The sequence below is a fragment of the Nomascus leucogenys genome, chromosome 22a (genome assembly GCF_006542625.1).
Source record: "Nomascus leucogenys isolate Asia chromosome 22a, Asia_NLE_v1, whole genome shotgun sequence".
In the NCBI taxonomy this organism is placed as follows: Eukaryota; Metazoa; Chordata; class Mammalia; order Primates; family Hylobatidae; genus Nomascus; species Nomascus leucogenys.
This window is the reverse complement of record NC_044402.1, coordinates 87,774,152-87,904,204: the sequence shown is the minus strand read 5'-3', so window position 1 is coordinate 87,904,204 and position 130,053 is coordinate 87,774,152. Positions and strand designations below refer to the sequence as shown.

General features: G+C 33.5%; 1 protein-coding gene across 1 annotated transcript; it reads left to right on the top strand.

The window, feature by feature from the left end:
- The first annotated feature begins 18,616 nt into the window (after window positions 1–18,616).
- Window positions 18,617–125,946, top strand: CALCRL (calcitonin receptor like receptor). The gene is made up of 16 exons (XM_030803458.1): window positions 18,617–18,856; window positions 35,878–35,945; window positions 79,968–80,058; window positions 80,231–80,400; window positions 82,102–82,188; window positions 84,418–84,550; window positions 86,938–87,048; window positions 87,149–87,261; window positions 88,697–88,788; window positions 105,603–105,729; window positions 108,375–108,528; window positions 109,883–109,943; window positions 110,026–110,092; window positions 116,502–116,720; window positions 116,874–116,915; window positions 122,669–125,946. Exons 5-16 carry the CDS (start codon window positions 82,105–82,107, stop codon window positions 122,882–122,884), a joined length of 1,419 nt encoding a protein of 472 aa, XP_030659318.1. The 5' UTR covers window positions 18,617–18,856; window positions 35,878–35,945; window positions 79,968–80,058; window positions 80,231–80,400; window positions 82,102–82,104; the 3' UTR covers window positions 122,885–125,946.
- Window positions 125,947–130,053: the final 4,107 nt, after the last annotated feature.

Here is a 130,053-nt window from a genome sequence, read left to right as displayed (position 1 = left end):
TTGTTATGTTTTTTCAGACAGGGTCCCACTCTGTCACCCAGGCTGGAGTGCAGTGGTGCAATCACAGGTCACTGAAATCTCCCACCTAGCTGGGACTACAGGTGCAGGCCACCACATCAGCTAATTTACGTAATTTTTTTAGAGACGAGTTTCACCACATTACCCAGGCTTGTCTTGAACACCTGGGCTGAAGCAATCTTTCAGCCCCAGCCTCCCAAAGTGCTGGGATTACAGGTGTAAACCACAATGCCCCCGTTTTTACTCTTTACTGCATCCTTCCCATCAGTATTAATTCCTCAGAAATTTAGTACATTCCTCCACCATTTCAAAATGCTCCCAGAACTCACACTAGTTGGTACTTAACTACAACCTTCAACCTCACCATTTAATTTTGATGTATATTTTTGGGTTTACCTACAGTACTTTCTTTCATGACTACTTTGATTTAGTTAAGAATGCTCACTGTACACTGAATGTTAATTACTCAGCTAATTCACACTGATTTCCTGTTTAAAAATAAGATCCCTTCCGGGCCATTCATGTGAAGTCAGGGTACAGCTGATGCCAGCTACAGAATCACTATGTTTCAATATGGAATATGAAAAGTTCTAACATATAATTACAAATCATTTTCTACTGTGGTATGCAAATTTTATCATTACAAAATAATATCAGCTTTTTTCACTTAAGGAAAATATTACATCTTGATTCAAATGTTCAGTGCATAAATAATTGCCTTAAATTGAGTCTTTGCTGTGGAATTCGAGAGTTTTGGAAATCAAAGGCCCTTGTGAAACATTTCCTGTTGCCATTTATTTATAGATAGCAATAGCTTCAAATAAGTGGGAAGTCTACTTATGTGAAGTGGTAAATGGTCACTAAGATTGTATAAATAGCGCATAGATGAGTTGCCTAATTGTTTTCTCCAACAATAACCACTGGTCCATTGGTTCACTACTTACTCAAGAAAGACATATACTGAGATGGCTTGAAATGTTTAATGCATGTGAACGTTATTTTTACCGTGTTTTGGAATAAGATCTTGATGTTATTGTCTTCATTTTCCACAATCAAATGCATCTAACTGTGAATTGTATATGGAATTACATTATTCGGCATATACATACATGTACCTGCTTTGTTCATTCTCTGTATTCAAAATTAACAGATCATGCTGAAAACCACTCAAACGATTATATTTTTTACATTATAAGAAGTAAAATATATTATTCTGAATAATGAAACCTGGCTGTTGGACTCGTAAAGATTTTAGTACATAAAAAAGAATTCAATGCTCATTAGTTATCATAAAGGTACAAAATCTTAAGACCAAAAATAATTGTTCCCACACTCTGGTTTTATTTCCTTAACTTGGAATTGTTAATAGCTGCCTTTTAATTACAAATACACATCCATATATTATAATTTATTTGTTAAACAAATTAGTACACTATGTCCTAACAATCTATACATTTTAAATTTACTCTGCTACATACATATTTTCATCACTCATTTCATATACAACTGTACAAATATAGACATGTATATTTAAATATATGTTATATAACTATATATTACATAACTTCCTATCCTGACTATTGTATTTGGCCTAGCCCATCTCTATACCAGAAGAAAAAAAGTCATGACACTAAACTAGCTAACTATTTAGGCCATTTGTTGATTCTTTGATCAGCGGCTCCTGCTCTTATCTGGTTTTTAGCAAATTAGCATTTTTATTTAGTGTTTCCAATTTTTGACTTTAAGTGCTTTCTCAGGGACTTTGGCTGGGATGTACTTTAATCACTTTCCCCACATTTTGCTAGGTAGAACAGAAAACATTTTGCTTTTGTTGGTCCTGCAGGTCCAGTTTCTGAACTACTTTCAACCACATAGCTAGTTTCTTGGTTAGAATTACTCAGAGTACTTATAAATATAAGAGATTTAGATAGTAGGTGCATGGTAATTTATTGTACCAGGAAAAGTGAGAGAGAGAGAGAGACTTTAACCTTATAATAAATAAAATGGAGCATTAGGACAATGAATATTATTTCCTCATCAATTTAGCCACAGATTATAAAATTTCTAGCCCAATCAGTTTGAAATAAAACAGAGATATATTTGAATCACAAAACTGAAAAGACCAGAGGAAGTTGACTTTAGTATAGACAGATTCAGGGTCGCATATTAGGTCAATAAAACTCAGTCTATCTTTGGCTCATGATTCTGCTGCTCAATATATTTCGCCTTTATTTTCTAGTTGCACAAGGTTTCAATAGACTTTCAGAATTTAAGGTCCACATCTTTTCAGGGTAAAGTCTTCTAAAATTTTTTAGATTCTCCTACCTCAAAAGAATTGAGTTAAAGTCCTGGCTTCACGCTCATTGACCCAAATATCTTAGGTCACCCTTGAACCTAACATCATGTTTAGAGAAATATGACTGCCTGGTTGACCATGTTGATTCACAAGTCCACTCCTAAATATCTTTCTCGTGTAAACACTATCTGAAACTTGTAATCTGACTAGCAGGGCTGGGACTAGAGTGAGGCAAGTGAGGTAATCTCTTCAGGCACAACATTTAAGAGAACATTAAAAAATCTCAGTTACCAAGATAAATAATATGGTAATGCAATATGTTTAAAAAATTAAAATTATAGCAAACATCCATGATAAATAAAATATCAGAATTTAAAAAGACAGGATCAATAACCAAGTCATATTGGAATCTAAGGCAAAAGGAAAAACTAGTAATACTAATAATTTTTAGTAAATGTAAAATATTTCAAATTTAATTATTGTTTAATATAATAAAAATAGTAACATGTATAAGCTAAATTATTATTATCAATAGAGAAAGAAAAATCATCTAATGAAGGTTAATGCTTGTTTCATGATTAAAACTTTTAGCAAACTAAAAAAGATACCTGATAATATGAGGATGGATATCAACCAAAAACATACAATAACATGATGCTAAGTGTTAAAATTTCAAGAACATTTCCACTGAAGTCCACTACCTGTGCTATGCAACATAGTCAAGCAATCTTAATTTATAACTAATGCAAAAAGGCAAGGAACAGAAATTAGATATAAATATTACATTATATTTTAGTTATATAATATGATTATCATAATTGAAAACTCAAGCTAACTTGAAGCATAACAATTAGAAATAAGTAATACTGGAGTTTAGCAAGATTGCTATATGAAAGTTCAACATATGAAATTGAAATGGGAAAAGTTCCCTTGTCCAGATGAGGGCATGTGATGGGGGAGGGGCTTGCTTCTTTAGTGCCCGGCTGCTCAAACCTCTAGCAGAGCATACAGACAAACAGGCCATGGGGCTCCAACCCCATGGCAGTGACTAGGGGTGGATGTTTACAGCTCCTGAAGCCCCAGTGGGCGTGTGTTACAGGATGCTCTTTTAGTTTTGCCGTCTGTAGGCTTGTGTTAACCAGCTCATAGACCCCCTTACTTATCACAAGGATGGAGGGATTTCTGTATCCCAGGGTTTCTTGCCTTGGTGTACCGGAAGAATCAGATCACGCATGGGCTTGGAGAATGAGTCCAAGGTTTTACTGAGTAGAAGTGAGAGGTGACAGCGTGCTGGCAGTCCTCACAGCCCTCGCTCGCTTTCGACGCCTCCTCTGCCTGGGCTCCCACTTTGGTGGCACTTGAGGAGCCCTTCAGCCCACAGCTGCACTGTGGGAGCCCCTTTCTGGACTGGCCAAGGCGGAAGCCAGCTCCCTCAGCTTGCAGGCAGGTGTGGAGGGAGAGGCGTGAGCAAGAACCGGGGCTGCCTGTGGAGTTTGCAGGCCAGCTGGAGTTCCGGGTGGGCGTGGGCTTGGCGGGCCCTGCACTCGGAGCAACTGGCCGGCCCTGCCGGCCCCGGGCAATGAGGGGCTTGGCACCCGGGCCAGTGGCTGCGGAGGGTGTACTGGGTCCCCCAGCAGTGCCAGCCCACCAGCGCTGCGCTCAATTTCTCACCGGGCCTTAGCTGCCTTCCCATGGGGCAAGGCTCGGGACCTGCAGCCCGCCATGCCTGAGCCTCCCACCCCCTCCATGGGCTCCTGTGCGGCCGGAGCCTCCCCAGCGAGCACACCCCCTGCTCCACGGCGCCCAGTCCCATCAACCACCCAAGGGCTGAGGAGTGCGAGCACACAGCGCGGGACTGACAGACAGCTCCGCCTGCGGCCCCGGTGCGGGATCCACTGGGTGGGGCCAGCTGGGCTCCTGAGCCTGGTGGAGACGTGGAGAACCTTTATGTCTAGCTCAGGGATTGTAAACACACCAATCAGCACCCTGTGTCTAGCTCGAGGTTTGTGGATGCACCAATCAACACTCTGTGTCTGGCTGCTCTGGTGGGGCCTTGGAGAACCTTTGTGTCCATACTCTGTATCTAACTGATCTGATGGGGACGTGGAGAACTTTTATGTCTAGCTCAGGGATGGTAAACGCACCAATCAGCGCCCTGTCAAAACAGACCACTCGACTCTACCAATCAGCAGGATGTGGGTGGGGCCAGATAAGAGAATAAAAGCAGGCTGCCCTAACCAGCAGCGGCAACCTGCTCGGGTCCCCTTCCACACTGTGGAAGCTTTGTTCTTTCACTCTGCAATAAATCTTGCTACTGCTCACTCTTTGGGTCCATGCTGCTTTTATGAGCTGTGACACTCACCGCGAAGGTCTGCAGCTTCACTCCTGAAGCCAGCGAGACCACGAGCCCACCAGGAGGAACAAACAACTCCAGACGTGCCACTTTAAGAGCTGTAACACTCACTGCGAAGGTCTGCAGCTTCACTCCTGAAGCCAGCGAGACCACAAACCCACCAGAAGGAAGAAACTCCGAACACATCCAAACATCAGAACGAACAAACTCTGGACACGCCGCCTTTAGAACTGTAACACTCACCGTGAGGGTCCGCGGCTTCATTCTTGAAGTCAGTGAGACCAAGAACCCACCAATTCCGGACACAGAAGTAGTTCTCAGCAGATGGGGGAGCCAGACGGGAGATGGACCAGGGGTCCCTCTGCTTAGCGGCCCGTGCTGTCCTCTTCCTGATCTCGCCAAACTCCACATCGTTCCTCCAGTCAATGGCCTGCTGTCCTGCCAGTGTCTGTCATCTGCTCTTCCGCTGGCATGCTCCCCTTGACATCCTGTGGATGTCCAGCTGCTTGTGTCTTCTTCCGCTGATCCCCTCCTCTGGATGTCCAGACGCTTGTGTATCTGCCTGCTAGGGTCTCAGCTTTTATAGGCCCAGGATCGGGGCATGGTGGGCCAGGGTGGTTTTGGAAAATGCAGCATTTGGGCACAAAGGCAGGAGTGCCTGTCCTCACCTAGGTTCGTGGGCACAAGCCGGAGGGTGAAGCCCTAGCCAGGGACAGGCCTTGCTCTACCCAGCACTTCCCTGTCCCTGGTTCCGTATCATTTAAAGGGACCATGCTCTTCCCTTCCCAGCACTCCTGTATCAAAATCAATAGCATTTCTGTACGCTAGGAAAAATGTACTAGCCACAATAGAACAGAAACCCTAATGTGCCCAACAGTAAATCCCACAAAAGATGATTTTAAAAACTTTTAGATAAAAAATCTTGTATTGGAAATTCAAATATGTTATTGAAATACATAAATGGAGCTAAATATTTTCCTGTTTATTGTAACTTCTATAATTAGTATTCACAGAGAAATCAGCCAATGATAACACTAGGTTGTAAGAAAGAAACTCTTGGTAATTAAAATGAAATAAACGGTTTTTTAAAATCAAGAAATAGAAGATAAAGTTAAAAAAATCTCTAAGCTTTGGAAAGAAGAAGTCATAAGGATGGAAAAGAAGATAGAAAAGATAAAATTTCGCAATTGGTTCAGGTGCCCTACCTTGAAGTGTCAAAAGGATCTGGAAAATAGCAGAGATAAATAGAGGGGAGAGACATCTTACAGAATAAGAATAACAGAGATTCCCTTCACTGAAATGGTGTGTTGTACCCAACAAAGGGTAACCACCTGACATGCCCCCTCTGCACACACATGAAATTCCAATTCTAGTAACGAAGAGAAAAGTCCTAAGGACAGGAGACTGTGGAGGGATAAGTCACATACAAAGAAATGGAAATAAAAAGGAATTGTACATTTCAGTGACAGTAATGGAAGGAAGCCACAAGACAGTTGGATGTAGAAGTCTGAGGGATGGCGAATGGCTATTTACTTGCTAGAAGTCTGTTTCTACTAACTGATCTTTCAATTATGTGTGTGTAGTGCTTTGCTGAAAGATGGGAAAGAGGCTTTGGGAAAAAGTTTTAGAATATAAACTAAGAGATACTGTTTCTAGTACCAATACTACCCTAGTGGATGAATTTTTTTGACCATCTAATTTCTCTGGCCCCATATTTACTTATATTTAGAATGAGTGTTTTGGACTAGACTGGCTATATAAACAAGTTTTTTTGGTTTGGGTAATTTTAAGATTTTATGGCAATACTCTCTATTTAAAAGTATCTAATACCAACATATGTTAAGCCAAAAAAAAAAATGGAGAGATGTTCTGTGATTAAAAAATGGAGAGATGTTCTGTGATTAAAAAATAAAAATCAACATTGGCCGGATTCTACTGTTAGCAATATCTATAACCCCCCTAGATATATAGTAGTCTTCTATATTCTTCAGAAATAGCCTATGCTGATGGAGCTTGACATCTTCAAACTGACTATACCTACAATTTCCTTTTCCAGTGCCTGATTAATTCCCAAACATCGAAAGATTTTATGAGAAGCTTCCAAGTAATTACCTTACAGGAGGTCCCACATACTGTGGGATTTTCTGAATGCCTTAATAATGGGTTTTAAAATCAAAAAACATTTTCTGAATCCATTAACTTTTTCTTTCTCAATATTATGTATATCGTAGGGAAAATAATATATGTGGATCTGATTTATACTAACTCATCAAAGCGTTTCAACCTCATGAGAAGTTTTGAAATGATTTTTAGACCATTTTGTCTCTTAAGTATTCTAAAAAGCAAGCCAAATTTAATTAAGAATAATTAACTAGAATTAGATTTTTCTAGTACCAAAATGTTTTATCTCAATCAACAATTTATTCTAAGTTTTAGACAAATCCTAATTGTAGACAAAATCAACTCATTCCTGTCAACATTGTTGATGATTTGCTATTATTTTTCATTATAAGATAAAATCAGCCAACTCAATTATGAACTTGAATTTCTTTAGGGACTTAATCCATGTTTAATCTGTATTTGCACAAGATGCACAATTCTAATTTATTGAACTCTTTTTCTAAGCTGCAGGTGCTCTCAAATTAGAAGCCAGAGGAAACTGCTACTTCCTTCTTGTTAGTCAGTTTTTGGAATCAGAAAGCAAGAACTTCAACTTTCCAACAGTGTTTTTTTTTTTTTTTTTTTTAAACATATTCCCCACTCTCAACAGAATGTTCCACAAAATTTGTAAATCACTCTAGGGAAATTTCCAGAGTTTCAAGATGTGAACAGCTGTGAGCTACCTAAATGATCTATCTTGCCAAGAAATTGTTACTCCAGAGACAATGAAATAAACAATTATCATTTTTTATTGAAAGTTTCTGCCACTGTTCAATGAGAAAGTATTTAAAATTCTAAAGCTAATGACTGTATATGTTAGGAAACTTTTTATTTATCTCTTTACATATTCTTTATTAACTATTTTCTTTTTTCACAAGCTACACACACACACACACACACAGAGTCATTTAATTAGGGAGAAAATATTTAAAACCACTGCATTCCACAGTTTCTGTCATCTCCACTGGTTGTTAATAAACTGGCAGATGCACATGAAGATTATTTTATGACTATGGTGGGAGAAAAATCAAATACCAAATCAAATATGATGATAAAGGACACAGGGTTTGAATTCAAATCAACTTAGATTTGAATTCAATAGGCCTTCATATGAATCCTCTTGCTTTGTCTGTAAAATGATTGTGAGGGTAAATGAGAGCATACATACAAGAGGGCTTAGTACAGTACTACATAGTAAAGATTCAATAAAATGGTAGCATTTGGTATATACAATTTACTGACTGTTTAATATTTCAGTGTTTTAGAATACAGTCTCTGAGTTGTAATAACAGTTATTCAAATAAGCTAGGCAATTACAAGTCAAAGTAGAATATTTGAGGTAAATTTTGTCTGCTAAGGTAATTCTATAAAATGAGAAATGAACATAAATATGATGTAGTTGTACTGTTAACAGGATCAATTAAGGGACAGGTAAAAAAATATGCATTAGATAATTTTTTTAAAAAATTTTTTGACGTGTCTAAGAAGTGCTAATAGATTTTTAGTATGAAAATTTTTCTAACATGGGTTTTAAAAGGGCAAAAATCAGTAAATTGTTCCTTTTATTTACAAATTTATATAAACTCATCTTAAAATATTTGCATATGTCTTATTTTCCTGAGAAGTTTTAAAAATTTAAAAAATGATCATCATTATTGTTTGTGTCATCCTCCCAAATATTCAGAACCTACGTCATTATTCATACATGAATAATAATGGAAATTTATGATCTGAATAGACATCAGAATTCAAAATAGAAAAATGACCAAGTTAGTTGTTAATGTTTTAATGTGAACTTGCTGAAAACTGTTATGTTTTTCTATTTTGCTAATGTTCACAATTTTCTTTTTCTCAGTGTGGAATTATCTAACTGAAGACCCAATAACCCATATAATTTGGCATATAATTTCTATAATTATCTTCCAAAAATATGTGAAATAGTTTACCAAATTAGATATTTTTCAAATAATGAAAAATTGGTGGTAACATGTTGTAAAGAAGGAAGACACGTTCAATAATGAAACACCTAGAGTGTCAAGTTTCAGTCCTACCAATTTCCAGTTGAGTAAACTACTAAGATTCCGTTCCCTCACCTAAAAAGTGGGTATAAAATCTCCACAGAATTAAATAAAGAAAATATCTAAAAAGCATGTTTTTGGAAACAATCCTGGTTTTCAACAATGCTACTTTTCTGTCCCAGCTTTCTCTAAAATAAAGCAGAGACCCATCAGTATTACTAGATATTAAATACTTGAAAATATTTTCATGAGCTGCATTTCAGTCAATGATGAACCACACATGTGACAGTGATCCCATAAGTTTATAATGGAGCTAAAAAATTCCTATTCCCTAATGATTTCCTAGCTGTTGTAATGTCATAGCACAACAGATTACTCCTGTGTTTGTGGTGAAGCTGATGAAACCTACTGTGCTGCCAGTCATATAAAGGAATAGTACACACAATTTTGTGCAGTACACAATACTTGATAATGATAATAAAATTAAGTTATGGGTTTATTTATTTATTATACTATACATTTTACTATTATTGTATTTAATTTTTACTTATTCAATTTGGAGTTTTTTTGAGACAGTCTTACTCTGTTTCCCAGGCTGTAGTGCAGTGGTACAATCATGACTCACTGCAGCCTTGAACTCCTGGGCTCAAGCAATCTCCCACTTCAGCCTTCCGAGTAGCTGGGGCTACAGATATGCACCATCAATTTAAAAAAAATTTTTTTTTTGAAGAGACAGAGTCCCACTATTGTCTTGAACTCCAGGCCTCAAGCAATCCTCCTGCCTCAGTCTCGCAAAGTGCTAGGATTATAGGGGTAAGTCACTAAATCCCACCTTATTATTATTTTAGAGTGTCTTCCTTCTACTTATTAAAAAATAAGTTAACTGTAAAACATCCTCAGGCTGTTCAGAAGAAGGACAATCCAGAAGAAGGCATTGTTTATCATCAGAAATGACAGCTCCATGCATATTATTGCCCCTGAAGACCTTCCAGTAGGACAGGATGTGAGGATAGAAGACAGTGATACTGATGATACTGACCATGTGTAGGCCTAGGCTAATGCATGTGTTTGTGTTTCCTTTCTTAACAAAAACTTTAAAAAGTAAAAACGAATAAATTTTAAAAACAGAAAAAAGCTTATGGAGAAAAAATATTTTGTACAGCTGTACAACGTGTTTGTGTTTTGCTAAGTTGTGTTTTGCTAAGTTTGTGTTTTGCTAGGTTGTGTTAAACTAACTGTTATTACAAAAGAGCTCAAAAAATTTAAATTAAAACTTTTAAAATCAAATTTGATTTTTTATAAATTAAAAAGTTTATTGAGTAAAAGACACAATAAGCTAACGTTAGCTTATTGTTTCAAAAAATATATATATATATTTTTACAAATTTATTGTAGCCTAAGAGAACACTGTTCATAAAGTCTACAGTAGTCTGAAGCAATGTCCTAGGCCTTCACATTCACTCTCCACTCACTCAGAGCAGCTTCTAGTCCTGCAAGCTCCATTTGTGATAAGTGCCCTATACCGTATTCAGTACAGCGACATGCTGTATGGGTTTGTAGCCTAGAAGCAATAGGCTACACCATATAGCCTATGGGTGTAGTAGACTATGCCATCTAGGTTTGTGTAAGTACACACTATGAGGTTCACACAATGATGAACTCACCTAACAACCCATTTCTCAAAATATGTCCCGATTATTAAGTGACATATGATTGTAGAATAGTTGACATAATCCAAAATCAAATTTGTTTTTATGCTTCCTTACAATTAATCCAAAAAAGAGAGTCTTTTAATTGTAGCATTTTTATTTTCTGAATCTAAAAATGCCATGAGAAATGAATTTTAAGAGTATCATATATAAGGGACTGTGATTAAAACTAAGGATATTAACTTCAACTAATACTTTGTAGAAAGTCATAAAAAATTTCTAGAAAAAGTTTTTGTACTTTTCTCCTGACCCAAACCTCATCCAGACCCACCAGCATGTTCCTAAAACATGCTTTGGATTATATGACCCCTTGCACATGGAGTAAAATACAAATTCCTTACCCCAATCAACATGGCCCTACATTCTGTGTCCTCATGTACGCATATGTGTCTCTCTTCTTGTTCACTGGTCTCCAAGCTCTAGGAGCAACCCAAGTATAGCACTTGAGCAAGTTTTGTCTACCTGCAACAACCGTTGTAGTAGACTCTGTTTTGATGCCTCTTCCACATATTTAAAAAATTGTTATATAATAGTCACACATTTTATGGGGTACATATGGTCTTTTGTTAGGTGCACAGAATGTGTAACAATCAAGTCAGGGTATTTAAAGTATCTACCACCTGAGTACTTACCATTTTCCTATATTGGGAACATTTCAAGTCCTCTCTTCTAGGCATTTAAAAATATATGATACATCGTTGTTAACTCTAGTCACTCTACTTTGCCCTTGAACACTGGAACCTATTCCTTGTATTTAAGTGTATGTTTGCAACCATTACCCAATCTTCTTTTTTTATCCCCCACCCACCCTTCCCAGACTCTGGTAACTATTATTCTAGTCTCTATCACCAGGAGATCAAATTTTTAACCTTTCACATATGAGAGAGAACAGGCAATATTTGACTTCTTGTGCCTGGCTTATTTTACTTAACATAATGATTTCCAGTTCTATTCATGTTGTTACAAGTGACAAGATTTCATTCTTTTTATTTCCAAGTAGTATTCCATTGTGTAGGTAAACCAAATTTTCTTTATCTAGTCATCCATTGATGGACACTTACGATGATTAAATATCTTGGCTATTACGAATAGTGCTGCAATAAACACAGGGTGCAGGTATCTCTTTGATATACTGATTTCCTTTCCTGTGAATACTGTGGGATTGCTGGATCATATAGTAGTTCTGTTTTTAAGTTTTTAAATAAATCTCCATACTGTTTTTTATCGTGGCTATGCTAATTTACATTCCCACTGACAATATATAAGCTTTTTTTTCGGCACATCCTCACTGACATCTATTGTGTTTTGTCTTTTTAATAGTAACCATTCTAACTGGAGTAAGATGATATCCCATTGTGGTTTTGATTTTCATTTCCCTGATAATCAGCATTTTAAAAATATATCTGTTGACTATTTGTATGTCATCTATTGAAAAATGTCTATTCATATTCTTTGCCTATTTAATTGAGTTACTAGTTTTTGCTGTTGAGTTGTTTCATTAGTCCCTTGTCAGATGGAAAGGTAGCAAATATTTTCTCCCATTCAACAGGTTATTTCTTTATTCTGTTGATTGTTTCCTTTGCTATACAGAAGTTTTTTTATTTAGTATGGTATCGTTTATTTTTGTTGTATTGCCTCTGCCTTCTTATACATAAAATCTTTAACTAGATCAATGTGTCTCCTATATTTTTTTCTAGTAGTTTTACAGTTTCGAGACTTATATTTTGGTCTGTAATCCATTTTGAGTTGACTTTTGTATATGATATGAGATAGGGGTCTAGTTTCATTCTTCTGCATATGGTAATCCAGTTTTCTGGATACTGGTACTATTTATTGAATTGGTTGTCCACTCCCAATGTAGGTGCTTGGTGCCTTCGTTGAAAACCAGATGATAGTTTAATATGTAAATATATTTCTGGGTTCTCTATTTTTGTCCATTGAACTGGCTTTCATAGGGGAAGACTTTTTCCTGAAGACATATCTATGGTATTGGTTGGATAGGACACTTTAGCTTTGATTTTGAGAATGTGGTCTCTGTGTAATATCTTCAGCTACAAATAACATCAGTTGTATTTGTGATTTCCTCAGTGGTTTAGGCTGCAGTTGTTATTGCAGGCTGTGGTGAGATTTTGCTGGGAACAGGGACTCTGCTTGGGCCAGTCCTCAGGACCCAATGGATGCAGTGGTGGGCCAAGTGTTCCTGTCCTTGGGTCTCTGGTTAGCGTGCATGGACATCAATGTTAGCAGGTGCAAACAGGCTAATTTGGGGGCTTTCAAGCAACTTGCTCAGGTAGTGGCAGAGATAATATTGAGCAAGGCAGGTGGGTGGGCTTTTAGTCCCCTGGGAATCATGTGTGGCATGGGCAATGGCAGTAGCAGTAGTGAGACAACCCTTAGGCTTCAAAATAGTATGCATTGGTGTTAGCAGGAGCTACATCATACTAGGTGGGCCAGTTCCCATGCCCTCAGGTGGCAAATGCCAGTAGGTACTGGCTATGGCAATGTCAGCAGGGTGGGAGTCATTAAGCCAGAGCAGGATCATAGTGAATTAATGATTGATTTTGTTTCCAACAGATAGTGGTGGAACAAATGCTCTCCATGCTTTAACATAGTGAGAGCCTTGTTTATCAGACATGAGAGACATTTATCACTCTGTTGTTAGTTTTCAATGATTTGATTTGTATTCCTGATCAGATATGTAGGAGTTAGTCTTCTTTGGCCTAGCCATCTCTAGCTTTGAATCACGAATACAGATGGAGTGATAAATACATAGAAAGACAAAAGAAGGTATGCCATCTTAATTTGTAATTTTAAAATTACATTGTGATTTAACACTTATTACATCATTGTTTTCCTTTGCACTTAAAATTTGATGAAATACATATTCTCCATCGACTATATGGGCTTTAATTTGTATAGTCTACATTAAGTACCTGCCCCTTGTAACTATATTTATCAAGTACATCAGGATGTTTTCTTAGAAATCTTCCCTAGTTGTTGAGATTTTTTTCATTAGAGAAAAAGCAATAGAATTTCATTTTTATTCTGGTCAGAGAACAACTTTTTGTAATTTGAGAATGTCTAACACTAGATGGCAGGATGACACTATAGATTCCTCAAAACTGTAAAAAGAAAGATGTGACACTTTCTCAAAGGTGTTAAGAATTCCTAGGCAAATCCATCATATATTTCAATATATGCATTACATACAGTTCCATAGTCATTAATATTTAAAGTCTCACTGTACGTTATTGACTGATATTAAATATGAATAAGCTTTTAAAGAAAATAAACAAAAATATAAGTTGTTAATATTTTTATAAGTTATATAAATATGATGACAGCTGAAGAAAATAGTTTGCTAATACTGGAAAGACATGATACTATTTGGCATCTTTAATGATTAAATTATTTATGTAAAATATACAGATTGGTCATTTAATCAAATACTACTTAAGTCAAAATGTCTAAATACAAATGTAAATAAACCTTTTATTTTCACAATCAATATTGATATTCAGCAAATAAGAGGCATTTCAGAATAAAGCCGCATTAAATGCATATCCAGAATTAAAAAGGGCATCTTTTTGGATGCCAACCAAAACCATCCTAGAAATAGTAAGAACTATTTTAAACTCTTCTGGGAAAGAAGATTTGGGTTTCCCAAATAAATTACTCACACACTCTTAGTATTTATGTGCTGCTTGTCATTGCTCTAGTGATAAGTATGGCTAGGTTCACCATATACTGTATAATACTTTTTTCTTCAAACCACAGCATTTTTGAGCCTGAAATTATGAATTGGGACTGCCCCAGAAAACTAAGACATATGATCACCTTATTGAAGGTATTTCCCCTCAGAAAGTTCATTGTGTACTCCCATTTAAAGTAAGCATTTATAATTTTGTTGTATTTAAAAATCCATTTGAATTAGTCCATGACATAGCTCACTAGCCAGTACTAGTACTTTATTCTAGCAATAGCCACCCCTCCAACACTGACGAATATCTGTAAGAAAATACTAAGTTCCCAGGAAGATGTAAATCCATCAGGATATAAGAATTTTTAAAATAGGCAAATGTTTGGCCGATTATTTTTTATGTTACTTGGCTTTCTTGAGAAAATACATTATTAAATACTAAAAGAAACTCTACATATAGGCTATAAAATAGTTTTATTTATTGTATATCTGACCGGATATATATACTGTTCATTTCAAACATAGTTTTCTGCCCCTTCCAAATTCTTATTCATAGTACCTATTTTTAAAAGAATATTGTAATCTTCTTTAAAATGATAGCTATGTGCACAATTAAAGTGAAAAACGGCCTTTTGGTTTTAGTAATAGATAATAGCATATTCACCCTCATGTCCCAGACATTGTACCCAGATTCTTTTACTAAATGCAATTTATTTTTGTTTTGAAAACAACTTGAAAAATGCTAACAGCAATTGCTAGGTAAAATAATAAAAGGTCGGGTGAACTTATTTCCTTGCTAGAAGTAGTTTTTTAATGTAAAGCTTTTAAACATATAAGCTTCTGATGTAGGGTTTATGTGTTTTTCCTCAAATTATTGGTGCATTTATCATAAAGCAAGTTATATATAACATTGCTGACTGCATAAATTATCACCAAGTATAAGTAATTGCTTTCAGACAATTAAGAACACAAAAGAATTATTAACATAAAATAATAACTTTTAAAACTTCATAATAATTATTTTAAAAGTCTTTCTTTTGACTTATTCTTGCACTCTCACTAGGGAAAGTCTGTCCTTAATATATTTCCTGTAAAAGTGTTCTGTTTTATTTTGTTTGTTCTTGTGGCAAGAACTATGCTCCAAGGCAGTATCCATACAAATTCAGAATAAGTGGTCAGTTTGGTCAGTAGAAAATTAAATTCGTCAAACCACATTTTGGTCTGGTTTAGCTAACATATTCAATATAAACAGTAGCCCAGAAACTTGGAGTTAGCCTACTCCTAATTTTGAGTCAACTTGCATTTCATGTTGTAACTAGTATCCCCTATTGGAAGAAAAGGTCGCTAGTGAGCCTTATGCATGAGCGCAAATAAAAGTACAAATCCTGCATGTAGGATGCTAAAATGAAAATGTGTGACTGTCCATCATTATATGTATATATTTCTACACTTATACACCATTCCTCACTTCTACAGAAAACCTTATTGCAGTGCTCTGCATCATTACATCTAGACTCTATGTTAGCAGCATCAGTTGCTAATTTCACAGAATTTGGCCCTTGACTTCTCATGTGGTAGTCAATCTGTTCATTCAAGGACTAGATAGCACGGAACATTCTATTTTTACTTGTCTCACTAAAACACAGTTAGCACATTACATAGCTCGAAATACAAATTTGGTCACTACTAATTAAATTATTGCAAGTGGCTTTAATGTCTTCTGAAGAAAGATTATAATATATAAATCCATATAATGCCACGTTGGCTGAAAATCACTTCACTGATTATTGAAATGTTTTCATTTAGCTCTGCTACAGTTTTCCAAACATTTGCCTTCATGTTTCAGTAGGTAGTAGAGAAGTTTTTATGATCTATCTTTTCACTTGCTCCTACATAACTTAGAATACCCTGAATGCCTTCCTGGAAGTCCTTATACCATTTATTTTTTTTGAAGTTTGTAAAATGTCAGCTCTTGAGGATTACTAGGATGCAATTTTCCTGTTATGTCTAAATAAGAATTAAAGATGATATTAATAAAATTTATCAAGGAGTCTTCATGGACTACAACCATGGGCCCACGTGTCCATCAACTTAAATATAAATAATACAACTTCTATTAGATACCCCATAAAGTATAGCACTTGATAGAGAGTAGAAGAGAAAGAGCATTGGATTAAGGGTTTTATGACATGAGCTCAAAACATGAATTTTTTTCCTTCAGTAGACCTTATTAGTTTTGGGCAAATGAAATCAATGAATCTCACCAGGCGCAGGGGCTCACATCTGTAATCCCAGCACTTTGGGAGGCCAAGGTGGGTGGGTCACCTTAGGTCAGGAGTTTGAGACCAGTCTGGCCAACATGGTGAAACCCTGCCTCTACAAAAAAATACAAAAAGTTAGCTGGTTGTGGTGGCGGGCGCCTGTAATCCCAGCTACTTGGGAGGTTGAGGCAGGAGAATTGCCTGAACCCAGGAGGTGGAGGTTGCAGTGAGCTGAGATTGCGTCATTGCAATCCAGCCTGCGTAGCAAGAGCAAAAACTCCGTCAAGAAAGAAAGAAAGAAGGATGGAAAGAAGGAAGGAAGGAAGGAAGGAAAGAAATGAATCTTTGGAAAGACAAAAATATTAATACTTTTATAAACATATTGGGAAAAGTTTTAGTTTTCCATGATTTAATTAAATTCAAAAACTATGTATTAATCTCTTTATAGGATTCATATATTACACTTAGCATAGAAGATGAGAAGACATGACCCATTATTACTTTCATATTAAATCTAGTATTTGTTTTGCTCTGAATTTCAAGATGGGAACATCAAGCCTAAAAAGCTTTGTCAAGATCACACCAGACAGTATCAGAACCAGTTCACCAGTGTAACTCAGTTTCTTACAAGTCTTTTCTATTAACCATAATAATAGAGATAAAGGTATCTATTTTTTATATGTCTGTTTTTTTTTTATCAATATTGATCTTACTGGTCTTAAAATCAAAGATTGTATAAACATTTTCTTCCACTAATTCAGACAACAAAAATGTCAACACGAGCACTCTACTTTAAAAACATGATATTCCTGAATTTATTTTGCCTTTACCTCCTTTGTTTGCGTACAGGGTGTATGGGCACCTCATTTTATCCTGGAATTGCACTAACAATTTACTAAGAATTGAATGATCCTCACCATATCTTATCTATTTCAAAATGTTATGAAATTTGTTGATTCAAAGCCTTAGAGATAAAATCTATCTCTTCTAGTTTATAAATGAGAAAATTTATGCCCTGATAAATTAAGTGACTTTTAGTGCTGTTTAGGTTAAAGGGATTATAATTATTGCTTCATATCATACATTTACCAAATTATAAAAATGATAAAAGCACTTCAAATTTACATTTTCCCCTGATCATATCCAATGATGTATTAAACATATTCAGGAAAAATTATGCTTTGAGATGAAATTTTGTCTAAGAAATAAAGTATGCTTTGTACTTATATTATTTTATAATATTATGTTTATAACATATCTATATTTTCTTTAAGATTATTGATTTATAAATATTATGGTATACATTATTTTTATATAGTAAATAACATAATTATACCAAATATTTTTAAATGTGTACAATAATTTTAAAATTATGAATTATTCAAAAGGCTATTTTGTCAAATATATATACTTATATATTATAAAAGAAACACTCTATACACACACATATACAAGTTGAATTTATAACACATACAATCATGTTCTTATGAAGAAGGTAAAGGAAAAAATAAAAGATTTAAAAACTGCAGGATAAAGTTTCTTGATCTAATTAACTGATTAGCAACTGCACTTAGGAACTGATGGAGGAACAGCACCCAATTAGCAGAGCTCCAAATTAAGAAGGGCCAAATCATAAAACCAATTATGATGACTACAGTTGATTTTTTTTCTGTGTTGTGCTATGAACACAGATTTGTTAGATATTTTTTCCTGTGTACTTTGTAAGCTATAATTCAACACACACACACACACACACACACACACATACACACACACACACGCCTAACTCCTTTGATTCTTTGAGCAGAATACTATATTCAGATTTCCTTCAAATCACAAGTAGCTTGTTTGGCAAGTTCTAACAGAACTCAGTCAAGGTGAAAGCCAGCCAGCTTTCTTTCTACTGGTAACAATGTATTCACACAGCCTATGATCTCTCTCTGTTCAGGCTGCTTCTTGCTCTTGTCTCACAATAAGAAAGGAGTGCTGCTTTCGTAGGGTATGCTATTTGAGAAAGAAGTAACCTAACACTAACTGCAGGCGGGGTCAGAGTGATGTAACAGGAAGCTCTGATGTTTCCCTTCTGCTGCTGATCACTTACAATCTGACAACACTTACAATCTACTCAGAACAACCTCTCTCTCTCCAGCAGAGAGTGTCACCTCCTGCTTTAGGACCATCAAGCTCTGCTAACTGAATCTAATCCTGATTGCAGGATCACATTGCAAAGCTTTCACTCTTTCCCACCTTGCTTGTGGGTAAATCTCTTCTGCGGAATCTCAGAAAGTAAAGTTCCATCCTAAGAATATTTCACAAAGAATTTCCTTAAGAGCTGGACTGGGTAAGTGCACATTCAAAATAAATATATTTATTCTAAGTAGTATTCTCATATAGTTTGGCATTGTTTCTATTATAGAATTTAGTAGATAGCATTGAAATAATGTTGAAACATATTCTCACTTATTTCACATGCTAGAGAAAATACAGCCTACTACCCTAACATGAATACAAAATCTAATACTACTAGATAATATTGTTTACCATGGTATTCTAGAAAATAAATTTAGCAAGTATTAAAAATCTAAATGGATTAAAAGACATATTTCTGAACAAATACCTTAATCAGAGAACAATGTCCCTTAAAATTAGCTCTACTATTAGCTAAGCTTGAATCTTGACAACTGGAAAACATTTTTCCCCCCGGAAGGGTCTTTAAACTTTCCACGTTATCAGCTCTAAGAAAGAGGTGAAAGAATAACTACTTAATGGGTCTCGGAGTCTCACTTACTCTGTGGTTGATCATAATACAGAGTTTTGAAAAGTAATCACTTTGCATTTATTACATTTGCCTTTCACCTTTATTTACACATATATCTGTAACTACTGAACTAATTTTTGTTGTTCATTGTTGCCAGATGTGTTTAAATCTCTCTTCTGCTAACCCTGAACTGTTTGCTCTTTATTTGGATCATGGTGTTGGCTACAAAGAAAAAAAACCTAGAGTTTAGGAAATGTAGATTTTTAAAACAATTCTTAATTTTGAAATCTTTAAGAGAATACTTGAACTTGACTGGTTCCCCTCTGCAAGCTTTTGGAGGGGGGTGTGATACCACGATATCTCTGGATAAAGAAACGTGACAGCTTTCCCAAAGAAGTATATTAGATGACTAAACAAAGAAATTAAAGTATTTATTAAAAAAGAATTTCCAGGATGGAACTTACTGAAATGTTGAGATAAAACATCTGTTAATGCTCATTCCGATAGTACAGACTGTCCTGAACAATTTAAGAAACTAGTGTCTGCTTAATAAATTGTTTGTATAGATATATCACAAATTTGTTGCTGGAGAAAGTTTGATGTCAAATTTTAAATGATGTTGATAGATATGATTTTTAAGTTTTATATTTTCTTACCTAAATGAAATTATACTTTCCAAGACGTCCTGCATTGGAAGCATCCTGTACTTAATCACTTATATCTGGCACATTAATAATAGACTACAAACATCCTGAGTAACTCCTCAGTAATTTACAACTCAATTTTTCCACAAATTCCTCAATATAATGAAAATTTAAATTAATTCTTAGATTTGTGATTCTTTAAGTGTATCATGGCTGATTTCTCTCTCTTTTCAATCTTCAGTTGTACTCAGTTCCCTGACACGTGTAGAAATGGGAAAAGTGTTTTTAGAATGTGACTTTAGCCATTACATAAATGGGGGAGAAAGTGGAAACAACACTTTTACTAACCCAATGCCATGGGTTAGTAACAAAAATTAAAACAACATTATTTTTAATTCAGATTATTTTCTTAGGAGGTATTATATTATGATCATATTTTATAATGAGAAACTCTCCAAACTTCCTTAATTTTTGTTTAATTGCTAGTCCAAAACGCATAAATTTCTTGTATAATTCGATTAAATTTTTATGAGTTTACTAACAGTGTGGTTTATAATCTTTGTTTTCCAAAAATACTTTTGAAAAACACTAGGCGATGAACATTGAAGGTCATTAGCCAAAGGAAATATTTGAGGACATAACTGGAAGTTTGAAATAAAAATTCACATTATTGTATTCAAAATGTGCTTTCTTTAATGATAAGAAAATATTAGAATATCAATGCATGCTTTTAGCCATAAAGAAATGAATTTACTTTGCTAGAAGATGTTTCCTTGTAGCATCATAAAATCAATGCATTGAGCCTACAGTCAATTCTAAATATGTAAAATGAAACATAGAATTGAAATATTATGTGAATAATGTGAACTGAAATATGTTTTACCTGAAATATTCTATTTCTTGAAGAGATAATGTTTTTGGTTATTGTTACAAGATTTTTTTCTATCTTACATACCAAAACATTATACTAAAAGTTAAAATATGTAGATTTTTATAATATATGAAACTGTTCATTCGATTTGAAACATTGGAATAACAAAAACATTTTTCAAAATAATATTGGGTCTGTAATTTTAAAAATTATTTTAAATGAGTGGGCAAGATGTATATGCTTTTCTCACTGGTGACTCCAAACATGTAATGAATTTTAAATGAAGTCAATATTTAGCATATTTGTAAGAACATTTATGTTCACCTGCACATATTATACTATTTTTTCATGCATAACAAAAATAAAATTTAATAAAAAATTGAAAATAATATAAAGGTAAAATGATTACCTTATTTGCTTTACAGATTAATGTGGACAAATTATTTGATAAACACATAAACACTAACTGAATTTCAGTTAATAGCATCATTATATATTTCTAACTAGATCATATTTGGAAACATTGTAAAAATATTTTGCTACCAATTTTATCTACATTGCAAAAGTTTGATAGTAACTTAATTTTAAAAGATTGTTCTAGATCTTTATAGAAAAAATATAATAATCTTTAAAGGATCAAAAACGTATTCACTAAAAAAAATCTATTTCATACTCTACGTATGACCTTGAATACAGCTTTAACAAATAATTCTGGTTTTGGAGATATAATGATTACAGTATCGACTTTTCAGAATACAAATATGTTCAAGAAAGAGTATTTAAAATCTTTTGCTTTATTGTGTATCTTATGCTTGGCATTCAGAGAAGCTATTAAACCATAAACACAAGCTCTATCATTGCAAGGGTGTTAATGAAAGACACTCTTATGAGAGTCAGGTGTGTAACGTATCTTAGTTTTGACTTAATCAGAATATTGGAGAATACGCTTAAGATAGACAAATGATACACAGTTATTTAAAACATTTATCTGTATCTGGTTTTCAAATCCATGGGTAAACGATAAACATTCATAATTTCTCAGGTATGTTCTATTTTTCTGACAAAGTACATGTACCATACTGGATTACAACTTATTTCAAGACATCTTCTCATTTAATATACAAAAATATTATGATGCAAATAGGTGGAAAATAAAAACTTACCAGAAATACCAGATAAACTACATTCTAACCAGATGGATCTGTCCTTTTCCCATTTATTCGCATGGACCATGTGAATTAGATTAGGTCAATTAATCTCTGCATTTTTCCTTATTTGAATATCCTTAAAATCAAATTAATTTAATTATAATAAGCTACATTTATTCACATGGACCATGTGAATTAGATTAGGTCAATTAATCTCTCCATTTTTCCTTATTGGAATAATCTTAAAATCAAATTAATTTAATTATAATAAGCTATATTACAAAAAAGAGAAGAAATGTATTCAATTTTTAAGGACATAATAAGGTCTTACTTCTTCTTACAAAAATATAAAATAGTATCACTGCCTGTGAACTGAGTTAGGGTCTATGTTTCCTAGGTTACTAGAATTATTATCAGGTAATAAGTTGCAAATATTTTCCTAAAACACATTTCTTCCATTTTTTACTTCAATTAGTTTGTTTACTTAAGAGACAGTATTATTCAAAACTAACACACCAAAATATTATTGTTTGCAAAAATTGCCCAAATAGTATATTTACTTTTGAAATGTTAAACAAGTTTTATTTTTTAATTTTTTCATGGCTTAATTAAATGTGTTATACACCTTTTCCATTACTAAAAATTAAAAAGGCAAAAATCCCAACCCAGTTCAATCTAGCATAAGCCAAAATGAATACATAAATAACCCCTATGGTATTGGTGCTATAGTTTTATATTTTATTAACATTGCAGAATGGAGCCCAATTTTCAGACAAATCTTATTTCCCTTAACATAGAACATATCTTTTTAAATTAAAAAGTGTTAATATGACATAAACTTTTGTATAAAACTGTAGCTATTTCTCTATTCAGGCTTAGGCTAACCTAAGCTCATTTATGTTTCTCATAAAATTATAGTGAATTTCGAGCATATCATTTGGTATGTTAAATTGCAATGATTTAGTCACATAGCAAATAGATGGTTTATAAGTGCCCATCTCCTAACAGTGTAGTCACATGGAGGATCAATAGCATATTCGTGAGCACACAGGTTTGGTTTTATTAACGAAAATGAAGATAAATTTTTCTTGTATCCAACTACCAAATTCATAAATTTTACAAATGAGTGTTAATTTGAACCCGCATTCACTAATTAAACTGAGACCAATGATTATGCAGATATTTTGCACATGCACCTCAATTTTGCCTTTCTTCCAAGGATAATTTGAAGGAAAAATAGAAACTTTGGTAAGTATCAGAGAGCAATAAATAACATTATAATAGAAAAAGAGGGTTAAAACCATGGGAAAAGAATGTCATCAATACAAAACTGTGATTTTATTTTGTACTTAGTAATGGAAACAATATTAGAATAACATGTTTAATGTTTTATTAGTCAATGTGTATATGTCTTTAAAATTTTACTTTTAATGATGCATTTGTTTTTGTCTTTTCTACAAATATATCAATATACTTTATAAATTAAGAAAAAATATGCATTTATTTTAGAAATTTAGGTATATGCTATTTATAGAAGTGCACTGTGATGCACTTTGGATTTAGATCATCCACATATGAACCCAAAATTTACCACTTATTAGTTCCCCTTTCTCATCCATAAAGTGGAAGTGATAATCATACTGCTTTATAAGGTTTTGTAAGTAATCCGTGAATTAACACGTGGAAATTTTTTAGCGCTTGGCATTTAGTACATATTCAATAAATTTTCATGTTCACCTTAAGTCTGTTGTGAATGAGACTGAGGACGTAATTTGTTTCTATGCAAAATTTTATTCCAAACAATCAACACCCATACGGATAGACAGAATACAATCTCTCTGTAAGACAAGAAGAGTGAACAAGTGTGATTTATAATTAGAGTTGTTAGAGTGACCATCCTTTTGCCATCATACAATACATGCCTGAACCTAATAAAATTGATATTGATAATTACTAGCTCATAGAACTTGAGCACTTAAAATACCTGCATATTAACAATTTAAAAATATATATTAAACAAAAATTATTGTGTTTCTTTACACATGAAACTCAGTGAAACCCAAAGTTGCATAATCCTCGTTGACAAAACTCTGGTTTTATCCTACATATATTATGAATCTAAATCCTAAATTTGTCATTATACTATTGTGTATTATCTATTATTAGACCTCTCATTACTGAAGTTGTGCAAAGTGGAATAGTGATATGATTCACCAAATCCAAACTGAATCTCTTCTAACACAAGATAATAAAAGTAAATTTATTTACCCAAATTTGTTTGCTACTTGTGTGACTATACTACAGTAGAGATAAATGTAGACATCTGTCAGAAAATTTTAGTTTTGATTCTTATAGCAGCTCCACAATCTCAAAATGAGAACATTAAGAAGGATCCAATAAATTCAATTTTTAGAATTCCAAGTAGTTTTTCATTATTTTTTTTTTTAAAGTTCTTATTCTAGGAACTTATTACTGCCACCTACTGGAAGACACTTATATTTTCTTATTTATTATATTTCAAAAATACAAAGAAAGAGTGCCTGTGCAATAGGATGGCAAAAAAACATTTAGGTTTTGGCTTAAAATAATTCATTTTAAGAATTTATCATTGAATATTTTATAATTTAAGACCCACATTGAGAATGTAATGAAACCAAAAACTTTTTTTCCATAAATTAAAAAAAAATACATTCAAAGGAATTCTCATTTTGCTTACAGTTGCATGAGTTTCATAGGATCGCTTTTTTCTTAGCTATGTTAAGAGTTCTTCAACTCTCAGTTTAAAAACCCATGTTTCAGGTAATTCACGTGACAGTTACTCTTATAAAATAAGGTAAAATATATTTATACGTGTGTGTGTGTGTGTGTGTGTGTGTGGTGTGTGTGTAATGTTTTTAAGCCACTTCAGATACTTTTATGGATCAGGGAGTAAGGGACAGAATTCAAAAGACAGACATGGACATCAGAAACAAATGGCCAAGAGTTTTCTCAGCAGACAGAGGGCATGACTTGCAGGGCTTTAGGAAAAACTATACAGTAAGTACGATCTGCAGTTGGTAATTTTCCATCTCTCTTTTGGTATCCCTCTCTTTCCACTAAGTTTTCTCACGTCTAACGTTCACTTTTTTCCAAACCATATGCCCAATAGCTGCATTCTGGCCTCAGGTGGTCAAGAGTAGCGTATTTTCCTGTATGCTAAAATTGCTCTTTCTCTAAACAAATTAAAATCTGGTAATATTGCAGTATATTTCATTTGGGGGAAGGAAGCAGACTGATTTTTCATCCCAGAGTTTATTTCTGTCAAAGAGTATTTATATTTTAACTCATATGACTATACATTTATTTCCCTTAGGGAATACTAGGATTAAACAATATGGTCCAAAGAAGTACCTCATAAGAAGTACTTATGAGGTGCCTGGCCCTATGCTAGGTGTCAAAGGCCAACAAGACAGGTCTCCTGCTCTGGACAACAACACCACCGCTTCCATGTTATGTAAAGACAATTCCAATCAAAGTGTAAAGTCTTAATCCATACTGCTGGCTGCCACTCTATTTTTCATCTTGTCACAAGATCAAGACTCAATATCTTAACTAGAGTGTTTTCCAAAATGACAAAACCTGGTAAATCAGATCTTTTAATGTCTGATAAATCAGAGAAATCAAATACATATAATAAATATGTATATATTTATTATCGTAGCAAACCTTCAATTATTGATGAAACATCAAAAAACCTGAAATAAACAACAACCAGATTCACTGTGTTCTCAATTTTATGTTTTCCTTGGTTAAGATATTCTGAAATATCTCCCTTTCAATTGCTTCTAATATAATTTTTACCTTTCCTACTTTGACAAAAAATATTTTTGTGTGTCTAATTCCATTGCAAATATCATGGTTAAAGAAAGTGATATTCCTAAGAATAAAGCTTTGATGAATATTTGTCTTCATTAATTTGAATAGGAAGGCCTTCAAATGAGATATGAGCAAATATTAAGGTCTGGAACAACCAGGCAGGAGTGAAATTCATATAATGATTTTCCTAAATATTGTTTAATTTTTTAATTAATTGAATTTCTCACAATAGCTAACTTCCTTAATTATGCACTTTCCAAAAGGATTTCCTGTTCTATATTCCATGTTATCAGTGTGAAAGTCGTTTTGATCATAAAATTAATATATGTTTATATTTAATGAACCAAATTCTAGTCTACTTCCTTCAAAGTAAATACACACCAAAATTAACAAAGACTTTATATTTGAGTTTAGATATAACACAAGCATTCTTCAAAAACATCCATTAAATGTGTAATTTTTCATACTAATCCTGAAAACTAAGTTCATTCAGCAAGTTCTCAACTTTCCTGACTCCAGTACCATAAAAGACTGCATATGTTCAAAACCTTAAATATGACTTGTGGCTTCCTAAGCTAGAGGCCTGAATAAGTTAAATAAATTTAGTTAATGGATTCCTAACTTAGAAAAGGGAGACTCCATCTCAATGTTTCATTAAATCTAACTATGGTGTAGGTCTTGAAATGGCATGTGCTTTTTTAAAAGAAATAAAAGATGTTAGATGTTTACACTCTGACAACATTCTACCCCTAATTACTCAAATAGTTTAGACTTCAAGGCTTGTCCTACATTCTGGTCTACATTTTTCCTTACAGAAATAGTTGCGTGATGTTATCATCATGGAAGGGAAACAGTCTTTATAACAGACATGCTTTTTTTTTTGTCTGGACATTTTAGTTCAACCTAATACGCATATGGACATCAGTTATTACAGTATATCCATTCCAGTTTAAAAACTATTTGCAATGAAATTAAATTTTTGGTAAGTAACAAAGATCATTGTGCATCATATAATTTTATTGATATAAGATTATAATAGTAATATAATAATCATAATAGTATGAGGGAGTATTTATTTGAATAATTTCTAAGTTTATTATTTGTCTTTTTCTCTACATTACATAAGCATCACATTAGCATCTGAGTATGAAAAGAATGCTAATCTTCCTTACTTATGGATGTTGCCCAGGCTGGAGTGCAGGGGCATGATCTTGGCCCACTGCAACCTCTGCCTCCCCAGTTTGAGCAATTCTCCTACCTCAGCATGACAACACCAAGCTAATTTTTGTATTTTTAGTAGAGATGGGGTTTTGCCATGTTGGCCAGGCTGGTCTCAAACTCCTGGCCTCAAGTGATCCGCCCACTTTGGCCTCCCAAAATGCTGGGATTACAGGTGTGAGCCACCACACCCAAACTTGCTGTTATTTTTTGTTTTCCATCCACCCACTAACACGTAAGCTCCAGTGCAAGGATTTCTGCCTGATTTTCATTTCACTAATACATATGAAGCACCTAGATAAGTGCCTGTATATTAGGTGCCCCAAAACTGTTTACTAAATATTTAAATGAATAAATGAATGAATGTTTCTTTATACTAGAGTCTAAATCACAGAAAACTGGATTTTGGCTTCATGTGAGTTTATGTATTATTCAAGAGATGCCAGAGTAAAAATACTGAAGGTGTTAGAATCACTGTATATTTACAAAAAGAGAATATTCAAAAATTAATTTTCATTTTTTTATTCTTACTTCAACCTAATATGTATTTCTTCACTGACTTTGAAAGGAAAAAAGTTAGCAAAGATGCTTCCTGTAATATACTTAGTGTTCAGATTTTACTAAATTCCAAGGAATGACCTTTCAAATTAGGGTAAATGAGAAGTTTGCTCAGTATTTTAACATAAAATGTTGAAGCCTTTCCCCAAATGGCCACACAATGGCTAAAACTGGCAGAATTCTTGTTGAAACTGGCTGACTTGCCAACTCTTGCCTCCCAACAAAAGCCTTATTCCGTTACTTACTGCCTTTCTGGACAATAGCACTAAAGAGCCTATACAAGGAGGAAAAAAAAAAACACAACTTAGCAATGAAATTGAAGGAAAGAAAATTAATCTTTCCTAAAAACATCTATAGCAGAATACAAATTCTGTTTAATTGCCAAAAAGTTTTATGTCTGTTCGGTAAACAGTAAGTTACATGTTTGTTAGTCTGTAATTTATTAAGCTTTTCAGTGTTGATGTATAAATACAGATAACTCTAAAAACAATGCCAACTATCAATGACCTTACCTCATTGTATTGTTATGGAAGTTTTCTAAACTTACAGCCAAAGGACTAGTTTACAAATTGAAATACATATTTGTGATTAAATAAATCATAATTTGTTTGAAAGCCTCATTATGGATCTTTACGCAAGTTATATTCTGAATGGACCCAACTCATATTATAATAATACATCTTTTATTTTCCTATTTAGATTCCCCATTTGTTTGAGATTCAGTGTTAACTTCATTGTTTTCTTTTAAAACAGAATTCTAATTATTCATTTACCTAGAAATATCACTATTAAGGTTTTCTTTCTTCTGAGTTCAAATATGTATGTCATTCAGTAAAACAATAACTTTACTTTGAGAAAAATACTAATTGTCAACATACATCCATAGTATTCAGATAAAATATGTATATAAAATGTGTCAAAGTTGTAATTTTACTGTTTTTCTACATATTCTCTTATCACACTACTGAATGGATTTTAAACCATAAGCAACACACTGGTTTGGATTAAATAACTCTCTGTCTTAGATGAAGTATTAGTCAAAACATTTTTTAAAATTGTCAGATGGCTTCTTCTTACCACTATCCTTTCCTGTTTCTTAACTCTTATCCCTAAACTTTCTGACTTTATTTGATACAGTCATTATCAAACAGCGTATTTTTGATAAAGTTATTATTGCAAAACACGAAGATAAGCATGTCCTTTAAAAAACTATATTTTGTTTTTAAAATTAGTCAATTTGTTCTGGTAAGTTTATATATGGCAAGATAAGTCAGTATTCTACAACACATTTTCTTTATTCTAAGGAGCTTAAAATAGAAAAAAAAATTAGGACTGTCTTTACAAAGACAAGAGAGTGGAAATTTCTTATCTGAATAGGCTTGATGAAATAATGTAAAAGGCACTTAAGATAAACTTTACATAAATAAAAGCCTTGAAAGAAATTTGAATTTGTATACTTTGCCCTTAAAATTTGAGTGCAAAGATGACTAATTTTTCACAGTAAAGAGGCACTTCACACTTTCTCAAGCTAGTACCAGTCCCTGCAATAACAAATGGTTACTCCCAATATTCTTGTTTAGAACAAGGCTGTGCCAAAATACTTGTTCACTCTCATCTAGATTCAGTGGGGACACCAAATATCCTTGAGAGCCTTTTCTAACAAAATACTACTTGTAGATTGAATTAAGGTTATTTTGAAGTCTGAATACTTGTTTGATCCTAAATTAAATGTAAAAACATTTTCTATAAATTTTAAATAGTTTTGCTAATTATTACAATTTACTCTTTGTTGCAGAGTGGATTTTAGGGTATGTATAAAATTCAAAACTTTTTTTAGTAGGTTTTTTTTTTGTTTTTTTTTTTTAGCTCTCTGTATGTTGGATTGCCTTGACTGTGTTAAGTATGTCTATTCCAGAGATTGACAGTAACACCAGTGACATAACCGGCTAATCTACAGCATGAAATAGAACCTTAAATCAATTTTATAATTCATGATGTTGTTTACAAACAAATGTTATAAAGACTTCTCTGATAAGTCCTGTTTTAATTAATTCCTATTGCTAACTAGTTCTTCACGTCCGATGTTTCTAAAGTAGATGTGCTCTCCATGTTTATATGTATGCATCTCAGCTTTTTTTTTTTTTTTTTTGAGACGGAGTCTCGCTCTTTCACCCAGGCCGGAGTGCAGTGGCGCCATCTCGGCTCACTGCAAGCTCCACCTCCCGGGTTCACGCCATTCTCCTGCCTCAGCCTCCTGAGTAGCTGGAACTACAGCTGCCCGCCATCACGCCCGGCTAATTTTTTGTATTTTTAGTAGAGACTGGGTTTCACTGTATTAGCCAGGGTGGTCTTGATTTCCTGATCTCGTGTTCAGCCCGCCTCGGCCTCCCAAAGTGCTGGGATTGCAGGCGTGAGCCACAATGCCTGGCCTATATATATCTGAGTTTTAAATAATATGTTTTTAAAATTGAATTTAACATTTTAAAATGTTGCACATCCTAAACTTTGCTCTTTTTGCGTAAATCCAGAGCAATGCATTTTGTTTCAGGTCTGGTGACAGTGGCTTTTACAAATGGGAGATTGACCCAAAAATTAATGAAATTTGAAATGAAAGGAACAAGATTAAAGAGTGAAAAGCCAACCAGAACAGAGTATATCCAAACAAAATTCTCATCTAAAGAATAGAAAGATATGACTTTAAGAACAAAATTAACTTAGTAATTATTGCTCACCAAGTTAAAAGTTCAGAGGGAGGCTTGAAATTTGAAAGTAAGAGAAACCTTAAAAGAAAAGGGGAGCAAATAGAATAAAGACAAGAAAAGAAAGAGAAGATAAAAGGAGAGGCTATAAAAGAAGATAAATTAGTCCAATAAGACATTTGATTTGCTAGATTTATATAATTTGTTAGATTATAAAAATCCAGTGCTGAATCACATAAATTGAGATGCTTTGGCATACATGGTCATGGACAATAGGCATGTCAGTGGGTACCATTTTTAGTTGACATGCAAATATCTTCCAGATGCTTGGTCTAAAATTTTGGATGGTAAAGCTTTATCTGCCTTTTCGATTGGGGCATGGTAAGTGTTAAGTCTGAGGGTTACTACTTCTGATTAGAGCTGAAAAGTATTTATTTAAAAAATTGTGAAAAGTAAATATCACCTCCTGCGTGGTAATAACTGACTTGTGTTTCAGGACTGAACCCAATTGGTCGAGATAATTACTCTGCTTTTAAGTGGAGGGGTCATAAAATCTGTCTCAGTCTCTCAGGACCTCTACAGGTTGGGCTACATTGATCATACCACATTTAAAGTAGCAGTGCTGTTTGGTAAAGTGAAAATCTCTCTGCTTATTCTGAACCTACCAAATTAGTCTGGGATGGCTCAATGGACAGATGGAGATGATGCTTAAATGATGCATGTGTGCCCTGACATCGTGTTCTCTTTTCTGTATTTTGGATGTTGTGTGAATAGGGCATAATAACACAATAGAGTCAAACTAACAATAACAAAATAAGTCAGTAAATAGGACGCATGTTTAAATCAAGTGATTTGTCTTTACAAATAACTAAATAATAACTATAAATATATATTGAACTACCCATAAATAACGAGAAGTATGTAATACTTCCCATTTTAATTCTGGGCTGAGAATGATTAGTTCTGTGAGTTGGTGGCACATATTTCCTGTCTGAATCATTCTAACTTAAAAATCTTAGGAACTTGGTAATAATCCAGATTACAAGTTTGTAGACTCTTTTCACCTTCATCAGATTCAGGGGTAAATACACACACACACACACACACACACACACACACGTACAAACACACACACCTTGATTCAAGGGTTAGTCATTATTGCTGTTCCAAAATTCCTTTGTATATATAATAATTAACTTGAAATCAAATATAATTTATACATTTAAATCACATAGTAAAGTTTCAAATAGGATCAGTACTGTATAAGGCAGCTCCATCCGCCATCCAGATCCCTTGACCTTTCCCTAATAAATTGCATTTCATATATTTTGATCCATAGATTCATAACAAATGCATCATTCCATAGGAGGGAATTATACTCTGCATACTTTTCTGCAAAAACCTTTATAATTAAGAAAATTTCTTGTATGTAGAATATTATGTATACCATACTGATATAGTTTAGATGTTTGTCCCCTCCAAATCTCATATGAAGGTTGAATGTTGAAATGTGATTCCCAGTGTTGGAGGTGGGACCTGGTGGAAGGAGATTGAATCATGGGGATGGCTCCCTCATGAATGACCTAGCACCATCCCCTTGGTGATAAATGAGTTCTCGCTTAGTTAGTTCACACAAAGTCTGGTTGTTTAAAAGAGTATAGGACCTTTTTGCTCCCTCTCTTGCTCCCTCTGCTGCCACGAGATATGAGGATATGTCGGCTCCCCTTTTGTCATGATTGTAGACTTCCTGAGGCTCTGCCAGAAACAGATGCTGGAGCCATGCTTATACAGCCTGCAGAACCGTGAGCCAGTTAAATCTATTTTCTTTATAAATTACCCAGCCTCAGGTATTTCTTTATAGCAATACAAGGACATTAACACATACACATATACTGTTTAAATAAAGAAACTCCTGTATGCCTAGACCCAAGATTGTCCATCATGTTCTTCCCTGATTGACTCACAGGGACATCCTCAGAAGTAAACTTTTACCCTAAGCTCGTACTAATCATTTCCTTGTTTTACTTTATGACTTTACCACATATGGTTTCTGGGCAAACTATTACTTTATTTTTCTGTTTTTATTTTTACTTTAATGAAAGTGGAGTTATCTTGAATACATTCTTTGAAGACTTGCTTCTTCCATTCAGCATTATGTTCTTGAGATAAATCATTGTTAATGGGTATAGCTGTGGTTCTTTCCTTTCACTATTAACAGTGTTCCACTGTATGAATGTAACACAATGTATTTATCCTTTTTCCTGCTGAGGAACATCTGGATTGCTTCCACAGTTTTGCTGTTACAGACAATGAGGCTATGAACATTCTGTTAACATATCTCCTGGTACACATATGTCCATGTGTTTTTGAGGGTATATTTTTCAGTGGGATTTCAGGATCCTAGCAATTCAAAATGCTAATGCCAATTTATACTCCCACCAACAGTGTATGAGGTTTCCATTGCATCATATCTTTTCTAATGCTGTGTATTATTGTCAAACTTTTTAATTGTTGCTAGTCTGCTGAGTGTAACATAGCATCTCATTGTGGTTTTAGTCTGCATTTTCCTTATTATGAGTCACAATGAATTTGTAAGCTAAATGAATTAAAATTTTCCTCTGAAACATTTGTTTCTAATTGAATGGCAGTGACTTAATGTTGCAGGGTTATAATTAAGTCACTTTTTGCTTATAACTATTTAAGAGAAGGATTAAGTATCTCTCTTTGGTTAGGTGGTCCAGGGAAAGCGAAAATATGTTTTATTGCTTTTAAACTTGGATATGTATGAATAACATTTCTCATCATGAACAAGAACACAGAAGAAAATGTCTTGAATCTTAGCTCTAACTTTCTATTTCTCTTTATTCAAAAACTCTAATATCTATCAAAATCTCCTTTGAAAAATAAAGAGAGGAGGAAAATGAATAATTCTATTCAGGAGTGTGTATATATTCTTTTTTAAAAATTGGTTGCACATTTACAATAATTTATGAAGCTTACGTATCTCCTGAGAGTGATTGTGTCTCTCTACCTATTGTAAAAAATTATTTCTTACGCATCAAAACATCATAGAAAGCATTGAAGTTTGTGTTTTTCACATAATTCCTCATTTTTTAATTCACTTGATTGCCTTTATAGCCATCAGCTGAATTTAACCAGTATATTTCTTCAAGGTTCTGATTTTCTCTTCATAAATATACTTCGGTTTATATATTTTTTCTCAGCTAAGTTGTTATATTTCACCATGGCAACATTATATCAAGAAAGCATAGGTATTATTCCTATTTGCTGTATTTCTTTTCTGTGTTTTCCAGATTTAGTTGATTAGGATTTTATTGTCCAACCATTTCAGCCCGTTTTGCTACTTGAACAAAATTAGCTCTTTCTTTGGAGTTTTCTCTAGGTATTTTTATCTTTCACATTGGGGCTTAATAATGTTTTCTTTTTGTCCTTTCTTCTTGAATATTAATCCACTTTAGTACATAATTTGATACCACAGATAACTGATATTTTTCAGAAGAAAGAGGTAGTAAGTACATGTTCACACATACATTGTAATTTTATTAATATATGCAACATGTTTATTAACCAAAATTAACTCATCAATACATTTTTCTGATAGCCAGAAGTAACCATTTACATGTCCCAAACACCAAAAAGCTGAAAAGATTCTTTCATAGCATTTTCGGCTGGGATGAAAAAAGAACCATGCAGAAAAAAAAAAAAAATAATGCTTCTGAGTATTTCTACTTCCAGTGGTATTTTCTAGCAAGTTGGGAAAATACTCAAACTTCAGCTTTGAACCTGCTGAAGTCCATATGTATGCCAATAAAGGCTGAGACTAATAGGAACTTTTATTTTTTCTGAAATAGGTTTTAGAAATCCAGATTCTAATTATAGTCAGGTGTCACTTAAGGATTGGGATATGTCCTGAGAAACGTGTCATTAGGGGAGTTTGTCATTGTGCGAACATTACAGAGGGTACTTACAGAAACCTACATGGGATAGCCTACTACACACCTAGGCTGTATGGTGAAGCTTATTGCTCCTAGACTGCAAATCTATATTACTGTACTAAATATTGTAGGCAACTGTAACACACTGGTAAGTCTTTGTGTGTTTAAACACACCAAAACATGGAAAGTACGGTAAAAATACAGTATGAAAATCTTATGATACCACAGTCATATATGTGGACCATCTTTGACTGAAACATCCTAATGCAGTGTGTTAACTGTACATGCAGACTTTTTGCCAATGTACAAATACACATCTAATTAATATGACCACATGACCACATAATTATAAAATATGTTAGTCAATTTTTAGTGATATGTAATATGTTATTAAAACACATGAAGGTGTAAACATTTACAAGGTAATTTTTCAAAATAACTGGAAGTGATTTTTGATTTACAAAAGATTCAATTGCAGAGATTACTTTTAATAATAAGCTTTCTGAATATTTTTGAGGGTTTACATAAACATCTCTGTTGACTTTAAAGAAATTATTGGCAATAGATCTGACTATTGTTAGGTATAGTAGAAAATTGGCGCTCCATAAGCACAAGGTCATTAAAAGCCTTTCAAATGTCAATACGACTTAATTAAGATAAATAATTCACAAAATGTCATTCTGACATTTTTCAAGTTCTTAAAATTCAAACAGCGTCTAAATGCAAAGCAAGGTAAACTAGCTATGTCTTGCTTTCAACATTAGTTTGAGCCTGAAAGGATGTATGTAAACTACATTTAAGTAACTTCAATATTTGTTTGACAGGGAATGAATTTAGCTTGTTAGTAACGTCCTATGTTTATGGAGATTTAAAACTCATTACTGACAAGATTTGGCCTCTGGTTCCCTCTTTGACCAAGTTCTTGAATGCTCTTTGCCCTCATTCACTCCACTATGACGATATTGACTCTCTTTCTGTACCTTGAACTAGCCAAGTCATTCCTGCCTTAGAACCATTGACTCAGTCATCCTTTCTTCTAAAAACAAACATTCTCCTGAACATTCCTTGGTGTGCTGTCTTACTTCGGGTCCACTTTTCATATACCACCTCTTCAGAGACGCTTTTTGTGACTATTCTATCTAGTATACCACCATCATACATTTCTCATTTCTCCCTATTCTCCCTTAGCTTGCTTTATTATCCTTCACACCACTTATCAACACTGGCCATTTTTATATTTATTTGTTTCTTTTTTTTTCTCCTTACAATATAAGCTCCATGAGAACAGGGACTACCATATCCCCAGCCCGTAGACCAGAGCCATGCATACATAGATTACATGTCTTCCTAGGGCCAAGACCTTAAACAACAGGCACTCTCTGCCTCCATGTTTGTGCCTGTTGGAGTTCCCATTCTTAGGATATATGATGCCAAGAACAAAGTTATTGATTACTTTCAGGTTAGCATGATGACAACCTCAATATACCTGGTATGTCTCCTCCCAACTTTCCATTGAAAAGTATCATTTGAAATATATATGTTTATGGTTTTAACAAAGAAACACACTAGTATTTAACTTGAGGTTAAATTCTGAGAAATCCCACCATCCACTCATAATATTACCAAATTCACAGGAATGTTCTCTTGTCATCTAGGGTCCTACGATGATACACCAACCACTTGTGCTACCACCTGTCAAAACTTTGGATGGCCCTACTTTCAGGTATTGCATATATTACAAAAGAACATTCATGACCTAATAAAAGTAACATGTTGCATTTCCAGTAAAGCTGAAGATAAGACCATGTTAACAATGGTAAGAAATATCTCACGGAAAGGTATATAGTTAACATTAGAATAAAAGAGAACCTTGAAAGGCGATCTAACAAAATATTAATAAAGATGGAATTATGGACATCTGTCAAACTTATAAAGTTATTTCCTTGGCACCTTGACAGTGGACTTAGTCTCCATACTGCCGTTCTCTTGGCCAGACTACCAGGAGTGTTAAATTAATTTGAATGTGTCCTATTAGATTTGTTAATATTAGTTATTTTGTAAAATTAGCCACAAATATCATATATTATATGTAAACATACTATATAAAACATATAACCATAATTATTTGGATATATACAAAAAATTATGTTTAACATTATAAAATAGGGATAATTTGCTCATTTGAACTAAATTCCTTTTCTCTATAGAGTTATTTGCTATTCACATTGTCACTGTTATATTCCTATGAATCGATGTAAAACTTTTTCATAATTGGAACATAAGATGATACTTTATTCATAAGCAAAGGAAAAACTTTAAATGACTCTAAATATTATTTTTAGAGCTCCCTGGCCACTCTGAGAGTCTCATTTTCAATCCTGGGCATTAACTACAGGGTTTTGGGGCATTGGTGCTTCCAGAAAGACTACTGTTCCAGATGTGTTTGTCTTGTTATTTATGTTTGGCATTATAGTACCATGGCAAATAAAATATTAATTATGCAATTAATATTACACCTCATAGCTGCCTTTCCTACTAAATTAAATGTCCTGCATTAACTTGTTTTTAGACTGCAAACATTTGACAATTCAATAATGTATCATGGTAATAAATGGTAATAACCTAAATTAAAACTAAAGGCTATTCAATTATTTTCTCCTAAATTTAAAGCTGGGTGACATCATTCCTCCTTCTGTACTTAAGCTGTGATTTTTAAATTCCCAGTTCATACTGCTGGACCCAAAAATAGATCCTCTATAATTGTTCTTTCTCCCACAGTATGTCTTTGGGAACTCATCATTGTTGTTCTGTCCTTTCATGTGTCAGCTTCCTTTGCACATTTCATTTCACATGACTCACTGTTCCTTAGGGCAAGGTTTGAATGCTCAAAATGCCTACTTATATCTGACAGCTGGATTTTTCTTCCTGATAGTTTTTATGTGAAGCAATATCAGATCAACTTTCAAAAGGCCCAAAGTTTGCTTAATAAAGACATGTAGGAAAGAGAGCACAATGGGAGAAAATTCACTTACTAGGGAAGAACTGGGTTTGGCCTCCCACTATCTGTGTGTATCAGTCATGTCTTCATGTGAACACTGAGAGGAATACACTATATTTTTTTCAAGTGTGTTTTTCAACTTATAAATTATAACATATGTTTAAGAGTTTGAAGAAGATAAATTGGAAGTAGCTGATAATGAAAGGTCCAACTTTGAAGGTGCATTCTCTTCGTTAGCCTGGTCTCACAGAACTTGTAGAGCATTGGAAAGATTTTCTGTGAGAAGTTAATGGCTGCCTTTTGAGTTGTTTTTGTTCTAATAGTGCAGTTTAAGGTGTAAATTCACTTCAATTCCAGCAAGAAAGAGGTAGAAAAAATTATCTTTGTGGAGATTAAAAATGTATATGAGAACTATGATTGCAGTTTGCCATCATATTAGTTTGAATTATATGTTTCCATTTTAACATAATAAAAGGAGTACAGAACAGAGACTTAGGAGAGGGGGCTCCCAGTCTTAGCTCATCTACCACTACTGTGGAATATAAAGCAAATCACAAAACCCTCCTGAACTCCTAATTTCTGTCTCTAAAATGAGAAGACTTTTCTGTAAGATTTCTCAGGTCCATTCCAGCACTGAGGTTCTGAAATAGCTGCCTGTAACTCTCTGACCTAAAGATAATAGCTAAAAATAAAATACCATCTGAAGTTCTTTGTAACCAACTATGTGACTTGTAATAGTTCAATTCCTCTAACTACAAGGGATTTTTTTTGTATGGTTTTATTTATATAATCATACAGCTGACCGAAACCTGACAGATGGGCAAGAAGTGGGAAATAAAAAAAATATAAAGGGAAATGTCTCTGGCTAGTTTGAATTTTGGCAACAGAAGCATCTATTTCTAGTTATCAGTAAAGTTTAGTAATCTTGTGGAAAGTTCTTTCAGACTCTAAAATAGTAAAGATATTAACTTATAAATTTCTAATCATTTAATCAATTTTTGCATTTAAATTTTAATCCAGCTAAAATTGAAGCAATATTTATCATATTATATAAACTAAAAATATATTTGTAAATTATATGAAAATACTCCAGAAAAGTTACGCTTATAGTATTTTGAAGTGTGCTTAATAAATCAATTTTATGAATGATCATCTTATCATCTCTTTAAAATCTTATAGCACACTGTCCTATTGCTCAGAGTTCAAATTAGGTATACTCCCATGTGTATGAGAGACACAATTAATGACTTGTAGGTCATAATTAAAGATTCAAAAGATTCATTTTTGTAGTAGAATGTTTACAAATACTTATTCTCATTTTCCTGTGTAATGAGCAGTGTCTCCAATTAAAGTAATTAAAATTCAACCAAATGAGGTCAGTGCGACTTGTCATTTTTATGTTAACTTACGTGTACCACAGCAAAATGAAGCTGGGACTTAAATATGACACTGGCTTAAATAAGTAAGTATTGGTAATCGTCCTTGATCATGTGCCTTGAGGGTCTCATCTTAAGTGCCATGAAAGTCTACCAGTACTCCTTCATCACTAAAAGATTTTCATATTATTATTATTTCTGTAAAATGGTGGAATTCCTCATGAATATGCTTCCCTGCAATGACCTTGTTAATTTGCCCTTAATCAGACTCTTCTTTAGTGCATAAAGTTGTTCTGCTTTGCATTTATCCCTGAAACGGCCCTGGTGTTGATCTCTGTAAAAAATTTCACTCACACAGATAGTAGACTTCATTAAAGATTTACACGATAGCAGATTCGGGAGAGGTTCACATACTACCAATGCAATAAACTTCAAATCAAATAGTAGAAATGACCATTTTTAGATGTCACTTATTTCTCCCAATAATCTATTCTGGCCTCTCTCTATCTTTTTGACTTTATTGTGTCTTTACCCCATTCTTTCTTTTTGTCACTCATTTTCCAGCTTCTGTTGCACGAGTAAAAGTAATTCATTTTCTAATTTGATTCATGGAGAGGAGACTTCTTCCCCTGATACTTGAGCACCTGATAACATTTATGACCAAGAGTCTGCCCTACTCTAAGTGGATTTTTAATTTATTTTATCAGAAAGAACAGTTTCTCTCATAACAGGAATTATGATGCCAATGTAATACCAATTATTTAATATGGTAAGTAAACATAAACTGCCATTGAAATTTAGTAGAAAGCATATTATATGCAGTGATGATAATACCTTCATGAAATTCTTTAGTTATCATTTTTTCTTTTCAAATTTATCTTACATTAAATTAGGATGAATGTCTTATTTATCTTTTTTACTACATTGCCCACCATAATGGTTCTCAAATGCAACAACATTTTCATTTTTGACAGAATTGAGTTTCCTCATTTACTTTATGTTACACTTTTCCCTGGACCAAGGATCTATGAAGTGAGTTATCCATACCCTTACCACATAGGCAGAAACAGCTTGTTTTACAGAAATCAATTTCCTGATCCTCAAACTTGATTTGATCTCCTTCCTAAAACTGATCTGCCAGAGAAAACTTCGAAGGTACAAGCTTCCAGCTAGTTATCCTTTTCCGCTTCTCTTTTCACAATCTTCCTTTTCCTCTTTTACCTACCTCTCCCTCCCCACACAAAAAACACAAGTGTTGTATCACCTTTCTGAATCTTACTAGAGAGCATTTTTGGAAGGTGTAACAATCTCCTAGGCCACAAACAAGGGGACAAGGATGGTGGATGCATTGATGTTTGCCAAGCCTCCTTTCAAAAGGACGTTGAGCTTCCCCCTTCTCCATCTCATTAAATAATATAGGATAAATAAAATTTTACTTATGTTTAAGATGAACTATGAATCAAATTATATATCAAAGTCTATAATAATGCATTTTGGTCTTGAGTGTAAACTTTAAAACCAGACTGCCTGATTCAACTCTTGAATTAATCAATTTTAATCACATGTTAAAGTTAATAAACTGACTGAGCTTCAGGTCCCTCATAGGTAAAGCTGGATTAATCATAGTAACTACCTTACATGATTGTTATAAGGTGATCGTAACTCTAGAAAATTAAATATTACTTTTTAAAAGTATTACAATCTAATATATATCAGTGAATCATTTATTATATATCATTTGTGTTTCCAGACTTGGTGGACACTCTATATAAATAGATAGCTACAACTAGAGGTATAAATAGGTAATGTATAGATTCATGCTTGAAGCTTAGTAAGCCTTCCAGACGTGTTAGCCACTATTATTATCAACATGATCATTATTGCCATTATTTTTGATAAAAGTTATAGTGGTAATGCAATCTGGAAGAATTTTTTAAAAACATTCATTTGCTGCCATTTGGACAGGATTCTTTTAAAATAAAATTTTAATCTATGTACAAATTTTGTTGCAAAATGTTTTAGAGCAGGGTAAATATTTTCACAAGAAAAGATTAGAAGAGATTTACATCACAGCAATGCACACATCTGCAAAAAAAAAAAAATGACAGACACCATAACATCACAGATTTTAAAGTGTTACCTGCTCATCTATGATCTATTTCCATGTCACTTTATCTTCTTTCTTGCTCTGTGCTACCTTTATTCCTTTTTTTTTCTATATAATGAGTTTTCCTGGCTCTCTTTCATGGTATCACTAAAAATAATTTAAAGTATAAAATATATTTTAATAGAATAAAATTCTATAAGAGGAAGGGCGGATAGTGGACTGGGATATGATTTCAAGGAGAGAAAGAAATGAAGTACCATTTCCAACCACTGTGAAGAACTCATTCATTTATTTTAAATGAATGTGGTGGATATTGAATTGCTTTTATATTTATGTTTCATTGTGAATTTTTAAAAATGATGTAATGGTTATAGTTTAGAATGTCAACATTTAAAATGTGCCAAAAGTTACATGCTTCGCAACTGATCTGTCAGTTGAAATGGGTGAAGTTCTGTCAAAAGTATTTTACAGAAGGTGTCAACAGAAAAACTTGAAGCACACTGCTCTTTACTAGAGTGTTTCATTCATCTTTGCACTTCCTCCACTATAAGGAATACACTTAAAATACATTTATCAACAAATATGCACACATTTTTTTCTTATCATGAAAATATGGTGAGTTATAATGTCATGCATTTCATTGTACAATGCATTTGTGACTGGAACAACTAACTCTATTTCATCAACTTCACTTACAGAAGGAAAATTGGATCTAGAATAATGCAACCTGATATTACATGTATCAAATGGAAATGTACTACTAATAAGCAAATAATTATAAGACTTTCAAGCAACGGGTGGAAGATACCAAATGGGTTTCTCTTGTGTTTTAAAAGGGTAATAAATTGTAAGGAAGTTAAGAAAGGTCCATTGCAATTCGGACTGTATAATTCTATGTATAATAATTATATTTGTGACATGACTATTAGCAAATAGCTTGCTTTTGTTTTTGTTTTTGATAATGAATAACACTATACATTAACAAAAACATAAGTTGTCAACATTTATGTTGTCATAAAATGTGAGAAAAATCCATAATCTTTTTCCAAAATGAATTGACCTTTGAAACAAGCAATCAGTTAAATAGAGAGTATCTGAAGAGATTTTATTAGATTCCAAAACATTGTTCTTTGAGACAAATTCAGGTCTACCATTAATAATCTGACCCCTCAGTCCAAATTTCAGGAAAAGTCCATTAGACCCCCAAACTAATTCTAATAGTCAATGCAGTGTTGATTTCCCTTATGTAGACATTATAAAAAACTTTATTATTTTAAAAATGACATTATAAAAAACTTTATTGCACTTAAATATTATTATTGTTACATTTGTTGTCCATTTTGTCTCCCAGACCTTCCTTAAGCTTCCTTGCAAAATATGTTAGTTATATTTTATGGGATATATCAGTTTTGACAAAATATTTCTTCTTCCCAAATTATGTAGACTCCAGTACGAATATGATGAAGTAAAATTTTTAATCAAGCCATACCACAATTCATTCATACCTATCACAGTTTCAAATCTGCCAATTCTCCTTAATTTTCAGCCAGCTCTTTGTAAACTGAACATCTTTATACTTTTCCAAGGTTATCCAATTTTTTTGTCTATATTACTCCATCAGTCACAATACTTAGGAATGGCCAGATGCCTTTTGACTTGTTGCATTAAGCTTATAGGGTCCTGCTAATATAATTAACAATATATTACTGCTATTTCTACTAGTTAATGAAAACAAATGAAATGATATTTGCATTTATTGATTTTTGTTAAAGTGACCAAATTTCTAAGTAAAGTATTTGAGAAACGCCTAGGAAGGGTGTGGCTTATAAGAAAAGCACAGTCATTTACTGTGATTTTATGGGAAGTTCCTGCTGTGGCTAAATGTACTCGCTCTCTCACATTGCTGTAGATAGCTCACAAAGGAAAACCCAACACAAATATTTGCAGCTTTTAATATGCTGAATCTAAAACATTCCTGCCAGTGAGAAACAGACCCCACATTTAAAGGAGGGTAAAGCTTGATTCAATAAACCTGGCAAATGGACCTGCCAACCATTAGTTAACTTGAGCAAGCCTTTTAAACCATTCTTATTTTTTTAGGCTGTTTTATATGACACCTATCTCCAGATGGGAATTTGAAACTTCTTCCGAATGTTTTGTCTATATGGCATCAAATATCCATCAAACTTTAAATAAAAGAAATTGGGTAACCAACACCTAACCAGCGATTCCCATTGTGAAGAACTACCTCATTGGGCATATCTACATTTTGAAATCAGATGTGGCTATTGTTAATCAGGCTTTAGGCATGAGAGCCCCTTATCTATAAAGAAAAAATTATGGTCATGCTGCAGTTTTTTATTTTTTGTATCACACAGGGTAAACTTGTTTATCACATTTACCATATAACTAATAATAAAGTCTAATTTCAAATCATTTGGGATTCTATTGCATGGAGAAATCTTAGTTATTTATTTCTGAAAAAGTTCATTATTCTCTATTTATCCTAAATTTTTTCCCAAGTCTTTGGATATGCCAACAAATGATCCAGAAAACAATGCCTTGACACATAAGTTTCCAGGATACATAGGTTTCCCTGTCACTTCAAACACTATCACACACACACACAATTGCAAAATACTTTAGAGTAAGTTTTGCCATCAAAGAGTAAGTTTTCTAAATCCTGGGAAACCTTAGAATTTATCTTTATAGCCAGATAATTAAAATATTCCTCAATAATATCCTATTAAGGTCAATTTTGTGTTTCCTTTATGAGGAAAATATGATTTTCAATGCTTTTATAACATCTCATATTCTACATATTTGATACCATATTTGGTGGGAAATTACAGACATATGTACAGTTGGTGAAAAAAAAAACATACATACATGTAACTTTGAAGCACATTGGTTTAACTTCAAAGGCATTCCAAGTAAAAATTTATGCAATGAAAATGAAGAGGAAGAAGTATGCTTGTTCACATAGATACATTAAATTAAAAACAATATAGACCATACATTCTGGTTTGCATTTTGAAGTGACTGTTGGGAAAGGTCTATTTCTTTGCAGTCAGAACAATTTTTCTGTTATGTTCTATTATTATTGTTCAGACTTACATCTTTGAAGGTCAAATTTGTCTGAAATTTTAAATGTGAAATAAGCTATTTGTTTCTCTTACAGTCCTATCTAAATATTGTAATGTGAATTGTAATTCCTTTTCTCTGTTGGAACTTTATTACTTTGATGCCATCTCTACACAGAGCTTTCAAAATCCCTATATTTAAATCTTCTAATAGACTATCTTCATAGCTTCTTAGGATTACAAAGACCCTTTTATCTTTTTAATATACCCCCTCATATTTTACATTAAAAATTGAGAAGCAAGAAAATTAAAAGAAATAGAATAGTAATCTAGTGTCACAACCAGAATTATACCATTTCTCTTCAATACATTTGTACTGACTATTCCATAAATGTCCACAAACAACCTAATCTTGTCTCTTAGAAGTTATCAGCTTGCTGGTAATTTTAAGAGACAAGATTAGGTAATGTCTTCTGGACATTACTGTGTTCTTCTGGACATTTTCTTGTATGTTGAACTTCAAATTTAACAAAGCATTCTGTGATATTTACTTTAAAAGCCTCACTATTATTAGACACTTTTGAGAAACCTTCTCTTGCACAATGCCCCAAAGCAAATTGCCACATACAGTTAAGCCTGGGCTTCAGGAAACCACCTCATTTTAGATTCATATCCAATCCATTGTCCATTGAATTAGTCAAGTTATTTTCTAATTTAAGAAACTGAGCAGATAGTAAATGGAAATGAATTGAGAAAAAATATATTCTATTGTACTAGATGAAGCTGGATTTGTTAGCAGGGCTATCAAGCCGGACTTGTTACTAGGGACATCAAGCTGGCATGTTATTAAAGCAAAAAAAAAAAAAAAAAAAAAAAAAAAAAAAACATAAAGCACTCTGTTCATTACATGTAATTTTTAAAACTCATTGATTTTTTAATCTGCCTGAACCCAGATATAAATATCTATTTTCTAGAAGCACTAATTTTTTATTGGAATTTTAGTAATAAAAACACTTGACCTATGGATACAATTGGGTGTCAGTCCTTTATCTTATTTCCTGCTATCTACCTTTGATCTTTTGGTAATAGATTTTTTTAATGCTACATCAGTGAATTCCTGACAATGTCTACTTTCCTTTTATTCATAAGGTGGAGCCAGGATAAAGTACTTGGTCCAAATATCTTTCCTTTTGTCCACTTCCTATTACACTCCCGCCAGCATCTGTATGCTTGAAATAATGTGCCAAGAAGCTTTGAATTTTGTTGAAGAAGGAAAAAGAAAGTTGGATGGTTTTCTTTTGTTTGGGAGACCCAACTTGTGACAATGAGATTGTAAAGGCTCAAAGGGTGGCATGGTGTCTATGCTTACTGGACACTGGAGCTTCTAGACAGCTGAAGATGAAAATGGTGTTTTCATGAGGGAATTAATAAAACATTTGTCAGGAATTGTGCTGCCGTAGGGCCCAGATGGCAGCACAGCAGAGGGTAAAATTGAAGGCCATTTTTCACCAGTTGTGCACAGTATGTAGCAGGACTCTGGCACCCCAAGAGTTGATGACTTTGAGAGCATCAGGAGATAGTGTCAGCATAAAATAGTACATAGTAGCAAGAGTAAAGGCACTCCAGTTGACTATAAAGGCAGAAGTCATGGATAAATTAAGTCGGAATGTTAGAGAAAGAATGGTCTATGGTGGTCCTATGAAAGAGATTGGCTTGCAAACCATCACTTTAGAGTTTAAGAAACACCTTGAACTTTCCAGTATGCTGGAAGTCTCATGTTCTGAGGTGCAGATAAAAGTAGGAATTTATGAGTTATTTTGGTATCCAGAGGCTTCTGAGGCCTAACAAGGTTTCAATCACAAAAGTAATTATGGAAGAGATTATTTAGATATAATTAAGATAAACATTTACTTAGCAATAGTAAGTTTCAAAGTGTTTGAAAATAGTGCATGAACTATAAGATTATGAAGCTGATTTCAGGTATCTTGTAATTTCCTATGAATCACCTGCCTGGCAATAAGAAGATATGTGATATTTTCTAATAAAGTTATTTTCAGATGAGAAAGATGAATATAGCTACTTCCACGTGGGAGGTCTTGCTGCTGATCTGTGTAACCATAAGGATTAATCTATTCCTGGCACATATAGTTCCAGCTAAGAAAGGCAACATGTAAATTATTGTAAATCAGCCATGATATAATAAGCCAGTATTCACAGATATACTTTAGTGTGTTCAAAGGAAACTCTCAAATAGCTTTGAAACCTTTAACTCAATCTTTTCACAAAACTCATGCAAAGTATCCAATATTCAGATATGTTAAATCTATTTGAAAGTAAAACTCTAGATATGGATTATTACTGTATTTGTGTATCAATAAACCAAGACTAGATATTAAAAATTTACTCTCTCTTCCTCTGTTCTGAACCTAGCCTTCCCCACACCTCTACTCTCAGAAGAGTACATCTCTTACATGCATATTTCAAAATTATTATTTTTTCACTCACAGTGCACTTGAACATATATTTTTCTGAAATGTAAATTCATATTATAATATTTACCATCAATTTTGGACTTCCAAATAAGTTGCATGAGGCTCTATTGATTTATTGTTTTTCCTGGCAGTAGTGGACAAGAATTTATAACTGGTTTTAATGCGTTCTTTTAAAAAACTTAAAAAAATTTTTTTTCTTTTGAAAAAAAATCAAAGGAAGAAGAAATCTAATTATAACTATTAGCCTACATAAGCTATACCTTCGATGAGCTTTATCATAATGTTTTCCTTATTCTTTGAAAAAAAACAGTGGTTCAGTAAATAAGAGATTTTTCTAAGATATTATTAATATTATGTCATAATCTTATAAAAGAACTTTGACTTCTTCCAGATCTAGTTCATTAAATGATTATTTTAATCAAAATAATACTTGATATGAAAGACAGAAACCTCTCTTTTAAAGATACTCACTGGCTGGGAAAGCTATGATCCCTTAAGCACATGAAATATCAGCAGATTTGATTTACTTCAAGCACTACATGAAAATGATTTTTTAATGTTCTTGTCCTGAAGGCTTTCTTGAAATGTTAGCATCTGTTTCATTTCCTAGGTTTTGGAGTAATTTCTGTTAGGGATTTGTAGTTCAATGTGACAATAGCAACTAGGGGTTGAATTATTAGTAGGGCAAACAGAGGTTGTCAGTATATGAGCCAGCTTCTGCTTCCACAAAGATTAACATATGGCTCCAGAACTAACAGTTATTAATCATATCATTTAAAACTGCTATTTATAATGGCATAATATGCTATTTATATTCATTATGCTATCATAGAACGTTTAGAGACAGATTTATGCTTCTAGCTAAAATAATTTAAGGAAGGCTCTTTTAACACATTTTACTTTAACTTCACATTCAGTAAGCATTTTCTTCAGTTAATGTAAGTTGCTCTTCTGCAAATTAAAATATATTTCTTTGTTTTTATCTTTGAAAAAAATGAAATCGCCTACTCAATAATAAGGAAGTATTTAAAATTAGATAATTTTAAAAATTACACTTATAAAATTTTGGAAATTTTTGCCAGCTTTCACTTTAGAGTTAAGTTCTGTGAGCTGGCCCAAGCTAACTGTATTAATTTGCAAGAGCTGCCATAATGAAAGCCATAAACTAGAAGGCTTAGACAACTGAAATTTATTTTGTAACAGTTCTGGAAACTGGAAGTCCAAGATCAAGGTGTTGGCAGGTGTGGATTCCCCTCAGACCTCTCTTCTCTATTTGCAGATGGTCACCTTCTTATTGCATTCTCACAGGGGTGTTTGCATATCCCTGATATCTCTTCCTCTTCTTGTGAAGCCATCAGTTATATTAGATTAGGGATATGCACTTATTACTTCATTAACCGTAATCACTTTTTAAAGGTGTCATGCCCAAATATAACCATATTGAGGGTTAGAACTTAAATATATAATCTGGGGGCAGACACAGTTTAGTCCATAATATCAGCCTGGCCTGATGGCTCATGCCTGTAATCCCAGCACTTTGGAAGGCTAAGGCGGGCGGATCATGAGGTCAGGAGATCGAGACCATCCTGGCCAACATGGTGAAACCCTGTCTCTACTAAAATACAAAAAAAATAAAAAAAACAAAAAGTTAGCCAGACATGGTGGCACATGCCTGTAATCCCACCTACTTGGGAGGCTGAGGCAGGGGAAATAGCTGGAACTTGGGAGGCGGAGGTTGTAGTGAGTCAAGATCACACCACTGCACTCCAGCCTGGTGACAGAGCAAGACTCCATCTAAAAAAAAAAAAAAAAAAAAAAAAAACAAGTTTCTAAGGAATTATTGTGAAGAAGGTGAAATTTTCTAGGATATAGGAAAAGCTGAATAAAGATAAAGAAAATACATCTCTGAACCTGAACCTTAATATTATGTAATATTGACAGAATACACAAATATAATTCAGCTTTGCAAAGGTTGGTAAATTACTTAAACAATTGTATTCTAGGTCATTTAAATAGCAATTTAACCAATCTTCCAATGTCTACTATGAGCTGTCTTAAGTGATAAAACAGAAGGTAAGGTAAGAATGAATAAACCTTGATCTATACCCTTAGGAAGACTCGAAATAACAATAGAAGTCGATATTTAAGACATGATTAGTATTATTTACTCTCATGAAGAATATATAGGCTAATGAAAGAAAAAAGACAAAATCAATACGATACAGTGTCATTAAGTAGATATGGGAATGTACACAGAAAAATAAATATTTTATATTGACTTATAGATCCAGTAATAACAGGTTAAATTTTACATGATTCTCAATTCCTTTTAGAACGCTCTATTTTTATAAAATTGTATGACCAATTAAATATTTTTAAGCTTCAGCTGCATCTCTAAATATAGGTGTGAAGAATAACTTTTGAAATTGATGCAGAGAATGATATACACAATTTTTTTTCTTTTAATGACCAGAATTCCAGGATTAGCATGGATAATTCCAAATTTTTAGTGAATAGAAATCCTGGGGGTGTGGGTGAAAGGTCAGAACAAAGGCTTCTGCAAGAGGACTCTGAGAACTGAAAACGTCAAAGCTTTTTACATTTAACCTCAAACTAAGCTGGGTAGTAACTTGACTGCATGGAAATACACTTGGTTACGGTGGGAAGTGGGCAAAGATGTTAAATAATGAAAATGTAGGTGATATTGATAAAGAAGTAAACCCTTGACACTTTGTAAATGTGAAAAATCCTATACCCTGTATTTTTTTTATTTTATAAACTGCTACATTAACAAGTAACTGTTGAAACATTATCCTCTTTCCTGTGGTGGTTTTATAGCTCATACCTTTAAATTAGCTTTTATCACAAAATCTAAATTTAAATACAATTATTTCAATATAAAAATATTTCCATAAGACAAAATATTGAAAAGTATTTAGACCTTCTGTCTTCCCTGACTCCCATGGCCTATTTAAGTAGCTTTAATGTAGTTTACATTATTTTTAAATCAATATTTTACCACAAATATTATTTATGTTACTACTGAATCTTTAATCATCTTTCAGGTTCTGTAGTTGTTCATTACAGGTCAAACGCATGTTAAAATTGTTTTAAAAATTATTAACAGTTATGCTTAAATTGGAAAATAAATAAGCACACATTATCTGTAACACAGGCATATATTTCATCAAATATTTTAAATCTATATTTGATTTGGATTGAAATCAATTGAAGTCTATACAATAATAAACCTCACCAGCATAAATGTCACAAGATGTTTATTCTGGAAGCTATTCCAAAAATAGCTTTGCTGGGTTTCATTGATGCTTTTAGTATTTCTTTTCTTTCCTTTGTGTGTTTATGGGGTTGTTTTTTGTTTGTTTGTTTGTTTTTGTCATAGCTGTAGTTGTTAACTATGCTACTCTGAGTATACCTTTGAAACATCAGTTAGTTTTTTCATCTATATATTAGTTTTCAAAAGTGTTGTCTTGGGAATACATTTTAAAATTCACTTGAGTATAGAAAGTAAGTGGCCTTTATTTTCAGACATGAAAAGCTTTCAATCTTATTCCAGTAAGAGAGCTTCACCCTCATTATTCATCAAGAATTGTATTTATCAAATATATATTTACTAAAAATCTCTTCCAAGAGAAAGAATATATAGTCAGGGTTACTCAAAGGATATTTAGTGCATTTATTTTTTCAGATAATTCAAAGTCTATTCCTAGGTGAAGTCAAATCAACAGATTGAAGGACCACATTATATTTAATTGCTATAGAATACTTTTTTATGCCTGATTATAGGTCTTTATTGATGAACATAAGAAACAGCCCTTTGCAACTTGCCACATTTTCTATTATTGAAATTCATGTGAGAAACATATACACTGAATTACAGAATGTTCTCTTGAGAGAGTACTACATTTTCTGTTTGCAGTTAGTTCAGAGTATAATAGCACTTCTTCCTAGAAATTGGTTTCATACCACAGACCATACACCTGGTAACTTGATCTACTAGAAGGATCAGACTCAAAATTTTAGACCATCCCTCATTCACAAGAGTTTTTAATAAAATACAAGGCCTTTTAATGTCTTATTTCTAGCTCTTCTTTACATTTCCCAATATTTGTAATTTTTTTCCTTTTTCAGGTATGTAATGTTATCTGTGTTTAATAAGTTTTATTTAGGTGTAAGAAACAGGGACACTCTTGTACCTATTTGGATCTATTACTAAGATATCAGGGAAATTAGGAGTACAGAGGATATTCTGTGTCATTCAATATGACATGGTAACTCTGTATCATTCAAGATTAAATATTTTAGATATTTACACACAGAAATTATAAGTGCTGAATGTCCTGCTTAAACATTACTTTATTAGATTACCATTAGTAAATTTGTTTATGATTTTTTAATTGACAGATAAAATTATACACATTTATCATGTACAACATAAGGTTTTGATGTATCTATAGATTGTGAAATGACTAAGTCTATCCAATTAATATATGCATTACCTAGTAGAGTTGCATTTTGTGCTACAAACAACATCCACTCTCTTAGCATTTTTCAATAATACTTTATACCTGTGTTATTATTATTGGCTGAGCACAAGGGACTTTGTTGATGGTACATGATGAGGTCAGGCTCCCTAGGCCCCTCTGTCTTCAGGGGGTCTGCATGGAAACTGTGAAGAGGGGAGATTCTTAGTGTGGTGGGGGACTGAGTGTGGCAGGGGCTTCCCAGCAATGAGGGCCTCTCTCTTCCTTTTGTGCTCTTGCTGGGGCTGGTGGTCCAGGGGTCTTACTTTCTGGAGTCCATGTGGACCATGATCCACCACCCTGTTGGTGTAGCCAAATTCATTGTCATACCACGAAATGAGCTTGACAAAGTGGTCGCTGAGAGCAATGCCAGCCCCCGCACTGAGGGTGGAAGAGTGGGTGTTGCTGTTGAAGTCGGAGGAGACAACCTGGTGCTCAGTGTAGCCCAGGATGTCCTTGAGGGGGCCCTCTGATGCCTGGTTCACCACCTTCTTGGTGTCGTCATATTTGGCAGGTTTTTCCAGACGGCAGGTCAGGTCCACCACTGACACATTGGCAGAGTTTCTTGTCGCACACATTGTTAGATACCACAAAAGTTTATATAACATTTCAATATTATTAAGTACACTTCAGATGTATATTTTTCCTCTGATTCCTTTGTGTCTTGATATTTTTCAAGCATGCCACCTTTTAAATCTGTTTGTTTTATTTTGTTTGCTAATCATGGCCTGAAGACAAATCTGCTTGCCCACAGACACATTTTGTGAATTGCCTTGGCTATGCTCACTATTCGCTAACGTTCTTTCAAAACTCGTTTTCATGTGAGAAGTTCAAAAGCAGGCATATAAGCACAGCTTTTAGCAAAAGTCCTAACATTTAGGAAGCATTTGTCTAAGCATTTACTTAGTGTGGACTTTTCATATATTCTATATCCCTTTTATCTTACCATCTGGAGCTCTCACACTTTTACCCGTAGGATGCATAGAAAACTCTTCCTGCAGAAACCTTAACATATTGCTACTTTATTCCTTGCCTGTTTGGCTTTGACTTGTGGGATTAACATTTAACTACAGAGATTATTGTGACAGCACCAGTGACCACACCTAACCAACTAAATCAATCAACAAACAAAATGTATTTCTTGTTTTCTGGGAAATTCATTTTCTGGATGGATGGGGGAAAAACATTTGAAAAAAAAATAGACTACCTTTTTAAAAAAAAAAAAATAATAATTTTCTGGTGGCACAGCTCAGTTCTCTGAGATTCAAAGAAAATAGTAAATTTGGGATGATGTGTGTGCCAATGTTTGTCTGGTGGGTAGACACTGGTTGTTTCTTAGTCCAGTTTCACATTAATAAGAATGCCTCTACAGTCCTAGGAAAATCTGTCTTCAATGTCAGTATTTCCATAAGTTTTTCTTCAACTTCTGTGTATCCCTGTATATTTGGCTTAAAGATAGAAGATGGCATATCATGAATAGGATGCCAGTCAGATGTCATTTTTTAGGCAAGATTCACATATATACTTTGAGTTTAGGCATTATTATATTATGAAAAAAGAAAGGTTATGTTTTCAATCTCCTCCAGGCTTGGCAGCTAATAATTACAACTCCTCTTAATGCAAAGTGAATTTTAAATAAATTCAGTATGACATGCTGCTGCCTACATTAAGACGTGTGAGTGATAGGTTTAAAATGTGGCCATGCATTCATACTTTTTAAATTTAAAGTTATTTTTATAATTAAGAATGGAGTAGGGTTGACTACTATTGAGAAATTCAGAAACCTTCTTAGATAAAAATTTGAAAATTAACTTTCTTAGGCAACTCTACGTACATGCCTTTCCCATACTCACATCCTAATAAAACATGATAGACAAAAGTTTCCGGCCTACAAATAAAATATGTACATAAATAAAATATTTATTATGTTGCTGTCCCAATTTAGATATGATGCTTTCCTTTCCTCCTGTTAGATGACAGGTAATGATATCCAATATGAAAATTTCATTATAGTAATGCCTAACATTTACTGAGTGTTGTGTGCCAGAAAATGTTCTGAGTTCTCTTCATTCCAATATTTCAAGTAATAGTCACATATAGAATATAAAATGAAATATAATATTATTATCCACATTTTCTTTATGTAGATTTTGAGGCTAGAGGAGTAAAATAATTTGCCCAACTTACATAGATACAGAGAAAGCCTCAGTTTACATCATAGCTTAACACAATACAGCCTCAATCAATGTCCAGCCCCATAATTATAAGCAAATTTGCAGTCTTTGCAAATGCCAAATAATTCTCACTTCCCTTAAGATGTAAATGTGGCCAAAGCAACTCTGGATTTCCCTCCCTGGTATTTTACATCTACTGAAATATAAATCACAGTTTTTTGTGTGCCAGCCCTTGTGCTGTCAACATACAAGTTATAGTTTAAATAAAGAGGATTATTTCAAGGTCAGGCCATTAACAATTACTTTGCAGAGTTTTTCTATCAGAATTGCCAAATGAAAGAATCATTTCTATTGTTTGCTGGGGACTTAGTCTTCCCCTAGGTTTGTCTTTTTGACACGTAAATTACAACGTCTTATATTATAGTCTTATCGCATTCTCTTGCTTTTCTCATATGGGAGGGAGGATATAATTACATTAACTGGTAAAATACATAACAGTTATAGATAGAGCAACAGTCAGATAAAAATAGTGATTCACTCACAAGGTTTAAAATATAACAGCTGATAATTATCACATATAATTATATATGATATCAAAGAAAACAATGAATGTTTCAGTCTCATTGAAATCCTCAGATGTAAGTGCTATGCCCATGTGGTGTTCACTCTTTTTTTCCCTGTCTTTTGTCTTCGCTCATGTTACCTCTTCTATCTAGAATTCCCTTTCTCTCCCTCTGTCTCTTTTTCTCCTGCTTTTTCTTTAAGGGCAAGCTTAGATTTCCCCTCTCCCTGGAGCTTCTATTTCCATAACCCTAAGCATTCCAGCCTTCTTTGATAATTCCTTCCCTGAAAACATACAGAGATAAATCCTTATATGCCAATAAATTGAATGCTTACTATGCTTATTTTGTCTTCCACACAAATTGTAAGTTTGCAGAGAACAAAGCATATTTATGATCCATGGCAACTCTAATAGTACTAGTTGAGAGAAAACAATCAACAAAGCATATTTATGATCCATAGTAACTATAATAGTACCACTTAAGAGAAAACAGTCAATAAAAACTAATTAGTTATTGATATATGTGGAATTAGTCACCAAAGGACAAATATTTTGAGATGTCCTAGGCTTTAAAACCTGAAAGCTATTTACAGTATTTAAATACTCCATTTTGTATTAGATTAAGCCTTAGGGCCTTGAGGCTTGATTCAAGTCTCCCTCTTCACACTTGTATCTTCCACCTGCTATTTTTTTAAAAAGTTTTAAAATACTATGTCAAGCACAGGCTGCCCTTAGCTTGACTAATTCAGATAATAGTCTACGATTTAAATTCCAGATACAGGCATATATTTTGTGAAGATCTGCTTAATACAATAAACATGAGATTTTTCGTGTGAAACCAGAAAGACTTAGAATTAGAGGGAGACTAATTAGAATTAGAGAAGGATTCATTTCACTTAAATATTTAACTTCACAGATGAGGAAAGAAAAGAGTCAGAGAGATAAGTGAATTTGCAGAGGTTGCCCAAGTCAGATGCCATAGTAAGACTGGTGCCCATGCTCTTGAGCCCCCTTTTCAGTACTTGGTTCCAAGTCTACCCTGTGGATCATTTCTCGTGTCTTTGGGCCACTTCAAGAGAAAAATCATGAACATTCCACACAGACCATGGATTTTAAGAAATGACACCCGCTCAAGCTATCCTGACTAGTGGAAACAGGAAATGTAAGAATGTTTCTGAAAATCGGGAAAGATTTAGAGCAGTATCTCACGCAGACTGAAACTCAATTCTAAAACTGGAAGGATGCGTGAAGACCTTTTCTCAGTAACTTCACTCTCATTAAACCTGTGCCATTACTGTCCCAGATCCCTGTTCCTGCTCTGCATCTCTGTCCTCAATGCCTCTCGTTAGAAAGGTGCTAATTCTTTCTCTGCACTCAGGATGTAATTCTTTTTTTTTTTTTTTTTTTTGAGACAGAGTCTCGCTCTGTTGCCCAGGCTGGAGTGCAGTCTGCAAGCTCTGCCTCCCAGGTTCACGCCATTCTCCTGCCTCAGCCTCCAGAGTAGCTGTGACTACAGGTGCCCGCCACCACGCCTCGCTAATTTTTTGTATTTTTAGTGGAGATGGGGTTTCACCATATTGGCCAGGCTGGTCTCGATCTCCTGACCTTGTGATCCACCCACCTCAGCCTCCCAAAGCACTGGGATTACCAGCAGGATGTAATTCTTTTTACTACACCCGCTACTCCCCTGTCTTATCCTTCTATCTGCTTCTCCTGTCTTTGTCGAAATACCTCATAATATTTAATGGCCCTGATTCTGTATCCTTTATCCTATGTTTTGACACCAATTCTATATCTTAGCGTTTATCTAGGTATCCCATTTCATGATCCATCACTAAATAAATTTTTTCTCAATTAAAATTTTGAAAGGGATTTACACTGGCTCAATTCTTCCTTGTAACACTAAATCATATCATGGGTCATTTGCTACCTTATATATTGCTGCTGTTGGATAAGGTATCTGCTTGACTAAACAACTATAGCAATGTGTGAGGCTGTTTCACCTAAAAACTCTTTAGGTGTAGCAAATCATGTTATCAACATGGTTAGTACATACACTCATGAACAAGAATCAATTTAATAGTATTTACAGTAGTGTCTTATTTATAGTTACATAGAGATACTACATAATGTTATTACCATTTTTGATAGAGTTTATCTTAATTTTTTTAAGACTACCTCAACTGTCTTTTCTCTCCATGTGCTTTCAGTACATTTATTTCAGTATTTCTAGGGAGATCTGAATTCAAGAAGTAAAAAGGGTACTATTTAAAAGAGAAAATTTGGTTATCAAGGTTTCCAACTATTAAAGCTTTCATGAGTAATTGAAGTTGATTTTTATTTCATGCAATTCCTTCTTCTATCACACACCAGACAAAATAATGAATCTCTTATTTACTCTCTTTTATATAAAAGTCGGAAGGACAATGCACCAGATAAAATATTTAAATCCCATTAAATCCTGTGGCCCCACCTACCTCTGCCCGCCCCCCACCCCCACACCAACACACACATACACACACACACACACACACACACACACTTTGAACCTCTTGAAACTACCTCAACCATGCTCTCATCCCAAAGTACAAAGGCACAGATTATCAAGGCCCACATGCACCTCTGTCTCGAGCCATAGTACCTCATGATCCCCTGATCCCACCTTCAGCTCTTTTTCATCCTTAACATTCTTCCCCTGTGGGCCGTGGAACTGATGTTACACCCACCCACGAGCAAACTTTAAACTTAGCTCAAACCAGTTTATTCCTTGCGAAGAAATCCTACTTGGTTTAGTCAATACTTTCCTCCACTGTCTAAAACAGGCCTTCAAATCTTCTGTTCTTTCTACAAAACCCCAACACCCACTTCATTTTTCCCTTCTCTCTCAACAGCCAATGCTTCAAAACAAAACAGAGGTTTACAGAATACAGCTCCCTCACCTGCGTATTTCCACACCTATAAGCCTATCAGAATCAGTGTCCTTTTTTTTTCTTTCTCAACTTGTGAAGTAGAGCAGGTATCTCTTCTGTTCTGTACAACAGATTGCCATTGCTGCCTTGTACCTCATTTCCTCCAATTTGGTAAAAAATTGAATATCTGTGATGTCTTTTAATACATTCAAACTCTTCCACTCAAATGGATCCCCCATTAATATTTTAAAATGTTCATGTCACTCTCATTCAAAAATAAAACTCTTCTTTCTACCCTACAGATTCTCCCACATCCACCACTGTACCCCATTTTCTGACTTTACAAAATCAAAATCTCATAGGAACTCTTTATTCTTGTTTTCACCCTCACTTCTTAACCCATTTCCCAGTGATTTTTGTTGCTCAGTGCTAAACCACATATTTTCTGGTGAGCTACTGAAAACACAGGTTTGCCAGTGTAATAAGACAAAGGCCAGAGTCTTTAACAAGTCATCTAACTCCCTGCTTAGTGTGGTCCCTGCATCTTCCACAGCCTCACCTGACACAGCTCTCTCCCTTGCCTTCTGCTGTCCATTCCTTTCCATAGAAGGCATTTGCTTATGTTTTTCTCATCCCTCCGAATCACTCTCCCTGCCCCACCTCCAGTCTTTCCCTAGTCGATGAGGACTCAAATTTCAGATATCAAGTGAGTAAAATACCATTTCCTCTGGGGAACCATCCTTAATGCTCCAGATTAGGTCATCTTCTTCCTTCATAGGACTATCTTAACTTGTCATTTTAAATTTGTATGAATATTTTATTAATACCTGTCTCCCCTATTAAAATTTCACTAGGGCCTGCATCTAATCTTTTATTCACCATTATTTTCCCAACACCCAGCCAAGTGTTAGGCACATACCAGTGGCTCAATAAGCACTTGTTGAATGTGTGAATAAAGTTAAACTTTTCTGAGGTACAGCATGACATTTAATAATTTCACTGCAGTTTATGCTTTGGACAGTTGCTGTCTTCAATGGTGTATGCAGTCATGGCACTAAACTTATATTTCTATAAAGTCTAATATTTTGTACCAAATTTCTTTTGCCTACCAGTTATTTGAGCCTAGTATTTTAGAAAGAAAATATCAGAAAATAAATATTTCATAAATATCTTCTGACAGATGTTTAGATCTTAATAACGTTTCCTTTATTGATCCAGAGAGAAATCCTGACACCCTACTAAGGTTATTCCCCGAATCAAAGCAAATATATTTGAAAGGCTGACCCAGTGGAGGGAGAAAAAAAATGACTTGATGTTGTAAACACTTTCCCAGGGAGACCAAGGCTATTATCCATCATTATTTGGTAAAGGGAGTCAATTAACTGCATTCACATGTAAAAGATTTCTTTACAAAAAGCTCACAAGGACTGTTACAGTGTTGGAAGAAGGAAAGGGAAGAAGAAGGAAAGACTTCAGACCTCTAACCAAGAGTGGTTGTGAACATTTTATGTGCTCTGAATTAATTTATTCATGCTCCCTTTAAAATGTAATTGCTACTTATTTTTAGGAAAAAGCAAGTTCTATATTTCTATAAAATATTATACAGCACAATGTGACTATAGAGAGCACAGAGAAAAGGAGAATGGAATAAAAATGATAAAAAACTGCATTTATAAATATTTTTCTTGGTGTAGCTATTTTTTAACTCTGGCTAGAATATAATTATCTCCACTGAACAGTTATTAAATTACTTAATCTATTCCATTAAAATTTTCCTGGTAGCATTTCTGAGATGTGAGAATTTGTACATAAATTACAATAAAATTAAAATCCTTTCATAGTTATCCCAAGGGCAAAAACAAAACCAGCCATAGAAGGGGGTTTTATTATTTACTATTAATTTCTGTACAGAACAGAAGACTCTAGTACAAGGTTAGAGTAAATACATTTATTTATTTCTGCAGTAGGCATTTAGGCTTCTGTATCATTGTAATGTTTTAAAGGAAAGATATGTAGTACATAATATAATTTTATGAATATCATATTAAACATCATTGGGTTTTATTTCTAGATTCTCTATTTCTCAATAATGTTTTAAATAGACTTTAATATATACTGTCATGCTTCTGAGAATGTTGCCCTATTCATTTATTAATAAAGGATTGGAAGGAGAAAGAAAAACCTCACCCTAGCTGAAAACAAAATCCAAAAATGTTTCATAAATATATAAATAAACATGAAAATAGCACTGTGTTGCAAACTGTAATATTTTGTTTCACGTGTATCTGAAGTAAATTAACCAGAAAAGATTTTCTATTTTTTTAACTTTGGCTTTCAATACTTAATGTATTTGCATTAATGTATATGTCTTGGATGGATGTAATAATAATGACATTTTTTTCCCTCAGAATGATAGAATTAAAGAACAAAAAGGACCTTGAGAATCTAGTCTAGTATCTTATTTTACAAATTGAATAAAAATAATCTGAGGCCACCAAAAGACAAATGGTGTGATTTTGCTCAAACTATGTAGAGTTTGCTTAGTAACAGAAACAAAGTTAACATATAGAGGTGGGAACATTAGCAAAGCTTAATGCACCATGCAAAAGAAGTCTTAGAATCACACCTGTTGCTGCTGGAACCAGCCTCAATTCAGTCTCCTCTGTAATCCCCAGGTTTAGTTAAAATTAGAACCTGGATTTATTCATATTCCATGTAGTGCTATTTAAATTTTTTAAATGCAATGTGTTACCTAAATATGTACTTGTTGCTAAAGAAAGATTTAGTGTCAATGCTTTGTATATTTATCTTTCACTGCACAGCAGTCCTTACCTTATGCCCAAAGACTTTTCATTCTTTTATTATTAAAATCGAAGTTTTTCTCTCGTAATATAAAAGTCAATGTCAGCACAAATTTCTAAGATTAATAGGCAAAAATGCACTACTAAAATTTTGAATATGCATTATTTCTGAATTAAAAGAAATAATTCATTTGAAATTGTTTACAATGTTCCCATTTTAACTGCCACAATATTATTATTGCCTACTTTTTTTTTTGCTTGTTTTCTTCAAAAGTGCGAGAAAACACTTCCTTTGAGTAGCTCAAGTGCTTTTCCTTATTTACTTTACAAATGGACAAAACAAATTGTCTTAATCAGTCTTTATTCTCCCTAAATACATGTGGGTTTTACTGTGATCAGACTTCGTAAAGTATTAAAACAATGTTAATTATCATCACTATGGATGCATATTTATAATGGATAATTATTTCATTTATTCATTCATTAAAAAACTTAGTGAAGATTAATGAATACCAGACAATACCTTGGGGAATCCCAATGATTAAAAAGGCAATGCCCTCAAATAGCTTTACCTTTAGTGGGGAAGATAAAAAAGAAAACAAAACAAAAACAGACCTAACTTTATCTAGTGTGATAGTGTGCTGTTAGAAGGCACGTACAAAAGGCACATTCAGCCTATTTGTGCTGTAGGCATAAGGTGGGGCAAAACTAAAGAAGTTATGAGTTCAAATAAGGTTTCTTGGGAATGATAGTTAAGTCCTAAAAAGATAGATGGTAAACTTCACAAACACTACTAGCATTATTGTACAAAATAGTTCTATTTTTTCCAAAATTCTGTTCTTCATACATCTAAAAGATTTTTGTTTTTAATTTGTGTGTATTTAATAATGTTGATTCCATCACTCCTATTCTAGTAGGAAATAAACCAAGTAAGACTGTCCTTCTGTCTTCTTTTTCTTTCTCTGTGTCTTTTTCTCTTTCTCATATGTATGCAGCAAAAAGTGACCAAACCACATATTTTTTCTAACAATTATTGGATCTTTGAGTACCAACCACAGCATTACCAGGAATGGTTAGTTACAAAGACCATAGATAAAAATAAATAAATATACAGTTAGATTTTCAATGCTTCCTTTTCTTTTCTTTTATTTGCCTTTCCCTTTTTCTTACCAAGTGGTGTTCTACATTTGCAGAGATAGAATTCACCTAAGATATGTTTTATGATGATGATATTTAGTAGGAATTTAAATTTGAAATGTGTACTGAATATTCTGTACATTTACACTAGTACATTTACTTCCAGTTTTTCAAGGAACATGTTTGCTTACAAATAATTTTTATAAAATAGAGTTAAAACAAAATATATGCAATATTACAGGCCAAGAAATTACTTGAGTTGCTCTTGAGCTTAAACAATAATTTTAGATGATGAACTGATGTTTTTCACATACAACATATCAGGTTTGTGTTTTTGTTTAGTTGGTTTGTTTTGTTTTGTTTTGTGTTGGTTGGGAATGGTGGTTGGGTGGTCTGGTGTCAAGTTTTGACAAGTCATTCTGAGTGAGATGATAAAGCCCAACTGCTTCAGAGCCCCACATTGGTACTATTTTATATTAACAGACACAACATTGGCTTGTCCCAAATGGCTAAAACATGTGCACATGTAAATGCACACACACACACACACATCCCTACATACAGACAAGACAGGTATACACACACAGGACTTAAATAGTCCAATGGAAGTACTTCATAAGGACAAAACTTCTTAAGTGATTTCCCTAGTTATTGCGTGCTAAGTATCTCAGGAACTCAGCAGCCATTCCTCCAAACAAACTTTCTGCTTAAGCTTAATTGCTGGCTGCAAGCTTTTCTTTCTTTCTTTCTGTTTCAGCCATTTGCATTTTATCTCCTTGCACAAATTTATCTCCAACTAATAACTTAGTGCTAATTCCAGGTAATGAATCCCACACCTTCAGTTTCACTGGTTTTCCTCTTCCTCTAGGAATTGATTAAACAAATAAAAATCAAGAGTAATAATGCAAATACGCAAGTCATTTTAGAGTCTGTGTTTGTGACAAGACATAAAAGTATTCACCTCCTTAACAATACTGTCCTCGGGATGATGAGAAAAGATGACAGACTTTAACATGGTGTTTATTACCACTCCTTAGAAGGGAGGGTTAATATATATTTAAAAGGTACTCCATAACGAAGCAGAGTGTTATGCCTACAGAGACGATTAGTATTGGTGAGAAAACAAGTGATTTTGGAGACAGTGCCCATCCTTACTCACGCTAAAATATGTTAAAATCCTACCATGTGTTCATGAGCTCACAAAGCCTCGTTTACAGAAAACTGGGAAAGTTGGCATTGTTAAATGTTCACATATAATTTTACTCAAAATTATAAGTCTTCTAACTGAGGCCAATTAAAGCAAACCAAGACATTCCATTTCTGCTGCAGGGGAGGACCACCACTCACTTAGCAGTTATCACTTCCTAGTCCTTGTGATACGGAATTGTGTGGGTTATTACATTTAACCCCCACAATATACTTATGAGACATGTATTGCCCCATCTTAGAGCTACAGAAAGTGAAGCTCACAGGTTAGGTTTCTGCCTACATTCCAGTTAGGAAATACTGCAGTTCCACAGCTGGTATCCAAACCCTAGTATCCAAACCCAGAGTCGTTCCGTGTGAAACCTGTGCTCTCTGCCCTGTGTCTCGCTTTCTACTGCTCTTTTTTTCCCTCTGGTACAAGTCCCTACTGCTATTATTTTTCATTGTTGTTATCTGCTGTCTAAAACAGCGTTCTATTCAGATACCCGTACTGACTCCTGCTCCAGAAAGCCTCATTCATGTGAGTTTTCTAGCCATAGCCTCCACCAGTGTCAATCAGATGGTATTTTTTTTTTACTTACTTTCGTCATCGTTTTTTTTACTTTTTGAGATTGCCATTGTTATTGCAGCTCAGAAAGAATTTAGTGAAGAAACTCCTCACTGGAAAGACAGACACACACGGTAAACTACGAGCCAAGTTGCAGTTTGAGAAAAATACTCCAGCAATGCATGGGATTCATTTTGAAATGACCAAGATAGACCTCAGGATGTTATGGTTGTGTTTTCTACAAAAAAAAAAAAAATAAATAAAAGTGTTTATAACATACCTAGGGAACCATTTCACATCATTAATTTTTTAGATGATTTTAACTTTTATAAAATTTATTTTCTGTAGTGACATTTTTCTCTTTGTTAGGAAAACAAAATCTTACTTTGGTGGACAGATTTTTCACTAGATGTTTTGATTTAATAGAGTAACTTTTTAAGACACTATTGCTTCTTTAGTTTCTTCAGGGTATTTTATATTTTGATAAAAATGCACTGTCTTAAGATTCAGTGAGGGAGGGACAGTCACATTAGGAAAATGTTTCGCCGTTGCCATTAAGGTCTATTAAACTCTGTCAAGCGTGACAGGGCATTTTTTTTTTTAACATATCCTGGTCCAGTTAAGGCTGCAAATCAGAAAAAGTGCTTGGCACAACAATTTAGCAGGAAAGAAAGCTATTTTAAAAGTCTTTTGGGAACATGTTTGTGAAACAGGAAAAAACATACAATTGAGTTGATAATAGCACTTGGTAAAGGTTAGGCTCACTGAAATGGATTTGCCATCTTTTTTCACAGGGAACGTGTTGTTCTTAAGCGGCAGTTCTCACTTAAGCAACGCTTAATTCAGCAAGGAGCTCCTTCCTGTGCAACTTCTTTTGCACTGGAAGATCTATTTTTAAATTATAACCCAGACTTAGTCACAGGAGTAAATGATTAAAAATAAGCTGTGTTTGGTATGTGTAAAATTACAGCAGTTCATAGAGTGCTTCATGGTACTTTGTCTAGCAAATGTCTGAAGTCACATTTCCAGGTTTCCACTCATTAATTTCCCCAAAGACCTCAAGCTTCTCACAGGCCTGTCCTTTTACCTCTAGTTACACAGCTGTGCTCACTTCTGTACCCATGCCTTTGTACTTTTAGTGCCTTGTACCTAGCAAACTCTACCCTTTATCCAGTTCACCTTGTTACTAACTTTGAAATCCTTAAACACGAATGTTTTGAAATGTTATAATTCAATTCCAATACATGTTTTAGCATACACTGCCTTTCCAAACAAAATGTCACCTTTCTTTAACTGCAAATGTGTCCTATGACGATGGGTGTGAAACTTCTATTTCAAGGCCCTCCTTTGCTGATCTACAGAACTGTGCGGAAAAACCCTCCTGGACAATTTTTTCTTCAAGATGTGAGAACCGCACTCAGGTATTTCCCCACCATCCCTTTTATTCTATGGTATTCTCTATAGTAGTGATTGGAACCCACTCAGATACCCATGATTGAGTTTCAGGAATCAATTTACTTTACTTGCACTTGCCAAGCTCTCACATCCTTATACATGAAACCTTTTAAAATAACTCTGACTTTAAAATATTTTTCTGCATCATGCCAGTTTAAGGCTTCTGTAACAAATTGCCATAGACTTGGTGGGTAAAACAACAAACATTTATTTCTTACATTTCTGGAGCATGGAAGTCTGAAATTAGGGTGCCAGCATGGTTGGATTCTCGGTGAGGGCCCTCTTCCGGGTTGTATCTTCACAAGGTCTCTCCTTGGTGCATGCACGCAGAGAGAGATTGCCTATCTCTTTCTTTCTCTTTTCATAAGGATGTTAATCCCATCACTTCGTCTAAACCCAATTATCTCCCAAAGGCCCCACCTCCAAATACCATCATATTTCATATTTCTAAAATGAAAATCTTGTCATATGGCTCTACTGGGTAACTTTCCTACAATTATTATTCATTTCATGCAACAGCATATATGGAATACATGCCATTCCTTCTCAGGATGCTGCCATGGCAGACATCATTAATGAATCAGGAGACTCTTTCTGATTCACTGGACTAGATTAACTTTAACATTGCTCAGTGTAGCAGTTCTGGCTGCCACTACCAGTAAATCAGAGTAGATATTCAAAATGAAAATGTCTATCTTAGAGCATTAAATCAAAACTCCTCAATACAACAGAAAGTACCATTAATTTGCTTTTCTGTCTTGCTGTAAAGCCTCATCTCTCATCTCATGTATCCTGCATCTCTCAAGCACCTGGTATGTCCACACTCCACAAAAGTATCATATTCTCTACGTAGATGTCTCTCTCTCTCTTTCTCTCTCTCTCTCACACACACACACACACACACACACACTTGCAAACATACTTCCTCCATGTAAAATACATCATTCCAGCTGATCAATTAGACACATAAAATTTAATTGAGTACCTATAATACTGTATTACTCATATTTATACATATCATTCTACTCCTACAGAGTTTTAAGTATCTCCGAAAGCAGAAATTTTAGCATTTCTGGATCCCTAGAACTTAATATAACTTTTGGAACATATGAGGTTCTAAATAAATGTTTGAATGAATGAATATATTAATATAGTAAAAGGTACTAAGATGGAGTTATATCTAGTATTTGTAAGAAATTGAGACACACCAGAGAAACAAATTTTAGTATATCAACATTTTATTTGCTTTTAATAAAAATAACAATTTTTTAAAGTGTGCATTTACCTGAGACACACATATTGATTTTTCTCCTTCGTTCCTTCCAACCTTCCTTCCTTCCTTCCTTCCCTTCTTCCTTCTTTCCCTTCTTCCTTTCTTCCTTCCTTCCCTTATTCCTTTCTTCCTTCCTTGTTTCCTTGATTTCTTTTTCCCATCTTTAGTTTTCTTTCACCATGTAATAGCTCCATAGGAGGAGTATAGTTAGGATGTAAAATTTCTAACCTGGGTTAAGTTCCAAGAATAAACCAAAGTTCAATATTTTTTTCTTGCTAATATTTCTCCTGTATTTTTGATGTTTCTATTTGTAATAACACAATTAAAATATCAGAAATCACAAATATAATAAAATATCTACATTTTTGTATGTAAATTGTCAGTGCTCCACTCCTATAGGAAAGTAAAATCTGTAAAGTGAAATCACTGACAGGAGAAAAAGATAAACAATTATAGATCCTATCTAAAATTAAGGGAAATTTTCTAAGTATGTATATAGATCTTTTCCCTCAACTATGTACAATGGTTATTTTTATAAACAAATTTATTTATCAAAGGAAATACAATATTTTGTGCATGAATTAAAAATTAGTTGTTCAAAATAAATTTTAAGCAAAATGTACGTTTTTCAAATCAAAACAGTTCTATATATATAAAATAGAATTAATTTGTTGTTGAACATGAAATAATGTATCCAATTGAAGGAGCAATTCAGAGTTTACATGCATGATATGCTGTGTTAGCTAGGAAGGTTCTTTGACCGATGTGTTTTGTTTTACAACGTGAATATCATCTGTCTCTTAACTAAAGAAGGCAGGAGAGGTGAGAGAGAAGACTAAATGATCAGCATTAAGTCTTTCCTTAGATACACATGGCCTTGTGGCATTTACTTTTTAAAAAACAGCTTTACTAAGCTATAAATCATATACCCATACACTTCATGAGTACACTCACTTAAAGTGTACAATTCAGTATGTTCCCTACTTGGGCAATAGAATCATTAGAAGCCCAATCCTCAGCATTGCACAATACACCCATGTAACAAGCCTGCACATATACCCTCTGAGCCTAAAATATAAAGGAAAAAAGAATACAATTCAATGGTTTTTATATATTCTCAAGGTAGTACAACTATCATTTTAGAACACATTCATTACTCTGAATAAAATCCCTGTACCCATTAGCAATCACTCTCCATTGCCACAACCCCTGAGTCCTAGGTAACCCCTAATAGCTCCTCCATCTTTATAGATTGTCCTATTTTGGATATTTCATATAAACGAGAATCATATAATATGTTTCTTTTTTTTTACTTTTTTCACTTTGCATAATGTTTACAAGGTTTATTCATGCTGTAGGTAGCATGCATTAAGTACTCCTTCCTCTTTCTTGCCAAATAATATTTCATTGTAGGGAATATATCATATTTTGTCTATCCATTCACAAATTGATGAATATTTGAGTTGTTTCCACTTTTTAATTATTATAAATGATGCTAAGAATATTCACGTGCAAGCATTTGTTTGGATATCTGTCTTTATTTCTCTTGAGTTTATACCTAAAAGTGGAATTGCTGGGTCATATAGTAACACTATGTTTAACATTTAGAAAAACTACTAAGGTGTTTATCAATGGTTACACTATTTTACATTCCTATAAGCAATATATGATGGTTATAATTTCCCATATTCTTTCTTACACTTGTTATTGTCTCTCTTTTTTATTATATCTATCCTAGTGGGTATGAAGTGGTATTTCATTATAGTTTGGAATTGCATTTTCCTAATGACTAAGAATATTGAACATCTTTTCGTGAGCTTATTGAGTATTTGTTAGATCCTTTGCCCATCAATTTTTTAAAAAAACTGACACATAATAATTGTACCTATTTATGGGGTGATATTTCAATACATACAATGTGTAGTGATCAAGTTAGAGTAACTAGCATATCAATCACCTCAAACATATTGTTTCTTTGTGTTCAAAGAATTCAAAATCTTCTCTTCTAGCTATTTGAAAATATAAATTATTTTTAACTGTATTTACTCCACAGTCTATAGAACACCAGAACTTATTCCTCCTATCCAGCTGTAATTCTTTTGCCATTCTCTCCATATCACTCTCTCCCTGCTACCCACCCCAGACTCCAGTCATTACCATTCTACCCTACTTCTACGAGATCAACTTTCTAGCTTCTGCATATGAGTGAGGACATACAGTATTCATCTTTCTTTTCTGGGCTTATTTCACATAACATAATGTCCTTCCAGCTCATCCACGATGCCACAAGATTTCATTCTTTTTTATGGCTGAATAGTATTCTGTTTTGTGTCTATACCGTATTTTCTTTATCCATTCATCTGTTGATGGACACTTAGATTGACTCCATATCTTCTCTGCCCATTTTTTAATTGGCAGAGAAGATTTTTCTTTTTATTATTGAGCAGTAAGCTTTATTTGTATATTCTAGCTATATGTCGCTTTCAAATATGTGATTTGCAATTTTTTTCTCCCATTCTGTGTGTGGTCTCTTCGTTTTCTTGATAGTATAATTTGAACACAAAGTTTATAATTTATATGTCATCTAATTTGTTTTTTGTCACTTTCGCTTTCAATGTCATATCTATAAAGCCATTGCCTAACCCGAGGTGACAAACATTTTACTCTTATGTTTTTATCTAAGAGTTGCGTTTACTTTTTGAGCTGGGTATGAATATCTCGCCATAGGTACATATTAGTTGTGGATTATCCAAGAGCGTATACTGCTAAGACTATTTCATCTTTAGAAAAAAATTACTCCATAGATGTATTTGGATAAAAAAGTCAGTTTTGAACTCCTATTGGCTGGGCATGGAATATGCTTTGGGTGTAAACAATGATACTCTTCTTTTGTGAAAAAGAAAACAATCTGTAAATATCTACATTACAAGATGAAAAGGTGCTTGAAGCCATCTCATTTTACAGGTCAGGAAACGAAGACCCAGCAAAGTGACTAACCTAAGAATATTCAGGGCATTCAATCACAATCAGAATGCAAAATGGAGCCTTCTTATTCCACACATAGTGATTATTCCACTACACTGCTCCAAATAAATCAGTTAGGCATAAATCGTAATTTAATGGCTAATTTGTGAGGATTTCTAGAATTGTATCTGCCTTCAAATATGGCCAAATTAAAGGGCTCTAACGTTATTGGATTCTCCACCAATCCTGAGCTCTCAGCTGATTGCCTTCACTTGACCGCATTTTTTAACATTTTCTCTGTATGATAGGAAGGATGCATGAGAATCGTCTGATATTCATGCTGTACTTGCTTTGCAACCCCAGCAGAAAGAAAAAGCTTCCCTAATAACAACAATACAAATGTCCCAGGGAGAATTCCAGTGGTGTTGGTTGGACCACACATGTCCATGACCAAGCTAAATTTAATCAGAGGATTGTGCTAGTCTGACCAGATTTCAATCAGTTCCTACTTCAGTGATCAAGAGGGAGGTCTTACTTGAACCAGAGAGAATGGATTCTCTATAGGGAAAAAGGTTCGTTTTATTAAGGGCAATAAAGAAGATGTGCTAAACAGACAGTATCAACAGAGTTCCTCTACGTCCTAAAAGTTGGAATGTGCTAGTAGGTGCCATATAAATTTTATTTTGAGAATGATTGGAAAGCTCAATGTAACAAGAATATCATAACTTTGCTTATGGACTGGTATGCAACTTAAAATTATAGCAGAATTATATATTTTCTGATTTTATTGTTGGTGGGAAAAACAAAACAAAACATGTTTTCACATAGCATTTGACTCCTGACTTTGTGGAAGGAAAATAGGTATAAAGCTCTTATTCCAAAGAGCTGGAAAGATGTGTTTTGTTTCAGTGCTCTTTGAGCAATTAATTCTTTCCATATTAGATCTCCTGGAGGGAGAGTGTTCCATCAAGTACAAAGCATTTTTTTCAGGCTCCCTTCCACCTTTTACTAATTGGGCTTAGATTTGGCCGCTTGCCTCTTTCAAATAAAAAGAGGGTGACCAAAATCACCGGAAAATGGCTAATTATGCCCACAATGGGAAAATTAGTCCCGTGAGTAAGTACTTTACAGTGTAAAGTGAAGTCCCAAACTTAATCACAAAATTATCTCTCTTTAATAGTTATTCAACTGTTCAATCTGGAATGTTCATTAAATAAGCAAGTAAGCATAGAGTCAATGTTTTCTTTTGTTGTTCCAGTACAGTGTTAGGAAAGGCTATTATAGCCAATTTAAAATAAGTGAAACAACTCAAAAAGTCAAATACTGTATGTTCTGACTTATAAGCGGGAGCTAAACAATGTATACACAAAGACATAGAGTGTGGAATAATAAACATTGGTGGTTTAGAAGGGTGGGAGGGTTGTAGCTGGGGTGAGGGATAAGAAATTATTTAATGGGTACAATGTATATTATTCAGGTGATGGTTACACTAAAAGCCCAGACTTCACAACTACACAATACATTCATGCAATACAAGTGCACTTATACCCCTTAAATTTATACAAATAAAAAAGAAAAAATTAAAGTAAAATTTGGGAGGTTTTATGTCTTATTTTTAATTGGCTTAGCATTATATTCTTTAAGAAGTTCATATTTGATTACAATGTTATAAATAATTTGCTGGAGCTTTGGGTTATATATAGGCTCAGTATTAGTAATTGTGCAGTCATATTAACTAGATTAATATCCTATCTGGGAATATACTTACAATTCGCTTTATTTGATATTTTCATAACCACTTAAATGAGAGAATAAAGAAACAACCATAGTATTTCTGCAGAAGATAAAAAAAACTCAAGATGCACATAACCACCACCTTGAAATACAGTGTTAGTTTTCCACATACAGTGTTATTGAAATTATGGCAAATAAATGAAAATATGTATAATAAGCTTACTCATATTTACAAAAACTTTAATGTGGTATTAAAATAAGTCATATTTAGTGCATTCTAAGAAGTTTATATTATCTAATTTTATTTTTACAATAGCTTTCTGGTTTAGGAGTTATTTTGCAGAAAAGAAAACTATTCTTAAAGAAGTTGTTTAATTTGCTAGTGTGTGACTGAGTTGGATTTTAAAAACAAGAAGTCAGCTGGGCGCGGTGGCTCACACTTGTAATCCCAGCACTTTGGGAGGCCGAGACGGGGGGATCACGCGGTCAGGAGATCGAGACCACGGTGAAACCCCGTCTCTACTAAAAATACAAAAAATTAGCTGGGCGTGGTGGCGGGCGCCTGTAGTCCCAGCTACTCGGAGAGGCTGAGGCAGGAGAATGACGTGAACCCGGGAGGCGGAGTTGCAGTGAGCCGAGATTGCGCCACTGCACTCCAGCCTGGGTGACAGAGCGAGACTCCGTCTCAAAATAAATAAATAAATAAATAAATAAATACAAGAAGTCTAACTCATATTTATAACCAGTACAACTATTGTTTCTACTTGTAACTGGTATTAGACATCATCCCTTCATTATGTGAATGATTAAATGTCAGTTGGATACTACTTTAAAAATGTCAATATCTCTCTGGAAAAAGAAAGACTGTATCATTAACCAGTGAGACAACATTAACAATATATGCTTCCTTATATGTGAATTTTAATGTGGATTTTAATAGTTACAATTAAATTTAGGCATCTCTTCCAAAATAAAATACTTTCTAGAAGTTTTCATGAGAGTTTTTGATGACTTTTAAAAATAGGCAGTTTCTATACCAGGTCATCCATAGGAATTTAATGGCTTAAATGTAATAATTTTCTTTTTTTTAATTACTTTGTTGAGTTTAGGCATTGTTGAATCATTTTTTAATGTGTCTTATAATTTCTGTTACTCTGTGTATTTAAAAGTCTTGGCTTAGTGATTTTCTCTTAAATGCAAAGAAGATAAAAACTCAATGTAACCAAAATTCAGGAAATGTTAATTTCTAGTCCTATGAGCATTAAGCCTGTTCCAATGATGATGGTAATAAGTTTAGCTCAGGGTACATGAACTTACCAGATTCCATTCTGAGACATCTGGAAAGCGGGCTAATGAAGAAGTGTGCTTGCTTTTCTAATTTGGACTTTCTACAGTGGAGAAGAGAGAACTAGACTTTTCTCGAATGGCCTTTCAAAAGTAAGAATAGCTCTAAAAAGACGCAGTATATGAAGAGGTGAGAGCAAGATAAGTGATTTTTTTCTTTTCTTTATTTTTTATTTTTATTTTTTGGCCTAGACATGTTTTCCCTGAATTCTCATGTAATGAGAGAAAAATTAGCCAAATGGTCCGCTTTTTCCCCTGAGCTATTAGGTAGTAGGAGACATACACAAAGTCTTCCTGAGCCACAGGAAAGCAACGACAACAACAACGACAACAACAACAAAACAGTGTCAGGAGAGATTTGGTTTTAAGGCTATTTTGGCTTTAGGTTACTTGGAGTAAAAACTGTTTCTATAAAACAATCATTTTTTTCTTTTCATATAAATTTTGAACTCTTACTCAAGGCTTAATCCTTTTACCCTAATGCTTTGTTTGGTGAGTAGGAAACACCTGGGAAGGCATGGAATTTGCCCAGGTTCAATGAATGACAGAGGTAGGACTGAGGAAGACACTAACTTCCTGTTTTAAATGTTGATAAAATCATCCCTCACTAGAACCTTATGAATGAGTTCCATGGAGAGTGTTTGAAATCAATGAAGTAAGCCTCAAAAGCAGTAGAATACTGTTCTCCAACTTGATAAATACTTTTATCGAGGGCAGAAATCTTAACTTATATCTTACTACCTTCACACTACCAAACTAGGTAAAAGTAGATGCTCAATAAATAGGGTAGGATAACAAATTTAATTTCTAGAAGTTTTCTTCATTTAAAATGCATTTTTTAAAGTGCTAGAAAACGAGACAGTACATGTGTTTTTATTTTGGGACCTTGCCAGAATGGCAAGTATGAGTTGTCAAGCCATTTATTAATGTAAGCTTTGTAAAAGAATCGAATATGACATTGCTAAGAAGAGGAATGAAAAGAAGAAATTGTTGGGAAAAAGTATAAATGTGTTTGATGAGTACAAGTGACATGTAATGAGAAAACTGGTGGTTAAGCAAAATAACTGAATAAGCAAAATAGAAATGTGTCCTTCACTTTATGCAAATAAACAACTCCATTGTCCGAGTCAGTATGATACAGGGCAAAGGGTAGAAATTTAAGGTCAGAAAACCTGAGTTCTGAGCTTGGAGTCAGACCTAAGCATCTTTGTGACTTTGGCCAAGTCACAATTTGAACGCTGGATTTGCCTGGTTTGTTCAGTCAACATTATTACTGCCATGACTAACAGAATTATAGAGGGATACAGAAAATAGCAATAGCTAATGCTTATTGTATATTTATTATTAAGCAAGTTTTTTATATCTATCATGTAATTTAACACTTGAAATAATCCGACAAGGTGAGCTATGATAAAAGTTATAGGCAACATTGATTTAGCCAGGCATTGATTGGCATTATCTCATTTACTGGTTACATTAACCTTCTAAAAACAGCCACTACTTCTATGCAAATTTTCAGGTTAGAAAATCAGTTGAGAGAGTTTAAGTGTATAAGAACTAGCATTAAAGATATGTTTCTTTGACTTTAGTGTGTGTCTTCTAATTAGTATGCAACAGAAAACAGGAAGCTCAATTAACTATCAAGTTTTATACTCATTATCTAGTTGAGTAAACCAAGCAGAAAATAGTTGAGTTGATTTTCTTAAAATTACACAGCAATTTAGAAGCAGCTTAGAAGAAACACTTCTAGCTAATGGGATTGTCTTGCAGGAGGATGAATGTATTGTAAGTTTAAGAGGAATGACTGGCTAGTTGGGAAGCAGAGTTACTACTTTGGTTTGATGGAAAAAAAATGTAATTTTTGTCAGGTAAGGATTTTTATTAGTTTTCTATCCTAGCTGTACCAAATGACCATAAATTTAGTAACTTAAAACAACACTTATTTACTATCTACCTCACAGTTCTATTGGTCAGTTCTGTTGCCTTGGCTTGTTTCTTTGTTTCAAGTGTTACACGGTCAAAATAAAAGTAATGGCAGGGCTGCATTCCCTTTTGTAGACTCTGGGGGAGAACCTGCCTCCATACTCATTCAGGTTGTTGGTAGAATTCAATTCCTTGTGGTTGTAGGACTGAAGTCCCCATTTCCTTGCTGGCATGAGGCCACTTTCTAGTCCTTGCATGTGGGCTCCACAGCAGAGTCAGCAACAAGGAATCAACTCTTTCTCATGCTTTTATCTTTTCTGCTTCCCCTTGTGCTGCATCTCTTTGACCCTTCACCCTTTCTTTTCTTCTTTTAAGAGCTCAAGTTATTATTTGAAACCAACCTGGATAATTCAAGATAACCTAGGTCAATCATTCTATTTTAAGATCCATAACCTAAGTCATAGCTGTAATCAAAGATTCTGGTGAATAGGGCATGGAAAGGTTTGTATGCCTATCATTCTGCCTGCCATGTGAATCTTCTATCTATTCCAGGTATCCTCAACCCTAGCTATATATTAAAATCACCTGGGAAACTTAAAAAAATGCTTGTTCCTGGTCCCCAAGCACGATGACCTGAATCAGAAATTTTTGGAGTAGAATCGAGTCAATGGTCTTTTTTTTGACTCAGAAAATTGTAATAGGCTTGAAAAGGTTAGGAATAACTAAAAACATCAGGTTTCTTCAACTTGATTAAATTTATTTTATAAGCAATCTACTTTAAAAACACTTTCTGTATACCCTCTTTATGCAATCACTTTGTTAGGGTGTGTAGCCCTGGAGATGAATATGCTGCCTGCCCTATTCTTACTGTGCTCACAATCTCATGGCAGAGACACATAAAGAAATAATTATAAGATTACATGGTATGTTTTAAAATAGATATTTGAATTACTTGCTTTAGGAGTTCTGTGACATTAATAATGCCTGGGAACACTGCAGAATATTTTGCTTGATTTATACTTTATAGTTCCTCTTAAAATAGTCTGGCTAGTACCTAGAAACCGTGAAATACAAATGTGTTCAGGTTTCGGCATGTCCCAGTGAGGATGAAGTATTTATATTGTGCTTCCGCAAGTATAACAGGCCAAGAATTTACTTGGGTGCTTATTAAACATGCAGATTCCTAAATTCTTCTCCAAAAGGTTCTATTCCAGAGGGTCCTTGGTGGAGCCTGGCCATTTTAACATTTTCACCAAGTTTTGGGGATGATTCTGATGCAGGTGGTCCACAACCTCACACTTTGAGGACATGGTGTGTACTACATCAGTGATTTGGCACCTGCTCACTCAATAGCTTAAAAAATAATGCATGACTCAAATGACATCCTAAAGAGGACACATAGCTTGAGTTATAATCTTATATCAGTAACATGGCTTCAGGAAAGTGAAGCTTCTTTATGTTTTGTTTTACTAACGGCTTTATATATTAAAAGTGTGAGTGACATTCCAAGCTAGGTTGAAGTGGGCACTAAAGCCTTATACTGGAATTTCTTTTTCATACTTTATTGGAGGTCAGGTGCAGGAGCTCAAGCCTGTAATCCTAACAATTCAAGGAACCAAAGTGAGAGGATCACTTGAGACTAGGAGTTCAAGGCACCAGTGAGCTATGATCGTACCACTGCACTTCAGCTGGGGCAGAGTGACATCCTGTCTCTAAAAAAAAAATAATGAATAATAAAAAGACTCTATTGGAAGTAAAGATAGTAACTTGCAACAACAATTCTAGCACAAAGACTTAGGTTTTCCAAAAATAAGCAGTGAGAAAAATAAGTTAACCAGGCTCTTGAACTTTGACATTTTTTAGATTGTGTAGAATGATTGAAATAAGTTCCATCTGCCATGCAGGTGTGGAACCCTGGGATTGGAGTGGAGTGTTTATTCCTTGTTTTGATTCAAGAGATACGTAGCTTGTTTAATATGCCATAAGTAAGGGAAAGCATGTTAATATAATATATAGGACATAGCTCAACTTTGCTCACACAAAGGTTCAGGTTGGTGAACCTTATGGCAAATTAAATATGTGTAGAAAGTACTTCTGTTAGCCAACGTTTAGTGAATGGATACATAAATGAAAAACAGAGTATGGTTTAGAGCCTGTAAAAATCGAAGTTATTTCAAAAATACAGAAACAAAAGATTAAGTTATTATTTTTCTTAATCTTGGAGTGAACATACACTTTCAATATTAGGGCTAGGTGACTCAATGAAAAATAATTATTATAAAGAAACATAAATTAATTGAAAGTATGTATAGGAATAATACACATTTTAGAAAATAAGAAATAGGCTTGCAAGGCACTGGTATGCATGTTCAGGATTTATGTTTTTTTTGTGTTCTTACAAGTATTGATTAAGTCACATTGGTTTCTAATGCTTATACAATAAAACATGGTTTACACTATTGCATGTCGAGAAGATTGCCCTCTTAAAATTTAAGTATTTGGGAAAATTGTCTCAGAGGAAATTTGGGAAAATTGTCTCGGTAGATGTATAATATATTAAGAAATAAAACCAGAATTGTAAATTACATAAATTCTGAGTGACTAGGCAGTCATATTTCAAAAGTTATTTCAGATTTTAAGACATTTTTATTTTTCACAGTTCTTTTTGTGATGAAATATATCATTTTTATTTTAATATTGAAGATGTTGGGGGCCAAAGCATGGAAAACATTTTGAAATAAAGGGCTTTTAAAATTCTTTTTGCATAGTAAAGAAAATTATCTCATTTCTAGTAATAAACCACTTTGTTTAGTTTTGAAAAAGGAAAATAAAAGAGTACTTATAGGAACCATGAGACTAGCAGCTCTTGAAGAGAAAATGGCAGTAACAACTAGCAGTGCCAATATGATTACAAATTTACTTAACAGTATAAATTAGAGCTTTCACAACTCTGAAGTTCTTTTCCTACTAAACAAACCTTAGAACACATGGAAAAATTCTCTGGCTGGCTTAATCACTCAACTTGACCTATTTTCATTATTTGCTTGGTCTCTCCTCAAAATTAAATGGAAACTATTATATTTCATGATGTAACATGCAGTTCAATTATCAGTAAATAATTTAACAAGATCTGAAAGAGATTAAAAACGATTTGCTTAACAGCTTTGGTTAATTAGCATCAATTGTGTTTTAGTGAAGATACATTTAGAAAAAGCTAAATATATAGAGAAGTACTTGCTGAATCAGCCAATTAAAGGCAGTATGCAGAGAACCAGTGAGCTGAAACCAAGGATTACAGTTAAACATACTTCTCCTGAGAACAATGTCATCATTTCATCTCCCAGTATGAGAGTTTATCTAAGCTGGCTTTCAGCTATATTTGCAATGGCATTATGCACATGCCTTGCCATGATTCATCTATTATGGAATTTGAGACCTCTTGGTGAAAGGGATGATTCCTCCATAACTACCTCTCACCACATGTGTCTGCTGGCAAGGAAACTTTGATAGGTCCTTTGCAAAACAGATGACTCAAGTGAATTGCACTACCAAATGATTTGGTCATTGCTAGATCTCATGGAGCGTACAGGTGCCCACCATGTGTTTGAATGGCTGCTAACCTAAACTTGCTGCTCCATCTTTGACAAACCCAGGGGCCATACACCTGCCCCCTTGATTAGGAATACACAAGTTTACACAGTGAAAAATACCACCTTATTCCTAGTAGCACAATTTCCAGATCATTAGGGAATAGGGTAAAGAAGGAAAGCTATAAAAGTGGAATTATTTGCATTAATAAATATTTTGTGACTTGAATACTTTTTAATTATTGATGTCAGGATGATTTAGTTACCACTAAGAGATATTTCACTAAGACACTTTTTGAAACTCTGATTTCAAAGCCTATTAGATAAGCAACAAAAATAATGATAATGTTATTTTTGTTGAAAATGGAAACACATTAAATGTGTTTCAAATATATGGGGTTTGGAAAACCTTCAAACATGATTTTTGAAGCACTTTGCCCCTCAATATTTGGAGTTTATGTGCATATTAAAGGTAATTTAATCCTGACTCGTGTAAATCATTAACAAATTATTTTGTAAGATATAACTGATTTTTAAATAGAATAATATTTATTTACATTGTTACTAGCATATTTAAATATATATACTTTTATTCAGAAAAATATGAACTACTAATATCTTAAATATGTACTGCAATGCCCTAAATGTGGCTTAACCTTTATGTCTTCCAAATGCAGTACATAAAACTCCTGTTTATTTAACATCTAAGTAATCACAAAATTCAAAACTGAATAGTTTTCAGGATTTTATTTTGTAAGAAAGTAGACTTGTAGATATAAGAAACATCCCCACAATTTTCATTGTCAGTACATATTCAAACACTGTCTAAAACTTTCTAATAAAATAAATTACAATTAGTAGTTATGATCAGTGTTCTTGATTGTGACTTTAGGATCCTAAAGTACTTTACTGGTTCATGTTTTAATTCATTTACTCATTCATGTATATGGTAAACATTTGTTAACTGTCAGTCACAAAGGATGCAAAGATAAATCAGATATGAAACCATATCTGCGAGGGAAATAGATATGTTACTAATAATAATCATACATTCCAATAAATTAGTAGATAAAGAAAGTTAATCAAAGGAAGATCAAACTATAGTTTAATTCAAAAGGCTTTCTGCCATACTTTAGTTCTTTAAAATTTACTTAAATAAAATATTCAGTTAGATTACCCAGTGTCTCCACCATCCTGAAAAAATGAAAATTGATGTAAGTTTCTCCATCTAATAAAAAACAACAAACATTTGTAACAAAATTATGACCAAATATTAAAATAAAATATATCTGAAAAAAAGGGTTGCTATGCTTAGCTGGTTTGGGATATTGTTGTAACTTTTCTAATATAGATTATACTTTAAGTTCTAGATGGAAAAATGTGATAACTTCAGAAATGTGAGCTCTGCTTCATTGGTTTCTATATATTTAGGGATAAAATGGTTGAGTTTACCACATGAACTTGTTACTATCTATCTTCATTCATACTAAGAAACATACTAGTGATTATTAAAGAAGTAATAGAGGCAAGGCACGGTGGCTCACGCTTGTAATCCCAGCACTTTGGGAGGCAGAGGCGGGTGGATCACCTGAGCTCAGGAGTTTGAGACCAGCCTGGCCAACATGGTGAAACCCCGTCTCTACTAAAAATACAAAAATTAGCCAGGCACAGTGGTGGGCGCCTGTAACACCAGTTATTCGAGAGACTGAGGCAGGCAAATCTCTTGAACCTGTGAGGCGGAGACTGCAGTGAGCCAAGATCGTGCCACTGCACTCCAGCCTGGGGTACAGAGCGAGAGCATGACTCTTTCTCAAAAAAAAAAAAAAAAAAAAGAAGTGATAGAGAAAAGTATGATATATTTATAAAGTGCAGACAATCAGAAATCAGCCCATCAGAAAGAATCCTTAAATCTCTTTAATTTTTTGTTCTTTAATAGAAATCCTAGTAAATTATCATTAATATGATAAGGAGAGTTTTAAGAGTTACTGTATCTGTTAACTATTTTCAACTCTTCCACAAAAAATGTGTACAATCATTTATTTAGTATTGAATCTCTTATTTCTTTAGCAAAAATTTCTTGAGCACTCAGATTGTGTCAGGTACTATGTTAAACACCAAATAGTGATTTGCAAAAGCAATTTTGCCTATATAAAACCATGAATACAAAAATTAATTACTTTTTTATATTTAGGGATGGATTAAATGATAGAGTTTTGCAAAACGAATAATTATAAAGAATGTGATATTGTTTAAAGTAATCAATTTAACATAAAATATATCTGTTCATAAATATGGAAGTGATTTTGCATATAGAATCTATAAAGTAAATTTTTATATTAATCTAACAAATAAAGCTGAATAGGTTGGCATTTCATTAGGTTAGATTAAATTGCATGGGAAATAGAACTTAGCCAAGAGTATGCCATGAGTTGGGAACTTTCAGGGCTCCACAATATAGTCAAAATCATTTAATGGTCACAACAAATCTGTAAAGTGTCCAGTATCATTCCCTATCACATTTCCAGGTGAAATGTGCATGTAAGAGTATTGTCTAATAACGAATTGTAAATTGCTTTAATTTTTTGTTCTTTAACAGAAATCCTAGTAAATTATCATTAATATGATAAGGAGAGTTTTAGGAGTTACTGTATCTGTTAACTATTTTCAACTCTTGCACAAAAAATGTGTACAAAAATAAAACAACTCTTCTTTCTTTCACCTTGCTATTAATACTTGATGATAATTAAAGCTCCACTGAGAAGATTAAAACACAAAATTTATTTTTAAAGGCAGTATAATTTAGAATGATTGTGGAATTATATGACTATAGATACAATAAATAAAGAAATATTAGGCCAGGCGCAGTGGCTCACGCTTGTAATCCCAGCACTTTGGGAGGCCGAGGCGGGCGGATCACGAGGTCAGGAGATTGAGACCACGGTGAAACCCCGTCTCTACTAAAAATACAACAAATTAGCCGGGCGTGGTGGCGGGCGCCTGTAGTCCCAGCTACTCAGAGAGGCTGAGGCAGAAGAATGGCGTGAACCCGGGAGGCGGAGCTTGCAGTGAGCCGAGATTGCGCCACTGCACTCCAGCCTGGGTGACAGAACGAGACTCCGTCTCAAAAAAAAAAAAAAAAGAAATATTTATCTAACTTAGAAATGCCAAAGGAAAACATTTTAGTAATTCTATGAAAAAAATGTAAATATCTAAAATCAATAATTTTTCAAGTGAAAATGACATAACTGCTCTTTAAAAATTATTTACTCATAGAAAATGTGTACATTTCTAGACCAAGTGTGTTCTCATAATATAGATCTATAATTCATATTGAAACTTCACATGCTGTGAATATGATAATGCTATATAATAACTCAAATATATTGTAAGCAAAAGAGGCTTTTAAAAGTTGGAATTGTTCAATAAAAACATGATCTTAGTAGCAGTATTTTCTCTGAAGTTTTTAATTTATCATGGAAATAATTTTGGTCATTAGCATAATATTAAATTATTACATTCATCAATATTTCAGGTCTTGACCCCTGAATTTAAGAAATTCTTAAAGACAATGTCAAATATGATCCAAGAGAAAATGTGATTTGAGTCTGGAGAAAATTGTGCATGTAAGTATTGGGAAATTAAATTTTCTCATGGTAAAATGTAATAAAAACTAAAATATTAACTTATTAATTACTGAATTAAAGAAACTGATTCATTGTTTTCTGTTTATAACAACACTATGTTTATTAAAATTAATACAATGATTCATGGTATTTTGGTTATATTTTTCTCAAGATCGTCTAATAATAAAAACCCATACTGGCCGATAGAAGAGAAAACAATATTCGAAAGATTGCTACCACTAAAAAGAAAACTACCACAACTTGACAAGACTGCTACAAACTTCAATTTGTCAACTACAACTTGACAAGGTTGCTATAAAACAAGATTGCTACAACTTCTAGGTGAGTCACTGGCGAGGGCTAGCAATGGCACAAATTCTGTGACAATTAATGGTGTGCTCTCACTGAATGTCATAATAAAAATAATAAGTAAAACCTGTGAACATGTAAAAAAGGTTTTTATAATTATTTTTCCCAAATTAGCCCTGTCATAAAATCATTACTAGTTTCCTAACAAAATTAAATCTAAGCTCACAGTTCAGTGGCAAATATCTGTTGATTGGAAATTTTTTCTCTCCTTTAAAAATATTGTTTGCGTGTTCAGTGTATTAGTCCGTTTTCATGCTGCTGATAAACACATACCCAAGACTGGGCAATTTACAAAAGAAAGAGGTTTAATGCACTTAAAGTTTCACGTGGTTGGGAAGGCCTCACAATCATGGCGGAAGGTGAAACGCACATCACATAATGACAGCAGACAAGAGAAGAGAGCTTTTTTAAATCTCGTTTTTAAATCCATCGGATCTTGTGAGCCTTATTCACTATCAGGAGAACAGCGATGGAAAGACCCACCCCCATGATTCATTTATCTCCCACCCGGTCCCTCCCACAACACATGGGAATTATGTGAGCTACGAGATGAGATTTAGGTGGGGACACTGGGCCAAACCATATCATTTAGTTAAATGAATATTATATTCTATGGCTACATCCTGACAATATGTCAGAGTAGGTTGCTCCTGGACTTCACAGGGTGTAAGCATTTGGAAAAACACTACAGCATTTCTTGTCTCTTAGAATTAGGAAGCTAGTGGGTAGCATTTTAGAGGCCATTTTTCATTAGCTCAGAATTGTACTTAGTATTAAAAATATTCAAACAAATATTTTATTTGATACTCTTCATTCCCTGAAACCTTATTTGAATAATGTAGATGACTTAGGGAATCTTTTATTTCCTAATTTAAAAAAATTGATTTTCAGTAGTGAAGAATAATTTCTATTAAATTATAAGGACATTTTAATGATGTATAGATGTTGATTCTCAAGAAACTGTTTGAGAACAATTTCCTTCCTTAAATTACTGAAGAGTCAGAAAATTGAAAATGAGATGAATACTTACAGAAAATAAAGGTAAGCTTTATAATAAAATATGCTATCAAAATTTTTTATGTCCATGAAAAACTGTCTATTGTAATACCTTTATAATTTGATCCCAATTTTGGTAAAGGCAAAAAATGCAAGTTGTTTCTAATTACTTATCTATCTATCTATAAGTTTTTGTTTATGTCTAATTAAATTAAATTAAAATGTATTTATAAGCTCCTTAACATTTTACACCATAATGCTTTTAAACATTTGACACCATAATGCTCTTAAATATTTGCAGTTTTAATCTATTTTAATCTGCTGGGCAGGGTGGCTCACACATGTAATCCTGGCCAACATGGTGAAACCCCCTCTCTACTATAAATACAAAAATTAGCTGGGTGTGGTGGCGCTCACCTGTAATCCATCTACTTGGGAGGCTGAGGAGGGAAGATCGCTTGAACTCGGGAAGTCCAGGCTGCAGTGAGCCAAGATTGTGGCACTGCACTAGGCCTTGGTGACAGAGTGAGACCTTGTCTTAAAAAAAATGATTAATAAAATCTTTAAAGTAAAATTATTGAATTATCGTGTAGTTTTAAAATAAATTTTCTGTTGAGAATCATCTGCATTTATTTCATAAATATTGATGAATTATATTTCTTTTATTTTCTGCTACAGTTTATGTTATACAGCATATTCCATTTTGGCTTAATGATGGAGAAAAAGTGTACCCTGTATTTTCTGGTTCTCTTGCCTTTTTTTATGGTAAGCATAAAAATATATATATGATTATGTCTGTTATTGCTTCCAGTATACCTATAATTGATAAAGAATATTAATGAAGTTACTAGATACAGAAATTAATTACATTTTTATATCCAACTGATACAGCAATAATGTGTTTTCATTCGGTATATGCTTTTAGTCCTATAACAGATATAGAATGAGAAGGAAGTGGAGGGGATCAGAATGGGAAAGATGAATACACACAAATGCGTAAGACACCAGAGGAAAGTAATCAGAGATTGAAAAAAATGGAATGACTCTATGGTACATGTTGTACATAGTAGAGAAAATAGTTTCAACCAGAATTGTAGATTCAGAGTTAGATCTGTTAAGAAAGTGATTCTCCCATTGATGTTTCTCCCATTCTGCCAGTTGATTGACATATCTCGATTGCAAGGCAATTTAGAACCATGCACTTTGTTTTAAATTAATTTCCTCAATCATTCATTCAAATTAGCAGACATTGATGTTAAATTTGGGGCAGATGTGTGCGTAAGTCTGCACACTCATCTGCCTCTCTACATGTATACACTGGGGATATGGGGCCCAAGGTGGAAGGTGGGCAAATAAGACAAAAACTCAATTGCTCTGCTGGAGGAGTCATATACTTCATACACTTAATTTTATTTTTAATTATAGTAATGAATCACCCATATTTTTCTCTACCTCAAAATAAAATAATGACTGTGCTCTTATCTCATTATAAACATGAGAAACCAAGAGACATACTCTCATCTAATCCTGTGGCAGCTAAGAATTTTCTTGAGGTGTTTCCAAGCAAACACCACAAAGATGGGAACAGAAACTTGGAGAATACAGAAAACCTAAACGAGAAAAAAACAAAAAGCAAAAAAACAAGACTACATTCCTGTCTGCATTTGTATCTGAAAACATTTTCAAGTCTAGGAGCAAACATTTCCAAGTCTAGGAGGAGTCCAAATCCTGCACTTCTTAGATGATATCTTTAAGTTGACTTAAGCTCACACCCTCCACTGAGCGAGGGGCATAGAACATTACTTTCCTGCAGGTAATTCTGCAACAGATTAGCAACTGATTATTGTAATTAAGAAGTTGTGACTCTTCCTCTTGAATTCATGTAAGATCATGTATAAATCAGAGTCTGTGTTCCAAGTAGGGATAAAAATCATAGGATTTATGCAATTTTACGGACTTTTTGAGAACAGGAGTTATGTGGTTTTCAAATATATTAATTTTCTTGACGTTCTACATTTCCATTTATTAATTGTGTAGCACTACCACTGCATAAATCTTTATTTAGAAATTAAAACAATAAAGGAATGAAAGAGTTATTGTTAAATGGTGGTCACACAATGGTAAAACTTGAGCTTGAGTGGTGCTACCCAGTGAGGGAATGTCATTTTGACTTTACTAAATTCAACTTCCTGCTAGAAAAAAGAAATACTACAATGAGGAGGCAAAGGAAGGATAGGAAGATAACAGCTTATTGGATACAGTTAATAGAAATTATGCAAAAATTACCGCTAAAAGTGTTAAAAAGAGGTTTATTCATGCTTCATATTATAAATCAGAAAAAAAGTCATGTGGAAACTAAAGTAGAATTGAAGCTTAAAATAGTGCTACTATATTGGAAGAAAATAAGTATATAACTTGTCCAAAAACATTATTGATGTGCATCCAAGAAAAATTTCTATTTACCAACCTCATAAATGATGTTGCCATTATTTTGATTATCAAAATATCATGACAATGGCAATACATTGTATTTCCATGTAGCAGATATGTCTCTTCTGTTATCTTGATGCTATTTTATACTATTTTACAATAAGGAAGCAGAGGCTTTGGGGGAGGGGACAGACAATATCTTGCCGTCATTCATAGAGCCAGGAAAAACATTGGGGTCAGATTGGAAGACATCTCTGTCTACATTCCAGAACACATATTAAGGAATGTCTTGGAGCTGGCTACCAGAGGCTTCTGAGAACCAACTGTGCTTTCCCACTCTGCCAATGGTGACATCTTGTTGGTGTTTTGAAATTGGACATGGTGGGGATATTTATACCATGGAAATAGCAAACACTACAAATTGGGGATTTTTCCACAGAGAGCCAGTTTATCTTCCAGTTATCACTGCACTTGCTGTTTTCCACTGTGACAGACTGCCTTTGACAAACACATTTTCATAATCCTTTTCATGAAGTTGATGTTGTTGTTTTTTTAATCCCTTAGATTCTTGTTACAGCAGAATTAGAAGAGAGTACTGAGGACTCAATTCAGTTGGGAGTTACTAGAAATAAAATCATGACAGCTCAGTATGAATGTTACCAAAAGATTATGCAAGACCCCATTCAACAAGCAGAAGGTAAGCATGGCTACTTAATTGTAAATGCATTTGACATATTTTTAAAAGAAAACTACTCCCATTATATCATTATAAGTTCCTTAGCTCTATCATTAAAAATAGATTGCTACCTTTTTGTATATGTGCAGTTTTAATTATGTTTGAAGAACATTTTATGGCATCATGTTATATCGCTTTTTAAAAACAATAAAAATATGTGACAGTGATCTGTTTAGTATGATTCTTTTTATGGTACAAAGATATTTAAATCAAATAAGTATTAATATTAACACAAAAACACAAATCTTAATGACAGTTGACTTTTTCAGTTTATGTAATTGTGTATTTCTCTTTTTTTTTTAACAACCTGCTTGACAGGAGGTTGCATAATAATATAATGAATACAAAAGTGTTGTTTTGCATAATACACACACTTTGCATAGTACATTTGGTGGCAAAGTTAATGAAATTTAAGTGCTTCTGTTTTCACTAAGATATTCTTTTGCTTTTTTGGGTAACATTTATTGAGAGCCTGCTAAGCACCAGATACTTGCCTAGATTCTGAAGATAAAAGATGAGTAGCACAAGCAGAGTTGCCAGATAAAGCAAAACAAAAACAGGTCCTATATTTTACCTGGCAACCTTAAAGAAAGGGTTATTTTCAAAATATAAGATGTAAAACTCACAGTAAAATAAAATTTAACACTCTTTAGATATTTTTAACTTTGAAACCCTTCCAAGCCTTCTTGCTGTATATTATGTAAAAGTAGATTTTAAGTTTAATTGTTGAACAATAGGAATATCTTTGTAAAGTTTCATAATAAAAGTATTCTGTGGTAAAAGAAGTTTGGAATCATTGCATAATACATCTTCTTGAAGTTTCATAATGTACTTTGTAATTTTAAATACTCTAGAAAGTCTTTCAATAAAGAGCTATTTTAATATCAACTTTGTGTCTCTAAAATCCATTTGACCAGAGAGACTTTTTTCATGGAATACCTACTTACATCTCACTCAAATGTCATAAAACACAATTTCAAAAATTCTGGACCTTGCACTCTATCACATTACTAATGCTGTAGTGAATTAGATACTTTTGGAGCTGTGATATGGACATATCTGAGATGCTTTCTAAAACTACATCAATAAATTTTTTTCTAATAGGTCATAAAATGTATTTTTTCTAGAAATATATGGATTCAAACTATTTAAATAATTGTCCAAAAAATGACATAGCAGAAAACATTATCTGGGGAAACATTAAAATTTTGTTGTTTTTTAGTTCAATTTACTTCAACTTACAGGCCATCAGAATTTTGTTCTATTTTCATGAGGGCTAGATAGATGCCGATATTGCCTTGCAAATCTGTTAAAAACAATAAACATCTCATGCAGCAGTCAAGGTTCTATCTCTACCTGACAAGTTAGAAAATTACTTTTGGGCCAGGTGTGGTGACTCACACCTGTAATCTCAGTACTTTGGGAGGCCGAGGAGGGCGGATCAAGAGGTCAAGAGATTGAGACCATCCTGGCCAACATGGTGAAACCTCGTCTCTACTAAAAATACAAAAATTAGCTGAGCATAGTGGCGGGAACCTGTAGTCCCAGCCACTTGGGAGGCTGAGGCAGGATAATCACTTGAACCTGGGAGGTGGAGGTTGCAGTGAGCTGAGATCACACCACTGCACTCCAGCTGGCAACAGAGCAAGACTCAGTCTCAAAAAAAAAAAAAAAGAAAATTACTTTTTTGATTATAGACTCTTACAACATTAGAACATTGGTCGGTTAATTTACCTACGCCTTAAAAAAACTTTATATATTTTAATGTAAGAAGTTCTTTCTGTAATTTTGGAGAAAAATGTGAGATTATTGAACATTCTACCTTATTTGAAAAGAAAAGGAATGAAGAGCCAGAATTTGGTGAAGGGGCCTAAATAAGTATGTTTCAGGGTTACAATGGCATAATAGGAAATATTGGAATATTTATTGGCTTGCTTCAGAAAATACTAACACCTTGCCCTAAGCATATAGTTTCTAAAATGAGACATGTTTCTAATTTCCCATTGTTTTCTTATTTTAAGGATAGGGACACTAATCACTACATTATGGCTAAGGACAACTAGCAAAGACCATTTGATTTATTAAACAAATAGCTACCTTTGACAATTAAAATTAAATCTAAACTTTATACATTTAGATATTTTTAAATTTAATTTAGAATTTAATTCAGAAATTATAATATTACTTGGTGGGAAGCCAAATAATTTCTATATATAGATTTTTATATAATGTCTGCATTTTCAGTAGATAGCCTTTACTCCACATCAGTGTGAAACCACTTTTAAGACTGTGTCTTCATGTATAAGTAGAAGGATTTAATGATCTCTAATTTTTATTTCCCCATTAAGGCGTTTACTGCAACAGAACCTGGGATGGATGGCTCTGCTGGAACGATGTTGCAGCAGGAACTGAATCAATGCAGCTCTGCCCTGATTACTTTCAGGACTTTGATCCATCAGGTAAAAGCAGAAATGTATCTACATATCTCCTTGACATCTATTTAATAAACCCTAGGTTAATTAAATTCCTGTTTTCCCTTTTTTCTTTTTAATTTTAAAGAAAAAGTTACAAAGATCTGTGACCAAGATGGAAACTGGTTTAGACATCCAGCAAGCAACAGAACATGGACAAATTATACCCAGTGTAATGTTAACACCCACGAGAAAGTGAAGGTATGTCATAATTCTGAATTGAAATTTAACTTACAGTATCTATTTAAACAGCTCGTTTGTCCAATACTGTTTTGAAGAAAATAAAGTCATTATTCCATTCCCTTATAAAGCCTTTCCATAATATAATTTGAGAAGAATAAAGAAGAAATATATGCATGGAAAAAATTATTATTGATTTTGTCATTACACTGAAAAAGCAATCCTGTTAGGTAATAGAGTAATTTACAAGTCAATGTTTCAGTATTGGGGTTTCAAATTTTCCAAAGAAAACATACCTTAAAAGTGTAAGAAAAGGAAAATCTTTCATTTGCAGTGGAATTTCTAGAATGACCTCTGAAACTATGCTCAAGTAAACAGGATAAGCCCAGCAGGGTTTAAAGAGTCCTGTCTCTCCCTCAGCAGAAGGATCTCATTCTGACTGGCTCTTAGGTCACTTGCACTAACTATCGCATCCTTAAACACTACACATTGGAGTCAAGGTTAATTACAGTTTGGCACTATAACATAGCTTCGATAGAAAACACTTGCATGTATTTGCATGTGTTTGTAATAGAGGCAGTTTATCACAGTGATTACAACTGTGAGTCCTAAAACCTGATTTCTTCTTTCTACTTCTTACCAGCTGTTTGACCTTGAAAAAGCCATTTTACATCTGTCTGCTTCAGTCCCCTCATATATGAAATGAGGGTAAGAATAGATTCCATCCTCATTATTTTCATAAGGATTGATTTAACACAAGGGAAATACTTAAAAGATTAGCATATAGTAAGCTCTTGATAACTACCAGCTATCATTATGTTTATAAATAACATATTCCCAGCTTATTCAGGTAAGAATTGGAAGAGAATTATACAAATACACAATAAAGTGGTAGGTTACAAATAAATGGAATGCAGACAAATAAAAATAAAAAAGTGAAAACGATGAGAAAGAACACATTTGTACAGATCATAGAATCTTCTAAGTTAACAAATTGAGATTTGTCTCTGAGGTTCAAATTTGTCAAAGGAAAAAGAAACTCAGTTTGAAAAGAAACCTTTATCTGGCATTTACGTCTGAACAAAACAAATCATCATGTAGCATTTGTTTGAAGGTGCACAAAATATAAAATACTGATTTCATATAGTATATAACCTAGATCAATAAAAGTTTTGCCTCACAGATTTAATATTTGACTTCTAATTTTTTAAAAAATTATTTAAAAAATAAAAAGGCATATAACTTATAAATTTCGATAATTTCACTGGATGGATATTCTTCATTCCAGACACGTTCAAGTATTTATTGGTTTGCAAACTCATCACTGTAATGCTATCAGATCACATATTTCTAAAAATATAGTTTATTTAATTGAATTTGGACTTTTGAATGTGTAGGATTATAGACACTTACAGTATTGATATGAACCAAATTTTTTTGTTTATACAAATTACAGACTGCACTAAATTTGTTTTACCTGACCATAATTGGACACGGATTATCTATTGCATCACTGCTTATCTCGCTTGGCATATTCTTTTATTTCAAGTAAGTAAATGTAAAATATTTTAAGAAAATTACTAGATGTCTTGGGTGAATGCCCCATCATGTGCATATTTATGTCATGTCTGACAAAATATACAAATATAGATGATTTATAATGTATAAAATAAGGTGAATGTTTAAAATAGGTTGAAATAAGTTGATCTTAGTTTTGTAAAATATGTAGAGGAGACTGATGAAATATCTTAACCTGAATTTTACAGAATTAGTAGGCATATAAAAGTGAAGACATATAATAAGAAGGGAGTCCAAACTAATACATAAACCTAACTGTATTTGCTTTGGGAAATGTTAAATATTATAGGCCTTCTTAATTGTGTGTTTAGCATTTGGACAATTTTAATAATAGAATAAGTGTCCACTTTAGAAGCTGGAATTTTGTGCAAATAATAGCAAAGGCATTTAACATATATCATCAAAAATATAATCTAAATACACTTTGTTTAGGGTTTTTCCTGGTTTAGAGGGTCATCATTAAAAAGGTTTTTTTTTTACATCTTTTATTTATTTATTTATTATTATTATTATTATTATTATTATACTTTAAGTTTTAGGGTACATGTGCACAATGTGCAGGTTTGTTACATATGTATCCATGTGCCACGTTGGTGTGCTGCACCCATTAACTTGTCATTTAGCATTAGGTATATCTCCTAATGCTGTCCCTCCCCACTCCCCCCACCCCACAACAGTCCCCGGAGTGTGATGTTCCCCTTCCTGTGTCCATGTGTTCTCATTGTTCAATTCCCACCTATGAGTGAGAACATGCGGTGTTTGGTTTTTTGTCCTTGTGATAGTTTACTGAGAATGATGTTTTCCAGTTTCATCCATGTCCCTATAAAGGACATGAACTCCTGATTTTTTATGGCTGCATAGTATTCCATGGTGTATATGTGCCACATTTTCTTAATCCAGTCGATCCTTGTTGGACATTTGGGTTGGTTCCAAGTCTTTGCTATTGTGAATAGTGCTGCAATAAACATACGTGTGCATGTGTCTTTATAGCAGCATGATCTATAATCCTTTGGGTATATACCCAGTAATGGGATGGCTGGGTCAAATGGTATTTCTAGTTCGAGATCCCTAAGGAATCGCCACACTGACTCCCACAATGGTTGAACTAGTTTACAGTCCCACCAACAGTGTAAAAGTGTTCCTATTTCTCCACATCCTTTCCAGCACCTGTTGTTTCCTGACTTTTTAATGATGGCCATTCTAACTGGTGTGAGATGGTATCTCATTGTGGTTTTGATTTGCATTTCACTGATGGCCAGTGATGATGAGCATTTTTTCATGTGTTTTTTGGCTGCATAAATGTCTTCCTTTGAGAAGTGTCTGTTCATGTCCTTTGCCCACTTTTTGATGGGGTTGTTTGATTTTTTCTTGTAAATTTGTTTGAGTTCATTGTAGATTCTGGATATTAGCCCTTTGTCAGATGAGTAGGTTGCAAAAATTTTCTCCCATTTTGTAGGTTGCCTGTTCACTCTGATGGTAGTTTCTTTTGCTGTGCAGAAGCTCTTTAATTAGATCCCATTTGTCAATTTTGGCTTTTGTTGCCATTGCTTTTGGTGTTTTAGACATGAAGTCCTTGCCCACGCCTATGTCCTGAATGGTATTGTCTAGGTTTTCTTCTAGGGTTTTTATGGTTTTAGGTCTAACATGTAAGTCTTTAATCCATCTTGAAATAATTTTTGTATAAGGTGCAAGGAAGGGATCCAGTTTCAGCTTTCTACATATGGTTTGCCAGTTTTCCCAGCACCATTTATTAAATAGGAATCCTTTTCCCATTGCTTGTATTTGTCAGGTTTGTCAAAGATCAGATAGTTGTAGATATGCGGCATTATTCCTGAGGGCTCTGTTCTGATCCATTGATTTATGTCCCTGTTGTGGTACCAGTACCATGCTGTTTTGGTTACTGTAGCCTTGTAGTATAGTTTGAAGTCAGGTAGCATGATGCCTCCAGCTTTGTTCTTTTGGCTTAGGATTGACTTGGTGATGTGGGCTCTTTTTTGGTTCCATATGAACTTTAAAGTAGTTTTTTCCAATTCTGTGAAGAAAGTCATTGGTAGCTTGATGGGGATGGCATTGAATCTATAAATTACCTTGGGCAGTATGGCCATTTTCACGATATTGATTCTTCCAACCCATGAGCATGGAATGTTCTTCCATTTGTTTGTATCCTCTTTTATTTCATTGAGCAGTGGTTTGTAGTTCTCCTTGAAGGGGTCCTTCACATCCCTTGTAAGTTGGATTCCTAGGTATTTTATTCTCTTTGAGGCAATTGTGAATGGGAGTTCACTCATGATTTGGCTGTTTGTCTGTGATTGGTGTACAAGAATGCTTGTGATTTTTGTACATTGATTTTGTATCCTGAGACTTTGCTGAAGTTGCTTATCAGCTTAAGGAGATTTTGGGCTGAGACAATGGGGTTTTCTAGATATATAATCATGTCATCTGCCAACAGGGACAATTTGACTTCCTCTTTTCCTAATTGAATACCCTTTATTTCCTTCTCCTGCCTGATTGCCCTGGCCAGAACTTCCAACACTATGTTGAATAGGAGTGGTGAGAGAGGGCATCCCTGTCTTGTGCCAGTTTTCAAAGGGAATGCTTCCAGTTTTTGCCCATTCAGTATGATATTGGCTGTGGGTTTGTCATCGATAGCTCTTATTATTTTGAGATACGTCCCATCAATACCTAATTTGAGAGTTCTGTAGATGTCTATTAGATCCGCTTGGTGTAGAGCTGAGTTCAATTCCTGGGTATCCTTGTTAACTTTCTATCTCGTTGATCTGTCTAATGTTGACAGTGGGGTGTTAAAATCGCCCATTAAAAAGGTTTAATTGTACTTTCAATTTTACTTGTAATTCACTCCATTTTGAGGAGGAAGAGTCAGCTCCAATTTTTTGAACAAAGCAATCAACAAGCAATTTTAAATTTATAGAAAGTTAAATTCTAAGTCATGCATGCATTATTTTATGCCTTCACATGATTTTCATAATTTTGATCACCAGCAATAATTATAGAATTCAGCGTGACAAGAGTAAGTAGCTATGTTTCATTGTATCTTCATCAGCATTGTAGTCATCTTCTGCTCCTTCTGCTCCTGTGGCTGCCACCGCTGCCGCTGCTCCTTCTCTTTCTTCTTTCTTCTTCTCCTTCTCCTTCTTCCTGTTCTTCTTTTTCCTCCTCCTCCTCCTCCTCTTCTTCTTATTCCTCTTCCTACTCCTCCTTCTTCCTCCAACTTCCTTCTTCTACTAATGTTAAACAAAGAAGATATATATATACCTATAATTTTAATATCCTATTAAGCAAATTCTTGCACTTTTCTAGTTTTATTTCATATTGTTTCTACAGTTTAATTATAGTATTTAAAATATTTTAACTATTTTTATAACAGCATTATATAATTAGCACTTCATATGTTACTAAACAGTTTTTAAACAACCATTTGAGCAGCTAAATAATTTTTCATTTAGTAGGTGTACAAAAGTTGTTATTATAAATTCTCTATTTTTGACCATTAACATTGCTTTCATTTTTTTCAATTAAAAAACACTGCAATGGACATTTTCGACTATAACTTTTCCCATAGTTTGTACTATTTTCTCAGGCTACATTCCCAGAGTCTTGGGATTTCTTGGTCAAAGGGTATATGTCTTTTTATGGCTCTTGAAACACATCATCTCAAGAATATTTCAAAATGAACATGTTCAAAACAAATTCATATTATCTACCTCCTCCTAACCCAAGCTGGTTTTCTTCCACAGTGACCCATCTTTACAAATGTCACTACCAGAAATCCAATCACATTGGCCAGAAATTTAAGAGTAATCCGTGATACATTTCTCTCATTTTTCTTCTCTGTCACTCTTTCCGTATAAACTGTGAACTCTAGTCTAATTAAATGTATTTATCTTTTAGATTTAAATTTTAGCATCACGTCCTCAGTGAAATCTTCCCGAATTACTTACTGTAATATTTCCAGAATTGCAATTAACGATAGTAGACATAGGGTAAAGTTTTAATTAACATTTGGAAGACCACTATCTCTGCAAATTAAAAACTAATACAGCTGAGAGTCTTCAGATTAAATGGTCTCTTTTTATGTTGCATGTCGTAAGTTGAAATATCCAAGCACATTAAATTTTTGAAGAAGATAAAGTTACAAAGTATAACAATACATTTGCCTGTCAAAACCAGTGGCTACAGGGAGGACAATGGTTTCTAGAATTCTAAGTCATACAGTCCCAAACAAGTTAGAATTTAGTAAAGATAAGTAAAGTCCTGCACCAATTTCCTAAAGTCAAATGCAAAATTAATTATGTTCCTTCATGTGAAAGAGTCTAAGATTTAATGGAAAATGCTTGCTGTGAACTAATTAGATAAGAGTAGGGCTGCCAAGTGAAAACAATGCTGCAAGCCAAATGATACCAACAAATGTACAGCATTCAATTTTAAATCTCTAATCAGACCACTTATTCTCCTAGTTCACTATATGAGAGCAAAGCAAGATATCATAAAAATTAGCTTATCAAGTGAAGAAATTGAAGAAAATATCAACTGATCAGGGCATCAAGGTACCATACCAAGAGTGTTAAGCCAGAAAAAGACAAAATATATAAGGCACAATGTATGATTTCAAGAATCTGAATTACTATAATTGAGAATACAGTTGGTATAATAAACAGAGAAAAAATTAGCACAATTAAAAAAATTAAAAAAAAAAGAATATAACTAAACAAAATGTAATGAACCTTGCATTTGCCTTCCTGTCACTCAGGAAATTTGAAGTAGATTTCTTTCCTATACTAGGTTCATAGCTGGACCTGAGGATTTTTAATGCTCTTTCCAAGCCCAAGAATCTACGAATGAAACAGTACTTTAGTAAAGAGGATTAGAATGAAAGAGTTATCTTTTTAATCAAAATATATAATCTCCCTATCAGGGAAGCTGGTATCTGTTAAAGTATTTGGCAAGCTTAAAGCAGTCTACACACATAAACTGTATTTCTTATTGATAAAGAATTGGAATAAAATCATGTTCAATATTTTTAAATCTGTATTATGTATGTTTTATTCAAGAACAAATACTATTCAACTGATATTCACAAGTAATTTTAAATTTTAATTGAAGGGTTAAAATTTAAAACCAGAGAATGTTTATTTCATCTATGGAGAAGTGCTTTTTTAAAAATGATATTGTGTATATACTGATGAAATTATTAACTTTAAACATGCAACCTGTAGGCACATTCCTCATTCCAAAAGAGAGGCCAGAAATTTGGTTCTCCCAAATACTGTCCTCATGTTTTACATATAAACAGGCCAATTTTTTAGAAAAATAATATTTTTTAAAATAAAGATTACTGTGTGCAATAAATATTTGCATTTGTTATTTGCTAAAATGCCCATGCTTTTAAACAAGTTGTATAACATGCTACATAGGCAACACTTTGTTAAAGCAAATGAGTGTCTTGCCAATATAAGAAATTTGACCTTCTACATAAAAGAAAAAATGCTTTTCAAATAATTACTGTACTTCTACTTTAAGTTTTCACTGAAAGTACAATTAACTGTTTATTCCATATAGTGAACTGAAAGGAAAAAAAAGAATTTTTCAATGGTGAGTTAGTATAAGAGGTATGCAGTTGAATTCAGGCATAACTTAATTTTAATGGATAGTATAATACAATGATTAAGACATGGGATGTATTCCAAACTTGTCATCACTACTTTCTAATAGTATGGACTTAGCCTGATTTTGCTTTAAATAAGCCCATGATGTTATTTAAAATACTGGGCAAAGTAGACTCATATAGTACCTGGCATTTAGAAGCCCCTCAATAACTAGTAAGAGTTACTAATTTTTTCATTAGACTATATCAATCATATAGGCACTCAAAATACATTTATGTAGTCATCTGAAATACTCATGTAATAGTAATACAAAGTAAAATAAACAAAACAAAACCAAAAAATGAGTGCTACTCTGGAGCTACAAAGACCTGGGGGAACACTGAGAAAGGAAAGAACCATTCTAACTCATAGAATCTGAAGATTCCTGAGGTGATACTCTAATTGAAGCAAACACTTCAATGATGGGCAAAACTTCAAAACATAGAAATTATAAGCCATAAGCAGTGAAGAGATTGTCTAGTCTCACACCTAATTTTACTTATTTTCTAATTAATTAAGTAACATTTTCAAGATTTCTCCTGATCTGTGTTCTAGTTCACTTCATTATTTTAATTGACTCTACAAATTTTTAAAAATGAAGAATTTGAAAAGAAAGAAGCAAAACTGCAAATTTTCCTTTATTATTATCATTCTCAGGCCTTAGGTAAAACATGAGAAACCGTCTTCAAGTAAAACTCATGTATAGCATTTTAAATACTTTCTGTATGTCTAGATGTCATTACAGGAGAGTGTGTTCTTTCTTTCTTTCTTGTTTTAGAGATAGGCTCTCACTGTGTCACCCAGGCTGGAGTGCAGTGGCACGATCATAGCTCACTACAGCTTCAAACACCTGGGTTCAAGCAATCCTCCCCCACTCAGCCTCCTAAGTAGCAAGGACTACAGGCACACACCACCACACCCAGATAATTTTTAAAATATTTTTTATATTGCCCAGGCTGGTCTCAAACTCCTGACCTCAAGTGATCCTCCTGCCTCAGCCTCCCAAACTGTTGGGATTACAAGCATGAGCCACTGTGCCCAGCCTGAGAGTGTTCTTCAGACAGGCAGTATTGGTCTCAAATCCCACTTCGTCACTTACTTGCTGTGTAGCTTGGAACATGTTCTTTCATTTTTTTAATCCTCAGTTATACATATTAAAAATGCACATCATATTAGTATCTACATCATAGATTTGCTATAAAGGCTGAGATAATGGCAGTGTTATCAGTGAGATGCAGTGTTAAGCAGAGTGTCTGATTCAAAAAATGTTATATCTATGATTGGCATTGTTCTTACTTCTTATTAGTCCATTACAAGGTTTGAACATAAATATTTAGCCCTGGTAGGTATGTTATACCATTAAGATCTTTAAAAACAAAATTAAATAATACAAGTTCTAGTTTTAAGTGGACCATGTTTATAAAGAAAATATTCATGTAGAAAAATAAGTAAACATTGAATGAACATTTTTATAAACAAAATTAATAATAACATTTTTATAAACAAAATTAATAATATAATTATGTTAGAAAAAACTATGGTTAAGTAAATCAGTCAAAAGTAATAAGTGTTTTTGTGACCAGAAGATACCATGTAGCTTACTCCATTTTTGAATCAATATTAAGGAATTTTTAGTCTTTGAGTTTAGATACTTCTAACATTTATTCCATAGAATGATCTACCAGATACGCCACTAGAATTAACGAAAATAATTTTATAAAGCTAGCTTTGTGAGAGCAGGAGTCTCCTCTGCTTTGTTTCTTTACACATCTCGGGGCTTAGCATAGGATCTTGCACATAGTAGGCACTCAATAAATTTTTAAGGAATGAAGACATGAACTGGCTTTGAAGCTTACATATAGGACAGACTTGCCCATGTCTTATTTGTGACCTTCAACATGTCCCTTAAGATTGTCTGGCCTTGTCTCCATCAACAAAGGAAGGCATTAGACTAAGACTCTAAAATTCAAATCAGTAGAAGCATCTGAGTAAAACAAGATGAAAGACTGCAGCTAGATCCAAGGAAGAATAGGGCCACCTCAGAAAATATTGAATTTGAATGGTTCATGAATCATGTTCTTGTGGAGTCAGGGGCAAGAGAAATTATTAGCTTTCATCCAACTAACCTGAAAACAATTCCTAGAGGAGCTGATGTTTCACATAAAATCATTCATTGTGTATAAAAATATCTATTAGCAGATCCTTTCTGTTTCTTAACCAAGTTCCTTATACTGTAGTTATTCTTGCTTACTCAGTATGGGAAACTTTTTTCCTCTTCTTTGGTAATTGAGGATCACTGACCCACCCTAATAAAAACCAAGAACCATACAAAAAGTTGATTTAGGGTACTGTTTGTTATTTTTTATTTAGAGAGAGAAAAGTCTACCACTCATCCATTCTTTAAATTAGAAACAGAGAACACGAAACAGTATTCACCAGATATACTTCAGTTTTATATTAGAGCCAATTAAAGGAACAAGTCAGAGCAGGAGATAAAAAGAAAGGGAACAGAGAAGGAGGGGAAAAGAGAAAGAGACGTAACTTTAGAGCTTGCCAAGCCCTGAGAGGCAATGACTCTTACTCGTAATGATTCTTGGAAAAACAAAGCGGAACCCTTTAGATAAAAAAATAAATAAATAAACTTTACTGGAATTAGTTACAAATTATATTTTAATTACCGTTTAAAATCAGAGAGCAGAGCAAATCTCACTCTTACAACCTAGACAAAAGGCTTCATCTTTTTCCACAGAAAAGAGAGCATATGACATCTATCCAACTTTTATAGAAAAAAAAAAGAAAATGTTGTTTGTTTGTTTTTTTAAAGAACATCTTTGCTAACATTCAGATACTGACCCCAAACAATTTAAAAGCCAAGTTGCATATTTGGAACTATGTAGACAAGGATATCTTTTGCAGGTACTTGCCATAGGTCCCAAATAAAATTCAGAAAAATAACCTCTATTGGTAGACCAAAGCATTCTCAGGTTAACTTATTAAAATAACCTGTTGGTGCTTGTATTTCTGCTTCTCAGTACAAATGACCAAAATTCTCATGTTTTTCTTAGATCACATCTGAATATATTTAACCAATATTGTGAACTGTTGTCTCATTTCCAGTTTCTTCATATTTTTCTTCAATTAGAACAAGTATAGTTTTTCTTTAAGCTATAACTTTTCTCTGAAAATTGTGCACGATTAATCTTTTCTTTTTTAAAAAAAAAAAAAAAATGGAGTCTTGCTCTGTCGCCCAGGCTGGAGTGCAGTGGTGTGATCTTGGCTCACTGCAACCTCCACTTCCCGGGTTCAAGCGATTCTCCTGCCTCAGCCTCCCACATGATTAATCTTTAAACCATATTTAAACACAGCTAACTATTAATGAAATCCTACGTTCAAACCTATAGAGTTTGCTCTGATGTTGTACCTGTTTTGACAAATTGGAACTTTCACTTTTCATTTATTTAAAACCTGGCAATACTGCACTGTCAGAGGTTTGACAAGGACTGAGTTTAAAGTAGTCATCTAGTGTTCCTTGAACAGCATACCTGTCACTGCCTACCCAGCATCACCCTTGCTCCCTTAACTCACGGTACGTTCATTTATTCACTGTAAATTTGTTATACACTATGTCCTGAGATATAGCCTATTCTGTGTTCTGTATCCCAGGCTTCCTTCAGCTTTACATTAGATATTATTTATTTAATTTGTTTTGTTTGTTTGTTTTTGTTTTTGTTTTTTTTAGACGGAGTCTCGCTCTGTCACCCAGGCTGGAGTGCAGTGGCACGATCTTGGCTCACTGCAAGCTCCCGCCCAGGTTCACACCATTCTTGTGCCTCAGCCTCCTGAGTAGCTGGAACTATGCAGGAGCCCTCCACCATGCCCAGCTAATTTTTTGTATTTGTAGTAGAGACGGGGTTTCACCATGTTAGCCAGGATGGTCTCAATCTCCTGAATTCGTGATCTGCCCGCCTTGGCCTCCCAAAATGCTGGGATTACAGGCGTGAGAACTATAGGTTTTCTTAAATGTTTTATTGGGTCATACTGAGTCCATCTCCAAATTAATGAATTTTAATCAATTCGTGTACATAAAAATCCATCTCTCTCAAACTGAATGTTGTGAGGGGTGAAAACATTCTTATGCCATGAAGTGAGATAGGGCCAAAATGTTTCCAATATGTCTATTTTAGTTGTATAATAAAATAATTGCATTTCTACATAAAGTGTATGGTTTGAATGCAGACTGAGTAGCGCAAGAAGTAATGGACATGCTTTAACATTAACCTGTCTGCTATAAGGTCATTGCTATTACTGGCTTATGGAGAAGAGTCCCAGGTATGGAAATATAAAGTAAATACAGTAACTGAATTAGATAATTTGGATTTAAGATATAAAAAATATAAAGCTATAAATCCACATTAAATATCGCATATCTTTATTCCTACGGATATATTTGATAAATATGCAACTTCTGAATCGTGAATTTCATCTTTTCTGTTTGAGCTAATTAAACGTGCTATTTAATTTAAGCATACCTAAATTTTCATGGCAATAGAATGACAATAAATTTTGAAAATTGTATCATTGTTTGAATAGATTAAAACTTTGTTATTTGAAATAGAAAATAGAAATAAATAACATTTTTTCTCCCGAAAGTCATGATATATTTTACAATCGGGTTTTCCGTTATTATAGACAGTTTACTTTTCTAGATCATACCCACAGACATATATGAGAAGAAAGTCAAAGCACACTCTCAAAACTGTAGCATATTTTTAGTATTTAGAAAAAAGAAAAAACAGAATGACTAGATATTATGCTGCTAATATTTGCTGATGAAACATTAAGATGTCAAAAACCAAGAAGGTCTTACATGAAAGACATGGGAATAATTTAAAAACAGAATAAAGTAAACAATTTTTCATTAATTGTTAAAAAAGCTATATAACACAAAAGAGTATGAACTTCAGAATCAAAAAGCCATTCAGTAAGTTATGTTCTTTGAATTTAATTTACTCATTCTGTAGAATGGAAAAAAAGCCATCGTGGACTTTTACCTTGTACTCTGTCACATGGCCTGTTCTTGCCCCTCAGAAACTTTAAGCTCAGGGCTTTGACAAACAGGGATGTCTTCCCTGTTTGGAATACTTCTCTCCTCTATACTCTCTTGTTTCAATTGTATGTTAAGTATTCTTCTCACCCTGGCCACATTCTTTTTGTATCCCTTAGTCCTGTCTTAATTTCTAAAAAAGCACATACCACTATCTGGGATTACATTGTTTTAATTTATGTGCCTATTTACCCTCCACTATAGTATGAATCACATGAGGTCAGGGTTTTGCTTTGTATTATTCACAACTGTTTCCCCAGTTCTAGTAACAGTGCCCAAAATATTACCATCCAATAGTAAGTGACTAGATGGATAATAAAGTAGTCAGAAGCCTTATTGCTTCCTTGAGAACTTCAAAATTCAAACTCAATAGATCACTTAATAAGAGTGTAACCTTGAGAAACTTACCCCCATTTTATTAAAAGACAATAATAATTCAAGTAGTTGTTAAATATGATAACGACTTTAAAGTGCTTATCTCTGTGCTGGGGATAGTCTAAGGGTTTCAAAAATCGTGGCTGCTTTATTATAAATTTTGCCTCTAAAAAGGTTTTTGTTTGTTTGGTTGGTTTTGGAGCCCAAGAATCACAGGGATTCAGAAAGACTTTCTTCTCTTGGTTTCCTGCTCACTAGAAGACCAGGAAAAGCAGTCTTACCAAAGCAGTTCACAAATGATAGAAAATCAGTTGGCCATACAAAATGAACACGGCTGTTCCTTATGTAGCCTGATACTCCTATATTTCATTAAATAAGCAGCCCAAGGGCATGGGAAGAGTGAGCATAATGGAGGAAGAGCAATCATGTCTCCTCTAGGACCTTCATTGAGCACCTTGGTTGAAATACTCACCCTCTTTCTAATCTGGCCGAATATAATTTGGATCACCAGCAGCCTCCAAAAGAGAGCTATTGAAAGAGGTTGTATCTGCTTCTTATATGTAAACATGTGATTCCATCAACTTGAGAGTTCCATTGTATAGAGAAAAGACAGTCACACTACTGATTCTCTTAACATACTTGTTTTCTGCCTATGGTTTGTGGCAGTGTTCAGATGGACAGGCTTTCCTTTTGGATACATTGTTAGTGTTTTTTGGGGGAAAAGATCTGAGAATTTGGAAATTAAATCAGATAAGCTAGAATAAGAAAGCAATACTGTGTAGGCTGTGCTATTCTTATATTGCTTGTACTTTCTCCTTTCATGATTCATTTTGCTCATAATTAGTATTGTGAAAAGTAGTCTGGAAGTTTTTAGCTCATATCAAAAGCAAATGGAAAACAGAGGCAAGGTTATTGGCCATACTAGTGGCAGAACTTTGAAGATGGAGTACTATAATATTTGGGATCTGCATGATAGTGAACCTGGCAATTTGGCAACAACGATAGAAAGAATGAAATTTCTTGGGAAGATAATTTAGGTTGCTTTATGTATTGTCCTTTATCATATGGAAATTCTGTCTAATGATAATTCTTGTTTGGTAAGAAAAAAACGACCATTTTTCTGTTTGAGTTACTTAAAATATACTTATTTTAACATAGAGGAAGTTTGACATTACTGAGGTAAACCTGGATACTATTTTATTATTTGTACCTAAAAACCATTAGAGCATTTGATTAAAATCAACCATATGATAATTATGTTAAAAAACAACAGCTAACTTTACATAGAGTGTTTATCATGGGTTAGATGTTATGCTAAGATTTTAAGTGATTTATCTCCTCTAACTTTTAAGCCAATCCTATGAAGTACAATTGTTAGCCCTAAATTACAGATTAGGAAATTAAAGATTCAAGATCTTAAATAATTTACCCAAAGTCATACTGTCAATAGATGGCAGAGTTCAGATTCACTGTCTGAACTACACATAGTGACTTGATGCTACTTACTTCTAAAATTCTTCCAAAAGTGAATTGAAAGACATGGTTTCATTACATATAAAGCATAATGATTTTGTTGACACAATAACATCAACTGCCTCTGTAACTCTGCTTGCCAAAATTGCATATTGAAATAGCATTTTAAAATAATTATATGTAAAAAATATGAAATAGAAACAATCTGGACCCACAAACCACATTTTCTGTTCTGTGGTTATGCGGGGATAGAAAGGGATATTATAAAATTTAAAGAAAGCGAAGGATTTTTGTAAACATTCTCTAAGACTCTAAGATAATTGCTTTTACTATTTTGAATAAAATAAGAATATTTAAGAATTTAAAGTAGGTAAAATTGGTTGCAGGTTAATATTTGAAAAAATATACAAATATTTTAGGGCTTCATTTGAACAAACCATGTGTTTACCAATTACATGTTTTTGGTTTTCACTTACAAGTTGATTTTATTTGTACCAATCTACTTACATATGTTAATGAATATGTTTAGAAGAAAACAATATGCATCCTCAGAAAAATCGGTGCCATTTTTACACTAGACATTGATAGAAACCATATGTTACTTAGCATCTGTCTGCATTTGTTTAAGTTGCACAGTGCCTGGAGGTAGAAATGGAAGAAACTAAATAGTATTTTAGGCAGTAGGACATATTTACACAACACAAAATGAAATGATGTGGCAATGGTCCAGTTTACTACAATTTGGGCAGCTAAACTGGATATCAGAGTTTCCAAAGCAGAAGTCTTTGGTTTGAGTTATATAGGGTGGATTATCTAGTTTGACCACATTATTTCAATAATTGTATAAAACACTCTAAACTTTAATGTCTTTGTAATGAAATTATTTAATGCATCTTCTTAAGAACTTGTTTTGTCTTGATACTAAACATTCAGTAAATTTCAAGGGAATTTCATTCTATTATTTCAAAACTTTGCCCATAATGATATTGTTTGGGTCTTAAAAATGGAAATATGGTATATCCTTTTATCCCATAATAAGAGAATAAGATGTCGTGTGTGTGTGTGTGTGTGTGTGTGTGGTTATACTCACAATAATGACATTTTTGGAAGAGAATATATACCAGCAGCTCATTTTTAAGTACTTACCTTCCAAGACAAATTGAGGTGGGAGCAGGGTAAAAAAAAATGGAATTCTGAGAGGAACAGAAATACAGACCATCACAGAGGACATTTAACTTTATACAAAGAGGATTAAACTTTAACTGTATACAAGAGGATTACATTTTTTATCAACTAACTACAGTTACCATTTTATTTTACTCCCTTCCAATCTTTTCACATGTGAATATTATTAATATAAACAGTTAAAATATAAATGTATTTATTATGTTCCTAGCTCCTATCTTTCAGCTCTTCTATCACGTGTTATTTATTTTATTTCACTTTTTAATTGACATGAAATAATTGTGCATATTTATGGGGTACATAGTGATGTTTAGAAATCTACAATATATAGTGATTAGATCAGCATAATTAGCATATCCATCTTCCCAAATATCTATAATTTCTTTGTGTTGGGAAAATTCAATATTCTTCTTCTAGCTATCTTTAATTTTTTTCTAATTTTTACTATCATGCAATATGCCCACATAATCCTTCTAGCTATTTAAAACTACATATTATTAACTATAGTCATCCTACAGTGATATAGAACACTAGAATTTATTCCTCTTATCTAGCTGTAATTTTGTATCCTTTAACAAATCTCTCCCTATGTCCACCTTCCCCCTACCCTTTCCAGTCTCTAGTTCTACTTTTTTCTTCTATGCAATCAACTTATTTTAAGCTTCCACAAATGAATGAGAGCATGCAGCCTTTCTTTCTGTTCATGGCTTATTTCATTTAATGTAGTGTCCTCCAGTTCCATCCGTAATGTGGTGAATGAGAGAAGTTCATTTTTTTTTATGGCAGAATAGTTCTATTTTTGAAAGTCTTCTTTCATGTCTGCTTTCCTTTATTTCAATTTACTTCTTACAAATATATCTTACCTGCTGTTTAAGCAAACCTTCTCCATCTTTTCATCATAGTTTTAAAACTATGAAATTTTGTTGTTTATAGATATGTTTTAGCCAATGGACTTAGATATGTGTGTGCTCAGCAGAAAATGACAAAATCGCCCAGTTAAGAAAAATGCTTCACTTTTTTTCCCTTGATGGTAGCTGAGTTACTTATATTGTATTACTAAAAACATGTATATTTGCATGGATAAGCAGTTCCTTTCTAAACAATACTTGGCACTCAATAGACATGGGGTAAGCTCAAAGCAGGCATTTTAAAATAAGACCATATGAACAAATATTATATGTCTATAACTTTCATTATGGAACACTGATGAATGACAGAAATAAACCACACATAATATAACTGATTTGAAAAGAACATTATTTACTAGACTTTTTCTGATATTCATTAACTCTATTCATGCTCAATGAACAGAAAGTAATTATGTCACTGCTGTGGCATTTTATCAAAAATAGGATTGTCTTTCTCTCAGTGTTGAATTTCCCTAAGTAATAGCAGGAATCGTGCCACTCCTTTGTTCAAAAGGTTCAAAAATTCTTTTTTTCTATAGAATATAATCAATAATCTGTAGATAAGGCCTGATTACTGCCTGCATCACTACTCCTATACACTACAAAGTCAGGCCAAAGTAAACCACTCTTTAATATGAAAATACTAGCTGGTTCCAGTTGTTTCTATTTTGATGGATTCCAGCTGGATTTCACATATTTGTTGGCATATGAATGTCTTACACACACTCAGCAATCATTCAAGAGCCATCTTGCCCATGAATCCTTTCATAGAAGTCTTGTAGAAGGCATATATTGACAATTTATAATATTGATTTGGATCAAATATTCCTCCAGGCTCTTTAATTACTAGAGCTATATATAGAATCACAGACCTATAGCTGGAAGAAAGGCAATTTCAGAGGCAACATACTCTAAACTGCATTTTTAAATATAGAAAACCTTGGCATCCCATCCTAATTCTAATATCCTGGGCACACAGTCTATTTAAGATAAAGAGATTTAGTAATAAAGTTAGGTAAAGGTCTCCTTAAAGTTTCCAAAATAGAAGGCTTTGGCTTGAATTATATATGGTGGATTATATAGGTTGACCATATTAATAGCATATTATTTTTAAAACACACACACACATCATGAACTTTTTTGCCTCTGTAGTGAAATAATTCCTCAGGTCTTCCTTCATATGAGTTCACACTTGACATTAAGTATTCAGGTTCAAGTGGATCCCATGCTATTATTTTAAAACTTTATCCATAATAAGCCTTTGAGTAAACGCATTATAAAGGAGGTAGTGCTTGAACATGAGCAGGCAGTCATATATGCACAATCTTCTTAGAGTGAAGGTGGATTGAATCTAAGAGTGACATCAGTTATCATTAGTGACACTTTTTCTTGAAATCTATGTGAACTCCACACAGTGAACGCTCTTTTGTTTTATACAAGAGGAACTCTCGTAAAAGGTGGTACTATTTTTACCTTATATATGGCTGCACCAATTAGAAAAATTCAGTAAAGCTGTGCAAATCTCATTGGTTGCTAAGTTTACATTTTTATCAATTCATCTATTCTGAATACTTTGTTATTTTTTCCAGATTGGTCTGTGTAATCACTACCATCACAACAAAACACACAGTTATATTTAAACAGAACAATATATATGGTGTAATGAAAAAAGTTATCCACATGAGAATCTGACAGCAAATACAAAGTGTTCAAATTAATTAGCTGCATAAGTTTTGATCAATTATCTAACTTTACTGAATCCCAATGTTTGCAAAATAAATTAAACTATTAATTATGTTCAGAAATTAATAAAGAAAGTCATGTAGAGGACTTGTACAGGCAAATTTTCTATCCCTATGTATATCTACCTCTACTGAAGCAACTCATTTGTCTCTAGGTTTTAAGCACTTACAGGTTTTCCCTAATTAAGATTTTGTAATGAGTGGATCTTAGGGAGAAAAAATAATTGTTTCAAAAATGGAGCAGCTGTTATGAATTGGGAATGTATCTTATTTGAATAATGATTAATAAAAAAAATTTCATGATGTCAACACACTTGTTTTTCTTGCTTTTTAGGAGCCTAAGTTGCCAAAGGATTACCTTACACAAAAATCTGTTCTTCTCATTTGTTTGTAACTCTGTTGTAACAATCGTTCACCTCACTGCAGTGGCCAACAACCAGGCCTTAGTAGCCACAAATCCTGTAAGTAAACCAAGATTGTGCCCTTGGTTCAAGGGCCTAATGGGAAAGGGGGAACATGGCTGATATATGCATAATGTGTATAATTAAGTACACATATATGTATATTTTCAAGTCTGACATATATGTATATTTTCAAGTCTTTATATCTTGGGGAATATTGAGAAATATTTACCTTTCTACATTGGAATATAGCTACATATACTCTACAGAGTATTCCCCCAGAGTATTCTCAGTATTCCCCAAGATATAAAGAGTGAACATAAAAAAGTGTTATCATTTCTTTGCTTCAATTATTTATACATGTACATGTATCTTCACTTCATTTTATAGCTGTAGAGTCCTCTCACTATGGCACATAATAGTTTATCACTACATAATATTTATTCAATCCAAATGAAAAACTCAAAGCAATGAACCCTGCGTAATTTGAAAAAATAGTACATGCACATGGAAAATTTAAACAAATTATATTTTTTGTATCAGGCTGGCTTTAAAAAGTCAATAAAACCAGGAAAAGAATGAATTGTACATATCCTACATAAGATTAAACTTCATAGCATAACGTTTTAAAAAGAACTACAGTGTTCAGTCTCAATAAACATTTATAAATTGTTGCCTTACAGGCCATATTTTTAAAACATAGTTTAAAATTTACTTAGCTAAATGTAAATATTTCGTGTAAGCTATATGCATATGTAAAATAAGTTTAAATTAAAATATCTGCATACATAAACATACATTCAAGTTTTAAAAATTATCTGCTTTTATAATGTTTATGGGATATTTACTATAGTTTGTGTGTGTGTGTGTTTGTGTGTCTATATAGTGTTTTTTAAAAGAAAAAATTATCTAGTGACTGAAATCAGGAAGGGAAAGAATTTTTACCAAGTGGGTCAATAAACAGTCTCATGTGTATTTTATGTGTGTTTTTAGAGTAATTTTCAAAATTCTAAAAGTCCCTGCATTGTTTGCACATGTGCATCTGGATTGCTTAATCTTGTATATGTTCCACTCTAAAGTCACTGGATTAGAAAACACACTGGGGTATAATTAGCAACATAAAAATCTGGCTAATGTCCTGCCATTTTAGAGTAAATTTCTGTAAGACAAGGAGATTCAGAGTTTTGTCTTGAAGCTGCAGAGCATGAGATTCTAAATCTCATATTTGTATGCAAAGATGTGTTTAATAAACACATTATAAATTGTCATATATTTTTGTTTTGTCTGTATTACTAATGCCCTGCATAGAAATATTTTTCTGCAGTATGCTCTTAATCTTTTTTATTGTAATGGTTTATCGATTAACTTTTTAAATGAAATCAAGAATTAGAAGCCCAATTAAATATAAATATTTAAAAACTCTTTAGATAAAAAGTTGAAGCTGAAATTTATGATTTCTCTCCATATAGTAGACTATCTCATTTTCACCTTTGAGTGAACTTTAATATAATGCTGTGTTTTACATAAAGGTACATTATTTAAAATTTAATGTTACGTATTCTGCAGATACATTTAATGAATAAATAGGTTTTACAAATATCCTTTAGTTAGGAGGCATTGTATATAATGAAAACAAAATTGGAATGTTCAGGTTGTAGATTTGATTGATGTATAAATATTAGCAAATCATTTAACTTCTCTGTTACTAAGTTTTTTTATCTATAAAATATATGCCTAATGATAATGTACACCTCATAGGACTACCGTAAGAATTAAATAAAACAATATATGTAAAAGTATTTTTAGGCTGACTCCTATGCAGATGCCATTATTACTATTCTGTGATAACCTAATATTAACAATCCAGTGCATTTTTTTTTTCAATTTTATTTTTGGTTAAAAAAACTATTTCAAAAATAATGATAATTGCCACTAAACTTTTATTGATTTTCAGACTAGAAACTGGAGCCAATAGGAGTAACAGGTCATGTATTTTTGGGAAAGCTTTAATTGTATTCTCCTGTTTAAGGCAGTAAACTGTCACTCTTACTCTTTTGTGTTTTCTTTACTGTAATTTGAATGTCTCTCTTCCTGCCTCTTTAAAAGTAGAGAAGCAAAAATAGAGACCTCAGGAAAAATGGAAGGGAAAACATAATTTTGTCCTCCTTTTACTTACACAAAGCCCTCAAACCCCCTATTTGGATAGGATAACCTATGGATGTATTAGATTATTATTTAATAAGCATTTGCATGAGGAGCATGTAATCTGCAAAACTTTTCAAGTATTTGGGCACTTTTAATGAATTGCTTTTAAAATTACTATTATTTCCAACAGAATGTAACAGTCAAGGGATTCATGATGATGTAAATAAGTGTAAAGTTATTTATGTGTGACACTTTTATACTTATAATTACGTAATAACAAAAACACATTCAGAAAACACACATTCACTAAATAAAGTAGATTTAGAAGTTACACTTTTTTTCTGGAAGATATACCATTATAAATCTTTGGACTCTGTGGCTAAAAACTAAAGGCATCATTACATGAATACGAAGACTGGCATTCCACAAATCCTAATCATTAATGTATAGGATTTTGTGTGTAGGGGAGAAAGTTCCATGTTTCCTGAGCTAAACTAGAGTATTGCTTTACATGTGAATTCATAAACAAGTAAATGTTGTTTTTTTTTTTTTCCTCACAGGTTAGTTGCAAAGTGTCCCAGTTCATTCATCTTTACCTGATGGGCTGTAATTACTTTTGGATGCTCTGTGAAGGCATTTACCTACACACACTCATCGTGGTGGCCGTGTTTGCAGAGAAGCAACATTTAATGTGGTATTATTTTCTTGGCTGGGGTAAGTGTCATTATACATACTTGTTGATTTAATGGATTAAAAAAGCCTTTGGAGGATGCCAGATTCCTTTGTAATACGAATATACCAATGAGTAATCATTTTTAAAGAATATCAGGTGATTAACTTTTGCCTATTATTGTAAATTGCAACATTTTAAGCAAAGTATCACTGACACATCCATTGTTTTCAGTAGTCACAAGTCAATATATAATAGTGTCTTTTTTTTCTATTGAATATGCCAACGAACAGGGTATCTTGGCTGAATATGTAGTGACTAAAACAATAGAAGTAGAATCATAAATTAAAGATTTAGTCTTTGTACCATTCTGAATATTCATTTTTGCCACGCGTAAAATGAGAGCATTGGGTTTAAACATCTTTGAAGTTCTATTCTAAAAATATTTGTTTAAAATATTGTCATTTTATGGTAAGAGTAGAGGGATTAGTAATTGAATAAAGGCATGCAAAAGATTTATTTTTTTCTACACAATCTCCTGATGTGGTATTATTCACAAAGCAAACAGTGATATACTTCTGACATATTAAAAATAACTAGAATAATGCAAAATATGAAGTGCAGAAATGAATTTAACAGGACTCGTTTCCAGAAACAAAACTGAAGTTGTGCTTATCTATTATCACCTATCTATCCTATCATCTATCTATCTCTATTATCTATCTATCTTTCTACCTATCTATCTATCTCTATCATCTATCTAAACTATCATCGATATCTAGAAAGAAATACATATACAGAGGTGTATATATACACATACATGTACACACACAATTTTAGTGTATTCTGATTAACTTTATAAAGCATTGCTTAATTTCATATTTGGAAGAGCTGATTTAGAATATTCAAAGCCTGCCAAATTTTTGGTACATAAATTAATCACTTTTTTCTTCTTCTTCAAATAATGGCTTCCTAGTAGTAATCTCTCTCATAGTGGAAGTTCTTGTGATTATCAACTTTTTTCCACATCTGATAATGTACCAAATATTGGCCAATTCCATCTCACAGAAAGTACACGAATGCTGAATTTCCTCTAATCCTTGTGGCTTAGGAAACACATCTTAAGAGTTAAGCTCTGAAGTCCACTGATTCAAAATGACTTATGAATTATAGTAGAAGAAAACATACACACATATAAACACAAACACAAAAATGTAAATACCTAATACTTTATAATGTGTATTGTTGACTATACAAATAACATTTATTCAACAAATATATAGTGACTAGTTTTTTTGCCCCTAGAGTATCTTTGAATTTTTGTATTTAATTACATAGTTTCAAAATACCATCTGTAGAAAAAATTCCGATTTATTTTCTTTTTCTTTGGTATTACAGGATTTCCACTGATTCCTGCTTGTATACATGCCATTGCTAGAAGCTTATATTACAATGACAAGTAAGAAAATCTCTTTTTATTATTTCTACTGGAACAATGTAAAATAAAAAGTTTCAACATAATGTTTTTATGTTTTCTCTAGTTGCTGGATCAGTTCTGATACCCATCTCCTCTACATTATCCATGGCCCAATTTGTGCTGCTTTACTGGTATGTAACAAATTCTCCTTTCCTTATCATTGCTCACATTTCAACTTTATTTCTGAATCATCCGGCCTATGGTATCCTTCAGGGTCCCAGTGGACACAGATGGACATGCATGTTCACAGTGCTTAAGTGAATAGCATTTAGTGAAGGTATCATATCTGATGTATGGGCAGGAAAGGCAAAGGAACTAATTAGCAAGGGATGGTGAGCCATTAGGGACCAACAGTGGAATGCTGTTATCACAGCTAGACCTGAAGAGAGAAGTGTTAGTGTAGTGAAATGAGCACTGGGAGGAGTCACCCACTAAGAGATTTGATCTTGAGTAGAGAAAAACAACCACAGCCTGGCACAATAGAAGCAGCAGAAACAAAGACCCGAATTTATCTTTATTCCCATACTCTTATCTTTTGGTTTTTCCAATTAGCCAGATGCAGCAAATGTCTCAGGGCAAGGAAGTCTGGATGAAGCTGTTCACAGACATCATCCTCCTGTGGCACAGAGAGGAATAGAGGATGAATCCAGTAGGGGGGTGGGAGGTGACAAACAAGAAAAAACAAAATACCTATGCAAATTTTACATTATTATCAGTTAATGTGAGTGCATGAATGAGACATTTTAGTATGATTGCAGGAAAACAGAAGTCACATTCGATGCTTTTATTACACTATTATTATTTTTATTGAAAAAAGATCTTGCTCTGTTGCCCAGACTAGAGTGCAGTGGAATGATCACAGCTCACTGTAGCCCCCAACTCCTGGGTTTAAGGGATCCTCCCACCTCAGGCTCTTGAGAAGCTAAGACTACAGGTATACACTACTATGCTTGGATAACTTTTTAAAAAATTTTTTTACAGAGACAGGATCTCACTATGCTGCCCAGGCTGGTCTTGAACTCTTGGGCTCCAGTGATCCTTCTGCCATGGCCTCCACAACTGCTGGGATTACAAGTGTATTACATTCTTTGAATGAGAAAGTAAATTAATACAAACTAGCAATCTAGCATGCTTTGTCTCAGAGAGTATTAGAGATCATAATGCAATTACAGTCCTTAGGAGTGGTATTTTAGTTACAGCTGCTATTCACTTTTTTGTTGTTGTTGTTATACTTTTAAGTTCTGGGATACATGCAGAACGTGCATGTTTGTTACATAGATATGCATGTGCCATGGTGGTTTGCTGCACCCATCAACCTGTCATCTGGGTTTTAAGCCCCGCATGTATTATGTATTTCCCCTAATGCTATCCCTCCCCCCTCACCCCCACCCCCCGACAGGCCCCAGTGTATGATGTTCCCCTCCCTATGTCCTTATTTTCTCGTTGTTCAACTCCCACTTATGAGTGAGAACATGCAATGATTGGTTTTCTGTTCCTGTGTTAGTTTGCTGAGAATGATGGTTTCTAGCTTCATCCATGTCCCTGCATAGGACATGAATTCATTCTTTTTATGGCTGCATAGTATTCCATGGTGTATGTATGCCACATTTTCTTTATCCAGTCTATCACTGATGGGCATTTGGTTTGGTTTCAAGTCTTTGCTATTGTGGATAGTGCTGCAAGAAAACAGAAGTGTACATGTGTCTTTATAGTAGAGTGATTTCTAATCCTTTGGGTATATACCCAATAATGGGATTGCTGGGTCAAATGGTATTTCTGGTTCTAGATCCTTGAGGAATCATCATACTGTCTTCCATAATGGTTGAACTAATTTACACTCCCACCAACATTGTAAAAGTGTTCCTATTTCTCCACATCCTCTCCAGCATCTGTTGTTTCCTGACATTTTAATGATCACCATTCTAACTGGTGTGAGATGGTATCTCATTGTGGTTTTGATTTGCATTTCTCTAATGACCAGTGATGATTAGCTTTTTTTCATACATTTGTTGGCTGCATAAATGTCTTCCTTTGAGAAGTGCCTGTTCTTACCATTCACCCACTTTTTGATGGGGTTGTTTGTTTATTTCTTGCAAATTTGTTTGAGTTCTTTGTAGATTCTGGATATTAGCCCTTTGTCAGATGGATAGATTGCAAAAAATTTCTCCCATTCTGTAGGTAGCCTGTTCACTCTGGTGATTGTTTTGCTGTGCAGAAGTTCTTTAGTTTAATTAGATCCCATTTGTCAATTTTGGCTTTTGTTGCCATTGCTTTTAGTGTTTTAGTCGTGAAGTTTTTGTCCATGCCTATGTCCTGAATGGTATTGCCTAGCTTTTCTTCTAGGGTTTTTATGGTTTTAGGTCTTACTTTTAAGTCTTTCATGCATCTTGAGTTAATTTTTGTATAAGGTATAAAGAAGGGGTCCAGTTTCAGTTTTCTACATATGGCTGGCCAGTTTTCCCAACACCATTTATTTAATAGGGAATCCTTTCCCCATTGCTGGTTTTTGTCAGGTTTGTGAAAGATCAGATGGTTGTAGAAGTGTGGTGTTATTTCTAAGGCCTCTGTTCTGTTGTATTGGTCTATATATCTGTTTTGGTACCAGTACCATGCTGTTTTGGCTACTGTAGCCTTGTAGTATGGTTTGAAGTCAGGTAGCGTGATGCCTCCAGCTTTCTTCTTTTTGTTTAGGATTGCTTACTCTTGGCTATACAGGCTCGTTTTTTGGTTCCATATGAAACGTAAAGTAGTTTTTCCTAATTCTGTGAAGAAAGTCAATTGTAGCTTGATGGGGACAGCACTGAATCTATAAATTACTTTGGGTAGTATGGCCATTTTCACAATATTGATTCTTCTATGCATGAGCATGGAATGTTTTTTCATTTGTTTGTGTCCTCTCCTATTTCCTTGAGCAGTGGTTTGTAGTTCTCCTTGAAGAGGTCCTTCACTTCCCTTGTAAGTTGTATTCCTAGATATTTTATTCTCTTTGTAGCATTTGTGAATGTGAGTTGACTCATGATTTAGCTCTCTGTTTGTCTATTATTGTTGTATAGGAATGCTTGTGATTTTTGCACATTGATTTTGTATCCTGAGACTGCTAAAGTTGCTTATCAGCTTAAGGAGTTTTTTGGCTGAGTCGATGGGGTTTTCTAAATATACAGTTATGTCATCTGCAAACAGAGACAATTTGACTTCCTCTCCTCCTATTCAAATACCCTTTATTTACAGCTGTGATTAAGTTATTTATATATGTGCTTGTATATGTATGTGATATTTTTCATGTAAAATTCAAAGCTTCCTCATTCTTATTTTCAGACTCTTTTTAAATACAGATATTCTATTATTTAATTATATTTGCTAGCTGCAGTTTGGTATATGGTTGTGTTGGATCACTGTTCAAACCATTCTCAAAATGTATCACTGTTAAGCCATTCTTACAGAATTTATTATGACTTTCATAACATTTTTTGATATACCTTAATGTAGATTATAGTGAAAATTTCAAAGGCAGGGGCACTTGCCTCCCTTCCTTCTACATTCTAAGGGCATGAGTGACATACTGTGTTTAAGTTGTACCCTGAGACTGCCTGGCTTTGCATTGTGTGCACAAAAGAGTCAGCAGTGAATCCTGGCTCTACCACAGCTGCCTGTGTATCATCTCAGAGCAAGTTTTCTGTTTTATTTTGTTTTTAACCTCTCTGTGTCTTTGTTTTCTCATCTGTAATGATGGAATAATAAGAATATATACCTCACAGGGTATTATAAGGATTAAATGAGATACTTTCTGTTAAGTGATTTGGCACAGTTAGTGCATAGAATATTGTAAATTCTTGAAAAAATGCCTTCAAAGTTTCCTCACTTGTAGTTTCTGCATGATATCATGCTTCTACTCTGAGGAGAGCTCAAAGAAATTATAATATATCGTTTGGGCTACCCAGGAGATTCCAGAACAAATGCAAGACAATATTTTATTACAAAAGATCTGGCTGCACAGAGGGGTACATGATTCAGACTTCTAAATCAGTAAGGTTCAGGAAGTGAAAGCACCTAGCAAATGCAAAATGTAACATCATCTACACAATCCTTGGAAACATCTGTTCATGTAAACTTTGAGGAAGAAGAGTAAGGATGAAATACAGGAATATAGCTCATCAAGCTGGTCAGTAAGAAAAGAAGTGAAAATCCACATTATTTGCCTAAAACTTTCCCATCTTGTTGGCCTAAAACAAGATTAGGAACCTATTTTTCTATCCGGATAAATCATTCTGACCTTGTTTAAGCTCCAGAGCTCCTCCTTGGTCCTGGCCAATTCCAACCTCCTCGGAAGAGCCCTAGTAATTGTTCTCATGGTTATCATATGTTTTTGCACAACTTTTATAAATAAGATATTTTAATCACAAGTCATTCCACTCAGACTTCCTCCATCACATTTCCACGTGAGCAGGTTGGTACTGGAGTGACTACAGCATTTTTGAGATCCTGTTGAGGGGAAGTTGAGAGATGATACATTTAATTTGGGTTCAGTGACAGATATTTAGGTGACTTCAGTGCATAGTTAAGTGATTGTTTGGGAATGACTTCAAGAAACTGTCCTACAGCCACTGTATAGATTTACCCCAGTTCCTGTTATGACCCAAGCATGGTATTGTGATATGAAAATAGCCTGATATGCCTACTAGCTATGTAAACTTTATGAGTATGTCAGTTAAAGGTTTCTTCTTTTCTACTGAACTAGTTTTGCTTGAGGGTGGGTGAAATTCAGACATAGTTCTTCTAAAATTTAAAATTCTTATTTTTGCTTAAAGTAAATGGAAATATTTACAGAAAATAGAGTAAGATGAGGGGATTATAATTCTCAAAACTGTTTTGTGGAAAAATAGCATGGAAAATAGCATCCAATTCATTCTAAGACAATTATTTATAAAATTGTCAACTCTAGTTTCTAGTTTCACATTTTAAATCAGACTTGCCATTTGGAGAAGCACTTTGCATTTAAAAATTTTCATATAATTAGGATCACCTAAATTGCAATGTTTCTGTGTTTTTATAATTTACGATTTAATGTATTGATTATAAAATATTCGATTTTAAGCAGATAAAAGAGCATTATTATCTTTTTTTAAAGAGCAATGGATGCTTAGGAAGGGAATATATTAGGATGAGTGGAATAACAGCTGACATGTTGATTTGCCACGTTTCATTCTCACACCTGTTGAAATGGCTTATTCTGCTTTTGTCTTTATCATATTTCTGTGTCTGCAAACATTGCTTTTCATAGATGTGTTTCCATTAGGATTATAGTGAGCCGTATATTTTTGAAGCATATGTTCCATTAAATTTTCTAAAAATAGTGGTAGAATATTTTTGTGCCCAGTTATTTTTATGACACATGTGTCAATTTAGCAAATGCATGCTCTTTGTTAATTCTTTTCTATAATAAATAGGAAACTACTATTTTTTGCAATTTTTAAACTGTGTGGATATAAATTATATTTGGTGCATAGATTGAAAATTTAAGATTATTAAACAAAGGGCAGATGCCAGAGCTAAGGGTGAAGAAAAAGAAAAGAGAATAGCAATTAGCCCCTATGCAGCTCTTCTGGAATTAATATTCATGATTCTATGGAAGGCATAAGGAATGGGCATAGAGAAAATGGACCAAAGTAAAAGATATTGACTTGGGTGAAAATAAGAAAGAGATAAACTCTAACTTGGGTGAAAATAAGAAAAAGATAAACTTGTATCATGTGAGAGAAAGAGAAATAAATATGTTTCAGTAGGACCCTGTTTGCTGAGTCACATTAGAGCGTCAAAAGTTTATGTCTCCCATCCAAAGAAACTACTGTCTCTTTGATAAAGTTGTTAAGGCACAAAAATAGTGAATATTATGTCATTGCAGACAGTAATTAACAAGAGGTCTTATAGAATGCCAAATTATTTTAGCTCTAGAATGACTGGGGTTGAATATCAGCTGGTTCGAAGTTCCCTCATAAGTAAAAGAGGATTACAGTGCTACTTTGGAGAGGTGTTGTAAAGATTATTGTTACAAGAAGAAACAGGAAAGTTTTTGGTTTGAAAGATGAAAATGGTTATTATGGTATAATATACATTTAGAAAGTATGTCATATGGACATGATAAAGAGGGGATGCTTTAAAAATTAGCATTTTTCTATAAACAATTATTTTCTTTGATATGAAAATGTTCAAAATCTTTAGTTTTTAGACCACAGATTTTTTTTAATTGCACGTGAAAAGAGCTGAGAAAAACTGAAATATTCTTCAACTGAGTATGTTCCACAGTAATTATACCATAATTTAATTTTACTTTTTTAAAACTTGTTTATTAAAATTGATGTACTTGTTAAATTGATAAATCACAATTCCAGAAATATAAATTAATATCTTAGGCAATAATACCCTTTAAAAATATTCTTGTATATTAAAAATATTTTAAGATTTATACAATTGGAGATACTTGAATAATGCTTCTTAATGTTAAATATGAAATGATTTTCAGATGCCATTTTATTTCGTTTTTAGGTGAATCTTTTTTTCTTGTTAAATATTGTACGCGTTCTCATCACCAAGTTAAAAGTTACACACCAAGCGGAATCCAATCTCTACATGAAAGCTGTGAGAGCTACTCTTATCTTGGTGCCATTGCTTGGCATTGAATTTGTGCTTATTCCATGGAGACCTGAAGGAAAGATTGCAGAGGAGGTATACGACTACATCATGCACATCCTTATGCACTTCCAGGTATGACATTCTTGATAAGAAGGCAGCTTGAGAAGTTTGGCATTAAATATACATAGAGCTTTTGTTTTACTCCTGACTACTTGTACAGCTATTTGGTTACAAATACATGTATCTTTCCATTTGGATTCAGATCATTCTATTTTTCTTTTACAGGGTCTTTTGGTCTCTACCATTTTCTGCTTCTTTAATGGAGAGGTATGATAGTTGATTTTATTCCTTCTATTATTTTATATTTACTATCTATCTATCCATGTATTTAAATGAGATAAAATTATAAATTCCCCAGGAACAACCATATTAAATTCTATTTCCATCAGGGAAAGAACCATAGAATCTCTTACCATAGGTTTAACTCTCCTTCTCAAATGCTCAGGTCATATTGGAGTTCAAAGCTAGGGAAAAGTCAACCTCACTTAAAAATATTTCAAAAGCTATTCATCTAATCTTTTGAGATACCTTTGAGTCCCATTAAGTCTGAGCTTTTCCCCAGATACAGTGGTAGGCAATCCCAAATCTCATAGAACATACACTCTAATAGGAAATAAGAAATAGGATCATCTCATTTTCCCTCTTTCTCTTTCTTGCCTGTCTTACAATGTAGCCTATGGAAACAACTTTATGGCAAATACAAAAGGATTTTAAAAATTAAACTCTTGGTTATACAGGGAAGAAATTCAATGAGTTAGGAAATTTAGAAGAGAATGCTCTAATTCATAACATGACCATGTACTCTTCAGTACTTCTAGATTTTTATCCATGCGTTTCCTACTTGGGAAGTTTCAGGCATTTTGAAAACTGGTAACATATTTCTTATGCATACAAATGTGTTATAGCTCAGTAATTTGAGCTCTACTGACTTAGCTCTTTATATGTTTTTAATCTGCTCAACACAATTTAACCTGTAGGAGGATTTTGGCAAAACTGAACAAAGTTTCTGCACTTTGGGAGGCCGAGGCGGGCGGATCACGAGGTCAGGAGATCCAGACCACGGTGAAACCCCGTATCTACTAAAAAATACAAAAAATTAGCCGGGCGTGGTGGCGGGCGCCTGTAGTCCCAGCTACTCGGAGAGGCTGAGGCAGGAGAATGGCGTGAACCCGGGAGGCGGAGCTTGCAGTGAGCCGAGATTGCGCCACTGCACTCCAGCCTGGGCGACAGAGCAAGACTCCGTCTCAAAAAAAAAAAAAAAAAAGAAATCCAGACAGCAGCTGAGTGAGACACAGACACTTGATAATGTGAAGCTTATCATAAAGCTTCAGATGGGGAACACATGGGGCCAGTTGGTATAACCTATGACAACCATTCCTATAAAACAAATGAACATTGGAAATCATGCACACGTCATGAAAAACTATAACATGTTATTTGCTCTTGCTTAAGTAATATTTTTACTTCCTCATCTTGGCATATAATAAAACTCAATGTTTAGTTTTTAATTAAAATATATTTCAAGTTCAACACATTTATTTATATTATTTATTTTATTTATCTATATTTATTTATTTGTAATGAGGTGTAGAATTGCCACACATTGTAGACTGTATTTCATACATTTAAGTGGTACTTCCATAATTCTTCTGCTATACAGAAGACAAGAGCAACTTTTTCTGAAATCAATGAGAAGCATAGACAGAGAACGCAGTTACAAAAAATAGATAAATAATTTGTTTGATAGTAAAATTCAAATAGATTTTATTATATACTTCTATAAATTTAATGTTATATACACTGAATTAGACAATCCTAAATGCTACTTGTATAGGATGTAATAATTAAATATAGATGAGAGTGATATGGACAACATGCTAAAGAACATGCATGAAATAGGAAAGGTAGACCTCTGTATCTACAGAAACAGATTTTAATTCTATAAACTAATTTTTAAATATTCAAAACACACTCACTACTAAAATATTTTGTAATAGGAGGCAGTGTAGAATAAACAGCAATGCATTTAAACACCAAAGATGCTACTTTTCATCTTGGCTGTGATATTTTGGCAAATGCTGGCAAATTTCAGGAGCCTGTGTCTATCTTTCTTAAAGGGAAATTAAAGCAAGTTCTCTACACAGGTCTCAGAAAAATAAATACAAGCTAAGAAAGATAAAGTTTTTAGCACCATGCCCCACTTCATGAGATTCTCAGTATACTCATTATTTGATTTGTCAAATCACTTATTTTCAAAAGTACATGTGCAAACAGGAACATTAATCATTTTGGATCAAAATCCCAAATTGGCTCTTTTATCTAGAAAGAGTGCCCAGGGAATATCTAAAGTAATGCCTAACACTCCTGTTACACTCGATCTGTGTAAACAAAAGGGACACAGAACCTTGATCTTCTGCCATGTCCTAAAATTGAGAAAATTTTGACATTGGAAAACTACAATAATACAAAATCTTTGAGCTAGGCTGTTGCCAAATCTTTCATTTGGCAATATCTGTTCATTTCTAATATCTGTTCTTTTTCTTCATCTCTGGAGATACAATCCCTGTTTGAGTATGATTCATTTCTCTTCTTAAGAAATACTATGATCCCTCCCTTTTTGTCTCAATGCCTCTTACTTTTTCCCACTTTCATAACATGATGAAACAACTGCCAAATTCATTTTGTTCCAACTATGTCATGTACTTCTTAAAATCATTTGCTCAGGCTTAGTTTTCTTCTTATTTTCCACATTAGGTCAAATGCCTGCCTTTAGCTTAATATTTGTGTTTTTTTCTTTCCCACCTTTTATGTACTTTTTAGCCAACATCTTGCTATTAGCATTTCTCACTAGTTAAATAAATGTGGCTTGACAAGTGCTTGGATTACTTTCATTTTATCCCTAGTGCCCTCAGACAAAAATGTGCACTGTGATCATAAACTAGGGAATCTAGTCATCAGAAGGTTATATTTAACAACACCTGAGGGTAGATATTCCATAAGATGAGCAAAAAGTTTTGTTGAGAACAATTAAACCCAAATTCTTTAATGAGAACTAGGTAGACTTTTTATAAAAGCTTCGTAAATATTTTAAATTGATTCCCATTAAGGAGTGTAAAGTTAGTTCCTTACTGGGTGTTAATGGGTATATAAGGTTGTAATGTTACATTCTAAACATTTGCCTTACTGCTTATATCATGGTCATGCATAAAACAATAAAAACATTCATATCTTTAATAACACCCAGCTATCTTCCCTTACAATGGACATTTGCTTGTTACTCTTCCCCATTGATTTTTTCTCATTAAAAGTTTATTAAGAGTAGCTGCTTTAATGTCGTATTTAACAGGTGTGATATTGTATTAGAGGAAGCAGAAGAAAAATGTAACATCCTTAGAGCAAATAACATAAACAAACAAGTCTACAAGGCCTGTGGATCTTTAATTAGGTTTATTTTTAACTATAGTAAGACCTCACAGTTCAGGAAATTAGCTTTCTATGGTTTTTCTGATGATTTAGTTGCAAGGAAGAAATAGAGTGATGACCTTAATCAAAGTAGATATTTTAAGAGCAAACAGTCATATATTTCAATGGCCATTTTCCTTCCAAATTGAATTTAAGCTTTCCTTTTTAAGACTATAAGTACTAGACTCACAGCTAAGATATTACTTCCTGTCAGCTTTTTCTCATCCTTTATATAGAATTTTTTATACAAAGCTATATGCCACTTCCCCTCAATCAGAAACTATATTGTTTATGTACTCAACCAATTCAGCATTTAGTAACAAAATGAGGAGAAATTTATGAAACAAAAAATAAGGATCAAAAATATTTCTCATCAGACATATCTAGATAATTGGTCAATGGTCATTTTTATTTTGAATCTCTGAACATGTATTTAAAATTCACAATCTGAAGCCATTCAATTTGTAGTTTGCTCATGATCTTGAGGTTGTTATATATGCAGATGTTATTTTTTTTTTTTTTTTTTTTTGAGACGGAGTCTCGCTCTGTCGCCCAGGCTGGAGTGCAGTGGCGCAATCTCGGCTCACTGCAAGCTCTGCCTCCCGGGTTCACGCCATTCTCCTGTCTCAGCCTCTCCGAGTAGCTGGGACTACAGGCGCCCACCACCACGCCCGGCTAATTTTTTGTATTTTTAGTAGAGACGGGGTTTCACCGTGGTTTCGATCTCCTGACCTCGTGATCCGCCCGCCTCGGCCTCCCAAAGTGCTGGGATTACAAGCGTGAGCCACCGCGCCCGGCCACAGATGTTATTTTTAAATTATCTTAATTTAGATATTTTATATGGAGGATTTAGAATTATATTACTAAATTGAGAGGAAAGTTTAATTTTTGCAAGATAAATAAATTTGTTGCCTTATAAATGCTTTTATTTTCAAAACATGTTTACATGAATATAAATTGTTTTCTTCAGATATGGTTACCATGTATTTTTTAATTGAGCTTGAAAGTCCTAATGTAACTTTTAATATGAAGTTATCTCATTTTAATTATATAATTTTTGAACCATATAGTAGAGCGAAACTAACTGGTAATTTTAATACCTCATTTAATTTTACCTAAATACATTGTTGGATTTATATTTACTCCTTCTTTTTTTCTACATGAAATGAGACAATAAAAATTTGGGTTTATTTTAAGTGACAGACTATAAGATACTTTAACAGGAACTCTGAAGTATTCTGTAAAGCTGCAGACATCCTGGAACACCTATTTTCTATAGAATGCTTGTAATTGGAGGAATTGAGGGTGTGTGTGTGTGTGTGTGTGTGTGTTTTAATCCATCAGACTAGGAAATAACAAGAAAGAAGTAAGCCCTTTTCAAAGATTTAATATTGATTTGTATACATGGATATAGTGAAGAGAAAGTTGAGGAATTCTATATTAGTAGAAAGTTAAACAATTATACATCAGTACGTAGAAAATGAATTACCAGAAAATTGCTGTGAGATGCTCAGATTCCCTTTGGAAAAGCACTGAAAGAGCCAAAGAGCAATAGAGAGCTTGGGGAAGGCCATTCAAAGCAAACCCACTCTGGGCACATATAGATTGGGTCACAAGGATTTGGCTAACACATTCATAACCTAGAAGCAGGCTGCTCCAAGCCAGTGTGCTCACTCATCAGACCTGGAAAAGTCCTCCAGGTACTTGAGCTAGAGATGTATTTAAATATTCTCATTTGTGCCCATTGACTGACAATGAAGAAAATTCACTCTCGTGCCTTACATTCCATTATGACCAATATTTTACTGTATAGGACCCACCTACCCCTGATCTCTAGCTTCAAACAGAGGGGAAGGAAGTCATTAAACTGCAAATTTACTCAGCAGAAGAGGATTCAAATATATAAAAATGGAGTGGTTACATTCCTAAATTTATTTTTCACAATATTCACCAGATTTATCATTATTTGTTCAACACTTTTTTTTCTTCTATGTAGCAAGCTCCATGAAAACAAATATCATGCTCCCTTTTTTAGAATGTAGCACAATTTCTGGCATATGGGAATCACTCAAAAACAAAGGTTGCTGCTACTGCCCTGCTGCTGATGATGATGATTTGTATTCTTCGTATCCTAACTTCTTTTCTTTTATATATCTTTCTCTTATCCTTCACGAATTGTCTTCTCATTCTATTAATGAAGACATTAATATGAAACTCGATGTTGTACATGAAATCTTGTAAATGGGGGTCCGGATTACCTATTTGTTTGGCAACAGTAAATACATGTGCATTATAAAAGCTTTGAAGACAAAACATGCCATGAAAAATATTAATGGAATGTAAAGTACAATGTAATTGTAATACATTTCCTAATGTGAAGATGGTACACTTAATTTTTTAAATTAAGTAAGAAAATGAAGCTATATTATTCACTAATTAACATAACTTTTTTTAAAAAAAGCTCTTCTCCAAGACCTATTTAATTGTGCTTCAAAAACAGTGTCTTCATTTCAATTAATGGGTTGTTCTTGTTCTTTCTGTTTCTTTTTGACTGATAGGTTCAAGCAATTCTGAGAAGAAACTGGAATCAATACAAAATCCAATTTGGAAACAGCTTTTCCAACTCAGAAGCTCTTCGTAGTGCGTCTTACACAGTGTCAACAATCAGTGATGGTCCAGGTTATAGTCATGACTGTCCTAGTGAACACTTAAATGGAAAAAGCATCCATGATATTGAAAATGTTCTCTTAAAACCAGAAAATTTATATAATTGAAAATAGAAGGATGGTTGTCTCACTGTTTTGTGCTACTCCTAACTCAAGGACTTGGACCCATGACTCTATAGCCAGAAGACTTCAATATTAAATGACTTTTTGAATGTCATAAAGAAAAGCCTCACATGAAATTAGTAGTGTGTTGATAGGAGTGTAACATCCAGCTCTATGTGGGAAAAAAGAAATCCTGGTTTGTAATGTTTGTCAGTAAATACTCCCACTATGCCTGATGTGATGCTACTAACCTGACATCACCAAGTGTGGAATTGGAGAAAAGCACAGTCAACTTTTCTGAGCTGGTGTAAGCCAGCTCCAGCATACCATTGCATGAATTCACAAACAAATGACTGTAAAAGTAAATATACATGTTGGGCATGATTCTACCCTTATTGCCCCAAGAGACCTAGCTAAGGCCTATAAACATGAAGAGAAAATTAGCTTTTAGTTTTAAAACTCTTTATCCCATCTTGATTGGGGCAGTTGACATTTTTTTGCCCAGAGAGTGCTGTAGTCCTTTTTGTAACTACCCTCTCAAATGGACAATACCAGCAGTGAATTATCCCTGCTGGCTTTCTTTTCTCTATGAAAAGCAACTGAGTACAATTGTTATGATCTACTCATTTGCTGACACATCAGTTATATCTTGTGGCATATCCACTGTGGAAACTTGATGAACAGGATGTATAATATGCAATCCTACTTCTATATCATTAGGAAAACATCTTAGTTGATGCTACAAAACACCTTGTCAACTTCTTCCTGTCTTACCACACAGTGGGAGGGAATTTGTACCTGTAAATATAAATTTTGTCCCTTCCATTTCTACTGTATAAACAAATTAGCAATCATTTTATATAAAGAAAATCAATGAAGGATTTCTTATTTTCTTGGAATTTTGTAAAAAGAAATTGTGAAAAATGAGCGTGTAAATACTCCATTATTTTATTTTATAGTCTCAAATCAAATACATACAACCTACGTAATTTTTAAAGCAAATATATAATGCAACAATGTGTGTATGTTAATATCTGATACTGTATCTGGGCTGATTTTTTAAACAAAATAGAGTCTGGAATTCTATATTTGGTAAATATTTTAAAGACAACCAGATGCCAGCATCAGAAGTCTGTTTGAGAACTAAGAGAACAGAAACATCTATCATAAGATATATTTATTTTAAAAACACAGGTCACTATTTTATTGAATATATTTGTTTTGATAACTCATACCTTAATAATAGGTGTGTTTGACATATTTCTTTTTTCATTTTGACAATGAACTCACATTCTAATCCAGAAATTTTAAACAACTACTGTGATAAATACCAATCTGCTACTTTTATAGATTTTACCCCATTAAAATATTACTTTACTGACTTTTACTAGATGAAGATACATAGCTTTGGAAATGTCCCATGTTATTCAAGAAATATAAAAAAACTAGAAGGATACAATATATACCATATACAATGCTTTAATATTTTAATAGAGCTACTGTATATAATACAAATCAGGCAAATACTTGAATATATCATGAGAAAAAATTATTGTCAGATCTTACTGAATTATTGTCAGACCTTATTAAATAAAGATAGAAGAAAACCTTGCTAATGAATTAAAGTGAAATATGTATGGGATTCAGTTTCTCTAATGTTATTTTCCACTGAAATCTCTAAAGAATAAGAATGACTTCAATTAGTAAAAGTCAATTTTGGGAAAAGTCATGAGTATCTGTTTTATAAGTATGTCAATCTGATTAAAATGGATGAAACTAATGAATTACTCATCATAAGTTGTTTCTTAAGCTGTCAATATGTCAATAGATGGTGAGTTCAGAACTTATTTCAAATTGCTAAGACAAATTATCTAAATTCGTAAGAATTAACATATAGAATGGTCTGGTCAGTACATTTATAATTTATCTATGCATGAAAAAGTATCGTTTTGTTTTAAACATGAATTTCATAGCAAGCTGACATAGAAAAGAACGCAGGCTGTTCTGGACCTTCAACTGCCTAAATTATACAAAAATTCATTTTAATAAGCTCAATTATTAGCTATTTATTATTCAAAGACCCATATTTAAATCCTTTGCTGACCATGTTGACATATATCAGCCTTCTTCTAGACAAACTGTCAAGTCTCAACCATCTTGACAGTAGAAGTGACAGTAACAAATGTTGAATGATCAGAGATTATATTAAAATGAACATGTAATTTTCAAGTATTTTTGTTGTACTTTTATAATATTAATTCTCAATCAGATTTATTTTACAGCCAGGGTTTGTCTGTTGTAGAGTCTTGAGGCGTAGCAGTCATTCATGATTAATCACTGTTAGTTCTGTACCCATATATTTTTAGAATAGTTTTAAATGTTAGATTTCTCAAAAGCTGAATGCTACTTAATATCTTTGTATCATACTCATAAAGCAAAGTAAATCTGACACTTTTCTAAAGCAAACTTCTTTGCTGTCAAAAAAATAAATCTGGGGAATTTCTAGCTTTTAAAATGTAGATCTGCATTTTACTGTGATTACTTGGGAAAGTCATATTTTAATTTTCTAAATTTCTAATTTGTCATTTTCTTTCCTAAAGTTAATTTCCAATGCATTTATTCATAAAATATTCATTCTGGAATGCAGTGTTTGTTTAAATGTAATCCAATGTATATAGAATTAGTGGTGGCTGTAGTGCTGTATTTATTGCTTATAAATTTTTTTAAATGTGAACTTACTTTTAATTTTCTCTTGGTTTTAATCTGCTAGTAGAAACCACTAGTTATCTGTAAAAATACATTCAAGATATTCTGATCAATTGTAACAATTTATGTTATGCCTACTTAGAGTATATCTCTATTTTTTGATTGTATGAAAATATCAAAGTTATGAGTTAAAGTTTATTTTCATTGATATTTACTAGAGTGCCAAATAATCTAATTTATAAACATAATTCTTACAGTAATCAATGGGATACTTCTCAAAATTAACAAATCTCTTAACAAAATATCTCTTTTGCCCTCTTTAAAGTCTTCAGTAAACCACTAAATGAATTCAATAAACCAATTAAGAAAAAGTCATGATTTGTTTTTCAAACTAAAAAAATCCAAATATACTACAATGGATGCACACTCCTTCTTATGCTGAAAGAAGAAAAAGGATGTCTCAAAATAAGAAAATGTTCAGAAATTCATCTCCTTTACTATATTTCATTTTGTAGTTTTGTTTAAATATTAGAAAGAAAAATATGAAAAATAAGTATTTAGAGGTGATTTTCAAAGAGGGCATATTCATGGCTCTCACACAAATATAAAATGAAAATGTTTCAAAGATTTTGTTTAACTCATTAATTAATGAAAGAACAAGTAAGATGTTACAAAAATTCAAAGGAGAATTCAAAATATCACACTTATATGAGAATATTAAAAATGCTGAAATAAATTTATAAATAAGTGCAAAACCACTCTATCCTTAGGGCAATAATCAGTTGCATTCCACTTAATAACTAATTTTTATTTTTATGATCAAGAATGATGTACATCATTATCTGTTTTCTGGAAACAAATGCCCATTTAAAACACTTGTGTTTTTTTCTTATAATCTCTCCTCCTTGTGATTATACTAATCTCAAAGAAAGAATATTCTTGATTAGAAATATTGCTAGTTTCATAAGGTTTGGCCTATTGTTGAGATAGGTACATGAGAGTGTTAATTACAATATAGACCTCCTCAAGTTGGTTTTACAAATCTAGTACCATAGTGCACTTTTTAACAGCTTCATTGAGATATACTTCACATATCATATAATACTTCATATTCAAACCAGTTTTTAGTATATTGGTAGAGTATATTTTAATACATCCATAGAGACATGCTACCATCACCAATTTCATTATATTTTTATAATCTTGAGAAGAAACAGTGTATCCTTTAGCCATCACTTCTCTATCCCTCTATCTCTACTTTCATTCCAGCTATAAACACTGCTAATTTACATTCTGTCTCAATATTGATTTCCCTATTCTAGACTTTCATATGATTGTAATCATATAGTATGTGACCTTTTGTGACTAAATGATTTCACTTATGTTTTTAAAATTCATTCATGTTTTGGCATGTATCAATGTTTCCTTTTATTCCATTGGGTGAACATACCACATTTTATTTATTCATTTGTCTGTTGATGGATATGTTTGTTTTGCTTTTACCTTTTGGTTATTATAAATAATATACCTATAAACATTTGTTTGCAAGTTTTTGTTTGTACAAAAGTTTTCATTTCTTTTCAGGACATTTGCAAAACAGCCAGATCACTTTACATTCCCACAAGCAGTGTATGAAGGGTTCTGAATTCTCTATTTTTCTCAACACTTGTTATTACCTGTCTTTTATATTTTAGACATCCTAATGGATGTGAAATGGTACCTTGTAGTTTAATTTTCATTTCTCTGATGGTTAAAGATGTCAAGCATCTATTGGCCATGTGTAATCTTTTTTGGAGGAATATCTATTCAGATTCTTGGTCCATTATTAATTTGGTTGTCTTTTTATTATTGATATATATATATATATAGTCTCACACACTCACACACACATATCTGCAAATATATATGTATAGGTCTCTTTTCAGATAATTTGCAAATACTTTCTCCCATTTTGTGAATTGTCTTGTCCCTTTCTTAATTGTGTCCTTTGATGCGTAAAAGGTAACAATTATTTATTAAGTACATGTTTTTCTTTTGTTGCTCATGCTTTTAGTGTCACACCTAAGAATCCTTAGCCAAATTCAAAATCATGAAGATTTACTCCTATAAAATCTTCTAAGAAATTTATAGAAAATTATACGTCATGATCCATTTTGAGTTAATTTTTGTACGTGGTGTGAGGTAAGGGTCTAGCTTCATATATTTTTGCATGTGGCTATTTGTTCTAGGATCATTTGTTGAAAAGACCATTTTCCCCATTGAAAGGTCTTGGCATCCTTATCAAAAAGCAATCAGCATAGATTCATGGGTTTATTTTAAAATTCTATTTCATATATATATGTCTATCCTTGTGCTGAAACCACACTGTCATTATTACCTTTGTTTGTAGTGAGTTTGAAATCAGAAAGTATGAATTCTTCTATTTTATTCTTCTTTTTCACAATTGTTTTTGCTGTTCTGGATCTCTTGCAGAATATACTAAATATATACTATAGTATATATACTATAAATATAAATATATAATATAAATATATATTTAGTAGAGACAGGATTTCACCATGTTGGCCAGGCTGGTCTTGAACTGCTGGCCTTAACTGATCCATCAGCCTTGGCTTCCAAAAGTGCTGAGATTTGTGTAGTTTTGATATTAGAGTAATACTGACTTCTTAGAAAGTTATGGAAAGTAGTCCCTTCTCTTCCAGGTTTGCAAGAATTTGTGAATAACTGGTATTAATTCTTCTTTAATAAATTCAGTGGTGAAGCTATCTAGGCCCTAGCCAGATGTAGGTAGTTGTCTAGTTATTGATTTGATCTTTACTTAATATAGGTCAATTCAGATTGTCTATTTCTTCTTGAGCCAGTTTCAGTAGTTTGTTTTCTTCTGGAAATTTGTCCATTTCATCTAATTTATCTAATTTGTTAACTATAAAGTACTGAGCAACCACTATGGTTACAAATTTAACTTCTGCCTGGAAGTTTTAAAACCGAATATTGAATTGGATTTTTGAAAGCCTATATTATTTGCTATCTTTGACAGTAATAAACTATGCACAAGAAGTCTATCAGATTTCATCTGCTATGTCTATAAATTTGAATATATTTGTCTTTTCTCAAAGTCCCTAAAATTTGTTGTAATCTCTAGCATTCCTGAAATTGACCTTCCTTATCACCTATAAGGCTGGGATGTGCAGCCAGTTACCAGGCGATTTAGATACCAGGCCAGTTTTCCTGGGAAAGCATTATGGGCATTGGCTCCATAAAATAGCCAAACTTTGTTCCCTAATATGAGCATGATTTGATGACCATTATTCTGATATATGACACTCCACGTAAATCCTTTAGTGTATAATCCATTTGTCCTATTATATACTGGTAGAAAGAAGGTACATTCTTACTGGACTTATGCAATTAACTATATTATCATGAAAAGTAAGGATATTTAATATGTTTTTCCCCTAAAATTCTGAGGATAAGTTAGAATCTACTATTGTTTCTAAAGGTATTGTTTCACTTTAAAAGCAATACTTATAAAATTATTGTGGATTAGAGATCTTAAGATGAGACAGAAGGGTTTGAGCTATATATCCAGTAAGTAGAATATAAAAACAAAATCAACATTTCACACAAGTAACACAATAAAATTGCCCTCATCAGTTGTTTCAGTCTTATGAAATTAATTATTGTTCAACTGGATCTCAGATTAGCAATCTCCAGATACCAGAGAAAAAATGCTCTCAAAATCCTGGTTCACTCCACTTATATGGAAAGTGCAAGCACGTACTCATGCATCTGTTTTTTCACATGACAACAGTTTGAAGTGCCTTGTAAATTTTTTTTCCCTAGGGCTTGTGTGTTTATCCTTCAGTATTAAAGACAAAAGTCTTGTCTATAGCTTATAGCAGAGCATCAGGGAAAGCATCAGTGTAAAACAAAATGATTAGATATAATATGTGTATGACAGAAATCACAATGTCTGTGGTTAATACATTAGTGAAAATTTTCAAAAGTAAAAGTGCTAATGCAGGTTCATAATAAGAATAATAATGCAACTGTGAAGAAAATGTAGTTGTTCCTGTAGGAAGAAAAACAACAAATCCATTTTTTAAAAATAGACAAAATGAAATACTCATTGAGCTATAACATAATAATCTTGAGATGTATTTTTGTACAAAGAACATTAAGCAAAGTAATGCAGTAAGTTTGGCATAAGACCTAAGTATTATCTTTAGTTTTCTAAACCTTCATGACTAAGTCTGTCTCAGTTGAGAACCACTGGTGTAGAACAGGGTCTATGCCCTCTTAGGAACCCTGGCTGCACAGTAGTGATGGCAGTGGCAGCCTGTCTGGAGTAGCCTCTGCTAAGATGCTGGCTGCAGCCGGGGCTGCGGTATCCTTGAAGCCGATGGCAGCCAGGAACAGGCAGGAGACCTGCCCCCTACTGAGTAGGCAGGGCAGGACTCCTGTGCCCC

Bases quoted from the DNA above. Each gene is read 5' to 3' on its own strand.
- CALCRL (XM_030803458.1), top strand. From the start codon at position 82,105: ATGTTATACAGCATATTCCATTTTGGCTTAATGATGGAGAAAAAGTGT. The intron at 108,529-109,882 runs GTAAGTGTCATT...TTGGTATTACAG, and splicing joins GTATTATTTTCTTGGCTGGG to GATTTCCACTGATTCCTGCT. The intron at 109,944-110,025 runs GTAAGAAAATCT...TGTTTTCTCTAG, and splicing joins AGCTTATATTACAATGACAA to TTGCTGGATCAGTTCTGATA.